The sequence below is a fragment of the Protopterus annectens genome, chromosome 6.part0 (genome assembly GCF_019279795.1).
Source record: "Protopterus annectens isolate FY-2018-M chromosome 6.part0, PAN1.0, whole genome shotgun sequence".
Classification (NCBI taxonomy): Eukaryota; Metazoa; Chordata; order Ceratodontiformes; family Protopteridae; genus Protopterus; species Protopterus annectens.
In genome coordinates this window covers 1,092,518,886-1,092,663,064 of record NC_056737.1, presented here as the reverse complement: position 1 = coordinate 1,092,663,064, position 144,179 = coordinate 1,092,518,886, and positions in this window count along the sequence as shown.

Genomic DNA, 144,179 nt, shown 5'->3' with positions numbered 1-144,179 from the left:
TCAGAATTAAAGGTTTTTAGGCAACAAGTGGAAATATAGGTGTGAGTTAGTTGTAGGGAAGAGGGGAGATGGTGGGAAAAAGTGAGGAAGTGGTCAGCCAGTGGGTCTAGGAGAATACAACTATCAGAGATATGGTGAGGATGGGATACTAGAATACAGTCCATTGTACTTCCAGTAATGGAGTCCTTGGAAGGCCTGGTAGTGGAATTAATTAGTTGTGTAAAGTTATTTAAGTTAATATTGAATGAGTTAATGGGAGATTGAATTGTGGCCCAGTTTATGTTCACGTCCCCCAGGATTATGGTTTCATGAGTAATGTTGGTGGAGGCCCAAGAGAGAATATCTTCAAGGGATAAGATATTGTCACCAGGGGGAATATAGAGGGAGAGAACAAATATGAGTTTATGCTTGTTTAGGTCTGATGCTGTTTTTTAATAGATGTGCAAAAGATTCATCAAAACAGGATCCAGTGATGCCTTGTACACTAGGCAAAGATCACCTCTCACAAGTCTTTATTATATTGAGTAAAGATACTGGCCTTTTAATGAAATCAGCATATAACCTTGTGTTTAATCCCTGTATTATTTTTGTATGGAACCTAGTTGCTGCATGTGTCTGGTCAGGTACATACCAAAGGGGGGCATTATACTCTATGATGGGTCTGATGAGGGACGAGCATGGTGGTACATTGACCTGTCTGGACCAATATGCCATGCCCTTAATTATAAGCTGAGCAACATAGAAGGATTTTCTTTAAACCTTGGACAGATGTTGATCAAAAGCTAGGTTACTATCTACACATGTTCCCAGATCCCTGCCTAGTGAATCAACTTTTAGGGGCATTTTATTAAGGACATAATTACCTGGTGGCCAACTGTTCAAAAGGTACTACAGGTCATTTCTTGATATTGAGTTTTAAACCATGGTTTTGGCACCAAGCATTTGTCTGTTCAGACCTTTCTGAAGGCTGTTCTCATCTTGGTGGAATTTAATGACTGCTCCTGTCATCTGCAAGCTTGGTCATCCAGAAGCCTTTGACATTTACTTTAACCTCCAAGAAGTAGATGGCAAAGATCAGTGGGCCCAGCACACAACTTTGAGGGATTTTACTGGTGATCTGCCTCTTTCTGGAGGTGGCCTCACTGATCCTAAACATTTGGCTCCTATACATGAGTAAGCTAGCTATCGAGCATATTATAAAGGTGTTTATATCTAGTTCTATGTTTATTGACAATGGCCAAGTTGGATATTGTATCAAATCCTTTAGCCAGATCTAAGTAGGCAGTATGTACCACTTTCCCATAATCCATTGCCTTAGTGACCTTTTCACAAAAGTCCACCAGGTTCAGTAAGCATGCCCTTCCTTTGACAAAGACAAACTGGGATGGAGCCAGTGTATGTTGGTCTCCTATGTCCTTGGTGATAATTTCCATGATGATTCATTCCATGGCTTTGCAAATAAGACTAGTCAGGCAAATGGGTCTGTAGTTTCCAAGATCTTTTGAAGGTCTTTCCTTATGAAGAGGGATGACTATTGCATTCCTCCTTCACATGGCACAAAGCCTGTTTAGTTGAAATCGCCCATTATTCGGGTGTTTGGTTGAACCCTAATATTTTCCAGTACATCAAGAAAAGAGGAGTGGGAATCTTGGGGCATGGTGGGGGATCTGTAGCAAGCTACAATTTGGATTTCAGTTTTGCCCATAGTTAGTTGCACTTGGATTACCTTGGATGCATTATGCTGAGCAACTAGCCTGGAGGTGTGGATATCCTTAATGAATATGGAGACACCTCCACCTTTGGTGTTCCGGTCCAGGTTACATGGCCGAAAAGTGTGGTATGAGTTATAGCTTGGCAGTGCAGGGGTGGTCTCTGGAGCCTTGAACCAGGTCTCAGTCACTGCACAGATATCGATGTTCTCTATTTTAAGGAGTGCCTCGAGTGAGTGCATTTTGAGATTTAGACTTCTAGCATTGAGTAGCAATAGTCTCAGTTTTTGCTTGCCTGTTCCTGTTACGGTGGTGAATTTGTCATTTGAACCTTGCCTAAAAAAGGCACTATAGGGGCAGCAAGAGCCTTAGCCAGTATCCAGAATCCCAGGAGCAAAGCATAGTGGCCTGTCGACCACTGAATTTTGACAAACTATCACTTAGTAAATGGTGGTTTGCCTTTGAATAGCTCCTAATTGTTACTAATTTTACTGGAGATATGGAGTTGATTTTAATTTCTTTCAAAGACCTTAGCAGGCAGGACAAGACATTGGCAGGATGCAGTGTCCTCACATATTTGTGAGTACAAGGTCCAGTACGTTGAAGCCCTTAGTGACTCTATTCACTATTTAGTCAAGGGTGTTTGTATTTACAAAGTCCATGAATCTTTGTGCATGTAGATTTGATGACATGTAGGATTTCTAATATATAGAGGAGTAATTGAAGTCTCCCATGAGTAGGGTGGTAGTAATTCCAGTAGGTTCAAGTATGCATTGTGAGCTTCTTGGGATATAAAGTGTGAAAAAAAGCTTCAAAAAATACAACAGCTAGCACCAGACAGCAGTGTGAATCTTGTTTACTGAGGAAATGTTGCAATAATCCTCACCAGCATACTGGTTTCAGCAAAGCCTCCCGCAGTGCTGGTTCTTCTGCAAATTGTGTTTTACATTTGAAAACTGTTTTTATTTTAACCACCAAATAGTTCTGTTTAGTTACATTCATTTTTTTTATAGCTGACTGTTCCAAACTGTACCAGATGCTGATGCTGACAAATTATTTTAGTGGATGTTTTTGCATTGTCAGGCGCTGGCATTAGCCAAATATAATCATATTCTAAGAAAGTTCTGTGCTGTTTGCCTTGGCTATCCATGGCCTGTCTCTGTAGTATCTTGCTGTACCATCAAAGTGCATGGTCTTAGGCTTAAAAGAAAGCTAAAGAGAACTACGTACTAAATATTTCCTAACCTTCATTTTGTCTTATTATCTAATGTTTAATACACCATTCAGACCCTATTTGTAGTTGGCGATGCTTTTACTACCACTATCGCCCATGTGTCTTCTCTTCTTAAATTTAAATTGCTTTTTTATCTTACAGTGCTGCAAATGCCCTCCTTTTCTACCTGGCTGTTTCAGTCACAATTATACCATCCCTCCCAGAATGGTCAGATTCAGTAAAGGGGAACATAGTGCACATGCTCCGTGGGAATGGCAGTGACTAACTGAGTTACTCTAGCATGTTTTCCACTATTTCAACTACCAACTAAAGTGTTTAATAGTTTTCATTAGCTGTACTTAGAGAGCTGGAGCAGCCTACTTTGAAGACCAGGCTCCCTTAGGTTTAGAACCTACCTTTCTCTAGCTAATTAACCAAAGCTTTCTTTGCTTTCTTCTCCCTGAAGGATCTTAAAACTAGTTCTTCAAGTCTCCACAGGCCACTCTCTACTTAACTTCTCTAGAACATTATTACACTTTTTAGAGAATACTTACATGCTTGGGCAGCCTTAGAGGTTGCTCACTTGAATGCCCTAGTCTTCTGTACTGGGTGACTCCCCCTCCCCCGAATTAAACAGTTAATCTTTTTGGTTTTACCCAGCTTATTTCCACACCAACTAGATACAACAAAACCTGCAATACAAAGTCTTCTCTCCACTTCATGACACCATATAAGCATATTCTTTCATTAGCAATGAAAGATATTACTTTTTGACGTTAACCTTATTGTTATATTTTTAACTTGTTAGAAAAATGTGTATTTGAATACATGAGAAATGCTAGTTTAAAAGCAAAGTAGTATATAATACATTTTATTCTATTAATCATATAGTAGTAAAATTAATTCATGTCTAAATGTGAAGTAGTTTTGAAACTGCAGTGTGGCTTGAAGCAAAAGCTGATCCCTGACCCTGACAGAATGCTAGCTTAGCAAGTTTTAATGTTTATGCTTTTCACAAGTGATTATCTGCTGGGTCAGGAAATTAAATGTGTGAAATAATGAAATCTTCTGCTCTTTCCTAGCGGAATGAGATAGCCTTGTATATGTGTTACTTAGATATCACGCAGCTGTGTGAGAAAGTGTAACAGAACAAAGACATGCATTAAAAGACTGAAGCTGCTATTGTATTCGAACTGATATGAAACCTTGAACAAGTAACTTTACAGAAAGACATTATGACTGACCAGCTGGATAGCAAGGCCGTATTGTATCTAAAGGAAAAGTTTTTTTTTAAATGTACAGCATCAGCAAACTTAATGAATGAAGAATTGTAAGCTAAAGTGATGTAGATGCCCTGTGACATATCACGTCAGAAAGGTGAGCATAGCTAAATGTTAAACCTATATAAAATTGTGTGCTTCCTGTCTCATGTCAGACAAAATTCTGTACTTGTATGTTTTTTTGACTCCTGGTGTACACTAGTAAACTTTTGAATCTGAACCTCCTGTGTATTGAATTCTGAATTTTATTTAACATAACTATATGCAGTATTCATTTTGATTGTGGTGGCGACATTCTATGCTCAACAACACACCAAGAAAAACTCTCTCTTCTGGCTCTCTTTCCAACATCTTAAGTGATATTTCAAAAGCTTTATCCTGCTGAGTGGTTTCACTGTTTTTATTACTTACATTTCAAAAACTAACCAATGAAACAACACCATCATAACGATGTTCTGGATCTCATCTCCTTTCAAAAGGAAGCTTTTATTGCCAGTCTAAAAAATGATCAACCAGCATATTCTTAAACAAATAAAAAATAAATAACACTCTAGATGATACCATCTCACTAGTTAAAAAAAACATTGTAATTATTTTAAACAGTCATGCCCCACTCTGAACAAAAAAGACTCAAAGTTAATCACGTACCCTGGCTAAGCAGAGCAACTAAACATGCAATGAAACAAAAAATAGAGCTGGGAATGCTTGAAGACAAACCAAAACTCAATCAAACCTCCAGCATGGCAAACATTGCAGAAATTTGGCTAAACACAGGATGAAGTCTGACAAAAAAGCATGCTACACCAAACAAACTCTAATCTGTTCTGCTCCTCTCTCAACATACACATTCTTCCTGGCAAAATCAGTAAACCTCCCCCTTCCATTAAAAGCAACATTGATAGCATCACCATCACATTCAACTCCCACTTCGTAAAAAAATCATTGCTTGCCTCCTAAGTAACTCAACTTTCTCTGCCTCCTTATCTCCTCCAGACCCAATAATCTTTCCAACAATTTCTCCCCTTGAACTAGCTCCCAAATCTTCCATTAGAAAGCATCTTCTTAACCTAGAAGCAACTACTCCTGCCCCAGACAACCTAACTGCAGAATACATTAAAATTTCAGCTGATGCTCGGACTTACCCAATCTCTATTCTTATAAGCTGTTCAATCAAAGAAAGCTTTGTACATTCCATATGTAAAACGTTATACTTTCTACCCTTATGTGAAGGTGACTCCTCCACTGATATCTCTAATTTCAGAACTTTAGCTATCCTACAACTATTATCCGAAGTACTAGAGAAATTCAGTCAATCCCAATTGCTACCCTATGTCACAACAAATAATGTATTGTTCCCCTCGCAACATGGTTTCCAGCCATACCACAGCACCAAGACTGCTTTCTTAAACTTTCTCACTATCATAAATCATAACAGTAACACAGGTAATTTTGTTAGTATTCCTCAATCTGTCAAAGGCATTTGATGCTATCTCCCTCCAAAAACCTTCAACTAAAACTCTTCCCATTAAGACTAAGTAACTCATGACTGTATTAATTTAACAGCTTCCTCAAAAGACTATAGTCGGTAAAATTGCAAAATACACCTTCAAACTCTATCAACTGCCATATTCTAAAAAAAAACACTAGAAAATATACTACAACAGAGTGGTATCAAAGCACACTATGAATGTACATTAAGACACAATTGTGAAGATTGTATATATCTAAAATATAAATACTCAGTTAAATAAACTACTGGTTTAAAAGCCTGCATTTGCACTTGTTTCCCAACTTTCCTGTAACTAGTCTAGTCCAGATACAGATTTGCTGTATCCATGACTGTTTGTAAGCTTCTGAGCCCCCAAACCCTTTCTATGTTGGAGGGAAGCCTTCTAGCTTATCAGTGGGAGTGGTATGCACTAGGTAGCCTATTTAACACAAGAGTGGTTTCTGGCCCAGAAATTGTAGTTTATTGGCCATTTGGGCAGTTTTTCTATCTCTTTCAACCTTCTGGTTTAAAAGCCTGCGTTTGTGCTCGTTTCCCACCTTTTCTGTAACTAGTCTAGTCCAGATACAAATTTGCTGTATCCAGGACTGCTTGCAAGCTTCTGAGCCCCCCAAGCCTTTCTGTGTTGGAAGGAAGCCTTCTAGCTTATCAGTGGGAGTGGCAAGCACTAGGTAGCCTATCTATCACAAGAGTGGTTTCTGGCCCAGAAATTGTAATTTATTGGCCGTTTGAGCAGTTTTTCCATCTCTTCCAACTTTCTGGTTTAAAAGCCCATGTTTGTGCTTGTTTCCCACCTTTCCTGTAATTAGTCTAGTCGAGATACAGATTTGCTGTATCCAGGACTGTTTGTAAGCTTCTGAGCCCCCAAGCCTTTCTGTGTTGGAGGGAAGTATTCTAGCTTATCAGTGGGAGTGGTAAACACTAGGTAGCCTATCTACCACAAGATCCAGGTACAGATTCTTAGTTTTAGCACTTGAATCTGCTTATTCGTGCTCAGCACATGTTCAGAACTTGTTGTTAGCAATAAATAAGCTACAAATTACTACAGCACTCAACCTTCCTCTTTACCTAGAGGAAAACAATTTTTGTACTTACTTTCCTCACTTGCTTAGAGAAAAACAGCTCTCATACTCACTTTCCTCACTTTTCTAGAGGAAAGTATTTTTTTATTCAGGCATGTCCAAGGGTCATCTCCCAGTATTCTATCCTGTCTATCTGATGAATCTGGGCATCTTGAGGCAATGTAGCAATTGCCTCATATACACAAACAACCCTCACCTCCTACCACCCAACACCACAGCCTGTGAGAGATGCACTTATCTAGCCAAACTGGAAGTAAAGCTCTGTCCAACCAAGACTGAACTTGACAGTCAAGAGGAGAAGGTAAACACTTGCACCACACCACACTCATCACATAGTCCCACTAAACCTACACCACCAAAATCCACACATAGAAACACAAAAACATTCACAGAGTCTCTCAATAATAATCTGCTCAAGCAACAGACCTCCAAAGCAGAAAAGCAAGCAATCTCCACCCCTCAACACAACCCAAATGACACATAGCCCACAGACAAAGTTTGCCAATAAACCACAGTCCATAAGGCAAACCAACGTACACAACACACACTAGTCATAGGTGACTCTATAGTCAGGTACAATGATGTCCCACTAATCAGGTTAAACAAGGAGAAGGTTACTGTCAGCTGCCTGTTGGGTGCCAGGATCCGCCACATAACCCTTGCACTCAGGACACTCCACAACAAGTACAAATATGACTCTGTCTTTGTCCATGTTGGTGTGAATGACCTGAGACATACCTCCTTGGACTACATGAAAAGAGACATGGAAGAGCTCCCCAGTCTTGTAGCCCAGGCAGGTATGACCCTATCCCTGAGTAGCATCTTGCCATCGCCCAGAATGATACCGCAGTACAAGGACAAAATATTTGACTTCAACAATTGGCTAAGCTACTGGTGTCATTCTAAGGGGATCTAGTATCTGTCTGCCTGGGACAACATGGTCGACAGACCACTATGCTTTGCCAGAGATGGCCTGCACATGTCGCCCCTGGGATTCCGGATACTGGCTAAGGCTCTTGCCGACCCTATAGTGCCTTTTTTAGGCATGGTTCAAATGACAAATTCACCACTGTAACAAGAACAGGCAAGCAAAAACTGAGGGTGATGCTATTCAATGCTAGAAGTCTAAATCTCACAATGCACTCACTCAAGGCACTCCTTAAAATGGAGAACATTGATATTGTGCCGTGACTGAAAACTGATTCAAGGCTCCAAAGACACCCCTGTATTACTAGGCTATAAGTCATATCACACTGTTCAGCCATCTAACCTGGACCAGAACACCAAAGGTGGAGGTGTGTCCATATTCATTAAGGATATCCACACCTCCAGGCTAGTTGCGCAGCATAATGCATTCTAGGTTATCCAAGTGCAACTAACTCTGGACAAAACTGAAATCCAAATTGTAGCTTGCTACAGAACCCCCACCATGCCCCAGGATTCCCACTCTGCTTTTCTTGATATACTGGAAAATATTAGGGTTCAACCAAATAACCTAATAATGGGCAATTTCAACTACCCCACCATTAACTGGGAAAACTACTCATATACCAACTCCTTCATTCAACGCTTTCTGGAATTCATAAATTCCAATGTTCTGGATCAACTTATCCACACCCCCACCAGGGGCAACAATATCCTAGACCTAGTCATTACCAACATGAGTGACCGGTGCTCCACACCTGAAATCAACTCCTCATTGGTCAAATCTGACCATAAGCTAATCACTCTAGATATCCACATCCCGCCCCCACCCACCATTACGGAAACCATGGTAAAAAATTTCTCAAAAGCCAACTTCATGCTTCTTAAGACAGAAGTGGCGAACTTCACGACACCCATGCAGATGGACAATACAGTTACGACTGCTGAATCCTACACAAATGAACTCTATAATCACTTACACGAGTGCATGGATCGTGCTATCCCAAACAGAACCAAGACGCTATCCTCCAAAAAAAGGAAGCCGATCTGGTGGTCCCCTGCCATAAACAAACTCTACAACAGAAGGAAAAAACTGTTGCAAAAGACAGTAAAATCCCATGAGTGGAGGAGCTGCCTGGTCAGCCTCAGTAAGAAGCTAAGATCCCTTATAAGATCCTCCAAAGCTAGCTATGAAAACAAAATTTCACCACTGATTCTAAGGGCAACCACAAATCATTCTATAGCTATGTCAAGAATCTCAATGGCAACACCCAGATCTGTGCTGATTTACAGCACAATGGCATGAAAATTACAAAACCAACTGATATAGCCAGCATCCTGGCAGATAGGTTCAGTACTAACTTTACCCTCCTCTCACCCCCTAAAGGACCCATATCTATACAGGAAGAATGCAGAGTCCCTGCAATCACATCTATGTAGGTAAAAGCTGCACTCTCTAAAACCAAAAACACAGCATCCATGGGACCGGACAACATTCCAGGCTGCGTTTTACACAGACTTCAGAACGAACTGGCTCCCCACCTAAGCATCATGTTCAGTCATAGTCTCAAGTCAGGCTTTGTACCCACTAAATGGCACACAGCAACAGTTATCCCACTCCACAAAGGGGGAGGCAACACTAATCCTGGGAACTATCGCCCTATTAGCCTGACGAGCCTGGTCTGTAAGGCCATGGAATGTATCGTCATGGAACTCATAAACAAAGATATTGGTAACCTCCAAACTCTGGACCCCACCCAGTTCAGGTTGGTGAAAGGCAGATCATGCCTTCTGAACCTGATCAACTTCTTTGAGGCAGGCACCAAAGCCATAGACGAGGATAAGGCAGTTCACACAGCCAATCTTGACCTCACCAAGGCTTTCGACACCATCCCCAATTCTGGAATTATAGCCAAACTCACTAAACTAGGTAGAAATCCCTATGTCACAAGATGGGTTGCCAACTGGCTCACTGACAGAACCCACACTGTAAAAGTTGCAGACTCCAAATCTGACTTTAAACCAGTGACAAGTGGAGTACCACAGGGTTCAGTCCAGGGACCTCTCCTGTTTGGTATTTACTTCTCTGAAGTACAGAGTAACACAGAAGGCCTCTAGCTAATGAAGTTCACAGATGACTGCAAACTAGGAGCCATAATTGAGTCCCCAAATAATGTGGACATCCTACAGAAGGGCCTCACTGAGACAGATGCCTGGTGTCAGAGGCATGGCCTCAATCTCAATGCCAAAAAGTGCATTGTCCCCCCCTTTGGTAAAAACTCTGTGCCCATGAACTACCACATAAACGGCAGTCTACTTAATGCCAAATGTGTGATAAGAGACCTTGGGACACAATAGTCTCTGCTTTGATAATCACATTGCCACATTAGTCAGGAAATCCTTCTATGTGGCACACTCCATTACAAAAGGGTTCTCGTCCAGGAAAAAAGAGGCCATTGTTCCCCTCTACTCGGCACTCTTTAGACCTATTATAGAGTACAACGCCTCATTTAGAATGTACCTCACAAGGCATCTGCAGCAGCTGGAAAGGACACAGAAGTACCTCACAAAGAGGATTACTGGCCTCAAACAGATGCCATACACTGACCATCTAAAAAAATCCAGCTTTACTCTGTAGCATATCGCCTACTCTGAAGAAATCTCTGTCTAAGATATAAAGCTATGTAAAACCCAGAGCTGTTGGACATGCTACACCTTAAGAAATCCCAATCCTTCCAAGCTACACGCGCTAAGGACCTAAACCATGTCACCATATTAAACAGGACATGCTGGAGGGATAGATTCCTGTCCCAGAGACTTCCTATACTCTGAAACAAGCTACCCATCTATTTCAAGCAAAGTTCCTCATTAGCACTTTTCAAAGAAACATCTTGATGAGTGAATGGGAAATAGGAAATACACTCTGGGGATCACTTCTGTGGCTCTGCTCGACAGGGGCACAGGAAATTTACTTTCTTCGGTGGCATAAGCCAGGGAACCTTGTTGGGTAGGCTTACTTAGGCCCTTGGGCCAATAGCCTTTTACCTACCTATGAACCTATGAACCTATAAGAATTTCTGTTGATGGTATTTGGCATATCTGTGAAATTTCAATCCTTACACATTAGTCTAACAAGCTGTACTAGTAACTGATTTGATCCACCCCCCCACATGTACCACCTTAGTAATAGGTGCTAATCCCAACCCAAATGTTGCCCTTTCCTCCCTAATCCTAACCTTATACCTTAACATCATTAAGACCTTCCCATAACACTGGCACTACACAAGACAGAGTCAGACTAAAAACATTCACAAACACTCACAAACAACAATACATCTATCCCCTAACCTAACCCTTACCCTAAAATACACAAACTCTCCCACAAAGAAACAACACCCATCTTTCACTCATCCCCAACCCTATCCCTCTGTCTCAACCCCCCAACCTCACTTACCAGTATCAACATTCTATACTATTAACATATCCACTGTTTTGCCGTCTGTACCATCAACATTAAATCACACTCCTGCATTTCTCAGACACATGTACATTTGGTAAAACCCAGGGGAACCATATAGATATACAGACAAATGCATACACAAACACACACATGCACATATACATTGATATGTTTACATTTATACATACACATATATAGATACACATGCATCTCTCTCTGTATATATCCATCTCTCTCTTTCTCTCTCTATAAATATATATATATATATATATATATATATATATATATATATATATATATATATATATATATGTGTGTGTGTGTGTGTGTGTGTGTGTGTGTGTGTGTGCGTGCATGTGTGTGTGCATGTATATGTAAAACCAGAAGATAAGTAAAGTCAGCATGCATTATAAATCTGCACAGTGAATGCTATATTCACATGCATACTACACAAAACTTTAATTACTCCTAAATCATTACTCTGCCCTTTTATTTACTCCAAAACTTAGTATACTTCAGCGTAAAACTTTAAAGATTCACACTCTAGAAGTGGGGATCCCAAGACAAGTTTGCTTCTTAGTCTATTTTTTCATTATAATTGATGACTTGACATTCACTTTAGTCTGCTTCATTACCATCTGTTGCTGTAAACCGTTTGTATTCACTGCTTCACTTGATGCTACATCTGCCCTTGTTATATTATTTATGACATCAGCAGCATTTGAAATCCCCAGCAGTTGTCAAAACTAAGTAAGTTCTTATTTTGTACTTTCAGTACTATTGTGCCTAAACAACAAGCTGCTGCTCTGTGGCTTCTTCCAACCATTTTAGCACAACTGCCTTTACTGTGTGGTGCAATAAGCAAACTCTTCTTTTCTCAGACTTCTGCTGAGATACACAGGAGCTGCCCTCTTCCATCCTCCTTTGCATTAACAAAAAAATTAGTTTAATTTACCATAATTTCTATAAATACCATGGTTGCTCTCCATTAAATAAGTTAATAATTTTTAACTGTTCTTGAGCGTTAACACACTTACTTAATGTCGGCCATGGTAAACTAACAGTAAAGCCATCACTCCTCTGCCGGACACTAAAAGCAGAGTCATCTTTTCTTCACACCACGATTTTATGGCCCAACCCTTTATACAACTGTTGAAAATCATTTTGTTGAACCTGCACAGAACTACTTAACTGTTGAATGTCCTCAAAGGACACATTCTTCTTGTTCAAAGCATCTCCAACGAAGAGGAAGCAGAGGAATTGCGTGAAGTAAATGACCTGCCTTCTACAGCACTTGTTGAAGACTGCACCCAACAGAGTTTTCATGCCACAGAAAGAGCAGGTCACTTCTAAAGTCTGCAATATCCCGATTAAGTTTCTTCTTTTTACGTTCCACCACTTCCTTCTCTACATTGCACAAATAAGTTTTAATATCCTTCATGGTGTCCACAAAAGATGGCTCCGTCACTTCCTTGGCCAATGTCTCTTGCAATTGCACAATGTTTTGCTGGAATTTGCCATACTGTATCATATTTCTTTTCTCAAAGCAAAACTTCAACCTAAAATTCTTAGTCTTCTATATTCCGACAACTTGAATATCCAAAAAGACAACGTGAATAAGAAAAAACTCACTTTAATAAAACAACAGAGCTTTCGGGAATAACCCTTCATCAGTGTTAATAAAACAATGAATGAGTTTAAGCATATACATATATATATATATATATATATATATATATATATATATATATATATATATATATACAGAACTATCACAACCACATGACACAGCCGCCCTATAAAAATATAATTGGAAAGCACATCAATTAAAATTTAGAAACACAAACATTGAATAAATTTGTGTATTAACAAAAAAGTATTGTTAAAAGTATAAAAAAACATAAATTGGAATATTAGATATCAATCTATATATTTTAAACATTAATGATACTGTTTTACTGTTTTTGTCAAAATTCTAATATAGGTTTGATAGTAATCATACTATTTAAACCTGGTTTCTTATCTGTATGCAGTCTTATAATCCACTTATACTCAGCAATGTCTAACCTGTTAATTATGTCTCCTAATCTCAAGCTTTTGTTTACCATTTCTAAAACTTTAAAGTTAAAGTAACTTTTAAAGCTCTAGAGCATTTACCCACATAGAAGCTTGTGCATTTTGTGCATGTAGCCAGATAGATAACCATAACACTTCTACATGTAGCCTGACATTTCATTTCATATTTGGTTTTATTCACCGGAATAAAAGAGCGTATTACATTGAACACAAATCTGAAATGAGAAGAAACATACCCTCAAATGCTTTAGTACAGCAGAGGACAGAGAGAGATATAACACATAATTTCAAATTTAAAGTTTTAGAAATGGTAAACAAAAGTTTGAGATTGAGACATAATTAACAGGTTAGACATTGCTGAGTATAAGTGGATTATAAGACTGCATGCAGATGAGAAACCAGATTTTTAAATAGTATGATTACTATCAAACCTATATTAGAATTTAGACAAAAACAGTATCATTAAAGTTTAAAATGTATAGATTGATATCAAATATTCAAATTTATGGTTTTGTATACTTTTAACAATACTTTTTTGTTAATACTGCAGTGGTGGTGCTGCGGTAGCGTTCTCGCCTCACAGTACAACGTTGTCCTGTTTGATTCTTAGCTAAAGCATCTTCTGTGTGGAGACATGTATGAATGGGCGTACCTTCATTGAAGGTTGTGCATCAGGCCTGGCAAGTCGGTACGTAAAAATCTACTGCCAATCATTAGCGGACTGAGTTCCGCTGTGGCGACCCCTAACCGGGAAAAGCCGAAAGATACAACAACAACAACGCCCATTTATTCAATGTTTTTGTTTGTAAATTTTAATTGATTTGCTTTTCAATTATATTTTATAGGGCGGCTGTGTCATGTATATATATATATGTATATATATTATGCTATATTAGACCTGTCCACTAGGTGGCACCCTTTACCCAACCACATCCCAACCCCAACCACATTCCCTTCTTATCCTCTATTACATAGCTACTTACCTTATTTCCCCTGTTGTACTTGCATTGCTATCCAGTTCCCCCACCTTACCCCTTTACTACTTCTGTCTACGACTACTACCTTTTCTAGGCTCACTTCTCACTAGCCTTTACCACATCTGACTTTTTCAACTTACCTTAACAGATCAGTCCTGCTGATTGTCTTCTACTTATCTAGTCTCTGTTTCTACCCGCTCCGTTCGCCCTACAGGCTCACTCCACTTCTCTCCCTACCCCCAATTCCCAACCACCCCCAGGGGTCCTACTCTTATACTTACTAGCCACACTTCCTCCTTTTCCCATAACTCTCTACACAATTCACATTGGACTTCTACTCAATTATCTCTCATCTTTCACCACTCCCCTCCAATCTCACCACACCCTCCTACCTTCACATACTCTCACCCTATATACTCTATATCCACATACATAAATCCAATAACATATCCTTCCCAATGTCTAAACCATACACACCATTTCAAGACTGGTGGCAACGCACGATGCATCGGAGACCATCCAGGTGCAATTAACCATAGGCAAGACTGCTCTGCAAATTGTAGCATGTTACAGGCCACCCTCACAAACTCAGGAACCTCACATGGCCTTCCTGAAAACACTAGAGGGGATAAATGTATCACCAAACACCATCATACTAGGTGACTTCAATTACCCTAATATAGACTGGGAACACTACTCAAGCCCAAACACCCTAGCCCAAAAGTTCCTGGAATTCATAAACTCAAATGCCATGGAACAACTAGTCACCATCCCCACAAGAGGAGATAACATACTTGATCTCATCATCACGAACATGGGAGCACAATGTTCAACACCGAGGTGTACCCTCACTGGTGAGATCAGACCACAAACTAATCTCGCTGGAGGTCCTCATCCCACCCCACCTGAAATAAAAAGACCACAGTAAAGAACTTCTCAAAAGCCGACTTCACACTTCTAAAGACTAGTGTGGTCTCCTTTAAGGCCCCGAGCCAGCGGAAAACAGTACTCAAGCAGCTGAATCACTTACAAATGCCTTCTACCAGCACCTGCAGGACTGCATGGATAAGGCAATCCCAAGCAAAACAAAGACTCTTTGTACCAAAGGCAAGCATCCAGTCTGGTGGACCCCAGCCATAAACAAACTCTACAACAAAAGGAGGAAGCTACTACAAGATAGAGCAAAATCCTTAAAAGGTAAGACACCCTTGATCACTATAAGTAAAAACTAAGAGCTCTCATAAAATCATCCAAAGCAAATTTCGAGAGAAAAATAGCTAAAGACTCAAAAGACAATCATAAGGCCTTCTTTAGCTATGTTAGAAACCTGGGAGGAAACTCCCAGATATGCTCAGAACTAGTTCAAAATGATGTGAAGATTACTGATCCTACAGACATTGCCAACATACTGGCTGACAGGTTCAGTGCAAACTTCTCCCCTCCCCAAAGGAGAGATATCTATACCAAACGATTTCAGCCCCCCAAACATCTCCAGCGCCCAAGTGAGAACTGCTCTCTCAAAAGCAAAAAACACAGCATCCATGGGACCTGATGGTGTCCCCGGCTGTGTGCTCCATGAACTCAATGAGGAATTAAACCCACAGCTAGGACAGCTGTTTAATCAAAGTCTTACCTCTGGATACGTACCCAGAGAGTGGCGCACTGCAACTGTGGTACCACTTCACAAAGGCGGTGCCTCCACCGACCCTGGAAATTACCGGCCCATTAGCTTGACAAGCCTTATCTGCAAAGCCATGGAAAGGATCATAATGGACCTCATAAATAAAGACATAGGGAATTTGCAGACTTTGGATCCAACCCAGTTTGGCTTTGTCAAAGGCAGATCATGCCTTTTAAACTTGGTTGACTTTTTCGAAACAGTCACCAAAGCCATTGAGGAAAAGGCAGTCCATACAGCCTACCTCGATCTGGCTAAGGCCTTCGATACAATACCCCATTCGGGTATCATTGAAAAACTCATCAGCTTAAATGTCAACCCATACATCACAAGATGGGTTGCAAACTGGCTGAGTGACAGAACCCACAGGGTCAGAGCTGCTGGCGCCATGTCAGACTCAAAGCCTGTCACAAGTGGTGTCCCACAGGGCTCAGTCCTGGGCCCACTCTTGTTTGGCATCTACTTTTCAGTACAAGCAAACACAGGAGGGTTATGGCTGACAAAGTTTGCAGATGACTGCAAACTGGGCCATAGTAGAAAACACATCTGACACAGATATCCTTCAGAAGGGTCTCACAGAAGCGGATAACTGGTGCCAGAGCCACGGCCTAAAGTTAAATGCCAAAAATGCATAGTCATACCCTTCGGGAAAAACAAGGTTACCCCTAGCTACCAAATAGGTGGCAATCCACTGAGCACAGAAGAAGTTATCAGGGACCTGGGGACCCAGGTTGATAGTAGTCTGTCATTCGACACCCATGTAGCTAAAGTAGTTAGGAAGACCTTCTACATTGCCCACCTTATCATGAAGGGATTCTCATCTAGATCAAGGGAGGTCATAGTCTCCCTTTACTCATCACTCATCAGACCAATGATTGAGTACAATGCCCCATTCGGAATGTATCTGACCCGACACTTGCAGCAGCTGGAGAGGCCACAAAAGTTCCTCACCAAAAGGATAAAGGGTCTCAAAAATCTGTCCTATGCTGCCCGACTGAAAGAACTCCAGCTCTATTCAGTCGCTTACCGCTTGCTCAGAGGTGACCTTTGCCTAACATACAAGGCCATGTCAGACCCAGATTTGATGAATATGCTTCACCTCAAAAAATCTAGATCCATCAGAGCCACAAGGGGAGACTTAAACCTTGACACGGCTATTAATAGGACGTGCTGGAGGGATAGATTCATCACCCAAAGACTCCCTATGCTGTGGAACAAAATCCCGGTACATGTGAGGCAGAGCACCTCGCTGGCCTTGTTCAAGAGAAATCTTGACCAATGGATGGGAGATCGCAGATATACCCCAGGGATTACCTCAGTGTCACTGCTCGACAGAGGCACAGAAAAATAATGGGTATAGTTCCCCATACTAAAGGGGTGGCCTAAGCCACAAAACGATGGGCTAGGCTTGTAAATGCCCTCGGGCAGATAGCCTAGTATGAACCTATGAACCTATGAACCTATGTCTTACTCTATTTCACTCTTTTATCACTTCCACTTCTTACCTTTGTCTATTCACTCTCCTCCTATGAGCACATACTCCATCCTCACATTCATTACCCCAATCAACAAACCATCTATCCAGCTGTACCAGTCCTGCTTAACCATGCAAACATAACATGCTCACCCAGCAACCTACTTGCCAAATATCATAGAATACTACACAGTAAATATAACACACTATATCTCAGAAGACTGCTAGTTCTATACAGCAGGTTCCCTAACACAAACTATCTAGGACTACTCATTTCATTGAAGGATGGTAATATTCACCCTAATCCTGGCCCAACATCAACTAATATCACTCTACATAACCACAATCAGTCTTCTAATTATCCCCTTACTAAACCATCTAACTCTCTTCTACTAGCTCATCTTAATATACGTAGCATTAACAACAAAGTAACCTAACTCCAAGCTCTATTAGAAGTCTACTCCTTTGACATTATCTGCCTAATAGACACATGGCTAAAACCTGTTATCAAAGACAAGGAAATTATCCCACCTGGATATAATACCCTAAGAACTGATCGAATAGTCAAGAAGGGTGGTGGGGTTGCTATTCTATTTAAATCTGGCTTAAAGCTAACCACATATAACTGTAATTTACCTCTAGCTTCCAATGCTGAGATTCTTATATCTAAATTTGAACTTAACTATGCCAGATTGATCTATATTATCTGTATGTACCTACCTCCTGGAAACAACAAAGACACCTTAGAAATGATCCTTTGCTGGCTAGCCCAATACCTACCCCAAGAAACCATAATCCTAGGTGATGTAAATATAGATTGGAACTCCTACTGTAGCAGCTTCCCTACCACTCACATTAACCTTTATGTTTTTTCTCAAACTATTACCTCCCATACCAGAATAAATAACACTAACAAGAAAGAAAGCATATTAGACTGGATTATTACAAACAACCATGCTCACATCTATAATTCTGGAACCCTCCCTGGTGATATAAGTGACCACTCACTTACCTACATAGTCAGATACAAAACCAATGCTCACATCCCACCCTCTATTAGAAATATCAGATCCAAAAAAAATTTAACCCTGATCTATTCCAAATGGAACTAAGAGCATACAATTGGGTTCCCTTAAGACACTTCCCTTTAGATGATGCCATTAATTACTTCAATTGTACCTTCCTCGCCATTCTTAACCACCATGCTCCAACCAGATCCATTAGAATTAAAATCAATTCTGCCCCATGGCTTTCTATTGAAACCAAACACAAAATTCATCTCAGAAATAAATATTGGAACAAATGGAGAATGACTAAAAACCCAGTAGACCAACAAACCATTAGAATGATAAGAAATGACACTAAGAAATCTACACTGTCTGATAAACAGAACTACTACCTACAATTCCAACAACTTAATCATAACAACCCACAAAATTTCTGGGCACGCATTAACCAGCTACTCCACCCAGGGAAATCTAGTACTCCCAACCCTCAGAATACTGACCAGGAAAATCCCATCCAAACAGCTAATACCTTCAATACCTTCTTTACAGATGCTATCCAGACACTAGCTAGTCAACTATCACCTAATACATTCACTCTACCTTCCTTTACTTCAACCCCACCTCCTCCTTTTCAATTCAAACCTGTCCCAACCACATTTATTCTAAACCTTTTAAATAAACTGAAATCATGCTCTCCCTCAGCAGACCAACTGCCTTCTGAATACCTACAGTTATCAGCTAGAGCTATTGCCTACCCCATTTCCATACTGATCAATAGAACCATTACTGAAGGTCACATCCCTACCTTATGGAAAGTCTCCCACATAATCCCCCTCCATAAAGGTGGGCACTCCACTAAGCTCTCAAACTACCGCCCCATTGCCCTACTCTCTCCTTTAGCTAAGATCATGGAGAAATGTATCCACAGGCAATTACTCAACCACTTAATTGACAATAACTGACTTTCCAACTGTCAACATGGCTTCAGACCATCACACAGCACTACCACTGCCTTCCATTCCTTCACTGATTGCATTAACAGTAACCGCAACCATAATTATTTTTCTTCTGCTCTATTTATTGACCTGTCTAAAGCATTTGACATGGTAAATCACTAGATTCTCCTAAACATACTACAATCTCTATCTTTAGACCCTCTTTCCATCAAATGGTTACAGTCCTACCTTGATAAACGACAGCAGGCAGTATTATGGCATAACACTCTATCCACCCATCTACCTGTTACCTTAGGTGTTCCTCAGGGGTCAATACTAAGACCTCTCTTCTTCTCCATATTTATTAACGACCTTCATCTTGCCATCCCCCAAGCCACATGCATACAGTATGCTGATGACTCCACACTGATATGCTCAGCTACTTCCATCCAAGACCTTCACTCTTTTACTCAGAAGGTATTTAACGCAGTTGAGCAACGGTTCACACAATGCTATCTTCTATTGAACCCCAAAAAAACAAACTCCTCCTCTTCAATCCTACTCAAAAGTCATCTCCTCTTAATTTCTCTGTGACATCCACCAGTGGGACTATAATATCCACTGATCTTACAACCAAATTACTTGGTATCACCCTCGACAATAATTTCAATTTTGACATCCATATCAACAATGCTATAAAGGCTGTCAAAAAAAAAATTGGCACTCTCTGTAGGATTAAACCCTTCCTTTCCCCTACAGCTAAAACTACAATAGCACACACTCATCTAATCTCTACACTCCTCTATGCCTCACCCATTTTCACCAGTCTATCCAAGAATAACTTCAGTAAATTGGAAGTGTCATGCAATAACATTCCCAGATTTGCCACAGGTAACCCATATTGAACACACCATTGCATAAACTTAAAGCATCTAGGATGGCTGGAACCACAAAACCTTATTAAATTCCACCAACTAACCACTGCCTATAACATTCTTTATAACCCTTCAAATACTCCACTTTTATCTACCCTCATCACCCCCTATAAAAATCTGAGGTTCTTAAGATCAGCAGACAAACTGCTTGTACATACCTCTAAACCTAACAACAGAGCTGGGGATTCTCTCTTCTCTAATGCTTTTGGAAAATCCTGGAATCTTCTTCCCAGTGACCTCTCCTCACTCTCCTCTTTACCATTCTTCAAAAATAGACTTAAACTTTACCTTAAAACACACTGGCTATGCCCTTGTACCAAACCTGACTAGTCATCTATCTTTTCAAACTGGCCTTTCCCTATCCATTACTTCTCACCTACTGTAATACCTTCCTATTACTATTTTTTATCATCTCTCTCTATATTACATTACTTCTATGCTCTGTGGATACTGTTTTTTAAGTAAATACTTCATCAATATCACTACAAAATTAACTTCCTTTTTACTATTGACTTTACCTGTATAATGCATTGAACCTGTGAAATACATTGTTATCATTCTTGCCCACATTGAATATTCTATGCTAACCTGTATGCTCTACTACATATGTTACTGTTGTATAAATATTGTTGTACTATTTGTTATTGTTATTATAGTTGTATCTCTTTGTTTATGTCTTGGAGCTTATCTCCCTGGGTCTCTACTGAAAATGGACATATATCCAGTTAGACTAGCCCGGTCAACAAATGTAAAATAAAATAAAAATAAATAAACATTGTGATATGCTAAGCAAATGACTTAACTTTGTACCCACTGTCAAAACAGGTTTAGAATATTTAATTGTTGACTTTAAATTGTTTTTGAGAAAACTAAATTTGGCTTTATTTTTTCATGACACAAATGGGGTTTACAAAACATGCAAACTTGTCAGGAAAAGCACTTTCAATCCCCGTTGCAGATACCCCTTGTCATCTTTGAAAAGATTTGTGCATTTGATTTCAGAAAAATGGTGGATGCTTTTTCTACAGAAACTAACTTCAACTTGACAAAAAGTGAAAGGGGCTTACTCAAGGAACTCTGTTCAGATAGACATATCAGAGTTATGAAGCCCGACAATGGTGGGGGGATTGTAGTGATGGCAAAAACTGATTGTTAACCATATGAATGTAATGTTATTAGAAGATACTATGTATGTGGAAGTTTCCATTAATTTAGTCAATTTATCATATGTTCAGATAGATTATTTGCTTAAAGATATGTTTGATCAAGATGCCCCAGATGAATATCATTTTCTTAAATGTGAGTATCCTGTTGTACCATCTATTTTTGGACTTCCCATGATCCATAAGGTTATTGTGGATCTCCCATTAAGGCGGATAGTCAATGCTTCTAAAGCTACGATTCACCCTCTTGCCAGGTTCATTGACACAAAAATTAAAAAACGTTTGAGAATGCTCTCAGAATTGTGTAAGGATTCTGGGGATTTCCTAAGAAAGATTGGAAAACTGACATTTTCGGAAGACATTAGATTTATAACCATTGATGTGGTAAATCTCTTTAATGTCATCCCTCATGACACTGGGATGTTATGGTTTTATGACTATATTGTTGCTACTGGGATGTTTTCAAACAATGATATTTATGTACTAACTACACTTATGGAAACTGTTTTGAATTGCAACTTTGCATATTTTTAAGGTCAGTATTACCAGCAGAAATGTGGGGTAGCAATGGGGGCCTCTTGTGCCCCCATTGTTTTCAAATATTACTATGCTGAAGTGGGAAAGGAGGTTTCTGAATGATTCAGGTTACAAGCAATATTGGAACATGTATTGTCGCTTTTTGGATGACATTTTTATTGCATGGGATGGACCAGTACATGAGATTAGTAACTTTATAGAGTATTGCAACCAAACATCTTTTTTTAAATTTACTTATACATGGCACTCTGACACTATTCATTATCTGGATGTTGAGTTAAAAAAGGATTTTGTTAACAAAAGATACATAAGTGACATTTTCAGGAAACCAACTTACTCCAATAGTTTGCTTCATTTTACCAGCTGCCACCTGTATCATAAAAAGAAAGGGTTGGTAAAAGGGCAGTTTGTTAGATTGGCCCGCATGGTTTCTGAGGATGGTATTTTTCAACAAGAGGGTGAAAAATTAGTTAACATGTTGATGGCACGTGGTTACCCCAACCTGATGGTACAACAGATTTTCTCTGAGGTATGTACCAAGTGGGTGCATATGTTTCACAGACCTATTTTAAGGGAAAACAGTGAAAATTTTAGCTTGAGGAGTAATGATGGGATTGAGCAGAAGTCTGACTTTCATAAGGCTTTTCTTACCACTTTCTCCAATGAACACATGGATATTTCAAATATCCTGAAAAAGAATTGGAACATTTTTAAATGTTTTGATGGGATTCTAGAACATGTTGGGACAGAACCTAAAATTGTATTTAGAAAGGGCAAATCTATCTAGAATTTTCTCAAGACTGGTAATAACATTCCTCTACCATTGAGTTTCAGGAAACATGGCACTTACAAATGTGGTTCTTGCCCACAATGCACACATATTTTGTAAGAGGATGGTAGAGTGGTTAATCATCAAAAGATTAGACCTATAATAATATTCATGACACTACTTACCTTTTAGCCAGGTATAATGTCTCCCAAAATAACTGGTTAAATATACAAATCTTCAGAGAATATATTTTAATGGAATCTAAAAGATATCATTTTTCTGGTATAACAGCCCTTGCCAAAAAGTTATCCATCCTTTTTGAATTCACCAGTATAGGCTATAATAATGGTATCTCGTTGTCAAGATTTTATAACATTCTTAGATCTGATTTAATAATATCGGAAGACAACTTATGGAAATATATGATTAACTTCAATAACTCACAAATACATAAGAATGATAAAACTTTAATTCTTAAATCTGTTTATTATACATATTCATCCACAGATTGGAATTTTTTTACATGGAAATTTATCCATAGAAGTTTTATTACACCACAAAAAGCCACCAGAATAAGCAAGAATGATATTAATAGATGTTGGAGATATGAGGAGCTAATAGATGCTGATTGGGCACATATGTTTTTTAGAATGCAGAACAATAACAACATTTTAGATGGAATTTAGAAATTTCATTAAAGCTTTGTGGTCGGACAGATGCGAGATCTCTAATTCTATGATACTTTTTAATGCACCAATGCCAAGGTATGTTCCACTAAATCAAATAAACCTTCTTTGGACTCTACTTGCTATAGCAAGAACAATTATCACTAGAAATTGGAAATGTAAAAATAACCTCTCATTTAAGGAATTTATATCTCTAAGATTACTTGTAGTAGGGAATTCCAAACAGCTACTCCTCAAACGTGACTCACAAACAAATTGCCTGGATAATGCTTACAAAACTACTAGACAAAATGTAATATTATTGAAGATTTGCTAACTATTTTGGACTCTGTATATAGTTTGTGTTAAAATATGGTATTACATTGTTTTTTAGAACTGTATGAAATTATTTATACTATTGAAAATCAATAAAAAATAATTAAAAAAAAAAAAAAAAAAAGATTAGACCTAATTTCAACTGCAATTGCAACACTAAAGGCATTGTTTATGTGGCCCAGTGTAGTGTGTGCCCCAAATTTTATGTGGGGAAAATGCAAAGATGCCTTAGGGACCGCATATAAGAACATTCCTTGGGTATTAGACAGCACAAAAAGACAAATGCTCTGGCAAAACATATAAAACAGTTTTCTGATCATGATTTTTTATTTTTTGCAGTAGAGCAGGTATGTCCAAACCCTCAGGGTGGGCCATAGAAAGAAATTTTGGAGATGAAAGAATTATTGTGGCAAATTAAGTTACAAGCACATATTTGTCCAGGGTTAAATGACTACTGTAGTATAAGTAGTGTACTTAAGCTTAGGTCCATCTTGGTTTAGACGCATATTGTGAATATTTTTAATGGGAGAGTGTTTTTATTAAGTGTGAGGAGGATTGCACTGTGTTTAAAATTTTAAATGTATGTTTTTTTAAGGATTAATGGATTAATTGATCAGGTGGTGTGTTTTGTAACTATTTAAAGCAATAAATTGTATGTTTGCGTAGATTCTGTTGAAATATTTAGCTATAAGCTGATGAAAGCGCGTATTCTACTTGTGAATAAAGGATTATTTTTACTTTGATGTGGACCTGCTGTGTACACTTGGACTCTTTTTTACTTCATTCTGGTCTTTGTGTCAGTTCCTGGACATAGGGTAGTTTAGTTAGCGGGTGCAGACATGCAGGACATACAAGGCGGAAAGGGATGATGATGTACACAAAAAGTTGGAGGACACCATCAGTAGGGATAGATTTGGCACCTCAAAGGCATATCCACCTCTTGTTTGAAAACAGTAATACTATATTCCTCACTCTCAGAACTGTCATCACTGTCTCTTGTGTCAGTTGCTTGGATGAGTGCCAGGCAAGGCATCATTTTAACAATGTGGTGCAGGACTTTTTCAACCTTGCTGATTCAGGCAACAAAGCCCCTCTCCATAATGCCTTCTAGCAGTCATATCATCTTCTGTTGAGTGCCAAAATCCCAACATCCACTCCTTTGTTCCTTGTGGGTACCATTGCACCAATAGCAGAGACACAGCTACCAGATGCAGGTGTAGCAGATAGGAACTCTGACAGGTTGTGACCTAAATGTGCTTGGTGTCTGTGCTGCCTGTGGTAGTGCTGCCACAGCCACTTGTGGAAGTATGGTAGGCTAAACCCCAGTGATTGGATTACCTCCCTTTGCTGGAGGCCAGTTGTTTATTTATTTAATTAACATTTGTTTACTGGGAAAGTTTGACTGGGACAGAGCCCATTTTCAGTGGAGGTCCTGGGAGAAACACTCCAGATGCATGTCTCTGGAATGTGGGAGGAAACTGGAGCACCCGGAGTAAACCCATGTGAATGCAGGGAGAACATGCAGACTCCACACAGAAGGCACTCCAGCCGAGACTTGAACCTGACAACCTTTTTCTGTGAGGCAACAGCACTAAGTGCTGCACAACTGTGCCATCAATGTTTAAAAAAAAGGACAGCTAAAAGTGGGGGAGATAAAAGAAAGAGAAAATTAGATCAATAGCATGTAACATTACTTAATTGTTTCAATACATAAAACAATATTAGAGATACATAACTACACCTTAGCTATATCCAGATATGATGGGAAGGTATGGATGTATCCTAAAATCAATTTATTGTAATGGCATGATACAAGTAATAGAATCATGTATTTCATTGTGCCATGTCAGATATCTGCTTTGTAAAGGTAATAACTGGATTTGCAAATATTGAATTGCTAATGCCGTGCAGTATTGAAGTTAAAATATCTTACAAATATTAGATTGTAAAAAGCTGAATATCTGTTGGTGGATACTGAAGCCACACGCAATTAATCTGATGTACTCACTGCCTAATGTAATGATCAAGAGCTACAGGATCAGGCATGTAGATTTGATATTAAAGTTAAGGTATGCCTGCTCAAGATTATGTACTGTGATGGTCTGAGAAAACTTCTATGCCTTGCTATTAGACCAGATGCATACTTTCCCAGTCCCTCTCTGAGGCAAGTTAGACCCTCCTGACATGCCTCATGGATTTCTGCAATCACTGCTGCAGCTGAACAGTAGAAAAAGAAAATATATATATCTATATATATATATATATATATATATATATATATATATATGTGTGTGTGTGTGGAAGCATAATGAATAACTGCATTGGCTTGCTGGATAATTAATGCCATTTCATAAATAGGTTATGGATAAGTATACTTACACATTTGAAGATATTTGCAGTCTTAAATTCATCCCCCCATTAGCTTAGAAAGTCCCTCTTGCACTTCTTTGTGTCACTGTAGTGGTGATGACATTGCTTCTACGTGCACAGGATGATAGTTGCACTGCAGACAGCCTTGGTGAAGATATTCCAAGCCTCAGGCTTATACTAATTCCCGATATAATCCCCCTGCAATAGCCTCCTGCTGTAGCACTTCCTTGGAGTGCAACACAAATCATGGGTTTCACAATATGCCACTTTTTGCACTAAATGGCACACCATCTCTACCTTTGCCACCCATGTCTGTAGCACTCATGCCAGAAATATGAGTCTGAACTGCTGCCCAGTTCAAATGTCATGTGTACAACTAGTATGCCAAGGCACACAGCCTTGCCAATTGTATTTGCACAGTTAGAAGTACAGCAATGGCTCATTATACACATTGGCAATGAGTACATCAAGAAGCAGAGAAGGTGTAAAAAATAGGCTTGAGATTTTACCTTGTGCAATGCTCCAACTCTTGAGACACGTTCCCATGTTAAACCATAAAATGGTCAATGGTGTTAGTTATAATCATGATTTGTTTGAGGAAAATGGTATCACGTGGCATTTTTGGTGATATACACTATTAAGATTTAGTAACACTTGTGAATTGAACTGAAGAGAAAACAAAGGATAAAAATGTTAAAGTTTGCTGATTAACTGTCAATGCCACAGGAGAACTTACTTATTAACATGGCAATTAGAGACATTGTAATTTAAAACTGACTGTACATATACTTAAGAGATACCTGTATGTCTGTGACTTTACTTAGTTATGAGACTCCATTTCTATGTGATTGCATTTGTAAATACATCTCAGAGGCATGCAGTTGCCTGACCTAAGACACTGTATGTTAGGCTACATAAATACTTCTTGTCTTCATCCACACTCTGCTCTCTTGTCTCTGCAGAACATAACTGTGTATATGCATTTTATATTAAATATCATCAGTGTTATATTTTGTATAATTTACACACATTATATTGGGCTCCTATAGTGAACAGTAAAGACACAGTTCATAGGTTCATAGGTTCATAGGTAAGTACTAGGCTATTGGCCCTAGGGCCTATATAAGCCTAGCCAAAAAGGTGCCCTGGCTTTCGCCACTCAAGGAAATTATTTACCTGTGCCCCTGTTGAGCAGAGCCACAGAAGTGATCCCCGGGGTGAATTTCCTATTTCCCAGCCAATCATCAATATTTTCCTTTAAGAGTACTAATGAGGAGCTTTGTTTGATATAGATAGGTAGTTTTTGTTCCAGAGTATGGAAAATATCTGTGGCAGGAATCTATCCCTCCAGCATGTTCTGTTTATTGTGGTGACAAGGTTTAGGTCCCTAGAGTGTGTAGCTCAGAGGGATTGGGATTTCTTTTAAGTGGAGCATGTCCAACAGCTCTGGGTTTGACATAGCTTTGTATGTTAGGCAGAGATCACCTCTGAGTAGGCGATATGCAAAGGAGTAAAGCTGGAGTTTTTTGATGCGTAAGTCATCTATTTGAGGCTGGTAATCCTCTTTGTGAGGTATTTCTGTGGTCTTTCCAGTTGATGTAGATGTCTTGTGAGGTACATACCAAAAGGGGCATTGTACTCTATAATGGGTCTAATGAGTGACTGGTAGAGGGGAACAATGACCTCTTTTTTCCTGGATGAGAAACCTTTTGTGTTGAGGTGTGCCAAGTAGAAGGATTTCCTGACTACTGTGGTGATGTGATTATCAAAGGAGAGATTATTTTCCACCTGTGTCCCAAGGTCTCTTATCACACTTTCAGTGTTGAGTAGACAGCCGCCTATGTGGTACTTCATGGGTACAGAGTTTTTACCAAAAGGGATGACAATGCACTTTTTGGCATTGATCTTGAGGCCATGGCTTTGACACCAGGCATCTGTCTCAGTGAGCCCTTTTTGTAGGATGTCCACATTGTTAGGAGTTTCTATTATGGCTCCTAGTTTGCAGTCATCTGTGAACTCCATTAGCTAAAGACCTACTCTGTAAGCCTGCACTTCAGAGAAGTAGATAGCAAACAGGAGAGAACCCAGGACTGAACCCTGTGGTACTCCAGTTCTTGCAATAAACATAATTATGATAACAATGTGCATTTACTGTGACAGTTCTGAGCAAAATGTGATGACAATTGGCATTCTGGCTCCCTCTGAAAAACTATCAGTCAACTGGATTCAAATCCTGCATCAGTTGTCTTGATTTTTATATGATCACTGCACTTACACCTTGTGCCACAAAGAAAGTCACCAGAGAGGTTGAATTTATTCACTGAGTACTATCTCGAATGCTGACAGCCATACACTAGTGCCAGGCTTATTTGCACTCCAGAAGGCAGCCTGATTTTTCCCTTTGGCAGCAAACCATTTTTGTGCACTGTCTAGCAGAATACACAAGCAAAAGGCATCAGAGAAAACAATGACAGAGAAACAAGTTGACAGTAAAATGAATTCATTCACTAGGTATATATATGAATGACCAGAGCTAGAAGTGCATTCATGTGCCACATTCATCCCTTTAACATAGGTTCATAGGTTCATAGGTTGGTACTAGGCTATCGACCCTAGGGCCTATGCAAGCCTAGCCATAACAATTCCCTGGATATTTCTTTGCACAGTATTTACATCTCTGGACCCCTGTCTAGCAGGATGACTGACATGATCCCCGGGGTGAATTTCCTATCTCCCATCCAATCATCAAGGTTCCTTTTGAAGCAGACCAATGAGGCATAGGAAATTTAATGTGTGGCAGACATTATCAGAGCTGTAGTTAATGCCAAGTAATGTCAAAGTGGACAAATAGCTTGCATGTTGATAGCAATACTGTGAATAGTTGATTTTTAAACAACACCATGATAAAACACTCTGTGTGCAAATGTGTATTCAGATCCCCCCCCATAAAATTATCAGAAAACTAGCTTCAAACCCTGAATTAGCTGTTATTTTTCTCTGAGCTCACTGCACTTACACCTTGTGCCACTGACAAAGTTACCTAATAAGTGCATTTTCATTCAGTGAATTATATCCAGAGTGCTATCTTCAGTACACCACTGCCAGGCTTGTTTGTGCAACACAAGACATACTATATTAAATGTTTCACTTTTTTCCTTAGGAGGTTGTGTATTTCAACGCTATGGACTGTTGCCAGTCTAGATTGTGCAATGTCAAATGGCATACAAATGAAGAGAGAGAGAGAGAGAGAGGAAAAATACAGTAAAGGTACTGAAATAGGGGAATCATTGTAAAACAAGTAGTTAAAATATATACTTTTGATATCTCCTCAACGTTATTGTGTTTCAACATGAACATATTCTCATTGAACATCATTATGGATGCACAAATAATGCCATCTGTGAATTAGAACCCCAGAATACCATGGAATTCATAAGACACAGTTCATATTCTTTTTTATACACAATTTATATTCTTATCAGTATGTGTCACACAAAGTATACTGTGATGTTAACTAAGTCATTAGGTATATTGAATATGTGACATAATATCAATTGAAATAACAGGTGGAACAGCAATAGTTCCTGCCCTTTGTCCTGTATACTTTCCAGTTAGATGTGTGGATGGCTGTGATGCTGACAACAAAGAAGATAAATCTTTCCTTACAGTTTAAAACAATTGTGAACATTGTACCTCTTTGTTTCTCTTTATTTTGTGAACATAATTCCAGTATATATGCTTATCTAACAAGACTGCTATGTAAACTGAGAAAGCCCCCAAAAAGTGGAAAGATATATTGAAACACTAAAAACACATATTCCATGAAGGCTAATCCTTTGGTTGTTGTCAGTTTAGTCTCCTCCAAGCTGTCTTTGTGGAATGTGTGTTTTAAGACTGCTATGTGCTTTGCCTTGCAGTTTATATATGTTTCAATGAGTAATCTACTTCCTTAGAATTACAGACACAACTGTATTCAGAGGCAGAAACTGTTTTCAGAAAAAAATCATATCAGTTAGGAATGTTGCTCTTCTATGTCAGTCAATGGTAATCACAAAATGTCTCCTAAGTCCCTTCTTCCTGACACACCCTGATTGATACTGCAGTCAGACTATTCTTTCACATTTGAAAGCACTTAGCAGGGCACACTTCTCAGTACTCATCTTTGCAGAGATAGGGCATGTGCATGCAATTGTGTATGTTCTTACACCATGTTTACATTCTCTGCACTTACTGAAGATTGTGGAATTCATTAATGCTAATAATTTCACACCCCATTTGCATAATTACAGTGCTGAGATGGCTGAGTCTACACTATATAAAGGTGATCATGCAGTAAATGAGCTTGCATTGCTGTAGGGGAGACTGGATGCAGAGAACTCGATACTTCTACTCACTGCTACTTGCTTTGAAACTTTTTTCTACTTTCACAACCAATTTGCTGGAAAAGTAGGTTACTGATATGAATATATTTATGTATTTGAATCTTATTTATGATTTTCATTTCATAATATAAGTATTCCTGTACTGACTGCATTATTCTCAGTAGCTGTCGGCATGGGCATGTATACCATGGTTATTTCTTGACTATGCAGCATTTTTCTACATAATGATGACACTTTAATGGGAATTTTTGATCTTGAAAGCTGACAAGTTTGTTTAGAAGACTGTTGCTTTAATTGCTATCAAGGTCATGAGTTCTGTCATTAGTAGCAGTGACAATGTCGTCAAGGTCTGGATGTGTACCTGGCTGACCTCCACAGAAGTGCAAATCAAACCAAAAAGTGTTAAGCATTTTCCCTTGACAGGTGTACATTTATTTTTTTAATTCTGCAATGTACTACAGAGTGACAGAAGCATTAATCCTGATATGAATTTTTTATCCAGTTCTTTCCTTGTTTTGCATTTGGGGGTTGGACTTAAATGAAGCCTTACTTTTTCATTTACTTTTTCATGTATTTTGTGCATGATGGATGGATACAATCATATTTTGTTTTTTAACTGTCTTTTATATTTGTACTTATGGATATCTTCCTTCCTATTATGTTTCCTGTCATACAGGGTTATGATGCCCAAGACATCTGTACCCCATAAACCACCATACACGGATAGAGAAAATGATGTGATCATTCAAGCCCTATGTCACCATGGGTCATTCCTCTTAGAGAGAAGTAGGGTGATAAGCCTGTCCATGAGTGTATCTGAGAGCAGGTGGTGAATGATATGAATGCAGTGGGAGGCCATGGAGATACACATTCCAAAATAAGACATAGAGCCAGTGAAATTATTACAACAGCCAGCCATCATGCAGCTGCAATTGCCCATGAATGTATGGTTACAGAAGGTGGTCCTAATGAGCTTCCACTGATCAAAACAAATGAGTTCCTGTCCATTTTCAGAGATCCTAACAGCTCAGAACACTGAATCTTTGAGTTGGTGGTAATGTTGAGGACAGCACAAGTGTGTCTACTGCAGAGATGCCAGGAAATGCTATTTAAATAAATAATTGTCATTGCGTACATATACGTATGTCATATATTGATTGAGGTATGAGAGAGAGAGAAACACACATGCACTCACACACACACACACACACACACACACACACACACACACACACACACACACACACACACACACACACACACACACAGGGGATAGAAGGGACATATACTGAGAAGGAGAAGGAGGGAAGGGGGTAGTCCAGTGAGCAGTAACACTTTCATGAAAAGTATCTTATTGTGCAGCTGTGAAGGCAATTATCTTCCATTTCTTTTGTCATTTGCTTTATGATGTTAATAATACCTGGTTCATCTTTCTGTTTCATATGTATATATTATTAGAACAAGAACAGTCATCTATATAACTGCTTAACTGAATAAACTACTTGAAATATCAATAACTCATCTTTATTCCTCCCACAGGGGTATCTGAGAGACAGTCTTCTACATCTACTAGCTAAAGTGATTTTGCCTGGAATAATCCTCTGTACTCTGTTTCATTTTCATATGTAGGGACATATAGTTCTGCTATTGCATGACCACCTGCATATGGTCAGCAGGCCTTCTATATTCTTATTAATATGCAAAAGGTAGATATATGTGTAAATTACAGTTATTTGATTTCATTGCATTAGCATCTTTTAAGTTGTAATATATGTTTCATACGGCATAGGTTTGATTGTTGTTTATTCCCTTTTTCTTTTATTTTTCCTTGTTTTTGTAGCTGATCCTGCCAGTGGCACTGTAAAACTCCTGCCAACTGATGTTAGAGAATGGGTGGTACAATGGTGATGAAGAGACACCCTCTAGGTGTGCAGAGGATCAGTCTGACAATGAGGTTGTGCTTTCAACATCTCCTGCCCTATTTTGGACACTGTTAGTTTGCCTAAGCATACCTGTGACACAGAACCTCAGACATAGGATAGGTTGAGAATGATGCATTAGATCAGGATAGAGTGGTTACTCCAGCTGCAGAACTGGTTGATTATCCCCATAGGCATTGTGAGGGAAGTACTATACTGGAGGGTTGTTAGAGGTGCTTGGAGCCCTGCTGTCCACCTTGCTCCTGATGTTGATGTGTCAGTAGGTGCCACACACCATATGCGTAAGGCCATCATGGAGGCACATTCCACAAGGGCATGAGAAGAGATAATATAAGTGCTAAACATTGTGTATTATAACTTGCAAGTCTGCCTTGAACCATGTGGGTGACTCCTTGGACAGGATGAGTGACAGACTGGATTGGGCAGTATCAGTAATGGAATTTCTGCTGGGGAGGGTTGGCATCCACATGGCTGTAGAGCTGCTGCATCATCCAGTGTTAGTCAATGTGGCCATCAAAATCCTGCTCCAGTAATGGCACTACTTCCACTGCTCCATATGTGATTGCGGTGTCCACACCCAAATGTGGTAGGCTACATGGTCCTGTACACAGTTCTGATGACAATTCATTCCTCAGATATCAGTCACAGTCCAGTAACACCCCAAATTCTAGCCAAGGCAATGGAACTAGCAGTATAACTCTTGGCACAGGTAGTTCTCGTAGTTGGGGGTAACAACTGACTACTCTACCATGCATAGCCCATACCTGTCCAAGATGCCAAGACACAGTGCTTACACATTGATTGATTGTGTTTATGTAGACCCACACACATTAAACAAATACCTGCCCATACCACATCACACACACACAGACACACACACACACACACACACACACACACACACACACACACACACACACACACACACACACAGACACACACATGCACACACACACACTGCACTTAACTAAACAATACTGTTGACTACTAAAAATATGTTGCAATTGGCACTGCAAATTGGACACTTAAGGAATAAGTTTTTGTTTTACTTGCACACACTCATTTCTTTGGTGTCAAGCTTGCCCTCCTGTTCGCCCCATCTACCCTATGCAAATGATAATGACTGTCTGCCCTTTGTACATTTTTTTGTGACTTGGATTGCATATATATCTGATGTACAAAGTGGATAGCTAATACTTGCTTACTTAAAACCTACCTTTAATCAACTGTATTGTCGAATAAATGCTTTTATTCATAGTTCATAATCAATTGTATATGATTGCTTCTGTATTTGCTGACCATCTCTGTTTTTGTGTTATTGTTACTACTCATGAAGTGTAATGAATCTACCCTTGACCTGTTCAGTGGTTTATATCCAATAGCCAAATGAAAGGCTTGATGCACATCAGTGTTCAAAATCCATAGCTATGCATTGCAAACAGCAGTCATAAGATATCACCGACACTACTTCACACCTAAGACATGTTTCACTTTAGGAACATATGAGAATTTGAATAACACAGTAATCATTTATACAATTATATTGTTTCTTCTATATGGGTTCCAAACTTACCTTAATAATAATGTGAGAAATTTTGGGGGGAGTTGTCTGTGTCTGATGCTAAACAAATATAACCATTACATGGTTAAGTAAAGGTTGTGCATTTTGTCAAGCATCATTTTTAAAATGTTTATGTGCTAAGGTTGTTAATTCTTTCTTTTAGGGATTTAGTATGTGTTCTATCCTTTGCCTCTTTGCCAGAACCATGGTATATTGTGCACGCCTACTTCTGCCAGCAGGATCTGCAGCTGATGGTTCTCACTAAGTCTCCTCATCTGTATCTGTTAGAGCTGCTGGTTGTGCCTGTTTTACTGGGAACTGTGGTTTTGCCCCTTGTTGTCTTTGTTAAAGCTGTCACCTGAGAATGATATTATGCAACATGCAATAGACTGTAAGTATTTTGGCAGAGGTGGCTTGGCCATTCTACAGGACACCTCCTGAGGTGTCTAGACACTGGAACCTTGATTTGAGCAAGCCAACTCTACATTCTATGACATTTCTAATTAGACTGTGGGAATCATTGTATCCTTGCTCAGTGTGGTTGTGTGAGTTTCTTATGGGTGTTATGAGTCATGGTTACAGGGCATTACCTGCATTCTCCACTAGATTCTCTTGCATAAAGTCACCCTGACAAACCCTGTGTGTAACTCACAGGTGTGCCATATGTGTGATTCATGAAAGCTGCCTGGGTTACCAGCACAGACACTGTAGATGATCCCTTGGGCATTACAGACAACCTGACAGTTTATAGAGTAGTATCCTTTAATGTAGATGTACCTCTTTCCCTATTCACTGGGTATGGCTTTTATTTGTATATTTGTACAATATATGGCCCCCAAAACTTCAGGGAAGTATACTATTGCATAAAATTCCTGTTCTCTTTTGTAGGGTTCATGTTTTAGCATTGCATTTAGAAAATGATGTAATATTCTGGAAGGTGAAGCCTCCTAATAAACCACCTGTGGGCCTCTTTAATATGTAATGCTATACATACCTTTCTTTCCTCTGGGATATGTTCTCCATGTTTTCTCTGAGGCCTCAGGTGAGAGTGGCAGAGGATGCATATTTCCTCTAGTGTTTCCCTGTGTACCTGATCTATAATTTCTGTATCATGAAGTTCATGATAAGTCAAACAGCATCTATGGTCTGGCAGCAGCAGCACATCTGCTTGGCAAAAAAGCAACACCTTTCAAATTCAGAAAATTCTGAACAGACATCGGCCCCTTCCTTAATGAATTTGTTACAATTTTAGGATGGCTGCAAAAAGGACATGATTTGTTGCAACTTTTTAAAAAGAGTTGGCATCAAAGAGGGTAGTATAAAGACATCAACAAAAGCAGCTTCTCCTGTGGCAATTGTTACATTGCAATAAGATATGGAATACAAAATATTTCAGTACTTTTCCGTTATTGGGGCAACAGCATAATTGCAGTAGCTAGCACTTGGAATCCTCACACAGCTGTTAGCTTCCATATGTCTGTTAGTATAGGGGGAATTGACAGGAGCTGCATCACTTTTCAGTGGGATTTTTTTTTTGGTGAATTACATCGCAGTTATGAAGTGGTTGGTCAATGGACATACAGAAGACCGAGGATTTAGAGTGGCAATACCGCATTTATGGTGTTACCCTGGTGGAGCTGCATCACTTTTCTGTGGGGGGGTTTTTGTACATTACATTTGTAATAGGGACTAGCACCCCCTCATCCCTCTGCAGTTTAAAATAGCTACAGGATACTTTAGAAGCAATAGCTGCTCTTTGGAAAATCTCCCACAGATGTTAGCCCTGAAGTGGTTTATTTGAAGTGGCAGCTACTGCACTGATACTGTTACCTTGACAATGGTAACAATAGCTTGTATATATGGATGAACAGAGATATGTTTCCTGAAGCAAAGGCACTTAATGTCATCAACTGTGTGACTTAAAATTATGATCTTTTCAGAAAATGTAATAATACTGGCACCCTGAAAAAGTAATGTCCGTATGTATACAGTATGCTTAAAATGGCAGCTGTAATGGAGAACATTCGACACTGCATTAATATCAGTATACAATTTTTGTTCATGTTTTTTTTTAAATCCAGAAAAAAAAAGTTAATGCTGCTGATCTGGGAGCTTATTTCATGCAATTAACAGTTCAACTTCGTATGACAGTCACATCATAGTTTCCTGTGTAACTCATTGCATGCACGTGCGACCTCGTTACAGCTGTTGCCTCGATAACGGGAAAGTACCAATATTTCATATCAACCAAAACATCATGCACATATTAGTTTAGAACTTTCATTAACTGCAATACTGAATGATTGATATATATGGCAGTGAGCCAATGTAGAGCATTCTATGTGGGAAGAAAGTTAGAGATATTACTTTTAAGAGAAAAGAATCATCTATACAAGCATAAGTCAAAATCCCTTGGGCTATTTATACCTTTATAACTATATATATAACTTAGTAAGTTTGAAATAGTTAACTAAAACACAAAAATGTAGAAGTCTGAATGCTAAGGAAAGAATCTGGATTGTGAATTTGAGAGCAACAAAAGATACTGGATTAAATTAATTAACATAGCTGATACAAATTAGTGCAAAGTATAAAAGATTTAATGGGTCATTTTTGCATGCAATCTTTAGTTTGAACACAAGATGGCAATATAATATAAGAGACACTGGAATTTATACAACAGCTATAAATGGAGTAATATGAAGAATTGTATGAATAATTAGTTTAATATTTTATGATAAATAAGCATGAATTCCAAATGGAAATAACAGGAAAAGTAAATGTTGCTGAATGCAGTTTTTATGCTGAAACAAAGCTGTTTCTTTTAATTATTTCAGGGATGAAAATGATTCATTAATATGAAATTCAGTCTAGGGAAGTATTATGTAACACGCTATGGTCTATGTTTTAGTATTTTGTTTTTTGCTTAAAAAATCACTGGTGCTTGATATATGTTTTGCACATGACCAGTTACACAAGAAAGATCATCTTACTTTGACTTGAATTGTATAGTTAAGTTCAGATTGCATTGAAAAAGCCATTAAGGCAAAACCAATGCCCGTTTTGGTTATTCTCCACAATAAAGTGTTGCTGAGATTATTTCTTGGTGTTGATCATATTTTTCAATGTAATATATACTGAGGTTGCACTGTATTCCATGGGCCGGGCTCATGGAAATATACACTGAGTGCAGCTATTGTGTACACGTTGCAGCAAACTGCACACATGATAGCACATTATTTGATATTCATTAAATTTCTCTATACATAGCGCAGAGCTCGAAAATAAGGGAAAATGGCAGAATATGCTAATGAAACCATAAGTAGCTGAATTGTGTGCTAATTAACCAATCCAGCATGGCAGAGCTGTTCAGGAAACTATAAAACAATGGTGTACACTTAGTGTAGCCATTTGCCCTGAAATCCAAACAAAACTCATTGGATTACAGCCATGATTACACTTAATAAAAAACACATTAGGGGTTGCTGCTGCCATCATTAATCCATATGTGTGACAGGATTTAATTCAAGGTGCTGCTACTGCTGCAAGACCTTGGCCAAGAAGAAGAAGAGTGTTTAGTCCCCATTTGAACTACCATGAACTGCATGAGAAAGAAACTGAAAAAAGATACGATGGACATGGAAACTCTAGAGGAATTGTGCATCCTCTGCCACTCTCACCTGAGGCCCCAGAGAAATCATAGAGAACCCATCCCACTGGAAACAAAGATATGTGCAGCATTATGTATACTAGCTACAGGTACTTTCCAGAGTCCCAAAAAATATATATTAGGGATGTCACAGGCATCAGCTTCCAGAATATTACATCAGTTTCTAAATGAAATGCAACAACATGCAAGGGAGTATATCCATTTCCCATGCAATCCAGATGAGACAGCAAGGACCATGCAAAAATTTTATGAAATAGCAAACTTCCCTGAAGTTGTGGGGGCCACAGATTGCTCACGTATAGAAATAAAGACCCCTCCTGGTGAGCAAGAATGGCTGTACAATGACAGGAGAGGATATTACTCTACAAACTGTCAGTTGTCTGTAATAACCACCGGGTTCATCTACAATGTCTGTGCAGGTAACCCAGGCAGGTCTATATTAGAACACTGAATAATTAAAATCGCAAATGCTCTAAAGAGTGAAAATGCAGGACCTCAAAGTGTTTTTTTTGAGATCGCAGTACAGTGAAGATTGGAATATTTGGCCTTTCCTCAACGTAGTATGATCTCGAAGTTTGAATATATATTTAGCGGGGGGGGGGGGGTTAGAGGTCCTGCATTTTTACTCTTTTGAGCATTCACAATTTTAATCATTTGATGTTCTGATATAGACCCACCCAGGCAATTTTCATGACTTACACATAAAACACACCTGAGAGCTGTATGCAACATTTGTTAGGAGTGACTTTCTGCAAGGGCATCTAGTGGAGTGGGGCACATTATGCACTGGAACCTTGGCTCAGGCAACCCATGAGAAATCCACACAACCCCTATTAGGCAAGGATACAATGATGCCAACAGTTAAATAAGGAATATTGTTGCTTGTTGCTGTAGCATAGGACCAGATTCAGGCCTGCTGAATCTAGCTTTGTTTCTATAACTTGAGCACTGATCCAGGCCATCTTTTTTGGAGAAGGTTCCCCTGCATCCTAGTAGCCGGAGTGCGCAGTTAGAACTTGTTTGATTGAAGACTGCTGGAACAGGGCTCAGTTCTGAGTTTTTTTCTGGTTAATTGGGTAACTTGTTTAAATCAGATTGTTCGTTTTCTATTGTTTTATATATATATATATATATATATATATATATATATATATATATATATATATATATATATATATATATATATATATATATAAATATATATATATATATATATATATATATGAATTGCACTTTATTCATCTGCTTTTACTGTATTTGTGTTTCTTCCTGCGTTATTACTAGAGGCATTGACTATAACTCTGAACTGAGATATATAACAATAAGCATCTTTTTATGCACATTTAAAGTGTTTTTTTGATTGTATCTGCTTTATTTTCTGAAAAAAATATAAATATATATATATATATATATATATATATATATATATATATATACTTGTTTCCCACCTTTCTAAGCTAGTATAGTCCAGTTTTCAAGTTAGTGCTGAATTCAGGGCTGTGTTACAAATCTCTGTGTTGCCCATACCTTACTTGGATAGAAGGAAGTTTCTCTGTTCACCTGTGAGAGAGGGGAGCTTTGAGCAGCCTATCTGTCCCTGGAGGAGTGGTTTCAGGTCAGAAAGTAGTAGTTTATTGGCCATTTTGGGCTAATTTTTATGTCTTTCATTTCCCTGCTATAGAAACCGCATTTGCCCAGTTTAGCATGCTAGGCAGCGCTGGTTAGCTAGGGTATAACTATTCCCGGCTCCACAAAGTGTACTCTTCATTTTTTCCCTTGGAACTAGACAAACTTTCAACTTAAGCACACAAGCTATTCATTTCTCATACCGGCACTTGCTCAAAACTCATAGAAAGCATTTATAACCCTAGCACTACAGAAGGACAAGGCTTTCTATTCGACCTTACCAGCCATTCAGTAAAACAGTTTACTGTACCTATCCAGGCATGTTCAAAGGGCAGTTTCAGGCATACTCTCCAGTCCAACTGGTGAATCTGGGCATTTTGAGGCAATGTAACAACTGCCTCATGTACATAGACAACACTCTCCTCCTACCACTAAACACTAATACATGCGAGAGATGCAATTATACAGCCAAACTGGAGGCTAAGCTCTTTCAACCTAAGACTGGATCAGACAGTCAAGAGGAGAAGGGGAATACTGGCATCACACCACCAGTCTCACATAGACCCATTAAACCAGCACTGGCAAAAAACACACATAAATACACGAAAACATACTCGGAGGCTCTAAACAAAAATCTGTAAAAGCAACAGAGCCCTCCAAAGCAGACATCCAAACAACCTCAACCCACCAACAAAAACCATGAAACACATACATCTTAAAACCAGTGTGCCATGCAATCACAGCCCTCAAGGCAAAATAACATACCCAACATACTAGTAATAGGTGACTCTGTAGTCTGGCACACTGACGTCCCACTCACTAGGCTGAATAAGGAGAAGGTTACTGTTAGCTGCCTGTTGGGTGCCAGGATACGCCACATAACACAAGCACTCAGGTCACTCCAGAACAAGTACAAATATGACTCTGTCATTGTCCATGTTAGTGTGAATGACCTGAACCATACCTCCCTGGACTACATGAAAAGAGACATGGAAAAGCTCTCTGATCACGTAGCCCAGGCCGGTATGACCCTGACCTTGAGTAGCATACTGCCCTCACCAAGAATGATACTACAGTATAAAGAAAAAAAATATCAATTTCAACAATTGGCTAAGTTTCTGGTGTCATTCAAAGGGGAATCCAGTGTCTGTCTGCCTGGGATGACATGCTCGACAAGCCACACTGCTTCACTAGAGATGGCTTGCATCTGTCACACTTAGGCTTTCGAATACTGGCCAAGGCTCTTGCCACCCCAATATTGCCTTTTTTAGGCAAGACTCAAAAGACAAACCCATCGCCGTAAATAACACAAGTAACAAAAATCTGAGGGTAATACTACTCAATGCCAGAAGTCTAAACCTCAAAATGCATGCACTCGAGGCACTCCTCAGTATGGAGAAAATCAATGCAGTAACAGAAACCTGGTTTAAGGGTCCAGAGAGCACCCCAGCACTACCAGGCTACAACTCATACCATACATTTTGACCACAGAACCCGGATCAAAATACAAAAGGTGGGGGAGTATCCATATTTATTAAGGATGCCCACACCTCCAGGTTAGTGGCACAGCACGATGCTTCAGAGATTATCCACATGCAACTAACAATGGGCAAAACTGCAATTCAAATTGTAGCTTGCTACAGATCACCCACCATGTCCCAAGGTCCCCATTCCGCATTTCTGGAAACACTGGGTAACATAAAGGTCCTACCAAACACCCTAATATTGGGTGATTTCAACTACCCAAATATTAACTGGGAGAACTACTCAAATACTAACTCCCTTGCCCAACATTTCCTAGAATTTATAAACTCAAATACCCTGTAACAACTGGTCAACACTCCCACCAGAGGTGACAACATATTGAACCTGGTCATAACCAACATGTGCTACCGGTGTTCCACACCAGAGGTCAACCCCTTGCTGGTTAGATCTGACCATAAACAAATCACTTTGGATACACATTCCGCCCCCACCCCCAGACAAGGAAACCACCATGAAAAACTTTTCAAAAGCAAACTTCACGTTACTTAAGATGGAGGTGGAAAGTTTCAAAGCCCCCATGCTAAAGGATAATGCTGTCCAAGCTGCAAAATCCTTTACTAATGCATTCTACTGGCACCTACAAGAATGCATGGATCGTGCTATCCCAAGCAAAACCAAGACTCACTCCTCCAATAAAAGGAAACCAATCTGGTGGACCCCTGCCATAAACAAGCTATACAATAGAAGGAGGAAACTAGTACAGAAAAGAGTAAAATCCCAAGAAGGGAAGACATCCCTGGTCAGTGTCAGCAAGAAACTATGATCCCTCATAAAATCGTCCAAGGCGAGCTTTGAAAGAAAACTTGCCAAGGACTCCAAAGATAACCACAAGGCATTCTTTAGCTATGTCAAGAATCTAAGTGGCAATGCTCGGATCTGCTCGGAGTTAGTGCAGAATGGCACAAAATAAACTGAACCAACTGATATTGCCAATATCCTGGCAGACAGGTTCAGTGTGAACTTCACCCCCCTCTCACCCCCAAAAGGGCCAATAACCATACCAGAAGAATGTAGAGCCCCTGAAATCACAGACATTCAGGTTAAAATAGCCCTCTCCAAAGCCAAAAACCCAGCATCAATGGGACTAGACTGTGTCCCAGGCTGCGTCCTACACGAGCTCAAAGACGAACTAACCCCTCACCTAAACACACTGTTCAAACTCAGCCTCTCCACAGGCTACGTACCTGTAGAGTGATGCACAGCAATGGTTCTTCCACTCCACAAAGGTGGAGCTACAACAGACCCCGGGAACTATCACCCTATAAGCCTGACTAGATTGGTCTGCAAGGCTATGGAGTGCATCATCATGGAACTCATTAACAGAGACATTGGGAACCTCCAAACACTAGACCCTACCCAGTTCGGCTTTGTTAAGGGCAGATCATACCTCCTAAACCTGGTGGACTTCATTGAGACAGTTATCAAGGCTATAGACGAGGGAAAGGTGGTACACACAGCCTACCTAGACCTCACAAAGGCCTTAAACAACATTCCCCATTCTGGTATTGTATACAAGCTCACCAGCCTGAACATAAACACCTATGTCACAAGATGGGTTTCCAATTGGCTCACAGACAGAACCCACATGGTGAGAGTTGTGGGAGCTAGGTCTGACTCTAAACCGGTTACAAGTGACGTTCCCCAGGGCACAGTCCTATGACCCCTCCTTTTCAGCATATACTTCTCAGAGGTGCAGACAAGCACAGGAGGACTATGGCTGACTAAGTTCACAGACGACTGCAATCTAGAGGCTATAATTGACTCACCGGCTAGCACAGACATCCTCCAAAAGGGTCTCACTGAGATGGATACCTGGTGTCAAAATCATGGCCTCAAGCTAAATGCCAAAAAGTGCATAGTTATTCCCTTTGGAAATAACAAAGTACCCACAAACTACCACATAGGTGTTAGTCCCCTAAATACAGAAAACATAATAAGGGATCTGGGGACCCAAGTAGATAGTAATCTCTCCTTTGATAATCACATTGCCAAAGTGGTTAGAACATCCTTGTATGTGGCCCACCTAATCACAAAAGGGTTTGCATCCAGATTAAAAGAGGTCATTGTGCCCCTCTACTCATCACTCATCAGACCCATCATAAAGTACAATGCCCATTTGGGATGTACCTTAAACCTGCAACAGCTGGAAAGACCACAGAAGTATCTTACCAAGAGGATCACTGGCCTCAAACATATGACCTATGCAGCTCGACTGAAGAAACTCCAGCTGTACTCGGTTGCATACCACCTGCTCAGAGGTGATCTCTGCCTGACATACAAGGCCATGTCTAATGCAGAATTGATGGACATGCTCCACCTAAGGAAAACCTTATCCCCTCGAGCCACACGCTCTAGGGATCTAAACCTTATCAAAACAATAAATAGGATGTGCTGGAGGGATAGATTTCTGTCCCAGAGACTTCCCATGCTTTGGAACAAGATTCCAATCTACATTAGGCAGAGCTCCTCACTAACACTCTTCAAGAGAATCCTTGATGAGTGGATGGGAAACAGTAGTTTACCCCGGGATCACTTCAATGGCTCTGCTGGACAGAGGCACAGGGAACTAATCTAGGGGGGGTGAAAGTCAACACATTCTGGCTAGGCTTATAAATGCCTTTGGGCAGATAGCCTAGTACCTCCCTATGAACCTAATATCATAGAATATATATTCGACTTGCTGAAATCAAGGTTCTGGTGTCTAGAACTCAGGTGGTGTCTTGTAGCAAGACCTAGCAACCCCTGCCAAACTAATCAGTCTCTTCCATGTTGCCCAATATCATTGTCAGGAGACAGCCTCAACAAGGAGAACTAGGAGCGGGACAACAGTTCCCAGGACCACAGGCAAGGCCAGCAGCTCCAGCAGATACAGATGAGGAGTCTGAGGGAGACCTACCCCTGCAGATGCTGCCAGAAGATGTAGGTGTGCACAGTATGTCATGAATCTGGCTAAGAGGAAAAAGATACACACACTCTGACTACCTAAATGAAAAACTAAGAGCCTAAACACATACAGATAATAAAAGTGACACCTGCAAAACTGCACACCCTTTACATATTCATGTAATAATTGCATTCCATTAGCATCAGACTGAGACAACACCCACAAGGAAACAACTCATAGCTACAATACTAACAAGGTAAGCCTAGAGCCTAAATAGAAAAAAACAGTGGAGATATATAACTGATTACTATAATGTGCAAAATCTCACATCCGTAACATGATAAATGTCCCAAGTGTACAGAACTGTCAGTAATAGCTTATGAGTGCTGTTTGCAAAATACTTCTATGGATTTTGCCCAGTGTTGTGCATCAAGCATTTCAATTGACCACTGTATATAAACCAGTGAGCAGGTTAATGTTAGCATGATTTGCACAAGTATAACAGTAAGCAAGACTTAAACATCTACTTTGACTGCATTAGTAAGAACAGTAACAAAATGGAGTGAGGTTCATCAATGACAAAAGCAATCACTCACAACTGGTTCTGACCAATGAGTAAAAACATGTATTCTGCAATACATCTACAAAATGAGCAAATGGCACAACACAGTCATCATCACCTGCATAGGGTGGCAGTGGGGTTGGGGTGACAGAAGGGCAAGCTTGACACCAAAGAAGTGAGTGCATGCAAGCAAAATTATTTATTTCTTAAGAATCCAATTTACAGGGCCATTAGGAAGATATGTATAGCAGTCAACAGCACTGCTTAGATAAATAGGGTGTGTATGTGTATGTGTGTGAGTGTGTGTGTGTGTGTGTGTGTGTGTGTGTGTGTGTGTGTGTGTGTGTGTGTGTGTGTGTGTGTGTGTGTGTGTGTGTGTGTGTGTGTGTGTGTACATGAACACAATCAAGTCAGCTCATCTTTTTCATGCCTGGCCACAAGAACCACCGCTACCAGGAGTTGAACTGTTTATTTCATGGTCTTGGCTAGAAGTCATGGTGCTACCTGAAAGTGAGTGATGTCTGCTGAATAAGCTATCATAATGACTGTGTACTGGACTATGACCACATGCCCCCCCCCCCATGTCTCAGTGTGAACACTGCAATCACTGAAGGAACAATAGAAGCAGTGCCACTATGGGAGCAGGATATTGCATGGCCACATCGACTAGCACAGAATGATGTAGCAGCTCAATGACCATGTGGATGCTGACCTTCCCACAACAGATGTTTCATTACAGACACTGCCCAATCCAGTGTGTTATTGATCTGGTCCAAGGAGTCACCCACATGTTTCAGGCAGTCTCACATGTCAGAATGCACAGTGGTTAGTACTCACACTATCTCTTCTGAAGCCCTGGTGGAATGTGCCTCCATGATGGCCCTATGCATATGTCATGTGGCACCCACTAACACACCAACATTAGGAGTAGGATGGACAGCAGGCCTCCTGCAAACACCTCTACCAACCTGCCTGTCTGGCACCTTGACTTCATGATGGCTACAGGGAAAATCAACCAGTTATGCAACTGGACTAAACACACTACCCTGATGACTCTGTCCAAAATAGGAGCAGGAGATGTTGGAGGCACAACCTCAGTGTCAGACTGACCCTCTGCATTACCAGGCTGTGCCTCTTCATTGTCACCATCATCATCAAAGGCTAATACTCTAACATCAGGTGGTAGGAGTTCCACACTGCCACTAGCAGGATCACCAATGGTAAAAAGTACTCAACACAAAAAAAAACAGAAATAGAATAAACAATGATCAACTCTATGTTATGTGAAATGTACCCTAAAATTTAAGAAATACTAATGGAATGAAAACAAACAGCTTTCAGTTACACTTACACATATGTCTACCTTTTGTACATTAATAAGAATACAGAAGGCATGCTTACCATGTGCAGGTAGACATGTGGAAACAGAACCCAATGTGATTAGATATAAATAAGGGAAAAAATTGGATGATAATCATCTGAATGCAAATGATATAAGAAACAAAAAAAGTTCCATTTAAAACTGCAGAATAATTTAAATCTTATACAAAATGTTGTTGCCCAGCTGACTTCCCCTTCACACGTTCTTTCTCCCACTCCATATCTATCTCCTATATTCCCCCCCATCTCTGTCTCTATGTGTATGTGAGTGTGTGTGTATATATATATATATATATATATATATATATATATATATATATATATATATATATATATATATATATATGTGTATATATATATATGTATATATATATATATATATATATATATATATATATATATATATATATATATATATATATATATATATATATATATATATATATATATATATATATATATATATATATATATATATATATATATATATATATATATATATATATATATATATATATATATATATATATATATATATATATATATATATATATATATATATATATATATATATATATATTCACTGGTAACTGCATTTGCCCATTTTCTGGACGCTGTGATCATATCATTGGCCCTATGTTTCTTTTTGAATATGTATGTCTATGGCCTCCAATCACATTTACATCATTAGCTATCTGCTCCCAGATATTGTTATGGGAGGACTTGTTACCTCTGCCTCTCTCTAAGGAAATGGACCCATGGTGACAACGTGCATGAATGAGCACATCATTCTCAGCATCAGTGTATGGTGTTTTATCAGATGCAGATATCTTGGATACCATAGCCCTGTATGACAGAAAACATGAAAGGAAAAATACATAGCTAAAACAAAATTTATTATTAACCCCCCAAAAAAAAATATGTAAATGAATCCATCCATCATACAGGAAATACAAGAAAAAGTAAGGATCCATATGAGTACACTCAACTTACTAAATATCTCCCCAACTGCCAAAGAAAGATATTGATAAAAAAATTGATAAAACAACAAGCATTTCTACAATTCTTTAGAACATTGCAGTATTAACAAAAAAGGTACACCTCCCAAGGAAAATTGGATAACACTTTTATGTGATATCCACTTTAGTGGAGGGCAGCCAGTTATACATCCCTGGCTTAACACAATTTTCTGTGCCAGTAATGCAACAAACATGACCTTGTTAATAAGTAATGCAACAGTATCCTACAATAAGTGGCAGCTTCCCAGATTAAACTTCCCATTAAATGTTAATATTATTTATAAACATGTTTAAGGGTCAAGAGATAACTTATATAGTTAAGCAATAACTTATGCCTGGGTGTGGGTAATGCTAGATTTACCCACAGTTGGTGTGGTTTCGTCATGAGGGCTAAGCCCGAGTGGCCAAACAAACACAACCGTGGGTAAATTCACGATTACCCAAACCCAGAAGTGGGTTATTGCTATTATACAATGATATTAAGAAAAAAAATACTTTTCTTAAATAATGGCATTGTATAATGCCTCCGTGCTGCCCTTCCACAGCTGTCTGGTATTCTGTGGCAGTTCTGATGTACTGCACATGGTGTGAAGCACGTACATCAGAGCTGTGGGTGGAAGCAACAGAGAAAGCAAGATCTCAAGCCCTCTCAGCACTGTGAAAATGCAAATTAGGTGTGAAATCATTAGCATTCATGAATTCAACAATCTGTAGGAAATACAGGCCAGGTAAATGGTGCAAGGACCTACATGATTGCATGTGTCTGCCCCAGCAGTGTAAGGACAAGCACTCAGAAGTGGTACTTGCTAAGGGCTTGAAGGTGTGAATGATTAGGCTGATTGCAGGAACAATCAGAGTTTCACAGTCAGTCTTCCTTCATGTACACTTACTGATGGTGTATCAGTGAGAAGGGACTTGCACAAAAGTTTTTGAGTACATTGACTGACTTAGGAGAACAACATTCCTAACATTTATATGAATTGTTTATAATAACAATGTGTGCCTCTGAGTACATTGTGTCTGCAATTCATAGAAACTGCATTACCCACTGAAACATATATCAACTACAAGGCAAATGACATAACAGTCTTATTAGAGCAACATAGATAAGGGAATGATGCTCACAAACTAAATTGTTGAAAAGAGCTGCAGTGCTCCAGGTTTTTTTTTTGTTTGTTTTGCATTTTGCCAGAAATGTTGGTTTAACTGCTGCCAGTAGCACAGGCATCTACACCTCTCCCTGCAAACTGCACAGGAAAATGTTCAGAACTTGGTTCTGTTGCACCTATAATGCCACTTGATATTATGTCACATCTTGAGTACATGTAAACTAATTTTTGTTTTCTTCACAATATAGGTATGTGCCAATATTCTCAAGTGTGTGTTGAGAATGGCCTGTTGTCCTGGAGTTCAAGTACAGGGAAGGTGCTGCTTGTGTGAACATAATGATGTTTAAGGAGAATATGTTCATGCTGCAAGATGACAGATTTAGAACTGTATATTTTAGCTACTTGTCTCATAATGTTTCCTGTATGTAAGCAATTCTTTTCTTTTGTCTTCATCATTTGCACATCATTTGGCATTGCACACTCTTGACTGGCAGTGGCCCATAGCAGCAAACTGAAATTCACTTCCTCATGAAAAATTTAATTTGGGCTACCTTCTAAAGTGCAAACTACCCTGGTGCCGGTGCACAGCATTCAGGCTTCTAGATAATAATCTGTGAAGAAAATGTATTACATATCTTTCTCTGTGGCACAGCATGTAAGTGAAATGGTTTTAGAAAAAAAGACTGATGATACAGGGTTTGAAACCAATTAATTGATTATATATATATATATATATATATATATATATATATATATACACATACACACATTTTGTTATATCATTTGTCAGTTGAAGCTCAACTATTCTCAGTATTGCTGACAATATGTAACCTGTTGTCTGTCCTCTTTCCAATTACTTAACATTACCTGCAGTTCTAATAATGTGTGCCAGGAATTACAGTTCTGATGTGACAAGGAGATGTGAAAATGATGAATGTGTCACTGCAATACAGTCCTTTCTCCAGTATTTATTATGTGTACCCTTTGACTGATGTAATTTTTGGTTAATGTTTCCCTATGTGTAATGCCATTTGCAATTGCTCTTTGCTGGCAGCACACAAATATGTTTCAGTTCCTAAGAAAAAGTAAACATGTTAATATCAGACACCTCCTCTAGCACAAAAGAACCTGACAGCAGTATGCAGCTGTCAGCTCTCTGGATAGTACTCAGTGAATAAATTCCACCTCTCACATAACTATCTGTGGCACAAAGTGCTAGTGAAGCAGCTTAGAGAAAGTGGGCACATGATGAGCAGTTTAAATCCAATTTACAGACTTTGTATGACTAGATTCAGAATAAATATAGACACCCAATGTTGTATATGAAATGAACAGGTTAACGTCTGTGATACATGATAAAACTATTACCTGTAGTTCATGTGAAGTGATGTTATAAAGGTGTTGTTATTGTAAACTCACCTCTTCACATTAGTAATAACAATATGTTCTATTGATGTTGTGATGTGGCATTTTGCAGAGTGTGCTAAAACAAAAGCAGTAACATGAGTAATGTGGATGTATGTGTCATACATGCTGAAGAAATCCATATCTCACAATTATTCATTATGGCAACTATATAATACATTGAAAATGTTGGTGCCATTACATGAAATCCTGAGGATGTGTAACCTAAATGCTACTTGTGATGATGTAAGCAGATGTGAAAAGGATGACTGTGGCACGTAATGTTATGTGGCACACCTCATCACTAAGGGATTTTCATCCAGAAAAAAAGGAGGTCATTGTCCCACTGTACTCATCCCTCATTAGACCCATTATAGATTACAATGCCCCATTTGGTATGTACCTCTTAAGACATTTGCAACAACTGGAAAGGCCGCAGAAATGCCTCACTAAAAGAATCACAGGCCTAAAGCAGATGCCATATGCTGACCATCTAAAAAAAACTCCACCTATACTCTGTCGCATATCGTATACTCAGAGGCGATCTCTGCTTAACATACAAGGCCATGTCAAACCCAGAGCTGCTGGACATGCTACACTTAAAGAAATCCCAATCTCTCAGAGGCACACACTCTCCAGAGATCTAAACCTTGTCATCACATTGAACAAAACATGCTGGTGGGATAGGTTCCTGACCCAGACACTCCCTAGACTCTGGAATTGACTGCCCATACATGTCAAACTGAGCACCTCTTTGGCCGTCTTCAAAATAAACCTTGATGATTGGATGGGAGATAGGAAATTCACCCCAGGGATCACATCAGTCGCCCTGCTTGACAGGGGCCCAGGAAAGTAAATACTGTGGGAAGAAATAACCAGGGAATTGTTATGGCTAGGCTTGTATAGGCCCTAGGGCTGGTAGCCTAGTACCAAACTATGAACTATGAACCTATAACAGGGTTGTCCCTTGCTGCACATATCCATTAAATGTGTTAATTTGCAATACAAGGTCATTTCTTTTATAATTTTTTTTAAAATGCCTTTTGTATTTGTGCTCCACTTGGCAGTTCGGAAGCTGAGCTCACTTCCTAAGGATAAAAGTGAAAGATTTAATTTGGGCAACCTTCTGCAACACAAATGAGCCTGGCATCAGTGAGTGAATGTCAGCATTATGGATAGTACTCAGTGAAGAAAATGCACCTATCAGGCAACTTTTTCTGTAACAAGGTGTAATTGAAGTGAGTTTAGATAAATAAGTCAGGCAATGCAGGGTTCCAGTCTACCTTATATAAACTTTTACAGACAGGGGTCAATATGCAATTTGTCACAACATTTTGATTAGGAATGTAGCAATAAGTATAAATGTATCAGTAATACTTGCTATAAAAGCCCAATATAATGTTTGTAAATTCTGTTAAACATCACAAAGGTAATATTTAATTTGGAATACACTTTTCATAGGTATGATGTGCACAATATTTTTTATTTTTTATTTTTTATTGGCAGTTTATCACATATCAGAAATATGTGTTTAGGATAGTATGCCTTTTGAAGTATGTATGTAACCTAACCCACCATGTATTACTCAGGTTATGCAGCTGCATGCATCTTAAATGAATTTACAAACACAAATACTGTCTTTTACATAGAAATGCAGTGCCGTGACTAATTAAAGTCACACACATACAGGCATCTCAGAAGTATATCTTTAGTCATTGTTACACTACTATAGCTCTAATTACCATGCAAAAATATAAGTTTTCCTGTGGCACTGACAGTTACTAAACAAAGCTTAGAAGTTTATCTTTATTTCCTCATTGGTTCGATTCCCAGGTGGTACTCCTCACTCTTACAAGTGTGTAAATCCCAACAGGCCAATATGTCACAAGTTATACCATTCTTCCTCCAACCAGCAATGATTACACCAAATACCATGAAGCACTTCAATGTTTAACATTGGAACATGTATCAATATTTTCAGCACCACACATAACCAGATCTCACTGCCCATTTTACACATCTTCTGTGCTTTTTGATTTAATCAGTGTCAATATGTAGGCCAAGCTGCTGCTGTGCTTTCAATTGCACAAATGCAGCTGGTAAGGATGTGTGCCTTTGTGAACAACTAGTACTTGCAAGATCTGAACTAGGCACCAATTCAGGCTCATATTTCTAGCTTGACTGCTGCAGATATGGCTGGCAATGGTAGGAATGGTGCTCCATTTAGTGCACAAAGGTGGGGTGTTGAGGTAATCAGGATTTTTGTGGCATTCCTCATGAAGTAAATCCAAAACAAAAATACATGTAATAGAATCCTATATATAGGGGCCCCTATCATTTGATTGGGTTTTCAGAAACTTGAAATTCATATGGTAGAGACCATATGATCAAGTTTTTGAAAACTCATAGCTTTTGACTGGAGATAGCGGTACAGTGTGGATCGGGAAATTTACCCTTTTCTTCACTGTAGTGTGACCTCAAGTTGGTATATATAATTTCTGGGGGTGTTTTGGCCACAGCCCCCCACATAGGGGATGCAGGGGACTTCCCACCTACAAAAATGTAAAAATCGTAAATTTTTGTGGGGGTGTTTTTGTGTTCTTTTTTTAATCTTTGAGTTTTCAGAAACCTGATCATATGGTCTTGACCTAGGGTCTTAAAACTGATTATATGACATAGACTCAGATATGGATATATATATATATATATATATATATATATATATATATATATATATATATATATATATATATATATATATATATATATATATATATATATATATATATAGATATAGATGTATATATATATATATATATATATATATATATATATATATATATATATATATATATATATATATATATACACACACACACACACACACACACACACACACACACACACACACACATATATATATATATATATATATATATATATATATATATATAGAGAGAGAGAGATACATATTTTTTAATACTTTACTGCTAAAAATAAAATTACAATCAGCATACAGACATAGACCAACCACTGCAGTTTGGCCCACCATACTTCCACAGGTGGCTGCGGTGGCACCACTACAGGCAGTACAGACACCCAGGACATTTGTGTCACAACCTGTCAGCATTACCTTTAGATTTCCTGCCCTACCTCCTCCAACTGCATCAGGTAGCTCTGCCCTGGCTGCTGGTGCTTAAGTACTATCTGGGAGCAGTAGTAGTGTTGGTGTGCCTTAATCATCAGGGATTTAAAAGTCCCACATTGTATTGCCAAGTAAGTGCCACTTCTGGCACTGACTCAGACAATTGACACAGGAAACAGTGATGACATTTTTGAGGGTGAGGGCTATATTCTCACTGTTCTCCAGCTGAACATGACTGTGCCTTTGAGGTCCCCTATCTATTGCCAGTCATGGTGTCACCCAACCCTTTGCGTCCATCACCATGTCTGTTTGTCTCATATGTCCTGTATGTCTGCACCTGCCACCTAACCTAATCTACCTTACTTGACCCTCTAATTCCTAATCAAATTACCTACTCTAAAAAAAAAAAAATCAAAAATGGGCACCTGTCGCACAAAAAAATTATGCCCCATACACTGAGGTTTTTTTTAAATACAGTGTTGGTATATGGTTAAGGGTTGAAATTAGTGTCTGCAAAGTTGTGTCTACATGTTAATGAGATTTTTTATACTGAGTTTCCTATTGGATATTTTAAATGGAATGGGAGTATAAATAGTGATGCTTGTACTGTTTGTGTTTGTCTGATGAAGTCTGAACTAGGAGATGAAAATGCGGTGATTCTTTAAGCGTTTTATTTAATAAATAGTTTTTATTAACGGTTGGACACCCGGTGACTGTTTTTCCTCCTTCAGTGCTGTGTTACACATTTTTTGAGTTGGTACTTTGGCACTGCTATCTCCTTTTGGTTGGTTATCGGTTTGATGGAGGTGGAGGAAAGCACCTCGCCAGATGGTTTGGCTGGGAAAAGGCATGATTCGAATGAATTGCCTAAACTTATTGAGCAGCTTACCCAATTAGTTCAAATCTTGACTCCTTTATGTTTATCGCTAATGCAGTGAAACAATGATGTTTCTTTGCCTGGTAATCAGTGTGCTTATGTTACGTGAAAGTGGAACTGCATCAGCCGACCAAGGTGATGTGACCAAAAAGAGTCAAGGGGAGAATAGACATATTGGTCTTGATTCCATGGATAGTTTTCCTCGTATTTTGGTTGATAATGACAGTGGCAGTTTGCAGAATGGTCGTAACAATACTTTGGCAAGGATGCAACAGACTACTGTACATCAAGGTGATTGTTTAGATAATTTGCCAAATTTAAATGACTGGCTGAAACAAAAAGTTGCCTTTAATGATTTGAATGTTACTATGGATAGAATTACCCCCAGATTCTCAAAAGCTTGCACGAAGTGTTAGAGTATTGTATGACGTCACACAGGCAAGATGTCTGCCGTGTGATCCAGGAACAGCCTGTAGGGGCGTGCACGAGAGCTGCTAAAGCTAATCTTGCACGGACAGCATCATGGTATGCAAATTACCTAATTTGCTGGTGAAATCCATGCAAATGAGGTAAATTTGAGATCCAGCAACCACTAACCTGTCCATGGAAGATTAGTGTTACCTGCAGAAATGTACTCCGTTGGTAACTGAGTACATTTCTGCAAATAGCTAAACGGAGCCATGATAGCTCCAAATAAAGGATGCATACAGTTGAGGAAGCATGCCAATGGCCAAATATAAGGCCATTAGCAGTGCAAAATGTTTAAAAACATAAAAAATTAACTTTTTGTGTCCCCGATCTCCGATGTTTAAGCATAGCGCAGCACCACGTAAACGTGCAGCGCTTAAAAAACAAGAAAATTATTTACAAAAAGCCAAAAATAGGCATTTTCACTAAAAAGCTTATTCTGCCATGCAGGTGAATGGCAGGCTTAAGACAACATGGCTACTGACCAGTGGTTGCTAAGGGGGGAAGCTCAGTGTGAGAGATGTAACCATGCATTACTAGACAATCCTATGCAAATGAGGATAAGGATAGTGAATCCCAATTTTCCCCAGCATGTGAGTCATGTCCCAAGAGTGTAAGATTTAGAGTAGGTGAGTGTAAGGCTAGAATACAGGTGACATCATGAGGGTGTGTGTCAGACAGGCTGTAAGCTAATTGGAGCACAGTGGCTTGTTTTTGCCCTGAGTTGCTCAGGATTGCAAAGATGCGTGTCTGCAGTTGTCCTATTTGAAAACCTCAAACCCAAGGTTCACACTGTTATAAGATAGGGAACTCCTTGCAAACATGCACACAGTATGTGCAAGCATATGCACGCATGTGCACACGTTGGCGCTCATTTGTGCGGCGCTTCCCCCCCCGGGAGGAAACAGAAAAGCAAAAGGAAGGAAAAGAAGTAGTAGGAAGTTAACCAAGGAGAACTAGCAGAGCTGCCAGGTGAAATATATCAAAATCAGCCAATTACACAGGCAGCAGACTAGCCCAGCCCAGCCCAGCACTTTAAACTCTGCAAACACCATTCCCCTCTGTTTTTTTTTTCAAGAACTCTGCAACACTGCAGTATACAAAGAGGGAAAGCTTAAAAAGCTTAAGTCAGACAAAATGGTAGGGGCTGCTCTTGCTATCATAAACCAACATGTGCAAGGTGCTGAGGGTGGTGATGTTGTGAATGCTGCTGAGCAACCCACAGTGAGGAGATGGAGAAGAGTGTACAGACCCAGGGTAACCTACCAGGGGCTATATGAGCTGGAGATAGTGGAGCGCTATAGGGTGGTCAAGGACCTCCTACAGCAAAATGTTGAGCTGTGCTGGCCACACCTCACACACACAACCAACAGAGGGGAAGCCGTCCCAGTGGATACCAAGGAATGTGTTGGCCTAAGAATACTAGCTACATGTCCTTCCAAAGACCAAATGGTGATATGATAGGGATTTCACAAGCATCAGCAACCAGGGTACTCCACCAGTTCCTGGATGCCATGTCAGCACATGTCGGTGAGCACGTATATTTCCCCAGCACCCGTGAGGTGTTAGCCAGCAATATAGAACTGTTCCACCAAATAGCAGAATACCCTGAGGTAGTGGGTGCTATAGACTGCAAGTACATATGCATCAAAGCACCATCCTGTAAGCAGGGTAGGGTCTACATCAACTGCAAGGGCTTCCCCTCTGTCAACTGCCAGGTTGTGAGCGATAACCCAGGGCATAATAATGAATGTGTGTGCTGGCTGCCCTGGAAGCTATCACATTTCCCACATCTAGCATCTGACGCAGCTATAACAGAGATTTGCCAATGGGGACATCCCTGATGGTCACCTAAAGGGGGATGCTGGATATGCACTGGAGCCGTGGCTGATGACACCCATCAGAAATGCACACACACCTGAACAAGAACTCCATAATGAGGCACACGCACAAACAAGAATCATAATAGAGCGTGTGTTTGGGATGCTCAAGTCATGGTTCCGGTGCCTGGACACATCTGGTGGTGTCTTACAGTACTCACCAACTACATGTACTACATGTACCCAAACTGTTATGGTATGTGCCATGCTACACAATATGATCCTGTGGAAAAGGCTGCAGCAGGAACAGCATGGGGCAGGGCCAAACAGCCCCTCACCATTGCCAAGGCCTGCACAGGCACAGCGTGACTCTGAGGAGGAACAACCTGAGCCTGCCTCAGTAGGCAGAAGGAGGCATGCCCGGTATGCCCTGACCTTGGCAAAGAGGCAATGCATAGCACATTCACTGACTCAGTAGGAACTCTGGAAATGACACCTCTCTCTGACTCACACATACAGTAAAAGGGATGCCTAACTTGACACTACCTGTTTTCAAACATGTATAGGAAGTGTACTATGTGCATCCAACATAGACAGCCCTGCAGCACCACCCTCAATACTGGCACAGACACAACTTAAGTCACTCACACATACCAGTTGGGGGGTCACAACCTAACAGTTGCAACCAGCAGGACAATTGTAGACAAACGCAAACAAAAACAAATGCTGTATCATGCCCTCTGAAGAGACCTATGGGTAACCTCCCCCCAGGCCTATGCAGACAGATAACAGCAGACCAGGCAGTGTGATGTGGGTTGGGTAGGCTATGAAGTTCCAAACTAATATGCTTGCAATTGGAAGCTAAGGTCTGTAGTACAGTGGTATGCCTCAAGCCAGTACGATAGGCAACAGTACAGACTGAAATGGAGTACCTGACATAGCAGTGCAGGCCTAGCAAATGTGTATAAGTGGCAGGTGTACCCCTCATCCTATGTACACCCACAGTAACAATCAGGTGTCCCCCCCGGGTAGAAATGTACAAATAATAGCTGTCCCCCCTGTATGTAGAAATGTTGATAAGTCTATGCAAATTGACTAATGGAAGCCCTGCAGGCACAGCGTGCTTCCTGTCTATGTACAACACAAAAGTGAGCCCTGAAATAAAAAACAACTTGATTTTTCACACACATATAGTCATACCAGCCTGGGCTACATGATCAAAGAGCTACTATATATCTCTTGTCATGTTGTCCTGGGAGGTGTTTCTCAGATCATTCACACTGACATGTACAAAGACTGTGTAATATATGTACCTGTTCTGGAGTGATGTAAGTGCTTGTGTTATGTGGCAGATCATACCACATGACAGACAACTGACAGTAACCTTCCCCTTGTCCAACCTAGTGAGTGGAACATCTGTGTTCCTAACTATGGAGTCACCTATTACTAGTGTGTTGGGTATGTTGCTTTGCCTTAGGGCCTGTTGTGAGGCACACTGCTTTGGTGTATTATGTGTTTTGCGATGTGTGCTTGGAGGTGCATGTTGCTTGCTTGTCTGCTTAGGATGACACTTTCCCTTTTTCAGATTAATATTTGTATTCTCCGAGTATGCTAATGTGTATTTATGTGTGTGTGTTGCAGGTGTTTAGATTGTAGGTCTATGTGAGACTGTTGGTGTTGTGCTTGTATGACCCTACTCTTCTTGACTGTATTTTCCAGTATTGGGTTGACAGAGCTTAGCCTCCAGTTTGACCCTGTGTGTGCCAGCATGTGGTGCTTCAACCCATATATGATATGGTTATGGACTATGCATACAATACACTCACAATACACCTAGTATGATAAGCCTGCTGAGGTTAGCAAATGTGAAAAAAACCTTTGGGCAAACTGTCAGCGAGTAATGTCTGTATTGCATCCTGTAACTCCATATTGCTTGCTGAAGTGAAAAAAAGTACTTCGTTTGGATTAAGAACCCCACACTTGCCAACTGTGTATGTGTGTGTCTGTCTCTCCCTGGGGAGACAGCAACCTTTTTGGAGACTACTCACACCCCTTAAAAGTGATATACTCATCTTTGTCAAGTCTGATGATGTCACCATCCTACAAATACACCCATGGTAAGATGAAATTCCATTAATGTGTAATGTGTGTCATGTAAATGCGTACTGCAGTAGTATCATAATGTAGTAAGGTAGGAGTTTGAATCCTGTACTTGCCAACTGTGTGTGTGTCTGTTTCTCGCTGGGGAGAGAGTAAACTTTTTGGAGACTACTCACACCCCTTAAAAGTAATATACTCATCTTTGTCAAGTCTGATGATGTCGCCATCCTACAAATACACCTGTGGGAAGGTGAAATTCCTGTAATGTGTATAGTGTGTCATGTGAATGCATACTGCTGTACTGTCATAATGTAGTTAGGTAGGAGTTTGAATCCTGCACTTGCTAAATGTGTGTGTGTTCCAGGTGTGTGAGAGTGTATAACACCGTTAGTCACTGTGGAGTGGGTTTTGATTTTTCTAGTGTATTATATATCACGACAACTGTATGTGCATAACACATGTAAGGTAGCTGTGGGGCAAAGCCATATACATACATGTGACCTCACTTTTTTCATAGGTGGGTACTATGCTTTCTCCATGAAAGCATCTGTTAGCCTTGCCAGAGCATGCTGGCACTTTCCAGACATTGGGTTACTTCTGTATGCTTGTGACAAGCTTAGCCACTGCAGTGATCCCTGGGCTACGACTTCTGTTTCAAATCCACTCATCACGGTTTCTATTGAAGAGTGTGAGTGAGGGTTTATGCTTGAGGTATATTTGAATCCTGTTCCCAAGCAAGCAAAGTCTGGCAAAGATGACTAATCATTATAGGTGTGCAACAACCTCTGTTGATCTGCATGCAAACCCTTTATTGCTTACGTGCTCCACAGAGGGATTTCCAAAACCCTTTGGTAAAGTGATTATCAAAGGAGAGATGACTAAACACATGGCTCTATGTATACATTAGCACCTGTTCCACATTTTGGGGGCTACTACTTATGTGGTACTCCGGGGATAGTTTGTTTTCTAAAAGTGGATAACTATGTTTTCTTTGGCTTATAGTTTTACAGCATGATTTTGACACCAGGTATCTGTCTCTGTGATACCCTTTTGGAGGATGTGTGTCATCTGGAGAATAAAGTATAGCCCACAGTATGCATTTTCATCAAATGTGGGCAGGCATATCCCTACTGTGTTTGCTTGTACCTAAGAAAACTATATGCCAAACAGGAGTATTCCCAGGACTGTGTGCAGGTGAATACCACTTGTTACTGGCATAGAATTGTACATGGAGGCTGCAACTGTTACTGTGTGTCCTACATCTGTGCATCAGTTGTCAGCCCATCATCTAACAGTCATTTATGTTCAGTCTGTTGAGGTTATGTATAATACCAGAATGTGGGATGGGTATGAATTGCTGGGTGAGCTATAACTTGGCTGTGTGAACCTCCACTCCCTCACCTATAGCCTTGTTAACTGGCCTGAAGTCTACTTGGTATAGGAGCCATGATCTGGCCTTTAGAGAACCTAAGTGGGTATGGTGCAGTGTATGCAGGTTCATAATGTCTCTGCTAATGAGTTCCATAATGCTGTGCTCCATAGCCTTCCAGATAACATTTGTCCAGCTTATAGGGTGAGAGTTTCCAGGATCTGTTGTAGCTCTACCCTTAATCAATTTATGTTAACATTTGCACTGGGTGTGATGAGGGTGGACAGGATTATGAATAAGTATATTAGAAGGTCAGCCCAGGTTTGAAGGTTAGTAGACCAAGCCAGATAGGCAGGATTATGTTGGTTTGTACATGTGCTGAGGAGGGATGCATAGTATATTGTGAAATAGATGCTAAGGATGAAGCTGCCAGGTAACAGGAAAAGAGGAATGCCTAAGATGAGGTTTATGGATGTGGTGAGAGAGGACATGCAGGTGGATGGTGTGACAGCACAAGATGCAGAGGGCAGGAAGAAATGGAAACAGATGATCTACTATGGTGACCCCTAATGGGAGCATCCAAAAGGAGAAGAAGAAGAAAAAGTTGTAGCTCTACCCTTGTGGACTGTGAACACCATTACTGTGTGTCATTCCACAAGTATGTAACCTGTATAGAGGCTGCATCTGAACAGAGTGTTTAGGTGAGGGGTTACTTCATATGTCAGCTTGTGTATGACACAGCCAGGGACACTATCCAGTACCATTGCTACTGTGGTTTGGACTTTTTTAAAGAGATGTTTTAACTAGAGTGTCTGTGGATCATCAGGTTTTACATTCTTCAGGTCTGGAAATGTGGCCCTTGTGTAACGATAGGGTGGTGAAATCCGAGTTCAAACTGTCTGACAAGATATTGGTAATGTCATTCAGATAAGTGTACTTTGTGACCATTTACATTAACTGTGACCCGATCTGAGATTTCCCCTGTAGATTATAAACAACACTAAAGAAAGCTTTAGTGTTGTCTTTGGAATCCTTGTCAATTTGTATTTTGAAGCTTGCCTTGCATGATTAATGAGGGCTTGTATTTTCACAATGATACTGACCAGAGAGGTTATCCCTTCTTGGTATGTAACTCTTTTTTGGTACAACTTCACACCTTCTATTATATATTTAGTTTATGGCAGGGGTCCATGAGACTAATGCACTTTTACTGTATAAGTGAGTATTTATTGTTTTTGTGATAGCACAGTCCATGCAACCTTGTAGGTTAACAGTGTGCATTACTAAAGGACTATGCAGCTGGGACAGTGTTAACCTTAGTAATGCAAACCAATGACAGATAGCAACAACAGCATCACCCACAGCACAATGTCAACCCGTGTCATATACACACATGCATACTCAAGTTCCAAAATGTGTCTAGTACAATGCATACTGGCCACCAATAGAAACTATGGAGTATTATCACTGGCCAATACAGGGCATGTCACCCTGCCCATTTGTCCAATATGCATGTACATGCAGACAGTGCACCTCCACCATGTTCACAAATGGACACCTGCAAACCTGTGTTGCACACACCCCACACTTACTGTCCACTGTATAATGTATGCTGACACAACTACACACATCAGCCAAGTGGCACATGGGCAAACAAAACACAATTGGAAAAAACACTGGTGAAAACAATACAACATTGCTAATTACAGTTTAATGCATCATGCTGGCTCAGCTACACATTCAAGGATATCATTACACTTTACTGCTGACAACATGCTACACATCCAACCATTGCTATACTTTATTAAAGTCACCCTGTACATCAGCACCATGTTAGCCTGTTCCTGCATCAATTTTAAAGATGACAGGAGGTGACAAAGGTTTCATCATATGCACAGGGTGTGTTGTTGGTTTGCCAGAGGCCTACACTGAGACACACAATCAACATGTGTGTGTGAGTGTGTGTGTGTGAGGGCCATGAGTACTGTTATGGGCCAATTCTGATGTAATGAGTGTGGGTATGTGTTTGTCCTAGGTTTCTGGTTTATGAGTGTGTGTGTCTGCATGCACACAGTTCCACCATGTGGCTGCCATATACGGGGATTTGTGAGACAACTACAGACTGTACCTGGCAGGATTTACAAATCACCGTGTCTGGCCATGGATACCGAACCTGTGCCTGGCAGGGGTGCTACAGACAGTATCAGGTACTAATCCAGATTTGGTACTATCTTCAGAGGTTGACAAATGTCCACTGGATCCAGGTCCCTGCTGGGACTGGCCAGAGCCATGTGCTTGTGGTCTGCTAGGACGGTCTATGGACAGCCCCCCAACATTGCTGGGGCTGGTACTGGCACTACGGGAGTAGCTGTGACTTGCTGGACATCCACGGCGACCTCCAGCTGGTGATGTTGCTGGCATACATTCACGTCGACGTCTCAACCATTCCGCACTGTCCTGACACATGGACATGACATTATGGAGGACATCCAATGTCTCACCCCAACGTCTATCAATGACCTCAGTGTAGTTACGTATGGCACCTGCTAGGTCATGGATACTGTCATTTACAGAGGTGTAATGAGCCCTCTGTGCCCTTAGGCCCTGTCTGGTGTACCGCTCAATTCATGTCTGTGCCTCCATGACAGCCTGGAACATGCATGTAGTAGAAAGAGGTGTGGTACATCTGCCAGGGGCATGATGACCAGCTGTGCTCTGATGAGAACCCCTGAGCATCTGCCTATGTGGTACCTCTCCAGATATCTGGCTATGGCTGCTGTACCCTGATACATGTGACATAGATATCACACTGTCCGGGCCAGTGCCAACTGTACACTGTCACTCAGCTAAGGGCAATGGTGATGATGGATATGCAGGCAGTATGACTGTGTGCATGGATGGGGTGGAGACTTGTGTACTGTCAATTGGTGGCCCAGCAACAGACCCTGACAAACCTGTCTGTACCTCAACACACCTATCCTCATGATCACTGTCTGTCTCAGTGACATCAGGTTCTCTGCTGTACTGAACCAGCCCCACCTTGCCACCTGTGAGAGGAAAACAGGAAACACACTTTAAGACTTGAACATGACTTCAGACCACATGCACACATGCACACACACAAAACTACACTCCTCCTGAAAGCAGACACACACAACACCAGCAATCACAGAACATACACAATAGCAGGTGATGGTGGAGTACATTATCACAAGCAAAACAGTCATATCACACCTGTCAGCATGCAGGACATGTGTTGCTCAGCAGCATGCAGTGCAAGTGTAGTCAATCCTTGCTACTAACAGTATACATGGCTTTGATGCATGTGTTATTAGGTGATGGCTCTCCCCCTGGAACACAAAGCATACATGGACACAACATTGCTGTGCAGGTATTCATAACCCTGTGATGCACTGTGCACCATAACACACAGGTGTACATACCATTGCTAGATGTGTATCTGTGTGTCAGCTAGGTATCCAATGCTGATTACAGCCTCTGTGTCTTTAGCAAATAATTGTGGACACGTTTTTAGCACATGCATGATGAGTATTCACACAACATCATCAGTGGTGCATGGATAACTGATAGAATACCAGTCGGCCACATACCCAATGTACGGTACTTATGGCGAGTGTAGATCATATTTTGGACATGCCAATCTCATCCATGACATGCTAAAACACGACTGCATATTTAAACACTACACATGCCCAATATGTGTCATATGACCTAGCCACTCAATAGCATCACAAGACATATATGTGTCAGTTGTGCAAATGGTGACTGGTATGCATACTGTTTAGAGGTGCATATGTGTGCACATACACATCATTATGGTGTGTAGCAATGATAGCTATGTGTAATACTGTGGTTACAATAACCTGATGGGGTATAGTACCATAGGCCATCATCATGAGGCATCAGGTGGTCACTCAAGGCTAAAAATGTTTCACAAACCAGCACAAATCATGCTGTGCCGGAACTGTACTACCTTGGCTAAATTCACCATTTCACAACCAGTTGTTACGTGATTTTGTAAGGAGGCAAATAAGGAGCATTCCCTGACATAAATGTGTAGTGTGTTGCAGAGTGTTTAAATGCCCCAGGACAGGTCTTTACCCCTCAGGTATATTCTGTGTAATGTGTGGATGAGATTTTGGATACTGGAGTGTGTCTTTACAGATGGTTTGGGAATCCTTTATGTGTAGCATGTTAAAATGCTCTGTGTATGACATAGATGTGCATGTTATGTGGATGTTGAGTATCAACTGTGCCTATCCAATGGTCACTGCAGTCTAGCCACATTTGTTTGAGATGGTCTGGATATTGCATGTGTTTGAGGCTAATGCTAATCACATTAGTGAGATGTGCGTGCTCTTTGACCATACATGCACATCATGCATTATGGGTAGGTGTGTAACATGTGTACATGGCCTACACCTTAACTATGACATGCACTTTTTATTTCCAGTAATAAATGTAGGACACACTCACCAGCATATGTCCGCTCATCATCCTTCACATCGGCTAGGAGAGTTTCTGAGCTTCAAGCTATGTCTCCCGTGCCTCCGTATTTGCTCTTCCATAAGGATAGGGTCTCCCTCCATACTAACCCTTCCTTCTTACCTAAAGTGGCATCTGAAGCAAACATAAATCAGTCCATTAATCTGCCTGTTTTCTTTCCCAACTATCAAAATAAAGGTGAATACAAACTCCATTTGTTGGATGTTCATAGACAACTTCATTTTTATTTTCATAGAACGAAGTCTTTCTGAAAGACTGACCAGTTGTTCATTTCCTTTTCCAAAGCATTTATTGGAAAGCTATTTCTAAAGTTTCTTTAGCCAGATGGATCACTCTTTGCATTGCACATGCTTACAAAGCAAAAAGTTTATCACCTCCTGGTATAGTTAAGGCTCACTCTACCAGGTCCATGGCAACTTCTGCTGATTTTTGGTCCAGGGTACTTTTGGACGATATTTGCGCAGCAGCGACATGGGCCAATTCACATACCTTCATTTCCCATTACAAACTGGATCTGATTTCGAGGGGTAGAGCATCCTTTGGCTCTGCGGTGCTCAGGAATATCCTTCCATAAGGACCTCCCAGGAGCAGAGTAGCTGGGGACTCTTTCCTACAGGTTGCAGATAAAATGAAGTTAACTACTTCAGATAAAGAAGTTATGTACTCACCATAATGTTCCATCTGAGTAGTTATACTTCATTTTTCTGCAGCATTCCCTCCCTCCATCCCCCGTTCCTTATCCTGTTTTCAGGTTGGTAATTGGGTTGAGTTTTATATATATATATATATATATATATATACATATATATATATATATATATATATATATATATATATATATATATATATATATATATATATATATATATATATATATATATATATATATTGTTAGTTGCAGCAATCTCGATCTGAGGGAAGATAGGAGATGGTAGGGCATTATGGGTAAGGGGAGAAGCTCGGAGCTTGGAGCAGATGCTAGGAAAAACAGTTGCCGGCTCGGATCCGATACGGATCCGTATACCCACAGGTTGCAGCAAAATGAAGTATAACTACTTAGATGGAACGTTATGGTGAGTACATAACTTCTTTTTTTGAACTATTAATTTAATGATTTTATTATAGGAATGAATGTAAAAATCTGAGGGTTTTGAAAATACAGTGTTGGTATATGGTTAAGGGTTGAAATTAGTGTCTGCAAAGTTGTGTCTACATGTTAATGAGATTTTTTTATACTGAGTTTCCTATTGGATATTTTAAATGGAATGGGAGTATAAATAGTGATGCTTGTACTGTTTGTGTTTGTCTGATGAAGTCTGAACTAGGAGATGAAAAATGTGGTGATTTGTTAAGCGTTTTATTTAATAAATAGTTTTTATTAATGGTTGGATGCCTGGTGACTGTTTTGCCTCCTTCAGTGCTATGTTACACATTTTTTGAGTTGGTACTTTGGCACTGCTATCCCCTTTTGGTTGGTTATCATATGTGCTGTATGTCTGCACCTGCCACCTAACCTAATCTATCTTACCTGACCCTCTAATTCCTAATCACATTACCTACTCTAAAAAAAAAAAAATCAGAAATAGGCACCTGTCACACAAAAAAATTATGCTCCATAAATTGCTCTCTACTTTGCTTATGTGTCATCTTGACACACTTGATTTGGACTAATTGGCATTATCCTGTTGTTGTCAACCATCCCTGGTGTGGTGACTTTCCAAAGTTGTGAAATTGTGTTTACACCACCCTCCTGCAAATTAGTGTATTCTTTGCCTTTTGTCAAACCCTTTTCTTGCCACCACCATTTTCACCACTGTCTTATCACCCGACCCCTTTTTTACATGTTTAATCTCATCAAAAATAGAATCACACAGAACACACATGGCCATAAGTGGCACATCAGAAATTCTGCACTTGTGGTTCTCTGCATTTTTGTGGAGTTAACATTGTGCACTACTGATGAGTGACAGTGAATGCCATTTCGTTTCCTATGGCAAAAGATGAAAATTTTAGTTTCAGATGCAGTCGTCTAGTTACATTCATATAAATGTGTTTAACGTCACTGTGCACGGGAATACAGAGTAAAAGAAGAGTAAAAGTGCTACCTTGAAACAATTTCTCTAACAATTCTTAGGCTGATGGATGTAACGACCTACAACTTCATATGTGCTCTGTAGACTTTTTATGTAGTGTCATGGGTTCAAATACTGCTGTATGTCAAATTATTATTTCATAACGTTATATTCCTATCATAGGTTTAACTGCAAACATCTGTATTTATCCCATTTATAATATTTCATTAATAAACCATTTGAATATTAAAACAAGAAAGCATTTGCAAAAACCTTCCAGACCCAACAGGGAGACTAAGTAAACCCCCTTTATCCTACTTAAGTCTTAATCTTGTTTCTACACTCCAAGCCCTTCTTGCAACCTATAGCAAGGACTTTGCTGTACAGAACATGACAGATTAATGATTATGAGAAACCTAGGAGCAACAGACTATAAAGATGGTCCAAAAGTTCCCATAAACAATATTGTTGCTATTTTTGTTTCCACCTCTTTACCTCTCTCTCTATTCCTTCCTTCTGATACAGTAAGTTTTCACTGTCCCTTCAATAGTGTGATTTAAAGTGTGTGAAGTGAAGTAGGAGTCCCTTTTGGTGTGTTGAGATAATGTGTAGCTTTTTAGACTGAAGTTTGCATACTTTCAATAGTTCTAATCCAGGCGAGAGTAATGTGCTACTGACTGTTTTTAGTACAGCATTTTATGTGTTGCTGTTGCCTACATATTGTTTGGGGCCACCAATATCCTGCTTCCGTCAGAATTTACTTGGCCCCTGCCTCCTGCTCCCCCTGTCTATGTATCATCACACTTCTGTTTCATCAGTCTTTTTTTCTCTGCATTTGCACAATGTCTAGCACCAAGCACTGCAGCACCTGTAATTTAGGGGAATGGAAGTACACAGCTTATGGCAAATTCTTATAAGTTGTTGCATTTGGCTGTATTATTTTCTACTATATAAGGATTTTAAAAACTGCAACTGACATGACAGATGTGTAAATCATGATACCTGAAACAGGACCATAGCACATATCTATTCAGTATTCCTTCAGATTCGGATATGGCTGAATGGGTATACAGCTTATTTGTGTGAAAGTCAGTACAGAACACCACAGGCTACTGTTAATTCCCATTCCAAGTTTAACGCTGCAATATATGCTTATACATGCACTAATACTTTGCAATCTGCTGAGCAAATTTACTTGCCAGTGGAGCACTTCAAGGACAAAGTTAAAAATATTTACAACAAAGAATTCTTTGAGTAGGTTATACATCTTCATGGAATTTTGAAACTAAGGTATTTGGATTTCAGAATGATGTTGACTCAGTTAAGTCAGTCTGTTAATGTATGTCTGCACTCCAATGGTTACACTTGCAACTGTGTTACAATGGTGTGTAACCTTTTCACACGTGATCCATCACTATTACTCAGAAGTGCACTGTCATATTTAGGAAGTGTCTGTATTACCAACACACATTCTGCAAGCATGAGGCAAGACAACTAACAGTTGCACAATAAACGGTTGTTATTTGCATGCAATCATCCCTGGATGGGCTGTCATAAATGCTTGCTTGTTTGACAATGCAATGTTTTGCAATTGTGAATGCCACTAACAGCCCATAGTTTAAAACAAGCACGTGTCCCTCACAGTAATGTGATGTACATGAATGACAGTTTATAAATGTTAGCAAAGAATTCTGTCATTACATGGGACACACTCAGTGCTGTTATGCTGACCTTTCCAGACGTGCATTTGTCCTAATACCTGTGATGCTCCATAGCTGATGTTCCAAACAGTGAAGTTTTACTGCTTCCAAATATCCATTTTCACATAATTTAAGGCAGACTTCTCCTATGATGCTTGAAATTCATACTGTGTTCTTTAGATTGTGTAATTTGAGAGGTAGGATGTTCAATACTTAATGTGGTGAATTAATATGTGTGTGCATGTGTGTGTGCATGCATGTGTGTGTGTTTGTGGTTCGAGTGACAGGTAAGTAATGTACACCTCAATAACAAATGTGCTGTGTCCACTTTCTCTCAGAAGACTTTAACTTTGGACATAGCTCCCTCTGCACTCTATCCACTTTTAACAGAAACTTCCTCTCTGTTACATGCTGATGAGGCCATCCTGTCAAAGTGCACTTTTTCCCCTTAAAAGTCAGACTTCTTATACAAATTAATTACTAATTTTTAAAATGCTAATACTGTGTTATCTTGATTCTGTAACTGCAGAGGTAAAAGGTTCAAATCCCACACTGGGGAACTTGTGTGTGTCGCTCCAATGTGAGGTATGTATAGCTTCTCGAGCAGATGTGCTGCCAGAGTATTTCCCCATATCACACTTTTATCACAGCATGTTTTCTGCAAAGGCAAGCTTCTCATGCAGTACTTGTAGCTACTACTGTGCTCTCTAGTGCATACAACTAAATAGGTAGTAGGTTCAAATTTCACAGTGGTGAACTTGTGTATGTGTTTTCAATATCAGTTGTATATAGCTTCATATAGAGATGTGATGTATCAACTTCCAGTCATTTAACCTGAGAGAAGATTCTCCATCTGTCTATCCCTCTTTTACCACAAACATATTCTCTTCAATTTATTGATGAGGTCATCCTTTCATAAGTGCAGTCTCTAATTGCAAAAGTCAGACTTCTATTGTGGGCCTGGCAGCTAATATTATGTTCTCTAGATTGTGTAACTGGATAGGTAGGAGGTTCAAATCTCACAGTGGTGAACTTGTGTGTGCGTGTGTGTGTGTGGTTCTAGTGATAGGTAAGTAAGTCTCAACAACAGATGTGCTGAATCCACTTTCTTTCATGAGAAGAATTTAACTTTGTGTATGGCTCCTGTACTTTATCCCAGTTTTACACAGACATCTTCTCTGTATCACACTGATGAGGTTATCATGTCAAAAGTGCACTTTCTACCCTTCAGAATCAGACTTTTCCTGTGGTGTGTGCAGCTAATACTGTGATCTCTGCATTTTATAACTAGATAGGACTTTCAAATCTTACAATGGTAAACTTATGTGTGTGTCTACAGTGTCAGATGTCATGACCAGATGTACTGCAGCAACGTTCCTACAAACATCTTCTCTGCACCACACTGATGTGGGTTATTACATCAAAAGTGTACAATTATCTACAAATGTCCTTAATTACTTCACACATTAATTTATTGATTTGTGACAATAACCATTGCTATGTCATGTCACAGACACAGTCAGTACACAGCTCTGTAGAGTGTGCAATATGACAGGCAAGGGTTTGAGTCTGGTAATGTGTCTGTGAGATACCTGTTTCAGACAGGAGTAGCTTAAACAAAGAAAGTATTTATAGCACTGTCAGAGGGCAATATTTTTAAGGCATCACCCTCCAAGATAGAAGATCTATACCCATTACAACAGTGTAGTACTGTAATCCCATCAAGCATGGTCATAATGACACACAGTATGCCTATTTCTATGGTGCCACAGGTTGACATGCAACTTTCTGATATCTTCCCTAGCATGAGTTTAAGTCTGGCAAGATTTAAATGTTCTGCATGCCATTGATTGTTCACAGGCATTACTTAATTTCCAAATAAGAATGCACTGTATTGCATGTGTTCATTCAAACATTTATGTATTACTGTAATTGCTTTCTCCACACTGCACAGTTTTGTAGGACATTTTATTTAGTTATTTTATTTTATATTTGTTTACGGGGAGAGTCTGACTGGGAGAACTCATTTTCAGTGGAGACCTGGGGAGAAAAGCTTCACATTGTGGCAGTGCATACTAATAACATTAACATAATAAAAATTTTAACAACACTAACATCAGTTATCACACCTACATTCCCTGTATATACATGTTGTATTCAATAACTGCAGTCTACACAAATCGCTCCTAATGTATCCACTGTCCTCGCTAACTATTAGCTCAGAATATTATTAACATTAATATCACATTTACTTTCCTTATTTCTTACAATGTTGCATTGTATTCCTCTCACATCCATTGTTAGCATGCCTGTTTTTAGTTATGTACATGGGTAAACAATTGGGAAGAAAAATTATTATTATATCAGTACAGAAGTATTCTTGTTTAAAATGTTTCATTGTGACATTTGAGTGTCACACTTCATACCCTTCTGAAAACACATGCTAACATAAATCTTGTATCACAGACTGTATACATGCACATATATCTGGCAAATGCACCCACTGTAGCATTGATTCAGTAGCTCAGTCTGTTAAATGCCTTCCATGCAGTACATTTTGCCACCCACAGTCCTGGGTTCAAATACAGTTTATTGCACTTCAGTTACATTCTTGTGAATACAGTTTAATCAAAACAGGTTGCTGCTACCCATGTGTGCAAGTCAAAGGCCTGTAGATAGGAACACATTGCACATATTTGTATAGCCTACCTATATGTTGCCTACTACTCTGTGATTGGCACTGTTATGTAACAGATGTACCTTAAGCACATGCCTTGACTGAACTGTTATGGGTACCCTCACCCTGGCTCTGCTGTAAAGACAGAGCTGACACTACTACCTCAGTAACAAATACAGCTTGCTGTCCTCCAAAGTGTTCACACTCCCCCCATGTGTTCTAAGCTGTAACAGCAGCTGCAGCCTGCAACATATGCAGCTGCATGTTAAGCTACCTACTACAGACTTAACATACATACCTCACAAAACCCTAGAACAAGGGATCCAGACAACACTCATACATAAAGGCATGGTGGAAAAGGACTATCGACAGGGCCATGTTTCACAGTTGGCTTCTGCAAACATAGTGAGCAGACAGACTAGCAGCTACTGCATCAGCATGCATATTCTGACTGGTATGACATCTGACACTCACATGTCTCTTCCCCCTTACTGACCTCATCTCACAATGTTTAACACTGAACTGCCTGATAATCACAATGTCATTTGACAATGGCCAAATATAGCATACAAAACTGTGGACATACATTATAAATATCAACAGTGGGCAGTATTTGTATCTACCCTCTGCGATGCTGTAGTCTCCACACCTCACTAATGTCCATATCAAACACTAAGAAAGGGGCCAAGGCCTACATGAAGGCCTTAAATATTGCACTGTGGTGGCAAGTCATTGGCTAACGAAAGTGCAACCCAGCTTTGTAGGATGCAATTAGCAAGTCTGATTCACAGATTGGTGCACAGGAAATTACCTGTTAATGAGCATGACCTACTAAACTCAAGCAACTGCCTATGGAAAACAGGTCTGTAAGTTGCATTACCAAGACAGAGTATGATTTAGCAACCTTTTTTCTTGAGGTTTGTTCACATAAGGATTATGTCACTCCCACAGGTATGTCATAAAAGTCCCCATATAATGGGATGCAGATGGGAGTATGCAGTTATGGGGAATAGGGATTGCAACAGTAGACCTGTAGTACATCTCTGGGAATGACATTTTGGTGATACTCTGTTGTCCAACAGCTACAGGCATGCCTCTCAACTGTGCCTGCTATGAATGAAATCACAGCTGTGGCCCTCTCACTCCCTCCTACAATGGTCAGCTCCTGAACGAAAGGCACTGGATTGTGTGTTAGACATATTGGCAGTAAGTAAGGGTGGACACAGCTGTCATATAACATGATGTACTGTCATTCAGCTCCTGTCAGTCTGTGAATGTCACACAGGAATAGTTCAGACATTGTAAAGGTGGCCCTGACTGTCCCTGATGTACTCTGGCTAGGCCACTGTTTTGTCAACGTTTATATTGCACCACTTGAGAACTATGGCTAACATACCTGGCAACCTCATACAGCAGGAATTCAGGTCATAACCATTATTAGTGGGGGGAGGCACAGGCCCAACCTCAGCGACAAAGTGTACATATTGGTCATAGAAAGTAAGAATATGAATAGAGTAACAGATATTACTGTAGCATAATTTTTTCTGAGGGTTCTGGCATGTGACAGCTAGATTCTCTATATTCTGACAACAGCCATCAATTATTGGCCAGCCATTTGAAAGACATCCACATGTTTGTACCAGCAGCACCACATATATGAGGCTCAAGTACACATTCTGCAAACATCTGTGTACTGGACAGGTATGACACCTACAGGTAAGCTATACTACAACAGGTTTGCATTGCTGTCTGTCATTGTGGCACACTGGTGTTGCTGGATTGTCCCCATATACTTGTAATAACACACACCTATTTGTCTGACAGTGGCTGTATGACATAGTAGTGGGACATTGCCCATAGAAGACACACCACAATATATGGCACTGATGGGTGTGGAGACCTACAGCATACTCTGTCATGGCACACAGGCACATACTGGTATTGCTACTATGTTGGTGATAGCCACATACATAGTGTGTTGATAAACTGTGGGGTATGATGTGGGAGGTAGCAATGGACAGTGCAGGACATTTTGGTTGTGCAGGGTCTGTACATAGTGGATATCCACATATCTGGTCCTGTGATGTGTTACCCTCTTGTTCTCTTTCAGGAAGGATGTAGCAAAAGAGGTACCTACCATTTTCAGACACTGAAAACAATGTTATCCTGGATGGCCTCAGACTGCATCATAACATTCTGCTGTCCAGGAGTCGCCAGTATCTTGAACAACATGCAGCACTGTGGGATGACCTTGTCACAGCAGTCAACCAAATAGGGCTACAAGACAGAACATACAAGCAGGTCCGACACCGAGAAACAGATATAGTCAATGCTGCATGGCAAAGGATTCCTGCTATGGCCAGGGACTGTGCTGCCACCAGTGGTGGGCCTGCAGCAGAACAACCACTCTTGGCTACAGATGAATTCCTGGCAAACCTGGCATCAACTACCGGCTCCCAACCATGCATCACCCCATACATCATGGAGGTAGGTTCCACAGCATCTACATCAGAGGAGTGTCCAGGTAGGCTTCCTGTGTTCATCTCTGTAATACTGTATCAGCCATTGTGGCAGCCTCTGCATACCAGTACATGGGTGTCAGGTCTATCTGTATTGGGGGTGTGTGGTTTTAATGCACAGTTGTGCACACATTCTCAGAATGTCAGCAATATAGGCAGTATCACATTAGCTGCTGTACATATGCACACATATTTCCCTATAACAATGTCACATTTGATATTGCTGACAATACCTCTCCTTCACATTTCCATGTATACGTCAGGTGTGGCCAGAGTCCAAGGTCCTGTACCTTGTAAGTGTGATACTGTTGTCTTACGGATCATATATAACCTAAGAATGTTTAGGGCTGCCATTTTGCCCTAGGCACAACTGGTATGCTTAGCCAGAGTACAATACTTGCATGTTCCATTTCAGAGAGGTGAACTGAAGTCCATTGAATGGGTTATCGCAGTTGTGTATTTGTAGGAGCAATAACAACATTTGCACTTATTGTTGAGAAGGTCTGTGCAGTCTGTTATATAGGAGGCAATCACTCACAGATGCCTGTTCACACACAATATGGAGATGGTACATACCTGAGGCTGTGATACTATAACTGGCATAGTATGCTCAAGATGGGTGCACTGTGTTTTAGGTGTAGGTCTATCAGATGCACTGATATATTCCTTATCTCACAGGTGTATAGTACTGGTAACATTAACTGGATGTAGTTGCACAGCATGTTATAAAGGGCCTGTCTTGTCTGTGTAAGTTGTAGTCTGTTGGTGTGTTGTGCGTGGGATCAGAAATAAGATATGGTATGTGTAATGCACTTGTGGCACCTCACCTGCATGTGTGTGTGTGGATTACCATACAAAGTAGTGCAGGTAGTAATGTACGTATGTTGTCTATCTCCTCACAGGTGAACATGGGGGTTGGAGTGTGTCCCCCTCACAACCTGATGTCAGTGTCTCATCTGACTCTGGTGATGATTGTGGCCATACTGTGCACAGGTGGGGTTGCTGGGGGCCAAATCTGTCCCATGGGTTCACATCCCACTTCCACACCCATTGTCCCACACACACTCAATATTGTGACACCTGTGCCCTGGCCCAGCAATCAAGGAGCCTCAATCCTCACCACTAACTCCAGAGAGGGCATCTCATATATGAAGGAAAGGATAACAAATACACAGTAAAGTGCAATTTCCCTCAAGAGCACACAGAGATCACAGTCAGTCCAGGGCTGGTCGCTCCCTTGCTCTACATGTCTCCAATAAGACTCCACACTGGCACAGCTATAGGGTCCAGATCTCAGCCAACTGGGCAAGCTAAAATCTCCAGCACCCTCTCTGTCCAACCAGTGCTTCGTGCCCATGCCCAAGTAGCTCTCTCACACACACACACACACACACACACACACACACACACACACACACACACACACACTTTGAGATAAGAGTTTATACAACCACACAGACACTTCTGGGGAAGGCTGGCACAGGTTCTCCAGCTGTACCCCTTTTACCCAAACTATACGGTAGTACCACTTGCCACCACCCAGCTAATATTTATCAGCTACTCAAAGGCCTTTAAAAGGGTGTCCAATTATTACTGTGCAATATTATTATCCAATTGGTAGTATAACTAAATAGTCAAGGCTTATTAGAGTAAGTTGGTACTGCAATCACTATAAATATGCAATGCACTCTAGAGCTTATCTTATCTCTACACAAAACAGCCACAGTTGCAAGGTTTTAAAATATGTAATAATAAATCATAAAAACACAATACAATACTTCTTACTACACAGTGCTAGTCAAGAGTTCAGCGATCACAGAGAAATACTTAAAATAATTCAGTAGTACAGTTCTTATATCACAGAAAAACACTTAGTTTAATCTTTCTAGTTCCTAGCTATTTCTAAAAGAAAACACAAGTCTAAAATAACTTACATATGAGCAAGACAGTGCTGTGAATTGGATGATCAAGTCAAAAATGCTTAATAATCTCTGGTTCTCTCTGTTTAAATTGGAATTGCAGTTCTGATTGACATTGCATCATTCTTCACACATTCCTGGGGTTCCCAGGCTACACATTAACTACATTTACATTTTTAACATATCCTTGTGTTATCTTGCAGCTGGTCAGGCAGCAGAGCAATAAAAATACATTTGCATGTTTAAATCTAGCAATTAAACACTTGCTTAAAACAATAGAAAGAATATATTCATCTAGATGGGCTGAAGCCGACTTTAGATGAAAGGGTCACAACATGCTTTTACTGGGTCAGTAGAGAGCACTGTTGCCACATTTTTGTAACAGTATTTTTTTTTTCATTTAAGACAACAAGCCTGTGATTCACATTAATACTTAAAGATGATAGAATTATCTATACAATTATATCTGGCTGGGATAGCAGCCTTCATCTATCTTCACCCAATATTCACATATCTCCCCCCCCTGGAGAGCTCAAGCTAGTTTTTCAAGTGACCCTTGAGAAATGCTTAAGGGGGTTAGGTCTATCTGAGTATACCTTACCCCATTCCCTGTCTTGAGAGCCCATCTGCATTGGCATTGCTATTCCCACTGTGGTGCTGCACTGACATATCATATGCTTGCAACCCCAGGCTCCATCTTAGCAACTTGGCATTTTGCTGGCTGGCTCTGTGTCATCTGTCAAAACAGTGAGTTTCCTTCCATACAGATAAGGCTGAAGTTTCTGCAGTGCCCACACTATGGCTAGACATTCCTTTTCTTCAGCTGCATAGCATTCCTCCCTGGGTTGGAGCCTATGACTGAGTAAGCCACTGGGTGCTCTTCTCCCTCTGAAGAAATCTGGCTAAGTACAGCCCCCATCCCATGGTTTAAAGCATCCACCTGCACAACAAATTATTTGCTGTAATCTGGACTGGCTAACACAGGGGATCCTCCCAAAGCTTCTATAAGCTTCTGGAATGCCTGCTCACAAGCTGGGGTCAACACTATATTATCTGGCATGTTCTTCCTTGTCAGGTTTGTAAGGGGAGGAGCTATGGTACTATAACTGGGGACAAAATTTCTGTAGTACCCTGCTCTCCCTAAAAATGTCCTCACCTGCATTTTAGTAACAGGTGCAGGTCATGCTTGAATGACTTCCACTTTGGCAGGTTCTGGCCTTATCCTATCACTTCCCACTCTATGTCCTAGGTAGGAGACCTCTGCCATAGCCACCTGACATTTGCTCAGCTTAATGGTCAACCCTGCCCTCTGTAGTCTGCCCAGCATCTCCCTAACATAATAAAGGTGCTCTGGCCAGGAATGGCTGTAGATGGTAAAATCATCTAGGTAAGCAAGGGCAAATCCTCTGCTCCTGCTATGATATGATCTACCAGCCTCTGGAAAGTGTCTGGGGCATTCTTCATCCCAAAGGGCATCTTTGTGAACTCATACAAGCCAAAAGGAGTCACAAAGGCTGACTTCTCTCTAGTACAGGAAGTCAAGGGCACCTGCCAGTAACCCTTGGTAAGATCAGTGGTTGTAAGATACTTAGCCCTACCTAGCTGCTCTAGGGCCTCATCTGTCCCAGGCATGGGGTAAACATCCGACTCTGTGTGACTATTTAATTTCCTGTAGTCCACACAGAACCTGGTGCTGCCACCCTTGTTTGGCTCCAGCACCACTGAGGATGCCCAGGGACTGTTGGACTCTTGAATCACCCCTACCTCCTCCCTCAGAGTTTGTTTGACTCTGTCAGGCACTCTATAAGGGGCCTGCCTAATAGGCCTTTGGGGTCCTGTATCCACCTGGTGCTGCCCCAGGTGGGTGCATCCTGATTTCCCAGTGAACATGTCCCCAAACCCCTGCAACACTGCTTGGATTTCTCGAACCTGGGTAGCAGATAGCTGCTGGGACATTGTTACCCCTTCCACTGAGGTGTCATCCCGAGCCTCACTGAGGAGATCAGTCCCCAGATCTCCCTAAGACTCCTCCTGCAATCCACTGCAAATGCTCAGCACAAGGGCCTCCCTATCATGGTAAGGTTTCATCATGTTAACATGGTACAATTTGTGCCCCTGCCTTCTGCCTAGCAGTTCCACCATGTACTTAATATCACTTACCTTTCTTACCACCTTGTAAGGTCCCTCTCAAGCTGCTTGCAGCATGATGTGTCTGACAGGAATGAGAACGATTACCTGCTGCCCCACAACATGCTCTCTAGCTTGAGCATTCATGTCATACCACACCTTTTCTGTTGTTGGGCTTCTGCCAGGTTCTCCTAGGCCTTGTCCTGAGGTTTAGGATGTATGCCACAACAGACTCCTTGTGAGACTCGCAATCACCTTCCCACTTATCTCAAATTAAATCTAGAGGTCCCTCTCACCCAATGCCCATACAGCAATTCAAAGGGTGAAAAACCTGTAGATTCTTGGGGAAGCTCTCTGTAAGCAAACAACAGATGGGGCAAATATTTGTCCCACTCCCTCTTAAGCTGATCTGCAAATGCCCATAGCATGGACTTGATTGTAGAGTTTAACCTCTCAACAAGACCATTAGTCTAGGGATGGTAGGGGGTGGCCTTCATGTGCGTCACCCCACAGGACTTGCACAGACAAGCAAGCAGGTCTGACATGAAATTGGCACCTCTGTCAGTCAGTATTTCTTTTGGGAAACCTACCCTGCTGAAAATCTCTAATAAAGGATTCACCACCTTCTCTGCCTCAATGGAGGACAAAGCCACTGCCTCAGGGTATTGCGTAGCATAATCCACTACCACTAGGATATACTTTTTCCCTGTGGAACTTGGGGTATTCAGATGACCCACAATATCCATAGCTACCCTCTGAAATGGCTCCTCAATCACAGGCAAAGACATCAAAGGAGCTCCCACACTGTCTCCTGCCTTGCCTACCCTGTTACATCTCTGAAAATTCCAGGCCAATAGAAGTTCTGCATAATATGCCTCTTTGTACATTTTATGCCCATATGACCTGCAAAGGGAATATCATGGGCTATGGCTAGAAGCCCCGGACGGTAGGCTCTAGGCACTACCAACTGCTGTACTCTCTCACCTTCTAGCCCTCCCTCAGAGGTCCACTCTCTGTATAGTAACCCTTTGTCCCAGTATACAGATTCCCCCTTTCCTTGAGAATCAGGTGCCTGCCTAGCTACCTGCCTCAGGCCTTGCAATGTAGGGTCTGAGAGCTGAGCCTATCTCAACTCTCTCCTTGTAACCCTTCCCAGCTCTCCTTCCACAGGAAGTCTGGCATCCTCTGATAGTGGTGCCTCACTGTCAGCCTGGGTACTACTACTCACCTCTACCTTTGCAGTCACTCTGACCGAAGGACCAACAGTACCCACAAGCAGCTGTGGCTCACCTTCAGTCTCACTGCTATACTTACAGATGACAGAATTATCTATAAAATTCTATCTGGCTAGGCTAGCAGCCTTCATCTATCTTCACCCAATCTTCACAAGTATGCCCAAACATACACAGTCCCATGAGGCCACAGAAATTGAACAGTCAGAGTGTGGCAACATTGAACTGGAGAGTGTGGCAACTATGGCATCAGTGAGTGTAGACATTGGCCATAGCCAGAGACTAACAAGATCCCACACAGGCAAATTAATGGGGGTGCTCAAAGGAGGACTGCTGCCCATCCACCACCTGCCACAGGTGTCATATCATGGGCCACTAGACACATATTTTGGTCCATCATGGAGGCACAGGCACATTCTGAATGCAACACCAGACAGATGATCAGGATTATGGATGCAGCATAGTCTGACATCCATGACTCCCTCCACCATGATGGTGATTTCATGGATCATTTTACTGATGTAGTGGACAGACAATGGGGTGAGACATTGTCAGTCCTTGACCGCACATTGTCTGTGGTGGAACATCTGGTTGGAGTTGGGCATCGGGCATGTGGACAAAGGTCAGCAACACCATCTGCTGAGAGTTCATGTGGCCATGAGCACTCATGCTGCCATAGTGGCAGTGCCTCTAGCTCTACAGAAAGGAGTGTGCTGTCCACATCATGATGTGGCAGGCCATATGCACATGGTCCTGGGTGGTCCCATGGGGGACAGGGGCCCAGCAGACAACAGTCACCCTGCCATGTACAGTCTACAGCTGTCCAACATACATACATGTAGAGCTAGCACTGGGCTTGACTGTGTACAGGCACACACTCATACATCACTGTCACATGCAGGTCACCAACAGACACACATACACATGGCACCTCTTCACGTCCCAGCCAGTTAGCATTCCCTTCCTGACTCACACACATGCTGTCATCTGTTTGGCACAGCCTAGGCATCTCGTACCCCCACATCACACCCTGTGCATTTGATGATTCCTGTGCCATATCCCTGCCATCCATACCATTGATGCAGGGATATGCAAATATGTGTCTGATGCACAGGGTGACTATAGTACATTACATGTAGTTTTGTAGTGCAATAGTGTTATGCCATGTCAGTTACTGTATGCAGGCATATGTCATGTATGCATATCAAACTGTGTGTACCTTTGTTGTATGATGTTAGACTGGTGGTAGTGTTGCAGAATGACAGGTGCCTCACAGAACTGTGTATGTTTCTGTTCCAGTGGTACAGCGGCACAGGATAGCATGGCAGCACAGCAGACATATGACATCAGCAAGGGACAGCTGTATACGAGCATGGTTACCTAGGTGCATATCTGTAGAATAGTGTGTCAGGGACAAAGGGGGTAGTCAGCATAATCATGCATGCATACCCTGTGACAAGGCCTGCTACCCTTGATACGTGTCACCTTTGTGTTCTGTACATACAAATATAGATGGTGGCAGATAACATTTATGCCTAGGTAGATGTGGGCTATTTAGGGCCTGCAGCTGCTGACAGGGCAGTAAAATGCTTGATAATTGCACACCATTATGGGAATACATTTGTACACTCACACAGAGTTGCCTTTATTGAGATTAGAAACCCTACCTATCAGTATACACAACAGCAGTAAGTACTTATTGCATGCATCATGGAGCTTATCTGTTATGAGAGTGTCAGCCAGTGCTGTTAAGGTAGATGACATCAGCAGGTCTTGTAAAGGAGGCCAATGTGAGGGCTGGCAGGTAGTCACAGGGTCTTAAAATGTATAACCATTGCACAGAGATAGGTGAGACAGGCATGTGCACACTGCTGCAAAGGGATACATTCACACAAATGCATGCACACAGTTACCTGTTGTGAGATTAGAACCCCTACCTATCTATTAGTATAGACTGTAGCACTAAGTACTTATTGTATGTGCTACAAAGCTTTTCCATTTTGTAACTGTCAGCCAGTGCTGTTAAGGTGGATGACATCAGCAGGTGTTGACAGGGAGGACAGTCTTGAGGAGGATGCCAGTCACAGGGCCATAAAATGTTTGACCATTGCACAGCTGTAAGGAGAATAGCTACACACACACACAAAGTGGCTAATGTGGGATTAGAACCCCTACCCACCTACTATTACACAAAAAAGCTTGCAGTACTTATTCCACATACCACTCGTTACATCTGGGGTAGATGTGGCTGCAGCCACAGTACTTGTGGGCTATGCAAAGTGGCTTTGTATTAGACAGCATGTGTGGCCTGCGCAGTAAACCTGCTCTTTGCTGTTATTGTACCTACTGTCCTAGCAGTGGGGTACCTGTTAATATCCCTGCTATGAGTGTACAGTTGCCAGTATCACAATTTCTGGCCAGATGAGATTTGCTAGGTGGACAATTGGCCAGTGACAATATGGCCTGTCCAAGTCCTGCATTGGAGCCGTTGCATACCATTGTCTGTCTACAGGGTGACATTCCACAGGCACAGGGCTATGTGGCTGGATGGATGATTTCATTATGCGGCCTTAGTCTGTTACCATCAGACAACTGTTGTGCATGTAGGTAAAGATAACCCCAGCATACTGTATGTAGGTGTGCACATTCATACATCCCCACACACATACACACACACACACACACACACACACACACACACACATATATATATATATATATATATATATATATATATGGGTCTTGGACATTTCACTGAGTGCACATTTCACTGAAACTCAAATTAGTGTGCACTTTTCACTGAAAGTTCAATTCACTGAAAACTCAATTCACTGAAACACATTTCACTGAAAGTTATATATCGCCTTTTCCCCCACTGTAGTGTGACCCTGGAGTTAGTATATATAGTAAGGGGAGGTGTGGGGGTACTGCCCCCCACATTGGGGGGTGTGGGGGGCATAGCCTCCTACATATTTTAAATATTTTGAACTATATACATGGATACTTGCAATTCCAATATATTACTGTTTTCCGAACATAATATATACTTAAAATATGAGGGAGGCTATGCCCCCCACCCCCCCTTACTATATTCTAACTCCAGAGGTCGCACAACAGTGGGGAAAAGGTGATATATAATTTTCACTGAAATGTGTTTCAGTGAATTGAGTTTATAGTGAATTGTGCTTTCAGTGATTTGTGTTATGTCACTTGAGTTTCAGTGAAATGTGCATTCAGTGAAATGTCCTAGACCCATATATAAATACATATATATATATATATATATATATATATATATATATATATATATATATATATAAAACAGGGATGCCAACTTAGGTGTAGCTGTGTGTGTTATGTAACTGTGTTAAATACATATATGTGGAGGGTGTACATCACTCTACACATTTATGAGATTATATATATATATATATATATATATATATATATATATATTACCTATGTTGTTGTTTTTCTTCTTTTCACGGTTAGGGGTTGCCACAGAGGAACTCCGGTCTGCTAATGATTGGCAGTAGATTTTTACGGTGCCAAGGTGCCAGCCCAACACCCAACTTTCAACAAAGGCACGCCCATTCACACATGTCTTTTGAACGCCACTCGACCGCGAGGATACCATGCAGACTACACACAGAAGGTGCTCCAGCTGAGAATTGAACAAGAGAACCTCTTGTTGTGAAGCGACAATGCTACCGCTGCACCACCGCAGCTTGTTATATATATATTTATATATTACCAATATATATATATATATATATATATATATATATATTACCTATATATATATATATATATATATATATATATATATATATATATATATATATATATATATATATATATATATATATATATATATTACCTATATATATATATATATATATATATTTATATGTGTGTGTGTGTGTGTGTGTGTGTGTGTGTGTGTGTGTGTGTGTACCACATACTGATAGGGTAATCATGTGTGAGGAGGATAGGGAGAGACAGATACGCAGACATAGCAGTCTGCATGCAGAGACATATTTTCACATATCAGTACTATAGGCAGATGAGGCATCAGACACGGGCTCAGGTTAGCTCAGTGTAGGAGCATGCCCAATGTGACTGTCAGTGCTTACAAGGGGACTCCAGGCAAGACATACCTGTACTGCTATCCAGATTTTGTGTGCTGCAGCCAATTGTCTGCTGCACCTGATTCAACAGTCCAGTACCTTCCTGATATTTTGTCCAAGGGATTCACTGGCTGTGTACTGAACATAATATATGACTCATACCTAACGACTGTACAGATTGTAATAGACTGTACAGAGTTTTGCATATATGTACGGTACGTTTTACATAGCATTGTGATTTTCTGGTACATCAGTGGCAAATCATTACAGATTGACTTTAGGAAATGATGACAGACGTTTGAGTTACTGACTCCATACACACCAGGTAACCCATGCTACTGCATGACCTATTATTTTCTGAACTTTCTACATTTGTCTGGCCAGAAGTTTATCCTTCCCCTTATATTTGGACCTTTGTCCCACTACTGTTCATGGCTTTGTCCAGATTTCCTGTTCTAAGTGGTTGTAGGCATGATGTGACTGGGGTACATGATGTAACAGGTGGAGTAACCTGTAATCAGGTGGAGGTGCTATGATAGGGATTAAAGACAATTTGGACCTGTGATTAATATATGTTCAGTGATAACACCAGTACTATAGATTGTGTAACTGTGGCAATAAAGACAACCCTGGAACATATAACAATTGGAGTGTATAGACCACTAAAGCCAAATATTGATAACATAGAAGAATTCATACATATCTTGCATGAAACACAGGAGGAAAGAATAATAGTGGCTGGGAGAGTAAATTTATCAGAAACAGACTGGAATAATATTGATTCAACAATGTTAGTATGGAAATTATTCACAACATGTATTCAGGAAGAGCAATTGTTTCAGATTGTTAAAAAAAATGAACATGCTAGATATTGTTTGTGAACCCAAAGAAATTACTGTTGCTTCATGTCAAGTTTTACCACTGTTGATGTGCACTAATCATGGGGTTACAAAGGTTAATTTGTTGCTAGATAATATAGCCAAACTGAAATCTAAACCAATGCACAGCAGATTAATAACAGACTATATGGTAAGAAAATAATAGCTTTGTAAAACTAATTAGTGTGATTGGAAACCATTTTCCTGGTATATTGGCACGCTAGAATGGTATTAATTATATATATATATATATATATATATATATATATATATATATATAGATGAGTGTGTGTGTGTGTGTGTGTGTGTGTGTGTGTGTGTGTGTGTGTGTGTGTGTGTGTGTGTGTGTGTGTGTGTATACACTATACATGAACAAGTAATGTCCTCCCCTATTTCTGCTTAAAATTGTTTATTCAGAACAGAAAATGACATTAAGATGAAAACTCATAAGCAACAAGATAGCATATATTCAATAAATCTTCATTGTAATCATCTAATTTCACATTATCTTGTTATATGCTCATAGACAAGCTATAATAAATTGACAGAAAGAAGACATACACGTGGAATTGCAATTTCAAATTTAGGGCATGTTCACTTTCTGCATGCCAAAGTTACCTCAAAAATCAAGTATTTCCCTGTTCCATGCCTACTATTATTGAAGCATTGTAATTATAGACTTTACTTCATCATCTAGCTTAAAAAAATCTCTTTTTTTTGTCCAGTGTTTGGACATGCAAAATTTAACCAACTATGTCCTTGCACAGATGAAATATGATTTTCTTTTGTTGCATGATAATGAGTGGGCATACCAAACAAAAAGTATAATATTCTCAATCATCTGTGTGTTTTATGTCATATTTGTTAAGTTATTCAGCAGTGAGAGATAGATTGAATAGACGTACATGACCAAACAATATAGAAAACATATAGTAGTTACATCCACAGATAATACATTTTCACTAATTGTACTAATTTATGGGGAGCAGATGGGCATTGTGCATCAACTGCTACTGTAAAAGTTTAATAAAGCATATATTCTAGTATGTGTTATTGGTCTGTTTCTCAGACAGGGAAATAAATGTACTGTTTTAAGCACTGATATCAACTAACTAATAAAAACAAAGAGATGACAGATAAATGTTGCTTTCTTTTTTGGACTAATTTATCCATGAGGCAACCTGATTCAATCTGCTATTATCAATTCCAAAACTACAAAAAAAAAAATAGCAACTGCAATTCTTATTAAATTGAGTTGGGGAAATGCATTGACTTGGAAATTACATAAGTTAATCATTTCTGTTACAGAAATTAAGTTACCTTACAATTAGATGGTGAAACCAGGAGCATTTTATTATTTAGAAATCTAATATCTTTAGAGGTTCATAATTAATTGGAGTTTTAGAATTGCATAAGAGTAATTGCAGCAATAAAAGCTGTTTAATAAACTCTATTTAGTCATGAAAATATGAGAGTCAAGTATGAATAGCTTACTAATGACAGAAGTTTAGAAAATCTATTTGAAGTTTTATCTAGAAAATAAGAGATTTCAGAAAGATACCTAAATTCAGTGAGTTATTTAGTAAAATGAATCTAAAGAAGAATGCTGCTAGGATCTATAGTGAAGCATACAGAAATATTGGAAATTTTGGCTGGACATGAGAGCATATAAAAAGGTGATGCCTTAAGCATCAACAAAAGGCATACAACAGGGAGCACTAAAAGTAAATAAAATGTCCACGGGGGCAAACAGCAACGTCTACAAAACTAATTTATTGTAACAATAGCTGACCGCTTTCATTCTGACAATTGCATAATTCATCATTGTCAAGACGTTTTGCAATTGTCAGGACAAAAGCCCTCAGTTACTGTTACAATAAATTTGTTTTTTTAGATATTGCTGTTTGCCCTGTTGACACCTTAATTATATTAAGTCCACTTTTTAATTTCAGATCTATATAATTACTGAAGCAAACCAATAAGTTATAATTATACCCAAGAGCCTTCAAACTTATTTTGTTAAAATATTTAAATAATCCATTCAAGTTATGTACAGTTTTATTATTATAAAAATAATACAGTCTTGAGAAAACATTCATTTTAGTAATGGAAAATCTAGGAAGCAATCTAAATTTGTCTTTTTACGAGTTATCTAGGTCCAGCTTAATTTTCTGAAAGGGTCTGGTTAAAATTCATGTTGATAAAAGTACAATTGTTTAATATGAGTATATGAGTATAACTTCTAAGTGTTTAGACTTATTATGTGAAACACTAATACTTGTTACAAAGAAGAGTATAATAGTTTTTCATATGCAGTCAGAAGGAAAATGTTGATGCATCAATGTTTAACTTCTAATTTGTAAACTCTCTCATAATAGTCAATCAATTTATGTAAAGGAAGAATAGATACAGCAAGATTTTAGAAATACGGGAAGATGTTATCTGCAAGGACTCCAAGTATAAGTTGAAAGCATAAAATGAGAACACAAGTGCCTCCCTGCCTAGTGATTTCGGAACTCATTATAGACAAGAAAGATCTACTATTCATTGTAAAACTAGTGGATGTTGAATCATCGTAAACTTTTGATAGCTTGAATACAGCTATATGGGAAAGCAAATTAAAAAAAAAATGAAATAAATAAGAACGTCTTGCTTGCTTACATTGCACTCACTCCATGTTGATTATTATATTACTACTAAGTTCACAGATGACTGCAAACTGGGAGCAATTGAGTCCCCTAAAGATATTAGCATATTACAGGAGGGGTTAACACAGACAAATAATTGGTGCCAAAGCCATTGTCTAAAACTAAATGCAAAAAAGTGCATTGTTGTCCTCTTTGGCAAAGAGGTAGCCCCTGCAAATTACAATATAAGCATCCTCCTCCTAAGCTCGAACACAGTGGTGCATGACTTGGGAGAACACATTGTCAAAACTTCAATCACCATTTGTCCACAGGGGAAAGGAAAGCCTTTTATGTTGCACAAGTTATAAGTAAAGGCATTGCATCCAAGATCAAGATTGTTATAACTCCTATGTACTCTACCCTCATCAGACCACTAACAGCATACAACACTAGCTTTTGCATGCCAGACACCTGCAGCAGCTGTAGAGGTTCCTGATCAAGAGAATTCAGGAATTCCAAAACATGACCTACATGGAAATATTGAAAGCCCTGTCAGTGTACTCTGTGTCCTACAGACTGCTGAAAGGCGACCTGTGCCTGGCCTACAGAGCAGTCTCAGACCCTGCTCTAATGTAAATGCTGCACATTCACAAATCAAATGGGAAAAGAGTCACTCACTCCAGAGATCTTATAGCCTGTGATTTAAACAAAACATGTTGGAGAGACCGATATATCTCACAGAGACTGCTCCTTCTCTGGAATAAACTCCCAGTTCATGTTAAGCAGAGCTCCTCAATACATCCACCCATCCTCAACCCCTTTTCCCATTTTGCACATGGGTTTGGGGTGTCACTTCAACAGCGACAGACATCTTGAGCCAAAGTTTTCACCACCAGGTGGCTAGCCCTGCCGCAGTAGTTCATCCATACCACTCACTCGCACACACACACACTCACAGCAATTTTAGAGTGTCAAATCAACCTGCTGCATGTTTTTCAAATGTGGGAGGAAACCCATGCAACCACAGGGAGGAAATGCAGACTCTGTACAGAAGGTACCCCAGCTTAGAATCGAACCAGAGAACCTCTTGTGAGATGCCAATACTAGCTGCTGCATCACCGTGGACACCCAAGCAGAACACCTCAATGACCTTATTTAAGCACAACCTGGACAACTGGATGGGAGACCATAAATTCACCCCTTGGGAGGCACTATGTCTCTTATGGACATAGGCAGCTGGTGCTGATCATAGATTCACTTTGCAAACAATCGAACCATCTAACAATGATCAGTTAGGGAACATAGATATTATATGGCTAGCTTGTAAGGGCCCTGGGGTCATTAGCCTAGTGACCTCCTATGAACTTATGAACCTATTAACTATGTCCCAACATTTTCTTGTTCTGCTGGACTCTGAATTATGCATATGCACAAAACTAAATAAATAAATACAAAAATAAGTGTGAAAACTACTATGGGGATATAAGATTTCACTTCTTTAAGATCCTTACAGATCAATAGCCTACTATCTGTTAACCTATTATGATTCACATTACAATGCAAAATTAATTCCAGCATAATATTTTTATTCAGCATCTAATTAATTCCATAAACCCTGACCTGAATTTTGAAATGATCTGAATAGTCAGTCAGATGTTGAACCGTTTATCCAACACAATAAATATTAAAGTTGAGTTTAACCGGTGATATAGACAACTTTTAATTAACTGAGTATCTGTATTGGGTTACTGGGAAAAAGTTGTCCTTAGCTAATTCATGTAGTTATCTTTTACATTAGTATTTTTAATATAGTTACAGATGCTGTTTCAATTTTTTACAAAGAAAAGCATCAGCCCCATTAGGTCCACTGTTTTTTCTTATCTTTGACTGTGACATAGCTTTAAGAACATCCTCCAGCAGTATGTCTGTGCCTAATTTCAAAATGTATTCTGAGAAATCTTTTAAACGGAAAAAACAGCCAAGACTCTATCAATATCTTTATGAAGGCATGTGATTCAGTGTACATTCTGTAAAATGCAATGACAATATTATCAGCTATGTATAGAGATTGACATCTTCTAATGCCAGTGATATATTATTAAAGTTGTAGTGTGAGCTATCTAGCTAAAATATTTGATGGAGTAGCTGCCCACTCAGCATATTCTGCATGAATTTTCAGTAAGATAGAGAGAGAGAGATTAGAAGTGATGAAGATTGTAGATGTAATGTAGAACATCAAATATCAAAAGGGATGTATACATCTTGATATGATGCAAATGTTGAATTAGGTAATACTATCTAGATTATAGGCTAAGCAATTTCTTAAAGACAACCTTAATATTAGACCTCCCAGGAAGCCTGTTCCTCCTCACTGGGATCTTACTTTTGTTCTGTAGAAATTAACGCACGTTCCTTTTGAGCCTGCTGTTTCAGCTTCCTTGCAGCATTGTTCTTGGAAGACAGTTATTTTGTTAGCTCTTACTTCTGCTAGATGGGTGTCTGAGTTGCAAGCCCTTATGTCTTGCCACCTTTTTTGATATTCCATGAGGACAGGATATCCTTGCATACTAATCCGTCTTTTATGACTAAGGTGGTTAATGAGCTGTCAATTAATTAGGCTATTAATTTGCATACTTTTTTCCCCTCTGCAATCTGACAGTGAGAGGGTGATGCATACTTTGGATGTGCATAGACAGCTCAGATTTTATTTGGATAAGACTAAAGCTATCAGAAAATATGATCAGGTGTTTGTTTCCTTTCATCCTATATCTTTAGGATTAGTAGTTTCCAAGCAAACTATTTCTACTTGGATTTCAAATCCTATTTCTTTTTGTTATACTTTTCATAGCAAGAGTCTTCCTTCTTCTGTAAAGGAAAAAAAAACACAAAGAAAAAACTACAAACAAAGAAACCAAAATGGAACTCTTACCAGGTAGGAGCTCTTAATCACAATCACGATCACAACCAACTCACATTAAAGTCCAACAAACCTTTAATTAAATATACAGGAAATATGTAAGCAGTTTCATTATACAAACATAAACTTCCTCAGAAAACTCCCCTTACACACTGTACTGTTTAAATATCCTAAACCATCACATTATAAGTCCCTTTAATTAAAACATTCTCACATTTAAAGATACACTATATAAAAAAAGAAACAATATTTAAACCACAATATATAAGCAATATATTAGTAAAAACAATATGAAAAAACAACTTATAATAGATCTCAGATACTATATATATATATATATATATATATATATATATATATATATATATATATATATGTATATACACACACACACACACACATCATAAAAACATAAAACAATGACCCCAATAAACCTAAATAATTATTTTAAAACTATCTGCATTGCAATTTTAACTTTAACAAAGGGGCAATGGAAATATGCTTGTTCAGCCCCGGCCAGCAATATGACTTATAGTATAGCTGCCAAAAAAGTTCTCTCTTTTCTGAAAACAAACACCAGGGGCCACCTTGAGCATCCATTTACAATTTCTCAAGCACAGTAAATTTAAAATAATGTTCAGGGTAATCCTTAATATGCTTATAGTATGCATTACTGCTTTTCCCCATTGTATATCATAAGCATGTACAAAAATTTGTTCACAGAGCTTATACTCCATGTTCCCTATATATAAACAATTACACAGTTAACATAATGCTATATAAACTAACTCTGCACTTTCATAATTAAATGTACCTTTCAAAATAAATTTTGTATCTAACACTTTAAAACGTTCACCCCCATTATAAATTTACAATACCTATATCTCCCACATTTAAACATACTGCAATGGCCTTTATATTTAATAACCCCATTTTTTTCAAAAATATTTTTGAAGTTCATATTCTTTTTATAAACAATCATGGGTCTCATCTACCCTTCCAGCTAGAAAATGATTCTCTTTTAAAACACACTAATTTGAAAATCCACCTAATAACTCTACTCTCCATATTAACTCCAGAAATAAAAGAATGAACGTACTGATGTGTGCTAGCCCTCAGAGTAATTTCAGTATTTTGAAATGTACTATTCCTTGTAATATCCTTCTCATATTTCAACAAGGGACTAAAATATCCTTCATCCTTTTTAAAACTAAATTCCCTAACTAATTTATCAATTACATATATAGGGTAGCCCCTTTTAATAAACATATTCTTAAGATTCTTAAATCCATCCTTAAAATCCGGATCTAATGTCACCATTCATGCTGCCCTAATCAATTGTCCTTTAACATCTGCTCTTTTTTATGAAAAAAGCATGGGCACTAGCAAAATGAAGAAAAGTATTAGAAAAAGTGGGCTTCCTATAAATACTTGATACAAACTTATTATTTAAAACATACTTTCTTAACATTGCATCTAAGTAAGAGATACCAAGAACATTAGTGCTATTATTAATATAATCCAAAAATTTATCAATTTTTTCTTTTGCTCCTTTCCATTAAATAAATATGTCATCAATGTATCACAAGTATAAACTAAACATATTTTGAAACATACCCCCATGAATAAATAGGAATTCCCACTATAACATTACTATATTTGCAAAACATGGGCCCACAGGATATTCTATGGCCACCCTTTCCCTTTGTAAAAAAAAGTGACCCTCGAATGATATGAAGTTATTAGTAAGTATCATTATTAATAATTTCTCATAAAGGTTCTCTTTCTCCTGATTAATACCTTTCCTAATTAGATAATCAGTTAACCATTTAATACCCACATCATGAGGCATCACCGTATATAGATATTTAATATCAATCATAATAAAAATATCACCATCATTACACTCTAATTCATTAACTTTCTCCAAAAAGTGCCATGAATCTCTACCAAGATATTCCTCATTCTTAAGAAAATGTTTTAAATTCACATTCAGAAATTAAGCACAAGCACTGATAATTGAACTCTCCCATCAACAATAGGCTGCATGGGGGTTTATGCCAGTCCTTGTGAATCTTTGGAATACCAAGTATTATAACAACCTTTAGAAAAACAATATTTAAATAAATAAACTCATCAATGGTCACTCTATCTTTAATAAACATGTCTTTCAACTATACACAAACTTTATTATAAGCCAAATTCATCTCACCCCTCCTTCCAAAATTATCCACATCCTTCTTACATATTCAGTATTAGTCATAATTACCCCCATCCGACATCATAATTCTCAAATCTTGACTTTTTATAAACTTCACCAAATCCCATTTATTAAGAGACTTATTACAATCCCTATACCTTACTTGTTTACCTAAAATACTATGTATATCTAATTTACAAATCTTCTAAAAAAAACTTAAAGCCAGATATAGAGGTTGGTTATAGGCACTATACAACCTAAAAGGATGTTCAACACATGGAACTTTATTAAACATCAAATACAAATTCAGTTTCCTCAGATACCGTTTAAGGTCCGGACGTACTTCAGGAATATTAATCCCCAGTGATGCAACAAAAGTGATCCCCTTAGAAAGCGAATTTGCACACTCCATATCAATAGAAACATTAGAAATGTTATAAATATTAAAGTCACCTTTAGCATTCTTGATAATAGTATATTCGACATTCAAAACCACTGCATTGGGATCCAAAACAGGCAAATTACTGGAAATGATTATCTACTCCGTCTGGCCTGGTAACATCCCCATTGGTTCATTCCGGAGGCTTGTTCACCATCACAGAACCTCCTTAGTTTGGTCTGAAGGGCATGTACTACCTTCCTGCTTCCCATTAGTTCCTCTAGTTCCTGTCCCTCAGCAGTTCTGACCTCCTCAGCTGAGAAAAATCCAATGAGTTACAAAGACGATTCTCTTCATTCACATTCAAATTACCAGTCTCATCATTATTATAATCTGGCAAACCAGGCTGATTATCATTCCCTTGTTTGGTAACCACTGCACCACCAGGATAATTCCCATTGCGGAAATGTTTCCAACCCCAAACCTGAGAACTAGGAGCTTCAGGGTATGCCGTTTTGTGAAAATAATCAAACTGATCCCTCTCTAATTTCTTCATTTTGGTTACTTTTATTTTTTGCAGTTGTTGCTCAATAGACAAGAAAATACGAGCATAATCCATTTTATTTTCTTCATACCTCAGATCATGGGTAATATCATGATCTAAGATGTTTACTTCAGTTGTTAATTTCTCAGTCAGCCTTGCATTATATTTTATTATAGTCTCCATATACTTGTACCCCTGTCTATCAAAGAGTGCCAGGATTTCTTTATGCAAGGCAGAGTTCTTTTCCAACCCCATAGGGAAAGGCCATAACCTTAAGCCTTTGGTTACCTGTTTCAGTTTTATATTCTCAAGAAAATAAGCATTTTCATTTGAAGTGTTTTAAGTTTTAACAGTTTATACTCCAGTTCATCAATCCAACTATTCAAATCACTGTCATTCTGCAAATTAGAATTACAAAATGTGAAATTATTCTGCAACCGGTCATTCAATGGTGGAACTTCACCAGCCCAAGAACGACCCCACACCTGATTCAATAAACCCCCCAAAAGGTTGGGGAGATATGAATTAAGACTAGTACCATTCACCATATTCATCAAATTATTATTAATATTGCTGATATTATTATTAATACCATCACTACCGTCCAAAGTCTCAGCCAGTACTAACATATCCAATCTCTGGTTCAGCTGATGAACAAATAAGGTTAAATCAGCCAGTGAATGCTATAGATCCACACCAAAATTGTCTGTAAACAGGGGAGGAGAAAATGTAAGAGGCTCCAAAGCCATAACAGTCTGCCAATTAATAACAACCCCCCTCCAAAAAAAAAAACCCACAAAAAAAACTACAAACCAAGACTACAAAAAACTGCACAGTTACCCAGCAGGGGCTCTTAATCACAATCACAATCATGACCAACTCACCTTAAAATCCAATAAACTTTTAATTAAATATAGAGAAAATATGTAAATGCTTTCATTTTACAAACATAAAGCTTCCTCAGACAAATCCCCTTACACACTGTACAGCTCAAATATCCTAGACCATCACATGATAAGTCTCTTTAATTAAAACATTCACACAACATTTAAAGATACAATAAATATATAAAAAAGAAACAATATTTAAACCAAAATATATAAACAATACATGAGTAAAAACAATATGAAAAACAACTTATAATAGATCCCAGATACAGGACATACATATACATCATAAACACATAAAAACATAAAAATGAGCTAAGACGGACAACTGATAGCAGTAGTTTTTCAGAGCTCCATGAAACTAATATAAAAACAGGAAATAACTTATTTTATTTTAGCAAAAATACTTAGAACTGATAGATGAAAGCATAAACTATACTATTAGTAACTTTGGTGAACTGTGGAAAGTTTTTCCTGTCATATTATAAAGGAAAATATATAATTTGTGGAGATGAGCACTTCGAAGACTTCTCATTCAGACATGGCTTTAATAAAAGAAATGCAGCTTGTGACATCTGCTGTACAAGAACTCTCACTAAAAATGGATGATTTAAGAAGAATTTACAAAACCTTAATGAAAATTGTCAGAAACAAACAGATTCTCTCAAGGAACTTACACAGCAGCATCAATCCAGAATAACATACATAGAAGCAACCCTGAATGATCTTGATGGAAGACAGGAAACAAGCTCAAAATACATTGCGTAAAGGATTACTGCACAGGATATGGACCACACATGATAGATTGGCATTCTGTTTAGTTTGCAGGTAAAGCCTGTAACGAGCTCTTAAAATAATGTAATCCTGTCCTTTATTACAAATACTGTCATATGCATTTCAATACCCAAGGCTTATATGTTATCTAGTTATGTAAGTATTCTCTGCATGGCAACAACAGAAAGGCTTTCAATGTTGGCAATTCGTTAACAGTATGCTTATTAAAACTTACTTGCATCTTACAATCTCAGACAAGCTTACCTTATGGTTATTAAAGCATTGCTACTTAAACACAGAGCAACAGGCACTTTCTGAATAATAAGCATAAATCAACAGTATAAAAATATGACAGAAATGAGGACAATCTACATGAAAAGCCATTGTAGTACTTGTGTCTATCTTGGATGGGGGGATAGTCTGCACATTTACACTGCATAACTATTCCTTGCCTTGCTTGGACACATCCAGAGTCACTACATAGGGGAGTGGGGTGCAACAAGTATGTCACAATTTGAAATGTCTCTGGCTGACTGCAATGGCCCTGACACATTTGTCATAGCTCTCAACCTCAGAGCAAGAAATCTGGAAAAAGCCATACACAGAAGTGGGACAAAGGCCCAAAAATAAGGACAATTTTTAAATATTGCTCTTATAAACTTAGAAAGATAATAAAATAGTAGGTCTTGCATTAGTATGAATTTTCTGAAGGGTATGAAATCTGAAACTGAAATGTCTGTCATTATTTTCTAACTTCAGTCTTTAATGATTTGCTACTAATTTGCCAAAAAAACACAATTTTATGAAAAATGGACCAAAAATGTGATTCAAAAATATAAAATAACCACACAGTACAGCTGGGAACCTGCAAAGAAGGGACACTTTTTAATACTAGTACTGCTAACTTGAGCAGCTGACAAAATAAAAGAATCTACATGCATTTCTGAAACTGATTATTACAGTTATTTATTAATTGTAAACCCTCCATGTTTTCTTCCAAAATTGCCATTTTGCGGAGAGATTATTAGGGGAAGAGCAACATTTTGAGCCAATATCAGGTACAGTTGAGAGGTTTGGATATGCCTAATTCTATAAAGCAATTTATTTGCACGTACCTCTCAACTTGTTAATGCAGGAAATCTGGACAAGGCCAAATATATTGGGGGAACATATAAACATTATTAAAAATTGCTCTTGTATAAACTCAGACAGTTGATAGAATAACAGGTCTTGCTTTAGCATGCATTTTTCCTGAAGGTTATGATGTCTGAAACTCAGTGTCTGTCATTATTTAGTGACTTAATTCCTAAATGATTTGACAGAAAACCACAAATTTTATGAGGAACAAACCAAAAATAAGAAGCAAAAATCTCTTCATTCTGCAAAAATCTGGACAGTTGAGAGGTATAGTTCAGCCGGGGCTGTCTGAGTTTGCTGCCCTTCCCCCCTCACAAAATCATGGTGGAATGGAGCTTCCCCCTACAGCCATTCCAATGAACCATTACTTGGCTATTTCACCCCATTTACCATAAACACTAACCGGGAAAAGCCGAAAAACAAAAACCATAAACACTAATGTGCATACTGCTTTACTTCTGCAATGATTTGGATTTCATTTGAACGTTTTATTTTGCATTTTACAGCGCAAACACTAATAGATATCATATCTGCTAAACAAAGCAATGCAGTCTCACAATGAAAGCAGACTTAGCATTACAACTTCTCTGCCCTTGAAAACTCACATTCACTGAAACAGCATTGAAACCCACATTCAAAGAAAATACATTTTTCCAGTGGCAGATTAACTTTGGGTTTGGACTGTTTTGCAAATCACAGGCCCCTTGCACACGAAACATACACATGCTCTTTCATACACCTTCCTGATTGTATTAAATTATATTCCTTGTACAATACAGTACAGTTTTAGAGGGTGTTTTAAATTTGTTTTGAAATTTTTCCAGTAAACAATGAAACAAAATGCATGCACCAGTAATGACAAAACTGCCCAATTCAGAACATTTCCATCATAAAAGTCTACTCAAACTTCTACAGTCCACCAGTATCAGTACATATGCACAATCTCTGAAGCAAAAGTCATCTAAATAATTCCACATTAAAGAGATCTGTAACTAATGAAGAGGCTGCTGCTAGCAAACAACTTTGTATTTCATTGTTTCATCTACAAATAAAGTGCCAATTACCCTTGAGGAATAAATTGCTTATCTTACACTAAAAAAATGATAAGCTAGCAATATTGCAATAGGGAATGGATGGCAAACTGATAACAGGTTCATAGTTACTAGGTATCTTCGCCAAAAAGGAGTGCAGCATCCACCCCCTTTGCAAAGTACAGTATCAGCAATGCATCTATCTACTGTATAACCCACTGCCTTCTGCATCAAAAGCAAGTATACTACCTATTGTGATATTAACAAGGCAAGCAGACTCAGCATAAGCAGCACTAAACTTTTGCTCCCCTGCAGCTCTCAGCTTCTTGTAAAATCTACTCACTCAGCTGTATCTCTGAACTTTGCAGCACAAAGAAATTTGGAAAAAGCCAAAGTTTATTGTGGGGGGGACAAAAGCCCAAAAACCAGTGACACATTTTAAACATTGCTTGTATAATGTTGGAAAGTTGCTAGAATAAAATGCTGTGCTACCACCATACATTTCACTGCCAAGCCTTAAACCCAGGACCCTGTGCAAAACAGTCAGAGCAACATACCACTATGCCAAATCAGCTATTTTGTGAAAGAGGAAGACAGAAACTTAAATGGCTACCATTTAGTGAATTCAGTTCTCACCATAGCACAGCTGAAAACATCTTAGCACAAAACACCGGAACAAAGCCAATAATGGGTGAATACAGCCCCCAAACATTCAGTGAATTTGGTTCTCACCATAGCTCTCAATCTCTTAGTAAAAAAACACCCGGCCAAAGCCAGTAATGGGGGAATATAGTCCCCAAACATATTCAATGAATTCAGTTCATACCATAGCTCTCAACCTTAGCATAAAACATCTAGATGAAGCCAATAACGAGGGAATACAATCCCAAAAATAGAGACAAATTTCAAATATCCATCTTATACACTTAGAAAATTGCTAGAATGAAAGCTTTTGCGTTACCATGCACTTTCTGAAGAATATGAAGTCTGATATTCAAATGCGTGTCATTTTTAACATTTATTAATCAGGAAAGTCTGACTTGGAACAAAAGCTAATTTTTAGCAGAGGCCCAGGGAGAAACACTCCAGACAGACACATGTCTTTGTAAGATGGGAGGACACTAGAGGAAACAAACACAGGGAGGGCATACAGACTCCACAGAAAAGGTAAAGCACCCCAGCCAAGAATCAAACCAGAGAACCTGTAGCTGTCAGACAACAATGCTACCACTGCACCAGTGCACTACCAGCTTTGCAAAGACACAAATACAGAAACCGCAGATTTTATGAAGAACAGAACAAGTATGAGGGAAAAATCTGCAATGTTTTTACAAATGGTGGTGGGTAGGGAATTCAGGCTCCTGCCACCTGGGCTAAAGGCACAGGGTTCAAGCCTTATTCTCTACCCACCACCATGTAGCACCTGGGGCATTTCACACACACACACACACACACACACACACATACACCCTCTGCAGCATGGGTCTCCCTCCACAAAACAGCTGCCCATGCATGGGTCTCCTGTGTGAGATGGCTAGTCCCATGAGAGTAGTAGGCTGGAGCCTCTTTCCAGTGGGTGATGCAGTCTGGTGGCCTTTTGGTCTGTGTGGTCATCACTGCACAGACCTCTGGGCTGGAAGGGTGGAGTTTCCTGCCTTTCCTATATGGACTGCCTAACAGAGCAGTCTGGAGCTCGAATGAGCATGCATGCGTGCATGGAGTTCTCAGGAACCATGCACGCATGTGTGGAGTACATGAAATTTTACTTTTCAAGTTTATTGTACAGGTGGGGGGCTGCAGTCCTATACCACGAGCCATCCCTGTACAAAACTAAGGACTTTATAGTAATTCAGCACTTGGCAATTTGCATTATGAATAAATTGGAGGAAATTTCCCAAAATGCATGTTTGCTACAAGGCATAACTTTGGATATTGCTAATTTAATATTGGTTAATTCCGAAATATACAAGCAGCTCTAAACTATGGTGTCACAGAGACATTCCTGTTCTCAAACGTTATACAGACTGCAACATGACATGCAACAATTTTGTTTAAAGTTTAATATTAATATTAATATTTAATATTTTAAAAGGCCTAAAATGGCTATTCAAAACACTGAACTCAAAATACTGAACACAGAAAGAAATCTAGGCAATATGACCTGAGATTTTCAGGAATCCAAGAGCACCATCACTTTTCTCAACCATCAGAAGTGCCTCTGTTAAAATTAGCAGCTGAATAAATGAAAGTGGGCTTTGTACTCTTGGATTAGCACTCCTGAATTTATATTATTTACCATCTAGAGAATACAAAAATATATTATTTACCATCTAGAGAATACAAAACCAGGGATTAATGGAGAAGTCATACAAAAGTTTGTGTATTTGGCTTGCAAAAATCATATATGTCAAGTAAATATTAAACAAAAAACACTGCCCTTTAACCAAGCCTGAATTTCAGTCAGGATCTGCCCTCTGAAACCAATTTCAAAACGCAGCCTTTTGGTCTATTTATGAAAATTATGTGACAAAAATCTCTCTTCGTGTGTTTTCTTCCAAGCTCATTTAGAGGTCAGATAAAAAAAAAAAAAGAAAGAAAATGTGTAACTTAATTTGTATTTAGTGACAGAAATGGAAGAACAACTAATGGCCCCACAACATATTTGAAAATATTAAGAATTTAGTACCTCTCATTACATGGGATCCCTCTGTGCCTGGCATCCACCAACTATAGCAGACATCGTACTATTTTTAAGTTTTATTTTTTTTTCTAATTTATTAGTTTATTGAAGAAGAGGATTTTGTGGGTATTCTATGCTTACTGAAGTAGTTTGCTAGGCTAGTGTCATAATTTATTTAAACTTGGAAATATCATGTAATCAAGAGTTAAAAATGTTAAATAGTATCTGCATCTGTACACCATTAGAATTAGGTCAGATTGTAATATTTGAAGATAGTTAAATCATAAATTGAATCTAAATATCTTAAACTATCCTGTAGAAAGAAGGAATTGGTTTAAATTTTTGAATCACATGTATTGGTGCTGTATCATCAACAAGAGGGTCCTTAAGTTTGACATAAATATGACTTTTTAAAGAGAATCTATCTATTGCAGAGTGTTATGTTTATTTTAATAATAAATCAAAGAAGTTTTAGACTTAAAAATTCATGACCCAGACTGAACGTTTGCACTAGGTTAGCTCTATGTATACTTCCATGAGTATGTCAGCTTATTTGCTCATACTTTAATAATATCTGCCCACTGTTAGATCCCCAGATTGCTCCATCTGTTGGCTCCAATGCAACATTTTGTCATGTGGGGTACAGTTCCTTAGGGAGTCAAACTCAATGGTAACCCATTTGCGGCATGTAAATTTAACCCAACTTCAGAATGCTGGCACTACTGTGCTTGGCTAAGTAATCGGATACATGTAAGGTAGAAGGGTCCAAAGATTCAAAACTAGTGGTCTACAGCATTGTTTTATCAGCTCACAGATAATAACTTATAGGACTTGATTGAGTCATTTCTAATGTTTGTTTTACTAATATCTGTCTGCTCGTTTTACCACCCATTGCTGTCAAACATGCAATATTTCAATCAGTTAACAGACCAGATCCAATTAAATAAAAGGTTATAGTCATTCCAAGAATCCACATATTTTAAAAATATATAAATGACTGGCACCACACAGAAGAACAAAGAGTAACTATTCTTCATTTTCATTATTTGATCTCCCATTATAAATATTATGTTTTGTTATAATACTATTAGATGTAGTTTTGATACAAATATTTTCTAGAATACAAATAAAAATCTTCTGAAAATGCACCTGTATGCGTTAAATGTAAATGCCTTCATACTCATGTTAAATACTTAAGAAGTACTATTTTGAAAGCTGTATACCCTAACAAGTACTGAAAGCTTGGGTTCCAGATATTCTGCTTGATCTCTACTATTTGCGCTCATAGTTGTTCCTAGTTTGTTCAAAGGTGCATCCTTACTTTTCATTCGCTAATATCTTGGATCTAAGATTAACCAAACAAACATTAACTGTATACATAACATATTTTCATATTATGTAATTCCAGATGTCATAACTGCAGTTTTAATAATTCTATGGTCATCTGAAATCAGTTTGTTTGAAAAAATAAATAAACAGCAAAAACACTTCAAACAGAAACTGACTTAAAGGAAAAGTGCTGATGCTGCTTCTAACAAATAATATTTCTAGTACTCCTCTGTAAAGATTCCATTCATTAATATTCCTTAGAAACAGTACTGACCTGTCGCCCCTGCATCACCTTACTCTTGTGTGCTAGTCCTAACCCTATTACTAGCCCTGACATTAACTTCAACCCTGCATATTACCATCCAAAAAAACCTTTCCCTAGCAGTACTACTACACAACACAGGCACAGAAACTAAATGCACAAATACACAAACAACCCCCCCAAACACACACACACACACACACACACACACACACACACACACACACACACACACACACACACACACACACACACACACACACACACACACACACACAGTGAATCCACTACCTGTCCTCCACAAAACGGCCACCAATCCTCTGCAGCTAAGTCCACAAAACGGCCGCCGATCCTCTGCAGCATGGGTCTCCCTCCACAAAACGTCTGCCGATCCTCTGCAGCATGGGTCTCCCTCCACAAAACGGCTGCCCATGCATGGGTCTCCCATGAGAGATGGCTAGTCCCACGAGAGTAGTAGTCTGGAGCCTCATTCCTGCGGGCGATGCAGTCCGGTGACCTTTCGGTCTATGCGGTCATCACCGCACAGACCTCTGGGCTGGAAGGGTGGAGTTTCCTGCCTTTCCTATCCGGACTGCCTTACAGAGCAGTCTGGAGCTCTGGAACATGCACGCACGCGTGGAGACCGTAAATTTTTTTTTTTTTTTTTAATTTTATTTTTCAAGTTTATTGTACAGGTGGGGGCTGCAGAATGGGGGGGGGGCTGCAGTCCTGCAGTCCTATAGCACGAGCCGCCCCTGGTAAATCTTCAATATACCACACCACGTCGTCAGTTATTGCTTTGATATAGCATAGTAGGCTTCTTTTACAAGAATTATGAGCTACACTGTCTGCCAACATATTTATAGTTCCCTTTTATAATAGTGACGATATTTTGTGATCAAATATATACAGAAATTTAATTTTTTTCTTGTAAACAGATAATTATAGCCACTATTTCTAGTGAATATACTGGAGTATTTTATAAATAGATCTTCATAAATAACTTCCCTATGCAGTTAGCAAGTATTTAGTATAGGCTTATACATTTACAGGAAATGCTTATGACTAATGGTAATAACTGTAAGGATACTCAAACACCATACTAAATCCTAACAAACATATGTATGAATCATTTTGATTGAACTATAATTACTTTGCATTTAATATGTTGATTTCCTTATTGTATCCTAGATATTATTTATATTACAGATATCATGTTTTCAGTTATTATAAAGTCATGGTTTGTAGTATATTAGCACTTTATGACAGGGAAGGAGCTCAGTAATATCTATGACTTGTGATAACACAACAAACAAGTTATGAGTTTCAGTATTACCCTATTACTATGGTAGATATTTACAGCTATCTCTGTCTTAATTTTGTCTTTGAGTCATTCACTTTTAAGACCTGTTATCCATAGTAAGTTTTATATAAATAATGTTTTTTACTAATTTTTGTCATTTTACCAGATGCCAGTTAATTATTATTGATTTTAGTCAGTTATTTAAACATCTGCTATTCCAAAAGTTTAGGAGTTAATTAAGGACAAATATGCCTTATGGAATATTTCTAAAAATCTATGTTAACATCTTTTGAGAATGACACAGACTCACTATGTGCTAACACCCAATTCTCATGAAGTTTTTATTTAATGGGAGTTTGTCATGATAAGATTTATTCAGAGGGCAAGTAAATACAAATGTTAAATGATTCTTTGATTTTTTTTTCCTGCCATTTTGAAGTTTTTATTAGAACTAATACAGATGACATGGTTAGGTATTTTGGGTAATCATTTAGATTGTTAATAAAGCTAATGTTTCCTTAGTCTATTAAACACTAAATTCAGATTATATATATCCTAATATGTCTCTTGCTTCCTTAGTGAATGATTACTGTATAAATGTTTAATGTTTCTAATAATAGTGTATGTAACTCATCTCTAAAACCTAACTGGAATTAATATCTGATTAGTTGGTTATCACTACTATTTTAATCTTAATTTATAATATATTCTACATTTTTTACTTTGTTTTCATGGGCTCGAACCAACAAAGGTTGATGGTTGGGATAGGTAGTCTAGCTAGACTAGGAATGTATCTCATTCCGTGTATAGGGTGTATTAAAGTTGATATCAGAGTGAAATATGCTAATTTTTTGTTATTTAACTGTTTTGAAATGCCTGACACAATTGTTTTACTTTTATCTTTCATGGGGAAAGTTATTTGGATTGAGATAAATAGAAATGCAACAACTGAAATTCTATTATCTATTCAGGAAGAGCATTATGTATACAGTATTCTATTAATGCAAGTTCCTTTATTATTTATCTTTAAAGAATTCTGATATGGATTTAACTTTGATATCCTTAAATACTAATGGCTTAAACAACCCATATAAGAGAGCCAACCTATTAATGTATCTTAAACTAAGCAAGGCTCAAGTAGTTTTTCTTCAAGAGACACACTTTAAAATAAATGACACATTTATGTGGGACCCTAAGGAATACACAATACTTGCTCAATCTTCTTATAAAAATAAGACCAGAGGAGTAACAATTCTATGGAAAAATACTTTCTTAAATCCACAAATCATTTACAATCATGTAGATAATGATGGACTTATGGCCTTAGTTAGACTTAAGTTTAATAATAGAATTTGGACCCTGGTTAATTTATACTGGTTCCTGGGTATCGGGGTTAGACTAGCTAAGAAACACGTAGACTTTATTATAACTACTTCTAAAGGTAATATTATACTAGGAGGTGATTTCAATTGTATCACAGATATTACAGAAACTACCAATAGGAAATCTCCTAGACTATTGTTCTCAGCCAAACAGTTAAAAAATGGACCGAAATGTTTAAATTAAAAAATACCTTTAATGCTTTGAGACCAAATTCTTTACTATTCTCACACCAGGACTATAGACATGGTACCCAAACTAGAATAGATAAAATGTATATCTCACAAGATTTTATTATTTATTTATTTTACATTTGTTAACCGGGATAATCCATCTGGATACATATCCATTTTCAGTGGAGGCTCGGGGAGAAAAGCTCCAAAGAGACAATTTACAAGACATACAGACATTGATTAAAAACATTTTTCAACTAAGTCCACTAAGAATTTCTAGATGAGAACACAAATTTAGTGTCATGCTATACATAGGTACATTTATCAGTAGGTTTGTAAACAGCAGTAAAAGGTAATATTATACTAGGAGGTGATTTTAACTGTATCACAGATATTACAGAAATTACCAATAGGAAATCTCCTAGACTATTGTCCTCTCCTAGACAATAGTATAGGAGATTTCCTATTGGTAGTTTCTGTAATATCTGTGATACAATTGAAATCACCTCTTTATTCTAAAATCTTGAATTTTTCAATACAACCTTGTCCCTTTTCAAATCATAATTCCCTGTTGTTAACAATACACTTGGAATTCAATCAGTTAGTTATTACTTCAAGGATTCCTTCATATATCACAAAAAGTAAAGACTATAAATCTTGGATAACTTCTGAACTTCAGCTTTTCTTAGAGATTAATTATAAACCTGAAGCAAACACAATCATGATTTGTAATTCTCTTAGGGCCTACCATTAGCTGGTACAAAAATATAATTAAAGAATGGGACTCAGAGTTACAGCAACTCCAAAATCAAATATTATCTCTTAAATCTAATAAAAACTTAATTGCTACAGATAATAAGAGGAAAATAGAAAAAGCATATATGAAATACAATTAAATATTATCCCATAAAACTAATTTAGCTATGGAAAAACTGAAATTAAATTCTTATGCTACCACTCCTAAGCATCTTCATAATCTATCTATGAAAGTTAAGATACAATCAAAAATTAATAACATTGATAGTATCTTTCATGAAGGGAAAAGGAAAAAAGTCTCGGACATAGGGGACATTCTGGAGGCTTTTAATTATCATTATGCAGAGCATCATAAAGATAAAATAAGTACAGATGAATGTGAGAAGTTAGAGAATATAGTTCCCAACAAAACAGGAATTCCTGAGGAACTTAAGTTAGATCTTCAAAAACCTATTCGCAAAAGGAAATTATAGATGGGATAAAAGGAAGTAAGTCTAATAAAGCACCTGGAATAGATGGCTTAATTATCGAAATTTATAGATTGTTCCTTTTTTTTTTTTTTTTGGTTACTGTGCCAGTTCCCCCTTGCTTAACTTGATTACCGGCTCAGCAGCTGCAAGCCGCTTTTGGAACAAGTGAGGCTCTTTCCACGTTATCTACTGCTGCATTACAATAGCACAGGTAATCGAGGTTTGTTTGCTGACCATCTTGCTTAGTTGAGTCCAGAAAACTGCTCTAAAAGATGTCCTGTTAAAAGGACGCCAACTAAAGTGCATAATTGGATGCCTGATTTTTCTTAAGGTGGAACTACAGTCCTACTATGAGCTTTACTGCTCAATTACTGGCTTAGCAGCTGTTCTCCTTCCATTTGTGTTTATAAGGACACCACATGGATTACACATTGTCTTGAAAATTGTTTTATACAATATATTGTACTAGTTGGAATATTTAGGTAGTTGACTCTGTTACTTTCTCCTTGCTTATTGTTGAATATATTTTGCATTATTGCTGTTTAACACTTTCCCTCAAAAGGAATAGGGTCTCTGATACTAAGCTGAGCTGAAGAATAAATGTTGTCTTTAAACAATGAAACCTATATATTGCCTAACCTGTACTGTTTCTAGCCTTTATCTGCTGCTTTATACTGATATTCTTCTTAAAGCTACTCTCCCTCTACAACCTTGCTCTATGTACATCTAACTCTAGCCTCAATCTAATTACTCTAACACTAACCTTTTTCTGTATATTTCACTCTCCATGTGCCTTTTCCCTACCCTTTCTATCCACCTGCAACTTTACCTAACTTAGTGTTGTCTCTATCTCTTCCATAGTAATCCATCCTGAGTGCTCCCTCCCTGCCTCAAAGCAAAAGGAATACCTCCGGCTACCTCCTGATGACACCCTGACTTTGCCAGCCTGCCTGGTACTCCAAACACTACTGCTGAGAGGACCCCCCCCCCCCAACAAGATTCTGTTTTATGTATGTTGCTTACTAATAATTACATATGGACTTGTTCTACTACCTATTGTGTTAGTCTGCCCTCCTGTGCGCAAGTTCTAGCAGCCGACCACAGACCATTTGCCCTCTCCCCCTCCTGTTCTTCATAACCAAGACTATATTTAAACCTAAGGCGGATTTAGAGATTTAGACTATCCCTGCTACTTGCTATCTCCCTCTACCACTAGGTGGCAGCATTTACCAATGTAAATCCTACTCGTACATTTTAATCTTGGTAAGTTGTTTTTCTGCAGAAAAGTTGGTTGAATTTAATATTCTACGACTGCATATATCCTCTCCCTCCATGCTAAACCACCCTCAGTAAAGGTCAGCCTGCATTACTTTTCCTGAAAACATTAGTACATACCCTCTTACTACAGCCATTTAAGTGCTCTTTACTGATACTTTTTCTGCTATACTCACCTCTTCTGCTCCTTCCTGCTTTGCTCGCCCTACGGGCTCACTCTGCTTCCCTACCCTGCCCCCAATTTCTACCTGCCCCCAGCACACCTAGCTTTATTCCTCTCTGACCCCTCCTTCCCAGCCTATTTACCTAATACCAGCTATGCTGTTATATTGACCCCAAAACATTGAAAACTAAAAAGAGCTAACTATCAGAACAGTGATTTTTTTTCCCCAGGGAATAAAATCACTGCTCCCAAAAAAAAAAAAAAAAAAAAAACACTAAACACTATTTTAAGTGGGGGGCTTTGCCCCCACACCACCATGTGGGGGGCTGTGCCCCCCACACCCCTTACTTAAATATACCAGGTCCAACATTGCACTACAGTGGCAAAAACGGTAAAGTGAGAGAAGCGGCCAAGCAACTTCTTTCTCAGGGAAAGAATTTGTTCATATGCCACTACGTCATTTTGCATTTTCGACATATGAAGTTCGACCAGGATGCATTCGACAGGATGTGTGTTCGGTCTTCTGATAGGAACCCTTAATTCCTCTCACCTACAGCTCTCCTTCTTCCTCTTATACTATTCTAGCTCATATGGGTCTATATTGCAACATCGAATGCTAAAAACAGCGAATGATGTTACATCGACACATTTTCAGTGAAAGCTGAAAATGTCGAATCCACAGAACAGCGATTTCTTTCCTAGGGAAATAAATCACTGTTCCAACCCCCACAAAAAAAAAAAAAAAAATTACACACTTCCAAACACATACACACATACCCAATCCTAATTATACCCCCCAAAAACCAGTAAACAACTAAATACACATATGGACATAACCCCACCATACATTTAACGAAAAAAAAAACAGTAAACATTTTAAACCATATGCACTTACCTTAACCCGCACCCTAATCCTAAGGTCAGTAACTCTCGCACATTTACATAAACAGCTCTAAACACATACACACTTACCTTAACCCTAATTCTATCCCCCAAAACAAAAGTAAACAGCTGAAAATACATACACACGTAACTCAACCATACATCTAACACAAAATATAAAACAGTAAACACTTTCATACATATGCACTTACCTTAACCCGCACCCTAACCCTAAGGTCAGTAACTGTTGCAAAATCACGCTCGGGAGCTATACCGGACAAGGGACCACACTACACTTCAGAACACGGCAAAACAACGAAGCGGTCAAGCGACTTCTTTCCCAGGGAAAGAATTCGCTGAACAGCCGCTTCGCTGTTTTGCCTGTTCGCTCTACATGTGTCAATGAAAATGCATTCGACATAATGTGTTTTCGCTGTACTAATAGGAACCCAGCTCATCTACCTCCAATGCTTGCCCAATATTACCTACAAAGATAACTACCATACATACACGCCTTCACCCTCAATCCTACTCCCATTACCACTCTATCTCCTCATCTCTCATTTAGCCCAATACTCTGCACTTATTCTACCCTAAAATCTTCTCCTCTAAAGTTAAGACACTGTCACCTACTCTAACCTTAAATTCACCCAATTTCATACCTAGTAAACCTGAATGGCTAAAGGACATTTCCTTTAATAGCCTAGTCCAAGCTGGTGATATCCATCCTAAGCCTGGTCCTATTCCTTCTATTGCCAACACTCACCACTTATCATCCTCCTCCTACCACAACACTCTAAAGATTTTCACAATAAATGCACAAAGTCTTAATAACAATATTTACCAATTTCAAGCTTGGTTAAGCCATAACCAACCTGACATCTTAGCTATCTCTGAAACTTGGCTCAAACCCTCTATCTCCGACTCTGAGATCCTGCCCCCAGGATTTCATAGTCTCAGAAATTACCTTCTAAACAAAAAAGGTGGTGGCTCTGCGTTAGTCTACTCTAACCTCCTTACCTTAATTCCCCTCCAAATTCCAATTCCTCAATTCCCGAATACTGAACTGACTGCTGGACTACTAAAACTAAATAAACATGAAAATATCTGCATCGTTGCCCTATATATCTCACCTGGTAATAATATCTCTACACTCGAAGAAATTCCCCTATGGGCTTCTACTAGAATTAACTATGAAACGCACATCCTAGGAGATGTAAATACTGACTGGAATAAAATCAACTGCCACTCTCCCTCCCTAACCATTAACCTCTATAAGTTCACTCAATTAATCCTCCTGATCACTTGACCAAACAAAATAAATCCACCTGGATCCACCTTAGATTGGATCCTAGTCTCAGATCCCAGTAAAATAACCAACTCTGGCACTATTCCTGATACCATTAGTGACCACCTCCCAGCCTTCATACATCACTCAACTAGCTCTTCCCCACACCAGCATCAATGCACTCGGACTCACAACCTCAGTAGCTTCAACCCCCACTACTTTCTCAAACATTTTCAAACAAATGAACTAGCAAATTCTAAACACCCTTCCTCTTGACAGTGCTATAGATTACTTCAATTCTGTCTTCCTAGATACCCTAAACTCCCTAGCTCCTCTAAGAAACAAAAGGATAAAAACTAAAACAGTTTCTCGGCTATCCAAAGAGACAAAACAGATCATGCACCAAAGGGATAAAATATGGAAACTTTACCAAGACAATAAACTGCCCACTATGCTGCTCCAATATAAACAGCTGCATAACCTTGCAAAAAAGCTAATCACCAAGGACAAAAAAATCCTACTACATCAAACTCCAGTCCAATAGCAATAAAAACCCCAAGTTATTCTGGAATTCAATAAATTCTCTTCTCAATCCAGGCTACAAGAATAATCACTGCCCTGGCCCAAGTAAGTCTGACCTTGAACTAAGCTCTGAATTTAACTAATTTTTCATAGAAACTATTTCTAACCTCACCAAGACATTTCCTAACAATAATCCGACTTTCCTTCACTCTTCACTTTCTAACTCACCTAGTAACTCTCCCTCTCTGTTTGAGCTCAAACCCATCTCCACTAACTTTATAAAAAAAACTTTTGTCCAAACTTAAACCTTGCTCTAATGCTCCTGACAATATCCCCTCTTCCTTCCTAAAATGTGCTGCTGATGGTATTGCACTTCCAATCAGCGTCATTATTAACAAATCCGTAAAGGAATCATATGTCTCTAAACTATGGTGCTCAGCCTTAATTATTCCTCTTCATAAAGGAGGCAAAAATACCAGCATCTTAAACTTTCACCCTATTGCTCTGCTCTCACCAATCTCCAAAATCCTAGAAAAAGGGATCCACCTCCAACGTATGCTTTCCTGACCGTAAACAATCTTCTCACTCTCACCTAACATGGCTTCCACCCAGGCCATAGCACTATAACCGCTCTACTCTCTTTCCTAGAAACTGTCAGTCAAGCCCAAGCTTCAGGGCACTTAGTTTCTACTGTTTTTCTCGATCTGTCTAAAGCAGTCAATACTGTTTCCCACAAGCACCTTCTCTGTCATCTCTCTAACCTCCATCTCTCACCAAACACTTTATCCTGGTTCACCAGTTATCTATCAGACAGATCACAGGCAGTCAAATGGAAGAACTCCATCTCTTCCTTCTTACCTACCCCAACTGAGGTACCACAGAGATCTATCCTTGGCCCTTAACATCTTCATCAGTAACTTTCACACTGCTATTCCTGATGCCAAAATTATTTAATACACAGATGATTCAACCTTAGTCTGCTCTGCCTCAAACCTCTCTGAATTGCTGACTAAAACCCAAATTGCTTTCTCAACAACTGAAAACTGGATGTGCCAAAACCACCTCTCTCTTAATGCAAATAAATCAAAGATTCTACTATTCCCTCCTACAAAGACCCTCTCCAATGGCAAAAACAACTTCAAAGTCCATAGTCAAACCAATTGACTTATTGAAGTAGTTCTTTCTGCAAAACTACTTGGCATTACCATTGATGAACACCTCAAATTTGATATCCACATTCAACAAAATGTCAAGAAACTCACCAAAAGCTAGGTATGCTGTACAGGAACAATCGCTTCCTCTCCAACTCTACTAGGCATACTCTATCCACAACTTATCTTCTTTCTTCCTTACTATATGGAGCCCCTCTCATAACCAACCTGTCTTCCACTATCACCTCCAAACTAGAAAACTGCTATAACAAAATCTCTAAATTTGCCACTAAATGCAAAAATTATACCCATCATTGCCTTACCCTACAATCCCTGAACTGGCTTGAACTCCCAAACTACCTAGACTACCTCCAACTCACCACTGCTCATAGACTTGTATTTCACCCAACAAAATGCCCTGCTTTAACTAATCTCCTTCCCCCTTACACACCCAACAGAACTCTAAGAGCTGAACATCAGAATCTAATTGCTATCCACAGACCTAAACGTCCTGCTGGCCAACTTATCCTCTCTTACTCACTAGGCAAAAAATGAAATTCCCTTCCATTTACTCTAAGAACAATACCAAACTCAGAAAACTTCAAAAGCTAGCTTTTCAAACACCTGTTCTCTAAATGGAACTGTACCTGCCTTCATCCTACCAAATCCATGCTAAGAATTTGCTCCCAGTGGGTTCCCTCTCTGGTTCCTAAGTTCTCCAGTACTCTCTTAGATATCATCCTATGGGTCTATCTAATCTCCAGACAATGCCTACAGCGTCTATCTCTTTAAGCTCTCAACAACTCCTATGGCTACTCTAACATGACTCAGCCTTGTAAATATTGTAAATAGCATCCCAAGTGTAAACACTATTTCTTTTTTATACATGCTCATACATACATTGTTTCCAAACCTAATACATGAGTGTTTCCCCTAAAGAAACTGTATAACCCTCAACTTCATTCTCAATGAACTTTGTTAAATTTGCATGATAGCAAATGTGTTAATTTGTAACTTTTTTGTATATTTTGATCTTTTATACTTTTGTATCACTTGTATACTAACTGCATAATGCATCTTGGAGTTTTTCTCCCCTGGCCACCACTGAAAATGGGTCATTTTGGCCCAGTGGACTTCCCCAGTAATCAAACTGGAAATAAATAAATAATTCTTAGGTTCTTAGATTAGTACTAGGCTAACTGCCCTTGCGAGCCATTTTAAGCCTAGCCAATTATCCCTTGTGAGACTCAAACCCTGTACCTTGTGTTTGTAAGGCAAACACCTTATCCATTAGGCCACCCTCCCAACCCATTTCTATAATCTCTCTCCTACATAAAACATTTCTTGAATTTCAAACATTGGCAAATATTCTTCCTTCTTGGAGATATTCCCTAATTTCCCCTATATTGAAAGAGAATAAGGATACTAATTATTACAACTCATATAGCCCAATTTGTTTGCTGAATAATGATTATAAACTATTTTTGTCAATTATGGTCAATAGATTGAAAATACCCATATCTAAAATAATTAATGAAGACCAAACTGGTTTCATACATAACAGGCATACACAGGATAATATTAAAAGAGTATTAACTCTGATAGATTACATCAATAGAGGAAACCATGAAGCATTGATAATAGGTCTAGATATTCAAAACGCCTTTGACTCCTTAAATTGGGGTTATTTAAAGTCTTACAATTAATTGATCCCCCCTTTTTTATAACAATGATAAAGAAAATCTATAAAAACAATCTAGCATATGTCAAAGTAGGTCCCTTTACTTCAAAAGCAATCCAAATCACTAGAGGTACTGGACAAGGATGTCCCATGTCCCCTATCCTATTTTCTCTGGCCATAGAAGTACTTGCCATTTTAATATGTAATAACCCAATAATAAGAGGTATAAATATATATATATATATATATATATATATATATATATATATATATATATATATATATATATGTTTGCTGATGATGTCTTACCCAACTCTAAGGAAGTGTTAGGTGAAGTGGATATAGTAACAACAAATTTTCCAAAAATCTCAGGACTCTCCTTCAACGAATCTAAATCAAAATATTTATTATTAAATAAAAAAAGAACATACAGGTTCTAGTTAATTATATTATTGGAAACCAAGTTTCAACTCTAGACTATTTAGGAATAGTCCTAGGCAAGAATATAGAGGAAACCTTACAGCTTAACTAGGCTAAAGCCATAGACTTAACCAAGAGATTAATAAACAAATGGAATAATTTGTTTATAACATTTGATGATAGGTTACAACTGATAAAAATGGTTTTGCTACCTAAAATTTTATACATAGCACAAGCCCTTATACTTCCACCAGGAAAGAAAATCCTTAAAGAAATCACTTCAATTCTGATGAAATTCCTACGGTACCCCAAAAGAAATAGAGTGGCATATTCTCATCAGAAAATGGGAACAAGAGGGGGTTAAAAGTCCCAGAGTTTGAAACTTATATAAAGGCATGTATAAGTAAAATAGTAATGAATTGGATAAAATCTTGATACTCTTCCAATTGGAAACAGTTACACTCCATTATACTAATAAATGAAAATTGTTTATCAAAGAATGCTTTGGTAACTGACAAAGATAAGATATGGCACTATTTAAGTTTAAATTTACAGTATAGTATAACAAAATTAACTAAACTAACACTAATAAACAACATTTTTGATGTGTTTAGAAAATTCATTAACACAAATTTAGATATAAAACTGTGGCATAGATTGTTAATACAATTTACTATTGCAAGGGATTTCCCTGATAAAGCACATAAAGAGATATTTGGTTTATGGAAAAATAATAACCTATTTTGTTGGTTGCAATGTATTGAAAACCAACAAGCTTTGAAAACACAAAGTATATTGTCAACCTATGGCCTATCCCCTAATGACTAGTTGGTTCTTCAGAGTGTCACAGCATAGACTAAGGATCTGAGTAGAATAATACATAACTCATCCTTCAAAACCATACAAAAAACTATAAACTGGATTTTTGGAATTCTATATAATAATATCAATGTTAAGAATGAATTATCATACCTATATAACATTTTGATTGTCTATAAGACAGCTCCTAAAGATTCTTACTGGCAATACCTAACTAAAGGGTTTTCAAGTATCATTATCAATGGAAGATAAAACAAATATTTTATTTTCAGTTAAACTAACTTCTTACTCACAATTCTGGAGGATGTTTCATTGGGAATTTCTACACAGATCTTTTTTGACACCTGAGAAACTCTCAAAATGAACCCTTCAAATAGCAAGTTATTTTGGAGATGTCATCTGTCCACTAATTCTGACTGATCTCATATTTTTTATGACTGTACTAATATTAAACCACATTGGAATGAGATTAACAAATTTCTTCAAGCTATCTATACTGATATATTTGTTTTGACAAAGTATTTAATTTTATTCAATGTTGTCAATAGTAATAATATGAAGAAATATGACCTGTATTTGCTATGGACAATGTTAGCAATAACCAGAAAATGTATAATTAGAAGATGGAACTCTAATATAGCACCCACAATGGAGGAATTGCTATCATCACTGAAGAAATACTACTGCGGTGGTGGTGCTGCGGTATCGTTGTCGCCTCACAGTTAGATGTTGCCTGTTCGATTCTCAGTTAGAGCGTCTTCTGTGTAGTGACATGGGTGAATGGGCGTTCCTTCGTTGAAGGTTGTGCGTTAGGCCTGGCAAGCCAGCACGTAAAAATCTACTGCCAATCATTAGCGGACCGGAGTTCCGCTGTGGTGACCCCTAACCGGGAAAAGCCAAAAGACACAAACAAACTGAAGAAATGCATACGAATGGAAAAAATAACTAAAGAGTTAAGAACTTTTCCTAAGCCATTGGTTAATAGTCCATGGAGGAAAGTTTTGAATTTGATTGATACCCTACAGATAGAACCAAACGCTTCTTAACTATCATAGTTTATATATTGGGTTCCTATCAGCATTTTGAATGTTGAAAATGCCGAATTTGATTTCATCGAACTGAAATGTTTGAAATCTCAGCAGAGCGAACTGACGGAACATCAATTTCTTTCCCAGGGAAAGAAATCTGTGAGCTGTCATTGGAGTTTGCTATTTTCTCCACTGTGGTGCAGACTCAGAGTTGGTATATTTAAGTAGGGTGTGTGGGGGGCATATCCCCCCACGTTGGGGTGTGTGGGTGTTAGTGTTTAAAATATTAAATTTTTTTTTCCCTGGGAAAGAAATTAATGTTCCGTCAGTTCGCTCTTTTGAGATTTTGAACATTTCAGTTCGATTAAATTGCATAATGCATTTTCAGCATTCGATATGCTGATATAAACCCATATATTAACTTATTATTTAACTACAAATGTTTTTATCCAAATTCTTTTTGTCAGGCTGAATGTAAATACTGTAAATAGTTATTGAGTGTTATGAATGTATTATATTATTGTGTTATTTCATCAAAATAAAAATAATTTGAGTAAAAAATAAATAAATAAATAAAAACAGTGACCCAAATTTGTATAGCTGACTGGGGCTGAATGAACATATTTCCATTGCCGCTTTGTTAAAGTGAAAATTGCAATGCAGATAGTTTTTAAAATAATTATTTAGGTTTATTTTGGTCATTGCTTTTATGTTTTTATGATATATATGTATGTCCAGTATCTAGGATCTATTATCTAAGCTGTTGTTTCATATTTTTTTTACTCATATATTGTTTATATATTGAGGTTTAAATATTGTTTCTTTTTTTATATATTGTATCTTTAAATGTTGTGCGAATGTTTTAATTAAAAGGATTTATCATGTGATGGTTTATGATATTTAAACAGTACAATGTTTAAGGGGAGTTGTCTGTGGAAGTTTTATGTTTGTAAAATGAAAGCTGTTATGTATTTTAAGTATACTTAATTAAAGGTTCATTGGATTTTAACGTGAGTTGGTTGCGAATGTGATAGTGATTAAGAGCTCCTACCGGGTAGCAATTCTGTTTTTTTGTCTTCTTCGGTAAAGGATAATTCTACTAGAGCTGTGGCTTCTTCTGGTGTTTTTTTTCCAAGGGTTTAGACACTAATTCTATTCTTGAAACAGCTACCTGGATAACTGTGCATACTTTTACCAAACAAAAACAAGTAGAGGATGGCCTAATGGTTAAGATGTTTGCCTTACAAAGACAATGTACATGGCCTGAGTCTCACAAGGGATAGGCTTAAAATGGCTTGCAAGGGCAGTTAGCCTGCTACTGATCTATGAACTACAAGCTGGATGTTATCTCCAGAGCTAGAGCTGGTTTTGTTAATGCCATTCTTCATGGCTTCTTAGAAGGCTCTACTGCTGCTTCCTCCTCCCAAGTTTCTTTTGAGCTTTGTCACTCTCCCATACGTGATGAATACTGCAACAGTGAAGGTAAGGACTTATTACAATTGTGTAAAATCTTACCATAACAGTAGATTTACTTGCCTTCACTGCTGCAGTATTCACTCTCTCCCTCCATCTCCCTAGTCTTTTTTGTTCCTGGATGTGCAGTTTCTCTTTGGTTTTCCTTGGATTAGTGTTCCTACTGGGGCAATCAGTTCTGAGGACAGTACCCCTTAACATCACTATTATGCCCAATGCTATGCAAGCAGCATTTTGGTGATGTTCAATGTACCTTAAAGCAACTGTAGACTTTGGTAGACTGGCCAGATGTCAGGCTTCCATGGCAGGGAATCCCATATGTGATGAATACTGCAGCGGTGAAGGCAAAGACATCTACTAATATGGTAAGATTTAACAGAACTGCATTTTACTGTAGCAACCATGAGGCAGCAGCAGTGAGAGCAGTACTTCAGGTAGCAGTGTGGGGGGGCTGTAATAATGTAACAGCCAAAGCACATGAAAATCAGCAGTAGTTGTAGCAAACAGAAAGCTTGGTAAGTGCAGCTTAATCAGGTAAATAATAAACAAAATATTTAATAATTTCAACAGAATTTGAGTACAGTTTGTGTGGGCACAGATCTTGCAGCAAACCTCACAATACTGCCACTGTTGTAAAATAAAACTACAACACTGTGGCAGCCAATCAGGCAGAAATTACAAGTAAATGTAGCTGTGACAGAAAAATGCAGTGAACGATTTACAAATGTGTAACTGAGGCACAAATCCAGTTGTACATCACAATTCTCCCACTATTGTGAATATGACTACAAAATTATGGCACTAGACCAAACAGAAATTACAAACAAGCATCTTTTCTAATTAAAAAAAATAGCTTAAAGTATAAAGAAAAAAGTATTAAACAAAAGGGAATTTGAAGTGCAGTTGAAATATGCAAGGAAAATTGAATTAATAGCTGTTTCTTCCGTTTTTGATGAAAAATCTCACTGTTCAAGGCTTTTCATGTTTCCAAGAGTCTTGAGTAAAAGACCCAAAATTCTTGTTAAAAGTTGGTGCAATTACCTCCCCATGAGGGGCCCTTGTTAGAGGACATCAGTGTGTACATAAATATTTTGTCTCAGTGTCTGTTGTTTTGTTTATTTTTATCAGACTTCACCGTGGGCTTCTTGTCTGCACCTATTCTTGCAACTACAAAAATTTGGAATACAGCATTTTTTAACTTGAGGATAGCTTTCTCCCAGATTCCTTGCCTCCCTGAGCAGCTAGGGTGTATGTGTTCATTACAGAATCCTTCATTGTTGAAATGCCAACAAAACAGTTTTCATTCTGAAAAAGTTGCTTGGTATGGTAAGATATTTCTGTGGAAGTTCTGGTGGGCTGCTGATGGACTCAAAGATAATTTCTATCCTTGTCTGCGTATCACATGCTCCTTGTCTCACATCTTTGGCAGAGCTGTAAATGTACCAGGTTCAGTCATTACTTTGGTTCTGCACAGGGCTCAAGGCTATGGAGCAGTAGCCTGCTTCCTGACAAGAAACGTGTCTTCAGTTAAGTTAACTTGTCGGGTATCATACAGAAAACTGATGGCAGCTTCCAGTGAATGAAAGGAATGATTAGACACAGTCCATTTAAACTTAATAACTGCTGCAGGTAGAAACTTAAAAGAGAGGCAAGACCATTTTTATAACATAACTGCCTTACATGAGTGAATGCCTTTCTTTTGGAAATTATGGTCCTGAAAGAGCCCTGGAACAAATGAATCTTGTCACCCTCTTTCATGAATTCTTTGTCCTTTTTAACAGAACCTAAATCCAAATACCTCTCAAAAAAGTTTATGACACTAATTTGTGCATTTGCTCTGTAGAGGGCACAGGGGAGAGCATTTTTTCTATTGTCAGTGCTTTTTGGATATTAGTTGCCCTAGACAGGGTGTTTTAGATGAATTTAATAGTATGGTGTTATCCTTCCCTTCAGGTAGCCCAACCAGGCATAGGTTATTCATTCTCTGCCTGTTCTCCAAATTGTTTAGCTAGTCCTAAAGAATCTTGATAATGATTTGTGCTAAATGAAAAGCAGTCTGTGTTTCCCTTGCCTAAGTTATTTGTCAGTCATTACCAAATCTGGGAATGAAGAATTGGAGGCACAGGCTTCTATGTCATTCTGATTAGCTATGACTCCTACCTTCAGCTCTAGTATGCCTGATATTATTCTAACAATTAAGGCAGCAAGATTTGGGCCTTCAGGGCGTTCTTCCAAAACACTTAGATAGTGGTAACTCTGGGCTTCTGATATTAGCACTAATCCCAGCATTCTTTATTGAAACCTCAATAAAATGATGTCCCAATGATAAATAGATCTTTCTCTGCTCACTGAAATCAGACTGATTGTCCCAGTGATTAAAGTAAGAAATTGCTTGTTCCACAGAATAAGATTAAGCAATGTAGGTTGCTGCTGTCTGTTGTTGTTGTTGTGTCTTTCGGCTTTTTCCTGGTGAGGAGTCGCCACAGCAAAACTCCGGTCTGCTAATGATTGGCAGTAGATTTTTACATGCCAAGTTGCCGGCCCTGATGCACAACCTTCAATGAAGGTACGCCCATTCACGCATGTCTCCACACAGAAGACACTCTAGCTGAGAATCAAACAGGACAACATCTTACTGTGAGGCGACAACGCTACCGCAGCACCACTGTGAATATAGTTATTCTCTCAATCCTTCATACAGCTTATCTCTTTTTTATATATTTACTTTTTGTACATTTTTTCATTTGGTAATGGGAAATAGTTGTGAATGTTGCTGGTTTCCTCTCTGAATGTAGATTTGTAACTAGTGGGGTGCCACAAGGATCAGTTCTGGGCCCTATTCAGTTTGACATTCTGCAGACATCTAAGACAGTATCCCAGAAGTGTGGTTGACCAAGTTTACTCATGTTTGCAAACTGGTCCCTCATCCACTTATCCATTCATAGAAAACAGCTCCAACAGGGGCTGAAATATGTACATACATAGTGTATGAAAAACAAACTTAAACTAAATGAAAACAGTGCAGCATAGTGTTGTTGGAAGAAAGGTTGTTCCCTCATCATATGTTATAAATGGCACTCCCCTTCAGACAGATATGGTCATAACAGACGTAGGTACTTATGCTGATAATGCTCTCATTTGATCATTATCTTTCCACCACAGCCAAGAAGTCGTTTTATCTGTCGCAGCTGATTTACAAGTGAATTTCTTCAAGATCCAAAGAAGTCATTCCACCATTGTACTCTTCCTTTTTCAGACTCATCCTTGAATGCAATGCCATCTTTGGTATTTACAAATCCAAGCATATTGCTCAACTGAAAAGGCTCCAAATATTTCTTATCAAGAAAAGTAAAGGTCATAAATCCTTCAATTACCCCAGTAGATTAGAGTAAATCTCCTTAAACCCAATAGCTTGTAGGTTGCTGCAATGTGATCTGTGTCTTGCTTTTTGAGCCATGAAAGTCAGAGTCCAACTTGATCTCCTATTTCTTCACAAAACCAATGGATCTACAAACACTGCAGTAAGGACTTACATATACTTCAACAAGTAAACAAGTCTCACTGAGAAATAGGTTCTTAACCCAATGCGTTCATGCCCAATGGAAAATGGTACCATTACAGGTCAGTCAAAGTCCTACTTTAGCTACATTTAAGGTTAGTCTTGATGCCTTGATGATTGACTGGATAGACTCAGATTTACACCACAGTTATTCTGTGTGACCCTATTCAGTTTGGTGGGTGAGCACTATTACGTCCTTGTATCATGTACAGTCCTGCTCAGTTTGGGAGGTGAGCACTATGAAGTACTTGTGAAATGTTCACAGGTTCATAGGTTCATAGGTAGGTACTAGGCTATTGGCCCTAGGGCCTATACAAGCCTAGCCAAAAAGGTACCCTGGCTTTCGCCAGCCAAGAAAATTATTTTCCTGTGCCCCTGTCGAGCAGAGCCAGAGAGGTGAGCCCATGTGTGAATTTCCTATTTCCCATCCAATCATCAAGATTTTTCTTGAAGAGTGCTAATGAGGAGCTTTGTTTGATATAGATAGGTAGTTTGTTCCAGAGTGTGGGAAGTCTCTGGGACAGGAACCTATCCCTCCAGCATGTTCTGTTTATTGTAGTGACAAGGTTTAGGTCCCTAGAGCGTGTAGCTTGGAGGGATTGGGATTTCTTTAAACGGAGTATGTCTAACAGCTCTGGGTTTGACATAGCTTTGTATGTTAGGCAGAGATCGCCTCTGAGTAGGCGTTATGTGACGTAGTAAAGCTGGAGTTCTTTGAGACTGTCTGCATAGGGTATCTGTTTGAGGCTGGTAATCCTCTTTGTGAGGTATTTCTGTGGCCTTTCCAGTTGTTGTAGATGTCTTGTGAGGTACATACCAAAAGGGGCATTGTACTCTATAATGGGTCTAATGAGTGATGAGTAGATGGGAACAATGACTTATTTTTTCCTGGATGAGAAACCTTTTGTGATGAGGTGTGCCATGTAGAAGGATTTCCTGACTACTGTGGTGATGTGATTATCAAAGGAGAGACTACTCTCCACCTGTGTCTCAAGGTCTCTTATCACACTTTCGGTGTTAAGTAGACTACCACCTATGTGGTAGCTTATGGGTACAGAGTTTTTACCAAAGGGGATGACAATGCACTTTTTGGCATTGAGCTTGAGGCCATGGCTTTGACACCAGGCATCAGTCTCCGTGAGGCCCTTTTGTAGGATGTCCACATCGTTATGAGTTTCGATTATGGCTAATAGTTTGCAGTCATCTGCAAACTTCATTAGCCAAAGACCTTCTGTGTCAGCCTGTACTTCAGAAACGTATATACCAAACAGGAGAGGACCCAGGACTGAACCCTGTGGTACTTCACTTGTCATTGGTCTGAAGTCAGATTTGGAGTCTGTTACTTTCACAGTGTGGATTTTGTCAGTGAGCCAGTTGGTAACCCATCTTGTGACATAGGGATTTATACCTAGTTTAGTGAGTTTATCTATAATTCCAGAGTGAGGGATGGTGTCAAAAGCCTTGGCAAGATATAGATAGGCTGTGTGAACCACCTTACCCTCATCTACGGCTTTGGTGACTGCTTCAAAGAAGTCTATCAGGTTTAGGAGACATGATCTGCCTTTACAAACCCGAACTGGGTGGGGTCCAGAGTTTGCAGATTACCAATGTCTTTGTTTATAAGTTCCATGATGATACATTCCATGGCCTTGCAGACCAGGCTCGTTAATCTAATGGGGCGGTAGTTCCCGAGGTCCGTGTTGGCTCCCCATTTGTGGAGTGGGATAACCCTCATAGTGTGCCATTCAGTGGGCACAAAGCCTGAGGTGAAGCTATGATTGAACATGGTGCTTAGGTGGGGTGCCAGTTAATTCTGTAGTTCATGTAGAACACACCCTGGGATTTTGTCATGTCCCATGCATGCTGTGTTCTTGGCTTTGGACAGTGTGGTTTTTACCTGTGCAGCCTTGATTACAGGAACTTTTCATTCTTCTGGTATAGAGATGGGCCCTTTAGGGGTGAGAGGGGGGTAAAGTTTGCACTGAACCTATCTACCAGGATGTTGGCAATATTAGTTGGTTCTGTATATTTGGTGCCATTGTGCTGTAACTCAGAGCAGATCTGAGTGTTGCCTTTGAGATTTTTGACATAGCTATAGAATGCTTTGTGGTTGTCTTTAGAATCAGTGGCTATTTTGTTTTCATAACTAGCTCTGGAGGATTTTATGTGGGATCTCAGCTTCCTAGTTAGGCTGACCAGGGAGTTCTTCCAGTCATGGTATTTTTCTCTTTTTTACAACAGTTTCTTTCTTCTGTTGTAGAGTTTGTTTATGGCAGGCCCCACCAGATTGGCTTCCTTTTTTTTGGAGGATAGCATCATGGTTCTGATAGGGATAGCATGATCCATGCACTCGTGTAAGTACTTATAAAGTGCATTTGTGTAGGACTCAGCAGTCGTACCTCTATTGTCCATATGCATGGGTGTTGTGAAGTTTGCCACTTCTGTCTTAAGAAATGTGAAGTTGGCTTTGGAGAAATTTTTTATGGTAGTTTCCCTAATGGGGGTGGGGCGAGATGTGGATCTCTTGGTTGATTAGCATGTCGTCGGATCTGACCAACGAGGAATTGACCTCTGCTGTGGAACACCGATCACCCATGTTGGTAATGACCAGGTCTAGGATATTGCTGCCTCTGGTGGGTGTGTGGATAAGTTGATCCAAGGCATTGGAATTTATGAATTCCAGAAAACGTTGAGCAAAAGAGTTGGTACATGGGTAGTTTTCTCAGTTAATGGTGGAGTAGTTGAAATTGCCCATTATTAGGGTGTTGGATTGTACCCTAATATTTTCCAGTGTATCAAGAAATGAGGAGTGGGAATCCTAGGGCATGGTGGGGGATCTGTAGCAAGTTATAATTTGGATTGCGGTCTTGCCCAGAGTTAGTTGCACTTGGATAATCTCAGATACATTATGCTGAGCAATTAGCCTTGAGGTGTGGATATTCTTAATGAATATGGACACGCCTCCACCTTTAACATTTTGGTCCAGGTTAGGTGGCCAAAAGGTGTGGTATGAATTATAGCCTGATAATGCAGCAGTGCTCTCTGGAGCCTTGGACCAGGTCTCTGTCACTGTACAGATGTCGATATTCTCCATTTTAAGGAGTGCTTTGAGTGAATGCATTTTGAGGTTTAGACTTCTAGCATTGAGTAGCATTACCCTCAGATTTTGCTTGCTTGTACCTGTTACAGTATTGAATTTGTCATTTGAATCTTGCCTAAAAAAGGCACTATAGGGATGGCAAGAGATTTTGCCAGTATCCAGAATCCCAAGGGTGACAGGTACAGGCCATCTCTGGCAAAGCATCGTGGCCTGTCAATCATGTCATCCCAGGCAGACAGATACTGGATCCCCTTAGAATAACACCAAAAGCTTAGCCAATTGTTGAAGTCAATCATTTTGTCCTTGTACTCTGTTATCATTCTGGGTGATGGCAGGATGCTACTCATGGCTATGGTAATACCTGCCTGGGCTACAAGATTGGAGAGGTCCTCCATGTCTCTTTTCATGTAGTCCAGGGAGGTATGTCTCAGGTCATTCACACCAACATGGACAATGACAGAGTCATATTTGTCCTTGTTGTGGAGTGACCTGAGTGCGTGCATTATGTGGCGGATCCTGGCACCCAACAGGCAGCTGACAGTAACTTTCTCCTTGTTTAGCCTGGTAAGTGGAACATCAGTGAGCCTGACTATAGAGTCACCTATGACTAAAGTGTTGTACAGTGTTGAATGTACAGTCCTGCTCAGTTTGGGGGATGAGCACTATTACATGCTTGTATCATGTACAGTCCTGCTGAGTTTGGGGGATGAGCATTATTACGTGCTTGTATTGTGTGCAGCCCTGCTCAGTTTGGGAGGTGATCACTATGAAGTATTTGTATCATGTACAGCCCTGCTCAGTTTGGGAGGTGAGCACTATTACGTGCTTGTATCATGTGCAGCCCTGCTCAGTTTGGGAGGTGAGCACTATGAAGTACTTGTATCATGTACAGCACTGCTCAGTTTGGGAGGTGAGAACTATGAAGTAATTTATCATATACAGTCCTGCTCAGTTTGGAGGGTGAGCACTATTACGTGTTTGTATCATGTACAGACCTACTCAGTTTGGGAGGTGAACACTATTACATGCTTGCATCATCTACAGCCCTGCTTAATTTGGGAGGTGAGCACTATTAAGTGCTTGTATCATGTACAGCCCTGTTCAGTTTGGGAAGTGAGCACTGTGAAATACTTGTATCATGTACAGCCCTGCTCAGTTTGGGGGGCAAGCACTATGAAGTACTTGTACCATGTACAGCCCTGCTCAGTTTGGGGGATGAGCACTATGAAGTACTTGTATCATGTACAGCCCTGCTCAGTTTTGGGAGGTGAGCACTATTACATGCTTATATCATGTACAGCCCTGCTCAGTTTGGGAGGTGAGCAATATTATATGCTTATATCATGTACAGCCGTGCTCAGTTTGGGAGGTGAGCAATATTAAGTACTTGTATCATGTGCAGCCCTGCTCAGTTTGGGAGGTGAGCACTATTACATGCTTGTGTCATGTGCAGCCCTGCTCAGTTTGGGGGGGTGGGCGCTATTATGTGCTTGTATTATGTACAGCCCTGCTCAGTTTGGGTGGTGAGCACTATTATGTGCTTGTATCATGTGCAGCCCTGCTCAGTTGGAGGGTGAGCACTATTATGTGCTTGTATCATGTACAGTCCTGCTCAGTTTGGGAGGTGAGCACTATTACGTGCTTATATCATGTACAGCCCTGCTGAGTTTTGTAGGTGAGTAATATTACGTGCTTATATCATGTACAGCCCTGCTGAGTTTGGGAGGTGAGCAATATTACGTGCTTATATCATGTACAGCACTGCTCAGTTTGGGAGGTGAGCAATATTAAGTACTTGTATCATGTGCAGCTGTGCTCAGTTTGGGAGGTGAGCACTATTACATACTTGTGTCATGTACAGCCCTGCTCAGTATGGGGGGTGAGCACTATGAAGTGCTTGTATCATGTACAGCCTTGCTCGGTTTTGGGGGTGAGTACTATCAAGTGCTTGTATCATGTGCAGCCCTGCTCAGTTTGGGGGGTGAGCACTATTATGTGCTTGTGTCATGTACAGCCCTGCTCAGTTTGGGGGCTGAGTACTATTATGAGCTTGAAAAGGGTGGAAGAACTTGCCTAATACATTCCTATGTTCCATCTAGACTATTTTTGTCAGCATCTAGATATGTATTTATAGTAAGCAGTGAAATACTATTCGGGATTCTAGAGAAATGCCATTACTTTTCATTAATTTGTGCTATAATATCTTCAACATCCACCTGAACTTCCACTGTCTTAGACAGATGGCTCCTCAGGTTGGTGCTTCATTTAAACAAAACCTGCACCATTTTGCACTACCATGCTATACTTTCAGGCTATTGAGAATGACCAAACAGTTATCTCCTCTGAAGATTTCAAAACAGTGTCCAACCTGCTAATGCACTAGCATTTATGCCTGCCATTAATATAACTATTTATGTAGATCCTATGTAAGTCAAGCAGTTTATTACAGCTGTTTAGTAAAACTCCAGAAATTTATATTTTATGTGCCCTTCTTTAGAGTTGTATCTTTGGTCATATTATTTAATGGTCTCCCACAAATGTCGGTTAACCACCTAATATTTCAACTGGCAGTGCATCTTAATAATAAATGTATTATATGACTTGAATTAGAGATTCTGCAAACTTAGCAGCATAGACTGTGTTAACAGGTTAAGGCTACTACTAGTACATACAAAAATGGAAACATTTGAACATGCCAGTGCAAAAAGATCCATGTTCTGTGAAGTTCACCTGAGTATTTTATAAAACATTGAGAGAGCTACCTTACCTATAAACGTCCTCCAGCTTTGTTATTGTTCTTCCCCAGGCAGCCTTATGCTCTTCTAATAACAATGAGGTGTGTCTATCCTATAACTGTGTGTATTAACCAGGTCTATGTTCAGTCATCGAATGAGAAATACATTGAACCTCGGTTTATCAAATGTAAAACATCAAATGTTCAATTCAGCAAATGCTCAATTATCAAATATTTTACCCAAGGAACGGAGCTGGTTGGTCAGCATTAAGAAATGTACCCTTTTCCCCACTGTAGTGTGATTTTGTAGTTGGTATATGCGGTGTGTGGGGGTGTTGCCCCCCACTTGCATTCGTATGTTCATAGGTTAGTACTAGACTATTGGCCCTAGGGCCTGTACAAGTGATTGAACGTTTGATGAATTGAACATTTGATGAACAGAGGTCCGATGTATTCCTTACTCAGTGACTGAACACAGACCAGTATTAACCAGTTTATACACTTTGTTAACTCTCTTTCATTATTTCCTTACAATTATTCAAATTGTTTAATAATAAAATCATATGGGATTACTCAAAAATAATTAGTACATATAATTACATGAAATAACATGGTGAGTGGCACTGCATATGCAAGAGACAATTTAGAGCCACAAGTGCCATGACCAAGCTACTGACGGAATAGCATGCTATACATAGTATGTAAATGCTGGATAATGGCATGTAAGTGAGTATCAACATGCTAATTAGAGCTGTTATGTATGCAAATGATGAAAGGAAATATTGTCGACTGGTACAGAAAAGCATACATTTAGAGTACAGAGATACAGCAATAAATATACTGATCCCCAGTACTTGTCATTGTATAAGATCTTCACTCATATTACAGTTCTAGGAGTAAGACTAACATTAAATTATTTTCTACCATGCCTTTGCACTCTGTTTCCTAGTAGGGTGAGCACCCACACAGCCAGACAGTAGCCTGTCATGTTATTGTACTCTAGTAGTCACATACTCCACTGCTTGTACTTGATCGTATTGTTTCCTTTCCTCCACCCTTTCTGTGCTTCTTGCAGTCCTGAGGTCTGTTACCATGTATTTTACGTGCTGTCAGTTTTCCTATCTGGCAGTAGGAACTATAATCCATTATTGTATCCCAGTTCATCTGTTGTTTATCATAGCACAGTGTCCTGAAGTAAGTGAACCTCATAATTTACCTCAATAATGCTGGCATTATAATGTACAGATTCTGCTAATGTGGAGTTGTAGTGTGATTGTCTCTGAATCACTGCTATAACATGCTGCATTATTAGCCACAGATAGTGTTACTATGTTTGTCCATGCCCGTTCACAGGGTAGAAGATCATGCACACAGCACACTCATACATGGACAGCATGAATCTCATAGCACTTCCTGTCTATTCTTCTGGACTGTGACATCAATTGCTTTTACAGCCTAATGATGTATCTCATGCAGTATAGAAAAGTGCAGCTGTGCACAATGGATTAACATTTCCCCCTTGTTCTGAAGTTTAGAGTGCACATGACTTTTTCAAGCATTGCTTTTAGAAGGGCTCCCACCTGCTGCATCATAGAAATCAAGGTCTTGTACCAAGGTGTACTTGTATTTTGCTTTTAGCTGCATACTAAAACCTGAAAAGACACCACAGCTCTGTCTCTTGTGAGTCAGACAGAAATTTTTCCCACCCTCTCACCCGGTTACTGTTGTGTTCTTAAACACCGCTGTCTTTCTAGTTGCCTGCTTTTTATGTTAATTTGACCATATATCTCATTTCCTCTCTGCTTTTACTGGTTGGTGTGAGTAAGCACAAAATTATCAGTTATAGTCTTGCACTATGTAAGACATAGAGGATCTCTTGGATCTTGTAGCCCAGGGAAGTATGAGCCTAGCTCTGAGTAGCATCCTAACATCACCCAGAATGATACCACAGTACAAGCAGAAAATTATTGACTTCAGCAATTGGCTAAGTTTCTGGTGTCATTCTAAGGGGATCCAGTATCTGTCTGCCTGGGATGACATGATCAACAGACCTTGATGCTTCACCAGAGATGGCCTGCACCTGTCACCCCAGGGATTCTGGATACTGCCCAACGCTTTTTCCACTCCTATAGTGCCTTTTTTAGGCAATGTCCTGAAGACAAAATTACCACCATAACAACTACAAGTAAATGAAATCTGAGGGTTATGCTACTCAATGCTAGAAGTCTAAATCTCAAAATGCACTCACTCAAAGCACTCCTTAAAATGGAGAATATCGACACCTGTGCTGTTACCGAGACCTGGTTCAAGGCTCTGGAGAGCACCCCAGCACTACCAGACTATAATTCATACCACATCTTTCAGCCTCTAGACCTGGACTAAAGCACTAAAGGCGGTGGTGTCTCCATATTCATATAGGATATGCACACCTCCAGACTAGTAGCCTAACATAATGCATCAGAGATACTTCAGGTACAACTAACACTGGGTAAAACTGCAATCCAGGTTGTAGCCTGCTATAGATCCCCCACCATGTCCCAAAACTCCCATGCCACATTCCTAAACACACTGAAAAATATTAGGGTACAACCCAATACCTTTATGCTGGGAGACTTTAACTACCCCTCCATTAACTGAGAAAATTACTCATGTACCAACACACTTGCTCAACGTTTTCTGGAACTCATTAATTCCAACACCCTGGACCAACTCATTCTTAGCCCCACCAGGGGTAGAAGCATCCTTGACCTGGTCATTACTAACATGGGCGACCATTGCTCTTCACCAGTAAACAACTTCTCCTTGGTCAGATCTGACCACAAGCTCATCACCATGGATATCCACATTGCACTCTCACCCCCCTAAAGGAAACCACCATAATCTAAATCCCTTAGAGCCACATGCTCGAGGGACTTGAACCTCAGCACAGAAATAAATAGAACTTGCTGGAGGGACAGGTTCATAACCCAGAGGCTCCCTTCGCTCTGGAATAGAATTCCAGTTCATGTGAGGCAGAGCACCTCACTGAATCTCTTCAAGAAGAATCTCGATAGGTGGATGGTGGATCGTAAGTTTGTCCCAGGGATTACTCCCGTGTCACTATTAGACAGAGGCACAGTAAACTAAACCTTAAAAAGGGCACAGTATACTCAAATCAAGGGGTGGCGTAAGCCATACAGAATCGGGCTAGGCTTATAATTGCCCCAGGGCAGATAGCCTAGTATGAACCTATGAACCTATGAACCTATAAAAGACTTCTCCAAAGCCAATTTTGGGCTTCTAAAAACAGAGGTGGCTAACTTCATGACACCTATGCAAATGGAAAATAGGTACATGACTGCGGAATCATACACTAATGCATTGTATGAGCACATACTCAAGTGCATGGAATGGGCCATACCAAACAGAACCAAGACCTTCTCCTCCAAAAAAAAAGAAGCCAATCTGGTGGTCCCCAACCATAAACAAACTCTACAACAGAAGGAAAAAACTGTTGCAGAAAAGGGTGAATGCCCAAGACTGGAAAAACTCCCTTGTTAGCCTCAGCAAAAAACTGAGATCCATCATCAAATCCTCTAAAGCTAGCTATGAAAACAAAATTGCTGCAAATTCTAAAGACAACCACAAGGCATTCTACAGTTACATCAAGAATCTACATGGCAAGACCCAGATCGCCTCTGAGGTACAGCACAAGGGCAATACATATACAGAACCAACTGATATTGCCAACATATTGGCTGGCAGGTTCAGTGCGAACTTTACCCCCCATTCATAACGGGCCTATCACCATACCTGAGGAATGCCAAGTCCCTATTATCACAGCTATACAGGTAAAAAATGCACTGTCCAAAGCCTAGAATACAGCTTCCATGGGACCTGATAATATCCCTGGCTGTGATCTCTATGAATTACAAAGTGAACTTACACCACACCTGAGTACCCTGTTCAATCACAGCCTAATTTCAGGCTTTTTTCCTACCAAATGGTGCACTGCTATGGTCATCCCACTTCTCAAAGGGGGAGTGACTACAGACCCTGGGAACTACTCCCCATTAGTCTGACAAGCCTGATATGTAAGGCCATGGAGCACATCATCATGGACCTTATAAATAAGGACATAGGGAATCTTCAATCTCTGGACCCTACGCAGTTTGGGTTTGTGAAAGGTAGATCATGCATGCTCAACCTGATAAATGTCTTCGAGTCTGTCACCAGAGCTGTGGATGAGGGCAAGGTAGTTCACACAGCTTACCTAGATCTTGCCAAGGACTTCAACACCATCCCTCACTCAGGAATCATAGATAGACTCACTAAATTAGGCATAAACCTCTATGTCAGAAAATGGGCTGTCAACTGGCTCACTGAAAGAACCCACACAGTGAAAGTAGTGGACTCCAAATCTGACTACCGACCAGTTACAAGTGGTGTCCCACAGGGATCGGTCTTAGGGGGTCTATATTAGAACAATGAAGTTTCAAAACTTCGAATGTTCTAATATCGACCCCTATTCAGTGAAAGCTGAAAATATCGAAGCAACAGAAAACTGAATTTTTTCCTAGAGAAAGAATTTGGGTGTCCATTTATGTTGCTTCAGTATTTTCAGCCCTGTGGTGGAAAGTTACTGGTCGGGTTCAGGTAAGTGTGTGATTGAGTGCGGGTTAGGTTAGTTTGGATTAGGGTGTGGGTTAGGTATGTGTGCGATTGTGTGGACATGAGGGTTAGGGCGGGTTAGGTGAGTTAGGGTTAGGGTGCGGGTCAGGTAAGTGTGTGATTGTGTGGACATGAGGGTTAGGGTGGGGTAGGTGAGTTAGGGTTAGGGTGCGGGTGAGGTGAGTGTGCGATAGTGACGGACCTTAGGGTTAGGGTTTGGGTTAAGATAAGTGGATAGTTAGTGGTGTGTGTATAGTTTAGTGTAGGGTTAGGTGTAAGATTTTAGGTGTATGTGTGTGGATTGCTGTATGTTTGGTGTGCTTGTGTTGTGTGTATGTGTTTTGGAACAGCAAATTTTTTCCTAGGAAAAAAATTGCTGTTCTGCATGTTCAATTTTTTCAGCTTTCGCTGAATAGGGGTTGATATTAGAACATTCGAAGTTCTGAAACTTCGATGTTCTAATATAGACCCAGTAATAGAACCCACACTGTGAAAGTAGTCAACTCCAAATCTGACTACCAACCAGTTACAAGTGGTGTCCCACAGGGATCGGTCTTAGGTCCTCTCCTATTTGGCATCTACTTCTCTGAAGTTCAAGCTAACATAAAGGGACTCTGGCTGACCAAGTTCGCAGATGATTGCAAACTGGGAGCCATTATTTATTCTCCATCTGATGTAGACATTCTACAGAAAGGCCTCACTGACACCAATGACTGGTGCCAGAAGCATGGCCTTAAACTCAATGCCAAAAAGTGTATTGTCATCCCCTTTGGGAAAAATTCGGTGCCCATGAACTACCAAATAGGTGGTAGTCCAATAAACACCAAAGGTGTGATAAGAGACCTGTGGATACAGGTTGACAGCAACCTCTCCTTTGATAACCACATTGCCACTATAGTCAGAAAGCCTTCTATGTGGCACATCTCATTACAAAAGGTTTCTCATCCAGGAAGAAGGTTCATAGGTAGGTACTAGGCTATCAGCCCTGGGGTCTATACAAGCCCAGCCAAAAAGGTACCCTGGCTTTTGCCACCCAAGAAAATAGTTTTCCTGTGCCACTGTTGAGCAGAGCCACAGAAGTGATCCCCAGAGTGAATTTCCTATTTCCCATCCAATCATCAAGATTTTTCTTGAAGAGTGCTAATGAGAAGCTTTGTTTGATATAGACAGGTAGTTTATTCCAGAGTATGGGAAGTCTCTGGGACAGGAATCTATCCCTCCAGCATGTTCTGTTTATTGTGGTGACAAGGTTGAGGTCCCTAGAGCATGTAGCTTGGAGGGATTGGGATTTCTTTAAGTGGAGCATGTCCAACAGCTCTGGGTTTGACATAGCTTTGTATGTTAGGCAGAGATCACCTCTGAGTAGGCAATATGCAATGGAGTAAAGCTGGAGGTTTTCAAAACTGTCTGCATAGGGCATCTGTCTGAGGCTGGTAATCCTCTTTGTGAGGTATTTCTGTGGCCTTTCCAGTTGTTGTAGATGTCTTGTGAGGTACATACTAAAAGGGGCATTGTACTCTATAATGGGTCTAATGAGTGATGAGTAGATGGGAACAATGACCTCTTTTTTTCTGGATGAGAAACCTTTTGTGATGAGGTATGCCACGTAGAAGGATTTCCTGACTATTGTGGCAATGTGATTATCAAAGGAGAGACTACTGTCCACCTGTGTCCCAAGGTCTCTTATCACACTTTCAGTGTTAAGTATACTACCGCCTATGTTGTATTTCATGGGTACAGAGTTTTTACTAAAGGGGATGACAATGCATTTTTTGGCATTGAGCTTGAGGCCATGGCTTTGACACCAGGCATCTATCTCAGTGAGGCCCTTTTGTAGGATGTCCACATCGTTAGGAGTTTTGATTATGGCTCCTAGTTTGCAGTCAACTGTGAACTTCATTAGCCAAAGACCTTCTGTGTTAGCCTGTACTTCAGAGAAGTAGATACCAAACAGGAGAGGACCCAGAACTGAACCCTGTGGTACTCTACTTGTTACTGGTCTGAAGTCGGATTTGGAGTCTGCTACTTTCACAGTGTGAGTTCTGTCAGTGAGCCAGTTGGCAACCCATCTTGTGACATAAGGATTTATACCTAGTTTAGTGAGTTTATCTATAATTCCAGAGTAGGGGATGGTGTTGAAAGCCTTGGCAAGATCTAGATAGGCTGTGTGAATCACCTTACCCTCGTCTATGGCTTTGGTGACTGCATCAAATACGTCTATCAGATTTAGTAGACATGATCTGCCTTTTACAAACCCGAACTGGGTGGGGTCCAGAGTTTGGAGATTACCAATGTCTTTGTTTATAAGTTCCATGATAGCTTTGCAGACCAGGCTCATCAGGCTAATGGGGCGGTAGTTCCCGGGATCAGTGGTGGCTCCCCCTTTGTGGAGTGGGATAACCATCGCTGTGCACCATTCAGCAAACACAAGCATGAGGTGAGGCTATGATTGAACATGGTACTTTGGTGGGGTGCTAGTTTGTTCTGTAGTTCGTGTAGAATGCAGCCTGGGATGCTGTCTGGTCCCATGGATGTTGTGTTCTTGGCTTTGGACAGTGTGCTTTTTACTTGTGCAGCCATGATTACGGGAACTTTTCATTCTTCTGGTATAGAGATGGGCTCTTTAGTGGGTGAGAGGGGGGTAAAGTTAACACTGAACCTATCTTACAGGATGTTGGTAATATCAGTTGGGTCTGTATATTTAATGCCATTGTGCTGTAACTCAGAGCAGATCTGAGTGTTGCCATTGAGATTCTTGACATAGCTATAGAATGCTTTGTGGTTGTCTTTAGAATCAGTGTCAATTTTGTTTTCGTAACTAGCTTTGGAGGATTTTATCAGGGATCGCAGCTTCTTGCTGAGGCTGAACAGGGAGCTCTGACACTCATGGGATTTTACTCTCTTTTGCAACAGTTTATTCCTTCTGTTGTACAGTTTGTTTATGGCAGGTGACCACCTGATTGGCTTCCTTTTTTTGGAGGATAGTATCTTGGTTCTGTTTGGGATAGCATGATCCATGCACTCTTGTAAGTTCTTATAAAGTGTAATTGTGTAGGATTCAGTAGTTGTAACTGTATTGTCCATTTGGATGGGTGTCATGAAGTTCACCACTTCTGTCTTAAGAAGCATGAAGTTGGCTTTGGAGAAATTTTTTACCATTGTTTCCTTAATGGGGGGTGGGGGCAGGATGTGGATATCTAGGATAATTAGCTTATGGTCAGATCGGACCAATGAGGCACTGACGTCATGTTGGTAATGACTAGATCTAGCATATTGTTGCCCCCTGGTTGGTGGTGTGGATAAGTTGATCCAGGGCATTGGAGTTTATGAATTCCAGAAAGCGTTGAGTGAAGGAGTTGGTACATGAGCAGTTTTTCCAGTTAATAGTGGGGTAGTTGAAATCGCCCATTATTAGGGTGTTTGGTTGAACCCTAATATTTTCCAGTACATCAAGAAAAGAGGAGTGGGAATCCTGGGGCATGGTGGGATATCTGTAGCAAGCTACAATTTGGATTGCAATTTTGCCCAGAGTTAGTTGCACTTGGATAACCTTGGCTGCATTATGCTGAGCAACTAGCCTGGAGGTGTGGATATCCTTAATGAATATGGACACACCTCCACCTTTGGAGTTCCGGTCCAGGTTACATGGCCGAAAAGTGTGGTATGAGTTATAGCCTGATAGTGCAGGGATGCTCTCTGGAGCCCTGAAAAAGGTCTCAGTCACTGCACAGATATTGATGTTCTCCATTTATGGAGTGCCTCGAGTGAATGCATTTTGAGATTTAGACTTCTAGCATTGAGTAGCATCACCCTCAGTTTTTGCCTGCCTGTTCCTATTCCGGTGGTGAATTTGTCATTTGAACCTTGCTTAAAAAAGGCACTATAGGACCGGCAAGAACCTTAGCCAGTATCCGGAATCCCAGGGGTGACAGGTGTAGGCCATCTCTGGCAAAGCATCGTGGTCTGTCGACCATGTCATCCAAGGCAGACAGATACCGGATCCCTTTAGAATGACAACAGAAGCTTTTCCAATTGTTGAAGTCAATAATTTTGTCCTTGTACTGCGGCATCATTCTGGGTGATGGCAGAATGCTACTCAGGGCTAGGGTCATCCCTGTCTGGGCTACAAGATCGGAGAGCTCTTCCATGTCTCTTTTCATGTAGTCCCGGGAGGTATATCTCAGGTCATTCACACCAACATGGACAATGACAGAGTCATATTTGTACTTGTTGTGGAGTGGCCTGAGTGCATGGGTTATGTGGCAGATCCTGGCACCCGACTGGCAGCTGACAGTAACCTTCTCCTTGTTTAGCTTGGTGAGTGGGACATCAGTGTGCCTGACTATAGAGTCACCTATGACTAGTGTGTTGGGTACGTTGTTTTGCCTTATGGGCTGTGATTGAGTGGCTCACTGAGTCTGCGAGCTATGCATCATTTCGGTTGTGTTGGGGGGGGAGGTTCTGCTTTGGAGGTCTCTGTTGCTTGAGCAGATTATCATTGAGAGCCTCCTCAAATGCTTTTGTGTTTCTATGGGTGGATTTTGGTGGTGTAGATTTAGTGAGACTATGTGATGAGTGTGGTGTGGTGCAAGTGTTTACCTTCTCCTTATGACTGTCAAGTTCAGTCTTGGTTTGAGAGAGCTTTACATCCAGTTTGGCTAGAAAAGTGCATCTCTCACAGTTTGTAGTGTTGGGTGGTAAGAGGAGAGGGTTGTCATCGTACATGAGGCAATTTCTACATTGCCCCAAGATGCCCAGATTCATCAGATAGACAGGAGAGAACACTCGGAGCTGACCCTTGGACATGCCTGAATAAAAAAATATTTTCCTCTAGATAAGTGAGGAAAGTGAGTACAAGTAAGTGAGGAAAGTAAGTACCAAAACTGTTTTCCTCTAGGTAATGAGGAAGGTTGAGTGCTGTAGTAATTAGTAGGTTAATTAGTGTTTACAAGTTCTGAACAAGTGCTGATCATGAATAAGCAAATTCAAGTGCTGAAACTAAGAATCTGTATCTGGACTAAACTAGTTACAGGAAAGGGGAGAAACAAGTGCAAATGCGGGCTTTTAAATCAGAAAGTTGAGCGAGATGGAAAAACTGCCCAAACGGCCAATAACTACAATTTCTGGGCCAGAATCACTCCTTATGTGGTAGATAGGTTACCTAGTGCTTACCACTCCCACTGATAAGCTAGAAGGCTTTCCTCCAACACAGAAAGCTTGGGGGGGGTCTCAGAAGCTTACATACAGTCCTGGATGCAGCAAATCTGAATCTGGACTACACGAGTTACAGGAAAGGTAGGAAACAGGTTACCTACCTTTGAACCTATATGGACAGACTCAAAAAACTCCAGCTATACTCTGTCTCTTATTGCCTACTTATCTCTGCTTGACCTACAAAGCCATGTCTGACCCAGAGCTGCTAGATATGCTACACATAAGGAAATCCCAATACCTCCATGTCACATGCTCCAGGGACATAAACCTCATTACCACAATAAACAGAACATGCTGGAGGGACAGGTTCCTAACCCAGAGACTTCCCATACTCTGGAGCAAACTTCCCATTCACATCAAGCAGAGCACTTCAATGGCCCTCTTTAAGAGAAATATTGATGTGTGGATGGGCACTAGGAAGTTCACCCCAGGATCACTTCAGTGGTTTTGACTGACAGGGGCACTGGGTATTAACTTTGGGCGGCATGACGCCAGGGAATCTTCTTGGGCTAGGCTTAGGCTAGGGCCATTAGCCTAGTACACACCTATGAACCTATTTATCTTAAACTGTATGGGGACTAAAGTGAGGGCCTGCTGAGGGCAGGAAATGGCCTTGTCTATAAAATTCATGCCTTATAACAGTTTCCAGGGTCATGAGTGATGCCACTGGTATGATTCCCTCTCGTGATTAGTGCAGGCACAAGTACAATGACCCGTAGAGGCAACACATGATTCCACAGTGGGAGACGGAATCTGGTGAGGAGGGAGAGAGAGAGAGACAGCATTTTTTGTAAACATTTTGCAGTGGTTTTGGAGTGCTATGTTCTAACTTTAGTTTTGTGCTTGTACTTGCTTTCTGTTAGCAGGGACATATTGTACTAATTTCTGTTCATCTTATGTTTATTTTATGTTATACAGTACCAGAGGAGGTAGCTTTGAACTTGGAACCTGCCCAAAGAGAAAGGACAGGCTATAGAGGCAGTTGGGTAACTGCTGTAGATAGTTGTCTGTTTTTGAAACTGGAGTAAATGGGCCATATGCATGTGGATTAATGTGTTGTCTTTTTTTAGTCTGTTTTGTTTTCTCCTTCCACAGGGTCAACTGTAATACAGAATGAGGTAAGACAGTGGCTGCCTGGGTTTGCACTGACCAAAGTATCTGTCACTGGGTTACCAGCCATTTTTAGGCCTGCCTTTCTGCAGGACAATGAAGGTTCTCCTATGAAAAGTGACATGGAGAGCTTGCTGGTGCATTCTTTGTCCAGTTCTTATGGGAGCAGCGTAGGGTCCTCCACTAGGAGTGGTTTGGAGAGGGTTCCCCTGGGTCATCCAGCATAATTTTCAGTGGCAGGTGATGGCAGAGGTATGTCAGCAGCTTGGTATCCATATTGGGACCAAGGAGCACTTTCTTGTACAGCTAATGGAGGAGAATGGTCAGCCAGCCCCATCAATCAGACTACCAGAGATATGGCCTACCCAGGATGTCAGTCAGAGAGGTGACTGACTTCTGTGAGTGTTTTCCACTGGGCTGGTCTGATAGGCCCACTGTCACCCACTCTATCCCCTATCATGGTATTCCCCTTCTTTGTGTGTCACTTTTCATACCTACTTTGTAGTCCAACCCTCCTCACTACCAGTTGTCCTCACTCAGTCTTTCTGTTTCTCTCCACTGTTGCCTGCCCTTTGCATCAATTCCTCCCCTGTCTGTCCCTGTCTTCATTATATGGTTGTCTCTTCCTGCTACCTTCTCTATTCACATGGTCCTTGTTACGATCTGTCTCTGTCCATTCTGAAACAAAAGGAAAATAGATACTTGTTTTTCTAAAATCAAAATGCCACCCTCCGAACATCTTCCATTCATGTTATCCTTGTGCATGACCCAGTGGTTGTTATTTCCTTTTTTCTAGCTGCCCTATCCCTTCTTCTCCTCCTAGTTTCAATGATGAACTGGTTGTCACTTTGTTGTACTGGACCTATGTGGCCTGCTCACACTACTCATGTTGCAGGCTTGAAATGCTTCATTTCACATGTGATTGATCATAATAATGGGCATGCCACCTTACTGTTCCTTTCACATTCATAATGTGTGGCCACTGTAGTAGCAGACTGACTACCATTGACATGGTCACTATCAATTAATCTGCTGCCCATGGCACTTAAGATAAACAATCTGAAAGTGCTCCAAATTTAATTGAGCCATATGTGGTTAGGTGGATAGCCAAGTGGCTACAGAACAGGACTCACACAGTAAGAGTAAGGTCATTGTCTTCTGACAGCATGGCGGTGATCAGTGGAGTTCCCCAGGGCTCTAATGAAGATCTTTGATGAACACAGTTTGTGGATGATTGTAATCTGAGAGTTGTCATTATGTCTCCCTATGACATACATGCATTCCTGCATGAACGTGCACTTGTCAAAACCTGTTGTATTAAAAATAGGCTCAAGCTTAATGCCAAAAACCACAACACCGTAACATTTGTTAACCACTCCTAGCTCCACCTTGTAATACAGATAACACATCACTGCAAAATGAAAGGGTTCTGAGAGACCTGAGTACATCCATGGACAGCTCCCTTTCATTAGACCATTATACTGCAATGGTGGCTAGGAAATCTTTTAACTTTGCACAGATCATAGTAAAATGTATTTCATCCAGATCAAAAGAAGTCCTCACCTCCTTGTACTCTGCACTGATTAGACCCATCATTGACTACAATGCCCCTTTGGGATGTACCTTACTAAGAATCAAACAATTACCAAGACCCCAGAGGTTTATAACTGAAAAGATCAATTGCTTAGAAGATCTGAGCTATAAAGACTCAAGACTTTATCAATCTACATGGTTATATATAGGCTCCTTACAGTTGATCTCTGCCTTGTTTATAGGGATATAAGTGAGCAAGAAGTCGTATATCTCAATAAATCAGAGTCCAGTAAACACTAGAGTCAGAGATCTAAATCTACTCCTATGAATAAATAAATAATACAAAGAGAGGGATAGATTTGTCATGCAGTACCTACTCTATCATGGAACAAATACTCTTTCTGGTCCTGCAGCTGAATGCCTGTGTGGTAAAAATGTTTATCAATGTATTTCATTTTTATTTTCAATAAAGGAGTTTTAATAGTTTTATTATGTTGTGCATTGATCAATGTAAATAATACTCAAAATTTCTGTCTCAGTTGAATCATCTTTGTTGCCTTTGTTGCATCACCTCCACTCTTTTTACAGCTTCAGAAAGATATGATTCTATAAATGAATTTGGTACCACGCTTGGCTATGCATTAATGATCCGTAGAGAGACATCAACACCTGACTAGTTCTGTTCGGTTTATTCAGCTCTCACAGGCTTACCACACACCAATAAAACACACACACACACGCACACACGCACACACACACACACACAAACACACACACACACACACACACACACACACACACACACACACACACACACACACACACACACACACACACACACACACTCTGTCATAAAAAAGTACTAGGAAATATTGAGTTCATAAATGATTTCACAGCCAAAATGTAATACACTCAATAAAAGTTTATACAGGGCATTATTTGTTTTCAGACTAATCTGTGGGACACCATAATTCAAAGAGCATAAATCTTCACTAACACACTATCTGAAGGGCAATGCAGTACAATGGAACTTTCTTAACAAGGTAGCTCTGAATGACACTTTTCCTAATAAAGCTTTTTATTTCCTAGATATAATAAATTCTACCACATGTGTTAATAAAGGTTGTTCTCACTATTTTTGTTCAGCTGTGGTCCCCTATCCCTGACCTCTAAAGTAAATAGAGAACAAAAATGTTTGTTCAGTAAAAAGCTTTCCTCCATAAGCCTTTATATTTATTTTTCCTCATTTTAAATCACTTTTATTACTTTTCATAGCCAAAAATATTCATTTCAAAATAAGCCAAAAATAACTTGCAACAAATAATGCTGTCTTAATATACCAGAGCTTTCTTGTTCCATTCATTAATATAATTCTAAATTGTGTTGATATTTTTAATTCCATTTGTAATTTTTCTTTTTTCCACTTTTAGCGAAAAATGTTTGGATCATTTCCCTGCTGTACATTCTTTCAATATAATATGAAGCTGTTTTAAGTTGACTCATTTTTCTTTTGTATTTTAATTGCTTTTACTTTTACCATTGATTTAATTCATTGTAAGACTCATAAATGCCTTTTCTTTTTCATAGGTAAATGCTAGGTTACCACTCTGCATTCTAATGCTAGCCTAGCCAATAACCACAGGTCAAATTCAAACCCTGTACCTTATTTTGTTTGTCATATATAATAGTGCAATCTAAACATTTCCTGTATCACTTTGGAAACACCAAAGAGAGCACATGCTATTTCCATAATTTTGCACACTCCATATCCTCCTAATGCATATTTAAAATACAGAACATCATAATGTCTGTTCTTCTGAAGTCAAATACTCAAATTTGAGTGATATAAAACTACCAGTGACTTTATTCCAAATGTTTTGCACCCTGACTTCCTTACTGTCATCTCCTCTGGTTAATGACAGTTTGAGAAGTGTATTTCTGTAGCTGGTTCATTAACCAGCTACCTTGAGACTGCCTTTGGCACAGAATATGAAATTGTATTCATACATAGGCATTAGTAATCATGTAAAACCCAACAGGTACAACATTTATTTTCTAAAGTGAACACGAATCTCTATTGTGATTATATGATTTGCCAGAGTCACACAAAATGTAAGTAAGTGTTTAATATTCACATGTAGGCTTATGGGGGACACTAACTCAGTATCCCACTAATTGTAGGTTGCTGTTTAGTTGCTTAATTGGGTCCAACTTTCTGTCACCAGCCCTGTCTGCTGCTAACAACTGCTTCTTCAAGTTCATGCAAATTCATATTCATTAGTTCAATAATATTATCTGTTCATTTTACCCTCTGCCAACCCTTTCTTTTGGTTTTAATCTTTCCCAAACTCACTGTCTTCCCTAGTGAATCCTGTTTTCATAGTATGTAGCCAAAGTATTTGAGTTTTCGTTTTATCTTTAGACCCTCTTGCAACTAATTTGATATGCAAAGTGCACAAAATTATCAAAAGTTTCCATCAGCACCACAGTTCTAAAGCATTTATTTTGTGGCACGCAGTTCTACTTGCAGTCTTACTTTCACAACCATATGTTTTTACTGAGAAAATCATAATTTTGACTATATGTACCTTTGTTAGCAATGTGATGTATTTGATCTTTAAAATCTTACATAGATTTTAAGTATAACAGAACAATCCAAAGCTCCTTCTATTGGTGGACTTTGTGGTCCACATGTGAATTAAAGTTACCTTGAAATAGACATTGTTTGCCATTGCTGAGAAAGAACTTTCACCTTACCTTAATACAAGCAAAGGCATTAAAATGGTAGAAGACTGAATTCAGCTCAAGTTAGCTGACAAATAACCACATTTGTGTGTGTGTGTGTGTGTGTGTGTGTGTGTGTGTGTGTGTGTGTGTGTGTGTGTGTGTGTGTGTGTGTGTCTGTGTGTCTGTTTTTTCTGTGTTTCTGTGTGATAACATAATGCCAAAAAGAGAGAACATAAAAAATAAATAAATACAATTCCAAAAGCTCATGGTTTGATATACATTAAAATACTAGAAAATATGTCCACTATATAAATAAATATTCCAAACCAGACATGAAGAAGCAGTTAGTATAGCACTGTGTTCATACCTGAAATGTGTGGGGTCATTCTGGCAGAGAACAAAGGCTATGAGCTGCTCAAGGGCTGCTTCCTATAGTCCAGAGTGTAATTCCATCAAACTCCAACCATAGTCCTCATTTTAATACCGTTTCCTTTTAATTCTGTCTTTACACTTTTTACATATTTTTGACAACCTTAGATACTTAATGTCAAATACCACTTCCTCAAAGAGGAGAAAATATAACAAATAATAATAATGATAATCGTGAAAAACAACATAACAATCCTTCTTGAGCCCTAGTTGATGTTTACTTGTGAATCAGTGAGCTCATATTGCTATGTTCTTTGCTAATACTCTTCTAAGTCATATAAGTAACCGTAGAAGTAACCAAACAGACCTAAAGATGGATTCAGCAAACTTCTGTGCAGAAATAACTTATATCTGCATTGAAGGAATCGTTCCCATGTGGCAATGCAGTGTGCCATGCATATGTATGAAACCGCTCTGCCGTGCTCTAAAATGGACACGGTTCTGTGTGTGAGTGCAGGGGGCATATCCGAGAGCAGTGCTCTCACAATACATACATCCCCTGCACTCCAGAATTGCTGTTCAGCAATTCAAAATGAGAAAGGATACCTCTCAACCCCCTAGACCGCAAACACTGGCCAGAATTGAAAATGTTGGGGAGACAAATAGGGACACATTTAAATATAGTTCTTACAAACAGAAAGTTGATAGAATAGCAGGTTTTGCATTAGCATGAATTTTCAAAGGATGTGCAGACTTAAACTCAACTGTTCGTCATATACACATCCAAAAATTCACGCTAATGCCAAACCTGTTATCCCATTAAAATTAAACAAAATTGAAACACATATATTTTAATTTTATTTTTTTGGGCCGCAATAAAGTTTAAGCATAGCTAAGCGGGTGTGCACTTCATGCACCTGTGCTTAGCATAGGGTAAATATATGAAGGAGCTAAATAGGAAAATATCAGCTAAATAAGTACTCTGAAATAGTGTAGTGGTTAGAGCTGCAACTTTGCATGCAGGTATTCACAGCTCAAGCCCCATTGAAGTCCTTTCACTATTGTTTGTGAAAGAAGTTGTAAAAGTCATATGTTGTAATAAATGAGGTAGCAAATAATATTTATCACCCAGGGTGGTGTAGCAGAAGCAAAAATAAGGCGTCAGTCCAGAAAAGATATGAAACCCCCATATAAACACAGGTGCCCCATACAGCATATTAACACAAGAATAAATGTAATGAAAGCACATAGGGGGATGTCAGGAAAGCTAAACAAAATTATAATATGTCAGGAATGATGAATCCATCCCATACAGCTGCTAGTCTATAACATAAAACTTAAGCAATGCTAAGCATTGCACAGCTATGCATACCGGGTGTCAACATTGCTTAAATATGAATGCTAAGCAATGAGTAGCCCAGCTAAGTGGATTTGCCCATTGGTAAGCAGTGCTGAACCTGTCCCTTTAAGCACTGCCAACCATAGCTAAGCAGGTTTGCCTGTAGCTTAGCTTAGCATATTCAGAACCGTCCAATCACTGCAATGCACAGGAAATTGGACATATTTAAACCTTGCAGGCAGGAATACACCTCATAACCAGTTGTAGTTCCCCACTGTAAGCAGTATGGCTCTTGCTGGAGAGGCTGTGCACTTTTGGGTGCAGTGCTGTGGCATACAGCAGTCCAAAGTCATGGTAGGACTCCTTGTTAAAAACCATGATGTGAGACTGCTGCAGCACCAGTACCAGGGCTCCCAATACAAATCCGAGGCCTGGGAAAGTCTCACCTGTGATCTCATCAGTGCCACTGGCATCCCTCGGACTGGTGAGTAGGTCTGGCGCCACTATGCTGACTTGAAGTGGAGGAAGAGGGAGCTCTTGAACCAGTGAGTCCAAGAAGCATGGCAGAGGGGTGATGTCCCTGAGATGTGTAAGTATTCATATCAATAACTTTTTACCAAAGTCCAGCCTGTGTATGTGATGGAGAGGTATGCATAAATGTTTCCCTAGCTTCTTTACAGCTCCAGCTGAGCAGGCAGTTAACCAGGAAGCCCAAGCAAGCAGGTTGCAAAGGCTGCGGCGTGAGGCTGGTGAGTAAAAATGTAGCTTGCAGTAGTCATGCCAAGTAAATATAAAGGAGTAGAATGTTATCTGGCAGTATTAAAAATGGGTATGGTTTGTACTGAATAAACCATACAATATTACAGTAATAGTCTCATATAGGTTATATATAAATAAATCTCTAACTGCCTGTCAATAAAATTCAAAATCCTGGACTGGTTGTGTTTACTCTGGTATTGTATGAATTGAAATGTGTACAGGTTATGCACAGCAACTATTGCTCTGAATGCATTAAACAATCAAGTCTCATCTGACAAAGTTAGTGCCTCTGTAAGACATGAGATTAACTGATATGAAATGTTTCATGCACTAAGATCTGATATCTGAATAGTAATGTTGTGTTAACCACATTTTCCACACTGTGCTATGTCAAAAGGTATATATAGGAATGTGTGTATGAGAATATTGTAATTACAAGGTCAGATTGTACAACCAAGAGAGAATTAGGCAGAAAACATTCAGGGAAGAGGCAGCAGTTTCTCAATAACTTATTCTGATGAAACACAAACTTGTATTTTTAGCAGAAACAGCCACAGTTCAAAACCCATGAGTGGTAGTAAGCTGTATGCATAATTACACCTAGGATTTTGTGAATATGTGTAGAAGCAGTCAGGTAGTGTTAACATAAATTCCCTCCACATGTCTTCCAGGTAAGAGAAGGTATAAAGTAGCTATAAGAAGGCTGTAGATATAATGTATCCAACACCCACGGTCCAACCCCCAAGGCTGCAAATTACGGCAAGATAAGTACATGCACCAAGTGGTCTCCCCCAAGAAATGTTTAAAAAGTATCAAGCTGTCATAGTTACTGGTCCCAGCTGCCAACAACCAGGGTGACCGATAGAAATCAAGGCAGACTATGGCAGTAGCACACACACACACACACACACACACACACACACACACACACACACACACACACACACACACACACACACACACACACACACACACACACACACACACACACACACACACACACACACACACACACACACACTATGAGTGCACATATGTAACCCTGACTGTGAATATGGGTAGAAACAGTCAGGTAGTGTTAACAAAAATTCTCTCCACAGGTCTTCCAGGTAAGAGAAGGTATAAAGTAGCTATAAGAAGGCTGTAATTATACACTGTGTACAAACATACCATTGCCCATCCCAAGGCCATAGGTTGTTGTAATAATACCTGTAGAGTAATGATTAGAGCAACGATCACTAAAGCTGTGACCACTGCAAGAATCTACATTTGTTAATTGATATCTCTCTTTCTCCCCCACCTTATCTTCATAAATACACATAAATGAATGGGTATGCTTTCCACCAAACCTACCATTGGGACATGTATCCTATTGTTCTACAAATGTTGAAATGTATTCCAATTAATGTTTCCTGTTCAAATACTATCATTGGCGGCATGTTGCTATCAATGTAACCTACATGCTGGTGTAATGCCCACTGTGGTTCCATATGTGCATGTGTTCTGTTTGCTATGCAAATGTTCCAAATCTGTTGTTTTGGGTTAATGGGAATACTCATGCATGTGGTTATAACTAATCCTGGAATATGTTTACCATTACTAACCAACATATGTTCTAAAACTGCAACATCATAGCATGTCTGGGAAGGCCGATCCCAACAGATTCACCTCTCCCACCTCATCTGGCTGTGGCACCGGGCCCCAGCATGTCTAGGACCCACCTTGGGACCTCCTTGTCTGCTGGCCCTGCACCACCTTCAGGTGGAACCATCTCAGGGGATGGAGCCCGTCCCCCCGGGTGCAGGCGCGGATAGGATCCTGCCACCTGAAGCCAGGTACAGGGTCTGGTGCGTAGCAAGCTCTGCAAAGAATTGGGAGATCTGCTACACCAGCATGAGGGCCACATGGTACATTTAGAGGGTCAGCCTTCCCCTCCTGTTCAGCCCCCAGCACAGCCACCTTTGGGGCCATGAAGGTGCAATGGTGACTGCCCATGGGTGGGGACCTCAGTCCCACTGTATCCATTTGCGAGCTTGTGGGCTTCTGATAACCACACACTCCTCCTCGTCCAAGGTGTTTACCCCCCACAAGTGTCATATAATGCCCCTGTATGCTGTCTTGTTTGTCTTATCTGACTTCCTATCCAGTCTACCTCCCCAAATATACCTACTATCCTTCACCAACATCCCACTCTCACCTTAAAAAATAAAAAAAAGGTAATCTGTTCCCAAAAAAAAAAATGTCGCCCCATACATAACTGTCCATTTCACACACGTGTCCACTGGACACATGTAATCTGGTCTAATTGGCTTCACAACACATTATTGTTGTCCTTATCGCTCTCTCAGGGGTTTGAGTATCCAAATCTACCTCCAAATTCAGTATATATGCACAGCTGTTGCTGTAGAAGAAATGGACAACTGTGGACCTTCCCTACACCCATTTTGCACATCCCTGGCTAACTTTCATATTGTTTTTCCCTCTTCGTGCCCCCTTTTTAACCACTTTCCTATCACCCCCTTTTTTCCTTTTAAAGAAATTAGTGTGGGGGTAAGCGGGAGTAAGCAGTAGTAAGCAGGAGTATGCCTGTTTGCCTGATGCTAAGCGATGCCTACACAGATTAAGCACTTTTAAGGCTGTCTGTCAGCATAGTTAACCAGAAGTTAGCATTGCTTACTGCCACTCAAACCCACTTAAAAGTGCCTTAATCACTCTGTATCCAACAGCTCTTGTTCTTCCCAGCAACAAAATAATAAGCCCTTGCAAGGTTTGAACCGAGGACCCTGCACACCATA